Raw genomic sequence first — 144,179 nt, 5'->3', positions numbered from 1 at the left:
CGGGATGAGATTTCTTGTAGTGGAGGAGAATTGTGACGCCCGGGTAATCAAGCTACAGTAACCCTCTGGTAATGATGCCACGTCACCTCGATTATTGTTGATAATCTCATGTTAGCTCGGAACCGAACCAAATTCAAATTTGAATTAAAGTCAAAACAATTAAAGTTTTCAAAAGTCAAAACTAAATTGTTCCTAATGTGTCTAATAATCCATAATAAATGCTGGTGAAGAAATCATCTCTTAATAAAATACTTAAATGCACTAAATAAACTAAAACAATAGCAAAAACAATTATTTAAATGCTTTAAAATGATAAACAATTACAAACTAATATATTTAGGTGCCAAGTTAATTGTGACAGTGGTATAATTCCTATTACCAATTTAGGGATCATTTTTGTACTTCACAAAACTAAAATACAATGAGGAACAAAATAAAACAGAAAAGAAATAAAATACATAAAAGAAAAAAAACGGAAACAACAAAAAGAGAGGAAAGACCCTTCCTGGCCGTTCGGCCCAGCTAGGCTACCAGGCCCACCTGGCTGGCCCATCCCGCCTCCCTTATCCCCTCACACCCCAACCGAACCCTAGCCCACGTTCCCCACTCGCTCCCCCCCCCCGCTCGCTCGTTGTTCCCCCAATCTGGATCGAGATCGGGGCGAGGACCCGAAGCCGCCCGACGCCGCCCCGCGTCGTCCTCTGCTCGTTGGAGGGACGGGCCCCGACGTTGCTGGCCTGCCTCCTGCGCCTCTGCTTCCTCCCGATGCCAGCCATCGCCATGGTTGCCGCGACTCCCCGTCCTCGACCTCTTCTCCAACCACGCCACATAGCCATCGCCATCACCAGTCTTCTCCGCCACAGTCATCTTCGTCCGCCGCCGTTCATCGTCGGTTCCGACGGCTTCACTGCATCCCGCGCCTCCCCGAGCCTCTCCCCGTCAATGATGTGAGCTGGCGCGCCTTTCCCCTCTGCCTCCCCCTCGATCTGCATCCTCTAGTCGCCATGCTCGTCGGTTCCGTCCCGCGCTAGAAGTCGCCTTGGCCGGCGCTCCACTCATGCCGACACCCGCCCCAGGTCGCGCCCCGGCCTCCCGTTGCCGCACTCGGCCGTGCCCTTCACCAACACGCGTGCCTGCGGCTATAGCCGCCGCTGCCCACACTCCCTTGCATCCGTCCTCGCTCGGGCGTCTCCTCCCGCGCAGCCCGTCGCTCACCTCGCCTCGAGTCGCAGCGCCCCGCCGCCGGCCTGCTGCTGCATCCACCGCAGCTCGCCCCCGACTGGCTGCCGGCGCCCACGCCACGGGCCGCGTCCGAGGCCAGCCCCGTTCGGCCTCGGGCACGGGCACCACGCCCGCACCTAGCGCCCGACCCGCAAGGCCTCTGTGCCACAGACAACGGGGCCCACCCCCTGTGAACGAAAACAAAAAAAATAATACTAATTAAATTAATTTTTAAAAAATGAATTCATAAATAATAACTAAAATTAATTAAAATGATAATTAATTAATTGATTAAAGGCTTAATTAAATTAATTAGTCTTGATTAGATTAACCTAATTACTAGTTAACTTAATTAACCCCCTGATTAGACTAATCAATCAATGACATGAGGGTCCCACACATAGTTGACCCAGTCAACTCTGTTGACTGCTGACGTCAGCATGACATCATGCTGATGTCATAAAACCAAATTTCGAATTAAATTAAATAATTAATTAAATTCCAAAAACTAATAAAATCTTTAGAAAATCATATCTTTTAATCCGTGACTCGGATTAAATTATTTTCAACATGAAAGTTGCTCAGAACGACGAGACGAATCCGGTTACGCAGCCCGTTCGTCCGCCACACCTCCCTAGCATAGCAAACATGCAACTTTTCCCCTCCGGCTCCTCTGCCCGAAAACACGAAACACCAGGGATAATTTCCCGGATGTTTCCCCCCTTCACCGGTACCACCTCGTACCACGTTAGGGCACACCTAGCACCACGCTTTGTCATGTCATGCATCGTCTTGCATTTGTTTGCATTATATTTATTGTTTCTTCCCCCTCTTCTCTCGCTAGACACCGAGACCGACGCCGCTGCTACCCAGTACGACTACGGTGTTGACGACCCCTCTCTCTTGCCAGAGCAACCAGGCAAGCCCCCCCTTTGATCACCAGATATCGCCTATTCTTCTCTATACTGCTTGCATTAGAGTAGTGTAGCGTGTTACTGCTTTCAGTTAATCCTATACTACTGCATAGCATGTCCTTGCTACTACTGTTGTTACCTTTACCTGCTATCCTACTGCTTAGTATAGGATGCTAGTGTTCCATCAATGGCCCTACACTCTTGTCCGTCTGCCATGCTATACTACTGGACCGTGATCACTTCGGGAGGTGATCACGGGCATATACAATATACTTTACACAGTTACATTACCTGTGATACTGGTCGGAGATGGGGGCTGAAGGGGCAGGTGGCTCCATCCCGGTAGAGGTGGGCCTGGGTTCCCGACGGCCCCGACGGTTACCTTGAGGCGGAGCAACAGGGCAGGTTCAGACCACCTAGGAGAGAGGTGGGCCTGGCCCTGGTCGGCGTTCGCGGATACTTGACACGCTTAACGAGATCTGGGTATTTGATCCGAGTTTGGCCATTTGGTCTATACGCACTAACCATCTACGCGGGAGTAGTTATGGGTATCCCGGCGTCGTGGTATCAGCCGAAGCCTTCGTGACGTCAGCGACTGAGTGGCGCGCGCCGGATTGGAACGTAAGCCTGCTCTTGTATTAAGGGGGCTAGTTCTGCTTCCGGCCGCGTTCGCAACGTGCAGGTGTGCTAAGGGCGATGGGCCCAGACCCCTATGCGCTTAGGTTTAGACCGGCATGCTGACCTCTCTGTTGTGCCTAGGTGGGGCTGCGACGTGTTGATCTTCCGAGGCCGGGCATGACCCAGGAAAGTGTGTCCGGCCAAATGGGATCGAGCGTGTTGGGGTATGTGGTGCACCCCTGCAGGGAAGTTAATCTATTCTAATAGCCGTGATCTTCGGTAATAGGACGACTTGGAGTTGTACCTTGACCTTATGACAACAAGAACCAGATACTTAATAAAACACACCCTTCCAAGTGCCAGATACAACCGGTGGTCGCTCTCTCACAGGGCGACGAGGGGAGGATCATCGGTTAGGGTTATGCTATGCGATGCTACTTGGAGGTCTTCAGTCTACTCTCTTCTACATGCTGCAAGACGGAGGCTGCCAGAAGCGTAGTCTTCGAAAGGACTAGCTATCCCCCTCTTATTCCGGCATTCTGCAGTTCAGTCCACATATAATAGCCTTATTCCAGTTGATACCAATGCATACATATGTAGTATAGCTCCTTGCTTGCGAGTACTTTGGATGAGTACTCACGGTTGCTTTCTCCTTCCTTTCCCCCTATCCCTTCTACCTGGTTGTCGCAACCAGATGTTGGAGCCCAGGAGCCAGACGCCACCTTCGACGACGACTCCTACTACACTAGAGGTGCCTACTACTACGTGATGCCCGCTGACGATGACCAGGAGTAGTTAGGAGGATCCCAGGCAGGAGGCCTGCGCCTCTTTCGATCTGTACCCCAGTTAGTGCTAGCCTTCTTAAGGCAAACTTGTTTAACTTATGTCTGTACTCAGATATTGTTGCTTCCGCTGACTCGTCTATGATCGAGTTCTTGTATTCGAGCCCTCGAGGCCCCTGGCTTGTAATATGATGCTTGTATGACTTATTTTATTTGTAGAGTTGTGTTGTGATATCTTCCCGTGAGTCCTTGATCTTGATCGTACACATTTGCGTGCATGATTAGTGTACGGTCAAATCGGGGGCGTCACAGACAAGAGGTGAATGCAGTAGCCTCAGAGATGCTAGAGTTCATGCACTGGTCCGAGAAGCCTATTAGCTGGAGCAGGGGTGATCACCCAGAAGTGATGCCGAGTCCGAGCTCTTATGCCTTGGTCTTGGATGCCACCTTTGCCATGGATTGACGAGCTGCTCGTTTCTCATGAGTCCTGATAGACGGAGACAGCAGCATTCACATCCTGTACAAGGACACCATGGAGAAATTAGGAATCAAGCAAAGACAGCTTCAGAACAGCCGGACTGTGTTCCATGGCATTGCTCCTGAGCTTTCCTTCTCACCAATCGGCAAGATCCTGATGGACGTCCTCTTCAGAGACAAAGATCACTTCCGTTGAGATTCAGTTTGGTTTGAGGTGGTGGACCTTGAGAGCCCATACCATGCACTACTGGGCCGACCCGCCTTGGCCAAGTTCATGGTGGTCCCCCACTACGCCTACCTCAAAATGAAGATGCCCAGATCCAGGGGAATTCTGACTGTATCCGGCGACTACCGGAAGTCATCTGCCTGTGCATCTGAGAGTAGTCGGCTAGCCGAGTACGTGGTGATCGCAGCCGAGAAGTGGTTCCTGGAGCGGGTTGTGGCGATGGCCGGCAAGCAGCCAGAGGTGTCACCCAACCCAAAGGATTCGAAGGCTGAGGGTTCGTTCAAGCCGGCCAAGGAGACAAAGAAGATACCCTTGGATCCGGAGCACCCAGAGAGGTACGCTGTCGTAGGCGCAAACCTCGACAGCAAATAGGAAGGCGAGCTCGTTGATTTCCTCTGTGAGAATCGGGACATCTTCGCATGGTCCCCCAAAGACATGCCAGGTGTACTGACGGAATTCGCCGAGCACAAGCTACATGTCCGATCTGATGCAAAGCCGGTCGGCAGCCCCTGCACCGCCTATCAAAAGAGAAGAGAAGAGTTGTCGGAGAAGTAATAGCCCAGCTCCTAGCGGACGGCTTCATTATGGAAGTATTCTTTCCAGAGGGGCTAGCCAATCCGGTCCTGGTACTGAAGAAGAACAAGCAGTGGTGAATGTGTATTGACTACACGAGCCACAAAAAATCCTGCCCCAAGGACCCGTTTGCTCTGCCAAGAATTGATTAGGTGATAGACTCCATAGCCGGATGCAAGCTGTTGAGCTTTTTGGATGCATATTCAGGATATCACCAGATCAAGCTGAACCCGGCTGACAGACTAAAGACCGCCTTCATCACGCCGTTTGGGGCCTTCTGCTACCTCACCATGACGTTCGGATTGAGGAATGCTGGCGCCACCTTTCAGTGTTGCATGCAGAAGTGCCTCCTCAAGCAACTCGGGAGAAACGCCCACGTCTACATGGACGATGTGGTGGTGAAGACGGAAAAGCGCGAAACACTGCTGGAAGACCTCAAGGAGACCTTTGAGAACCTGTGCCGATTCCAGATCAAGCTCAACCCTGAGAAGTGCGTCTTCGGAGTACCAGCCGGCCAACTCCTTGGTTTCCTCGTCTCTGAACGCGGCATAGAGTGCAACCTTGTAAAGATCAAGGCCATTGAGAGGATGGAGGTACCCAGCCGACTGCTGGACATGCAAAAGTTCACCGGCTGCTTGGCATCCATCAGCTGATTCATCAGTCGGCTGGGCGAGAAAGCTCTCCCCTTATACCAACTCATGAAGAAGACCACTTTTTTCGAGTGGAACCACAAGGCGGACGAAGCTTTTCTCCAGTTGAAGAAGATGCTGACTACTCCACCCGTTCTGGCAGCTCCGACTCCTAAGGAACCTATGCTCCTGTACATCGCCGCCACCAGCCGGGTAGTTAGCACAGTCATTGTAGTGGAACGCAAGGAGGAGGGCAAGGCATTACCTGTCCAGAGACCGGTATATTACCTGAGCGAAGTACTGTCGGCCTCCAAGCAGAACTATCCCCACTAACAAAAGATGTGCTATGGCGTGCACTTCACCGCCAAGAAATTGAAGCCTTACTTTCAAGAGCATCCAATCACTGTGGTCTGCACGGCCCCACTTGCCGAGATCATCGGAAGCCGAGATGCTTCTGGCCTAGTGGCCAAGTGGGCCATAGAGCTGGCTCCCTACACCATCCACTACCAGCCCCGCACCGCCATCAAGTCACAAGCACTGGCCGACTTTCTCGTCGACTGGGCTGAGACCCAGTACCTACCTCCAGCGCCCGACTCCACCCATTGGCGGATGCATTTCGACGGCTCCAAGATGCGCACCGGCTTGGGAGCCGGCGTCGTCCTCACTTTCCCTAAAGGCGACAAACTCAAATACGCACTGCAAATCCATTTTTCCGCCTCCAACAACGTCGCCGAGTACGAGGTGCTCATTCACGGGCTCTGGCTCGCCAAAGAGCTTGGCATTCGCCGGATCCTGTGTTTTGGCGACTTAGACTTAGTGGTCCAACAGTCATCTGGCGACTGGGACGCCAAAGATGCAAACATGGCGAGTTACCGTTTCCTCGTGTAGCAACTTAGTGGATATTTCGAGGGGTGCGAGTTCCTCCATGTGCCAAGAAACGACAACGACCAAGCAGACGCCTTGGCGCGAATCGGCTCTACCCGCCAAGCAATACCATCCGGCGTCGCCCTTCAACGCCTCCTCAAGCCGTCTGTCAAGCCTTCGCCAGAATCAGACTCCATCTTCGTGCCGGCTCCTCCCGAAGAAGTCGGATCCAACTCCAGAGCCCCGGCAGTCGGTACCGGGATTTTGGCAGATGGCTCCAAAGCCACCACAGTCAAGGTCGGCCCGGGGACTGCGGTGGCCAGCCCGAAGACTCCATAACTCGGCCCGAGGGCTGCACCAGTCGGTTTGGGGACTTCATTAATCCAGCAAGCGGTTGTTGACACCAACCCGCCGCCTCCCAGCCCAGCCGCCCTCATCCAACTCGCAGTTCTGGCAGTCGAAGAAATAGCAACACCCTCATGGGACTAGCCCATCCTCAAATTCCTGGAGAGCAAAGAGATGCCGACTGATGAGACCTCAGCTCGGCAAGTACAACGTCGAGCGGCAGCCTACACCATAGTCAACAGAGAGCTGGTCAGGTGCAGCGTCACTGGTGTCTACCAGTGCTGCGTAGAGCCAGAGCAAGGCCAAGCAATTCTCAAATACATCCATCAAGGCGAGTGCGGCCACCATGCGGCTTCAAGAGCACTCGTCGCAAAAGCCTTTCGACACGGTTTCTTCTGGCCGACTGCCTTAGAAGAGGCCAAGGAATTGGTCCAAAAATGCAAAGGGTGCCTGAAGTTCAGCTCCAAGCCGCACCAGCCGGCTTCTTCACTCAAGACCATCCCCATTGCCTGGCCTTTCGCAGTTTGGGGCCTAGACATGGTGGGACCATTCAAGACGGCACGAGGTGGCTTAACTCACTTACTTGTCGCAGTGGACAAGTTCACCAAGTGGATAGAAGCAAAGCCAATCAAGACACTGAACGGTCCGACTGCCGTGATTTTCATCTCCGATATCACAATTCGGTACGGCATATCACACAACATCATCAGTCAAACGGCACAAATTTTGCCAAAGGCGCCTTGGCCCGTTTTTGCGCAACACAGGGCATCCGACTGGACCTAGCGTCCGTTGCCCATCCACAGTCAAACGGCCAGGTGGAGCGAGCAAACGGCCTCATCCTATCCGGCATCAAGCCCCGGCTGGTCAAGCCTCTGGAGCGCTCGGCTGGCTGCTGGCTCAATGAGTTGCCAGCCGTCCTCTGGAGTTTGCGCACGACTCCAAACAAGTCAACACGCTTCACGCCTTTCTTCCTCGTGTACGGTGCCGAAGCCGTCATCCCAACGGACATCGAGTTTGACTCCCCGTGAGTCACCGTGTACACCAAGGAGGAAGCAGAAGAAGCACGTCAAGACGGCGTCGATCTACTGGAAGAGGGCCGGCTGTTGGCACTCAGCTGGTCCAGCATCTACCAGCAGAGCCTGCGCCGATACTACAATAGGAAGGTCAAGCCAAGATCTTTCCAAGAAGGCGACCTTGTGCTCCGGCTGATCCAGGGAACAGCCGGCCAGCACAAGCTGTCGGCACCTTGGGAAGGCCCTTTCATCATCAGCAAAGTGCTAGGCAACGACTCCTACTATCTGATTGACGCTCAGAAGCCCCGAGCACGCAAGAGGGACAACTCCGGCAAAGAGACAGAGCGACCATGGAATGCAAATCTCCTCCGAAGATTTTACAGTTGATGCAGTATGTACCATGCTACCTTTTGTATTAAAGTACCAAGACTTCGAGCCCCCCGAGACGAGCTCGGGGACTGCCCTCTTTTGTCTATATGATAAAAGTTATGCCTACGAGTGTGTTACTCTTTGTTATGCCGCTTGGCACCGGGCTTGACAGGTCGGCCCGGGGACTTGCCGCCTTGCACTATGAAATGCTTCCTGCAGTCGGACAAGTAGTGTGTGACGCCTAAGCCGTCTCCTGTCAGAAGCCGCAGCTCGCAGAGCGACTGTACGGTGGGCAGGGGTAAGGTAGAATGGGCATTCGCATGAAAAATGGCTAAGGACTCAAAGCATAAGACATAGCTTAAGTCGGCTTCCAGCCTTCCTTTTACTAACCGACTGTTAAGCAGTCGGCTCACCGCCTTCTATTCAACTTGCTAAAAAAACTCTAAAACGGCTAAGTACTTGCCTTCTCAAAGTAGCCAAGCATTTGATCCAATGGCAGTCCGCAGAGCGGCTGTCCGACTGGCAAGACAGGCAACTAAGGGAAAGCGGCAAAGGAAAAAGCCAAAAGAGCAATGAGCAAGAAAAGATAGAATTCGGATAAATATTTACATAGCATAGGCCCTTGGCCGAATCTTCGAGCAGAAGTTCAAAATACACCCCGCGGGTGGAATTGTGCAAATTAACAAGTTCTTCAAAGACTACTAAAGAAGATAAATGAAGATAAGGCGGCAGCCTAAGACGCGGCAGACGGATTCGGAGGGTCGGAGGAGACGGCAGCTTCAGGTGTTGGGGCGGCCGGCTGGGCAGTCATGGCTTGATCACCTCCGGCAGCGGTCGGCTCGGTCGCACGTGGCTCGTTGCTGGAGGCACGGTCGAGTTGAGGCTGGCCGTCCGCTCCGTCTTCTGGTTCTTCTGCCTCGCCACCGTCCTCCGCCTCGCCTTCCTCCTCGGTGCTAGAACCAATCACCTCTACCGAGTCCTCGCCGTAGTCCGGGTTCATCCCGAACCACTCCGGAGGTACCTCCTCGCCGTCTTCAGACCGCTCGGGGACGGAGATTCTGGTGTCGGTGTACTCGGCAATCGCCACAGCACGCTTGACGAGGGCGTCTTCCGCAGCCGCCAGCTCCGGCTAGGCCTCTGACCGGAGTGTGGCCAGCCGGTCTAGGTCCAGCCCCGGATACCACGCCTTGACGAACTCCAAGGCCCGGCACGCTCCAGCTCGGGCCGAGGAACCTTTCAAGGCTTTAAGACGACTAGCCGGGACCTCCAGCCAGTCGGCAGTCCGACCGGGGGTGCGCGCAGCCTTCATGTCCAGCCACAGGGCAGCAATCGCCTGGGCGCTAACACGTTGATGCCGGCGCAGCATCCGGTGAGTCGGCCGAAGGCGAGCCTCGAAGCTCAGGATATGCTCATCAAGGGTTCGGGGGGCATCGGCGGCAATCTCTGCACCTTCCTCCCTCCGACCTTCATGGTCAGCCTCGATGGCTTGGATGGAGGCCTGCGAGTGCCCAGGGAAGAAGTCTGCCAAGATGGAAGAAACGAAGAAACAAGTCAAAAACCGGGAGTCGGCATGATTTATAATCGGCAGCTCGAAGAAAGAAAGTAAAGAAACTCACCATCAACGATGTGTTCAATCTCATCGAAGCCGGAGGCCAGCATTGCCTCTTTGTCAGTACAGGAGGAGCGCTCGCTCGCGAACTCGGCCAGGAGGGCGGTTTCCGCCTCTTCTGCCTCCTTGTGCGTCTTCGCAAGCAGCTCCCTCTGCTCTGCCAATTGAGTGGCCAGCAGATCGCGCTATGTGGCGAGCTTGCTGCACTCCTCTCCCTTGGCGTGCAACGCGGAGTTGGCCTTGCTCAATTGCTGTTGAAGAACAGCGTTGGCTTTTGAAGATAAGGAAGAAAGAAGGCGTTAAGTCATCAGAAAAGAAGGTCGCCGGGGAGATCCGGCCCGACTGCTCAGCAGTCGGCCTGAATCTCGGGGACTACAGCCCGCGGGTGCGCCAGCGTGCCCCCGCGAAGAAGAAAAAGACCTCACTCCGGCTCTCCGACAAGTCGGCGGTCCGCTTGCCCAGCTCTTCAACGTTGCGGTTGAAGGCAGTAACACAGAGGTTATGGTAGTCCTGCGACAAAATATTTCAGACAAATGTAAGTACCCGGAACTCACCAATAGGAGTTCCGGGCCGCCTGCTCAGCAGCCGACCCGAAACTCGGGGACTACACCCAGTGGGTGCGCTGGCGCGCCCCCACAGAGAGGTACAAAAACAAGGAAAAAAGAGGACCAAAAAGAAGCATACCCGGACGGCTGCTCGCGACGCCAGGTACGCCTTGGTGCAATTCTGGATCGCGTTGCCCTCAGCTCGCAGCTTTGTCTGGACGTCCAGAAGCGCCTGGTTCAGCGGCCCCGTGCCGCCTCCTCGCACCCACCCAATGGGCGCGGCGCTTGTCGCTTCGGCTTCTGGGATCGCCGAGCTGGCGGTGCCGGTCTCCAGGGGGCATGGTGCCGAAGTCGCCTTCTCAAGACGGCGTCGCGTTGGCGAGCCGACTTGAAGGAGTAGCCTCGCCACGGCCTCGTCTTCGGTCGGCGGCACCGGCGGGACTGCCGGCTGTTAGCCTTGCGCGCTCCCAGACGGCGGCGGCGCGCTCCCAGACGGTGGCGGAGGTGGTGGCGGAACGATCACGTCCGGCGTGGAGTAGTCGCCGCCTTCCCTCTCCAGGACGGGGTTCTCGCCGCCGGCTTCCGATTCGTGAACTCCGGAGGCGGCGGCGCAGAGTTCAGTGGGGTGACGAACACCGCCGATTGGTGGTGCGCGGCCTCCTCAGCCTGCCGCTTCGCCGCGGCGGCGGCTTCGGCCTCGGCCAGCTTCTTCTTGGCGGAGGCCTCCGCCTTATCGGCCTCCACCTTCTCCAGGCGGGCGGCCTCGTCCTTGTTGCGCTTTTCCTGCGCATTCCGCTCTGTCGCTGCCCGGAGGTCAGCAGCGGGGTCAATCCGCCGAGTGGTGGCGGACGTCTCCACTGACCCCATGACGGAGGCGGCGGCAACCCTCTCAAGAGTGAGGGGAGCCCTGAAGCAAGGGAAGCAAGTAAAAGACTCAGACAAAGCTATAGAGAAAGGATAAAGCGTCAAGACGGAATACCCACGCAGAGACCAGCGGCGGCTTCTTCACTTCCTTACGGAAGCGGATGGCCTTTGTAGCCACCTCGTCCCGCCGGGTCACCACAGCCGAACTCTTGGGCTTCTTCGGCCGACTGCCGAACAAAGTCGGCACGGCCCGACGCTTCTTCCCGCCGCCCGGAGCACCCGGCGCGGCAGAAGAGCCCGCACCAGGATGGCTGGCTCCTGGCCGGGGGCGGTGGGCAACCTCCTCATCATCGTCAGGCCAGTCCTCTAGACTGGCCCCGAGCCGCGGGCCGTCTCCTCCCTCGGCGTCGTCTTCCAAAGCCGCCGCCCCTAGATCAGGGTCGTCGACGTCGCTCTCCGCCCGGTCGGCAAAGAACTCACGGGCCGGCTCCGAGGTGCCGGCTGGTGGATGGAGGAGGGGATTCTGACCAAAGCCGACTAGTCAGGTCGCACAAAACAGACTCGGCAAGAAAGAAAGGGCAACTCACTATAGGTGGGGGGTTGGCGCGGGAGTATGGCTCCTTACCGAACCGCCAGTCCTCCAGCAGCTTGCTGTCCGAGAGGTAGTTCACCATGTAGGCCACCTCCTCGTGAGGCATGTCCTTGGTGCACATCCGACTCGGATCATGGCGCCCGCTCATTTGGCATATCATGTGGGGCGGCCTTGGAGCGGGAGAACTCGGCGCGCCACGAAGGCGGCCAGCAGGTCCAGACCAGTCAGGCCCTCCGACTGCGTCAGCACTCAGAGTCGTGTGATGGCGTTGGCTCCTGCAGGCGTCAGGGACTTGGCCCGATACGACCAGTTGGGCAGTCTCCCAGCCGGCGGGCCGGCTTCGAAAACCGGCAGGTTGACCCAATCGCCCCTCGCAAAGACACTCTTGACGTAGAAGTACGAGTGCTGCCACATCTTCACTGACTTTATCAGCTTGATGGTGGGGAAGGGGTTGTCGGCCCCCAATCTCCGCACGGCGATGAAAGCGCCGCATTGTGCCGGCACGCCTGCAGCCTGGGTGCCGAGCTTGGAGAAGAACTCCCCCCAGAGCTCGAGGGTGGGGAGGACTCCGAGGAAGCCTTCGCACAAGGCCACGAAGGCGGACAGCAGCACCACCGTGTTGGGCGTGAGGTGGTGCGGCTGGAGGCCGTAGAACTCCAGAAAAGAGCGGAAGAAGCTGCTCGCCGGCAGCCCCAATCCGCGCAGGCAGTGCGAGTGGAAGATGACCCGCTCGCCCTCCTACGGCGCAGGAGAAATCTCCACCTTCGGTGCAAGACGCACCCGCACGTGATCTTCGTCGGGGAGACGTCGAGTCTTGCGGAGGAACTCGATGTGGTCATCGTGCACTTCTGAGCCGTCCTAGGTGCCGGAATGCACCGAGGGAGGCGCGGCGGCAGAAGATGAACTCATCGCGAGCTGATCGCCGTGGCGTTCGGCAAAGCTTGGGCGCGCGGCGGAGCAAGGAAGAAGAAGAAGGAGAAGAGCAAGTAGTGGGAAGGAGGGGCGCGCGTGCTCTGCCGCGCTCCCCTCCTCCCCCTACTTATAGCCTCATGGGCTGCGAAGCCGAGGGGGCGGGCATGGGATTTACTGCGCCCACGACCCCACGACCCCCACGTTTCCATGACAAAGTTATTGTGCGTAGTAACTTCACAAGAATCCCAACCGTCCGCACGGGCCACAGCGGATCCGCTCGAGCGCCGAGGCGCGGTAGTGGCGGGCCCCTCCTACGGGCCTGTCCCGTCACGCACGTAGGCTGGCAGACTAGCCCGGTCGCGCGTTGCCACGTGACGGGCCCGGAACGGGCGGCGGCTTGGAAGCTTAGCCGGCATGATACTTGGATCTACCCAAGATGTTCGAAATATTGTGCAAGTCAGAGTTGGGGCGGGTCCGACTCCTTCTAGTCAGCCCGGCAGAAATCAAGCAAGAACCATGTGCCGAGCACCCGGAGAGAGAAACTGCTGAGGCTTCTCGGCCGACCGTCCGCGGCACCTCACCAGCTTCGGGGACTACTGTCGGAGTAATGAGCCACGGGTAGGCTAACCCGAGCCCTAGAACCTTTCAAGACATCAGGGCAGGCTGCGCTCCTCATGACCTCAGGACGAAGAGCCGCCTTCTGAGAAGTCTGCGGCAAGGCAGCCGACTGCCCACTCGCGACCGAGTCCCGTTGACGACTTCAGGATGAGCCGACTCCTGACTGGCGACTTCCAGGGAAGCCGGCTTTGGGGAGTCGGCCCGCGACTCAAACAAACCCCATGCTCTCATCAAGAGGGACGGGACGGGGAGTGGCTACAGTCAAGCCTACTCCCACCCCTTACCAGGGGCAGGCATGGCTACAGGATGCCGTACCCGGGAAGATCTCCATGCGGCGTGGCACTGTTGCCGTGCCGGCCCAGACATCAGCACCAAAGGACCGAATCCTGTGCCCACGATGGCTTGTCTGTATGACCCTGGGGCGGCGGGTCCCACCAGCCAGTGGGACCCCAGGAGACGGCAAGTGCACCCCCAGTCGGACCCATTGGGAGTCGGCCCCCAGAGTTGGCCAGATCCTCCCCCGGGGCCCACGCGCCATTAATCAGATGTGACGGAGAGTGGCAATAGTGATCGCCCACCAGGCGGCGGGGCTGTTGCCACGACTCCATGACCAAGCCCGCGTCATCAGAAGCACGGCTACAGTAATCAGCAGCCGGCAAGACCCGCCCGCGGCGGACGCGGCCTGTCGGCTCCGTACCTAGCCAGTCGGCGGGGCCCACCAGTCGGCGGGCCCCAGCAGTCGGCGGAGAAGACGGAGGCCGGAGACACTGACGCTAGGCCCGCATCCAACCAGATTACCATTGTACCCCTGGGGGGTAGGCCTATATAAACCCCCCAGGGCACCCATGCAAAGGGTTGGGATCCATTAGCCCTAGACCAGATCATATAGGGGGGAGAGAGCTAGCCTTGCCCTCTCCTACCTCCAGGAAACAACTCAAGGAGAAATCGTGTAAACATTTTGCCATAGTGATCATGCGGAGACCCCGCAGAGCAGCAGTAGAGGTATTATCTCCTCGGAGAGCCCTGAAGCTGGGTAAGATTCGTCAGCGTGCATGTCTACGCCTCATCCCATTTCCAGGCACCGGCGATGTTCTACTCGCCCCCACCATGATAAGCCATCCTTTGGCATATGTCGCACCCAACCCCCAACACCCGAAGACACTGCGGAAGCTCTCCTTATGGAGATGCTGACTCCGGCCCCTTATAAGGTGCCGGAGAAGACCAAGAAGGCCAAGGGAACCCGAAAGAGTTCCCGACGCCAGGTGTTATCGGACTCATCGTTCGATAACTCTCCGACACACTCCTCCCCCGAAGACGAGGAGGAAGAAGAAGATGCTCCCCCTTCAGTTGGGGGAGACAAGAAAAGGAAGGCCGCCCCAACCGGGGGGGCGAAGGGTCCAAGAAGGGAAGGACCCTCCTTCCGGACTATTCCACCGCCGCCGCCGAAGGCGAAGACGAGTGGCTGCTCAGGGCCAAGCCCCTGGTGAAGTCCTAAGTATTCGGATGCCGGAGTAGTTCATAGCATACCTTTGTCGCACCGCTTCTCCTAATGCCGAATCATGATTATGCAGACCGCCACGAGCTCGTATCGACGTATCGTCGGATGGCTCCCTGGGCTCGTCGGATATGGATAGCGATGCACTTCCGACCGCCACCTCCCCTTGCCCTACGGACAACGCTGAGGTATTGTCTCAAGAGGCACCAGGTCGAGGGGAGACAGTCCCGGAGGCGCCTCAAGGCGACCTTCCGGACTCCGGGAGCAGAGGGAGCAAGGTTCCCAAGGGCTCCGAGTTCGGCCCTCAGCCGAACACCGCGCCGAAACCTCCAATGGTTCCGGACTCAGGCAGGCGGCCTCCTTCCAAAAGGGGAAAGACGCCAGTGCCGGTGACCTCTGTCCATCCAGAGGCACCGAACAATCTGCTGGGAGCGCTTTGCAGTGCTTGCATCAATGAGGAGCACCGCACTATTATGAGTGCGGTGGTCCAGAAGGTTCAGTCCGCCAAGAGCGGACTGACTGAAGCCTGTGTCAGCCTTCTAACAAGCTTTGAGGTAAGTTTTTGAAATATGGGGAAAATATTACCGCATAGACAGCAGCCCCTGATGCTCTGTTCGATGTTCACAAAGAAAAGCCGAACAGAGGATCAAACAATATCGGAGGAGTCTAATATAAGTATGTCAATATGCGTATGTAGGCTTCGCTACTGGCATCTGCCGCACTGACTGCGGAGGTCGCCGCACTGAAGCAGGACCTTAAAGGGTCCAAGGATGAGCTCGGCCTTGCCAAGAGGTAGCTCGAGGAGAACAAAGGTAAGTAGTACCTAGTCTATGGATATGTATAAAAAGAATGCGATTGCAAAATGACAGGATCATCGTAAATTTTCCAGGGGCCACGACCGAGGTGGCAACCCTGAAGCAAGCGCTATCCAAGGCCGAAAACAAAGCGGCCAAGGAGCGCACCGAGTGGGAAAGGTAGGAGGCTCGGGTGGGCGAGGTGCAGCAAGAGCTCCATGCTCTCGTGACAAAGCACGAGGCGTTGGAGCTTGACTTGAAGACGCAAGAGTCCAAGCTTGCCGCGGCCCTCGAGAGCGCAAAGGATGCCAAGGCCAAAGCCCAAAAGGCCCGCCAGGAGATTGATGCGATGAAGAAGATAGCGGCGGGTAAGGCATTCTATATGCAAAGCAAGCATGTGAAAGTAAATTACTTGTTACTTACCCGAATCCGGAGCTCTCCAGGAGCATTCGCAAATTTGCCCCGTAGCGTGTCGGATGCCGCAACGTTTTACCAGGCCGAGGAGGCAAGATCAACGGAGAAGTTGTTCTGGGCCCAATATACTGGGACCGAACACCCGGTGCCTATGAGCGACCAGCTAAAGTAGCTGGTCGAGCTACACAAGGCGGCCGAACAGGCCATGAAAGGCTTTATAGTCCGGCTGTGGCCTGGCGACGCCCTTCCGAATAGCTACTTCGGCCTGGTGAGGTGGCTTGTGGATGCCTGCCCACGACTGGAACTCGTTAAGCGGTCCATCTACATCGAAGGTGCACGCCGGGATTTCGCCCGTGTGAAGGTGCAATGGGCCAAGCTAGACGCCGTGAAGCTGATCAAGGAAGGGCCGTCGGAGGGCAAGGAGCATCGCCACCCCGAGATGACTATGAGTGTACCAAAGATACAATATTTGAGTAAACCCGGTCGTGTAATCATGTGTTCATGAAAACTTGTTCATATGCGCTATGCAACGCTTGTTTGAATTTAAAATATTACCTTCTGTTCGGCTTTTTATAAAATCTGAGAGATGGCTAGTCGTCGGCTTCTGCCCCCATGCCACGAGTGCTGGGGTGTTCGGGATAAACCTGAGCACTCTTGTTCCCATTTTTGGGTCCTTCGAGGGAGGTGCTCAGCACAACGAACAAGGCAATCGGACTATAATGCGTTACCACTCTCACTTAGCCATAAAATTCTATAATTTTAAATTTCGGCGAAGCCCCTAGTGTTCGGAAGGCCGAACTCGGGGTGCGATACACGCCTTAAGCCGGACAGGGCCGACTCCTCGCTCTAAGCGGCATAAGTCTTTAAGGACTCGAAAACCTCTCGAACAATGACCAGTCTCTTGCCTTATCATGACAGTCAGTTTTAGCTTTCTCTACTGAGGTGCTTAGCCCAGCAGAACTGGGGCACAATCGCAGTAGTTCACCCAGTGCTACCTTAGCCGATATAGCGGAACATAAGGTTCCAAAACATGGGAGCCGGGCAAACCCAATTATTGACCCAAGACATGATTCGGAGCTGATGCATATAATGCTATAAGTTGGGGGTGCCGCACTGTTGAAAGTGTCCAGACTTCTCACGCCGTATTTTGGGGTATGCTTAAGCCCCTAGTATATTGGCCGTACCAGAGTGTACGGGTGCTGGATGTCATGAATGAACATATATATATATAAGAAGAATGCAAGAATAGTCTTAATGCTATGCATTTTTTATTCAAAAAGGTGTGTTAAAGCAGAATGATACAAGTGGTGCGATAAGCAAAAAGTAGGACTGTTTGACATGTCCCTTCCAAGGGCAAGCTAAGGAGTAGTATTAAAACAAATATTTCACTTGTTATCGTAATCCACCTGGGAGTTCCGTGGTGTGACGTAGCTTTCTACCTTCATGGTTGCTGCATCATATGTTCGGCAATCATGCTGCCGGACCGGGTTTCCAGAGATTAAAGTCCTGAAAAGAAAAAAATAGCAAAACGGGAAGCCCCTAGTGCGGTTTAAGTCGCGTCTTGGGGCGTGCCGTAGTCATGCCCCCCTCCCCGCCTGTGCCCATGGTATTTTTAATGCGTAATTATGTACGCGTGGCACAAATTTCGCCGTTTGGCTTGGGCCGGGGTGGGGGCCGCATTGCTATGCGAGCTCGGAACGTGCCAGGCAGTCCTGTTGCTGATTACTCCGGGCGCGCTTGAAGGTGTTTGGCTCCTTAACGCCGAACTAGTGGATTGCCTTAAGAAGCTGCTTTGCGCTTCCGCTGCGAGGGCCGCAGTGTGCTCCTCCGTTCGGAGAGAGCGCTCTGTGTTTCCGTTAACTGTAATGACCCCCTGAGGTCCTGGCATCTTGAGCTTGAGGTATGCATAATGCGGTACCGCATTGAATCTCGCAAATGCGGTTCGCCCGAGTAGTGCATGATAACCACTGCGGAACGGGACTATATCGAAGATTAACTCTTCGCTGCGGAAGTTATCCGGGGATCCGAAGACCACTTCCAGTGTGACTGAGCCTGTGCAATGGGCCTCTACACCTGGTATGACGCCTTTAAAGGTCGTTTTTGTGGGTTTGATCCTTGAGGGGTCTATACCCATTTTGCGCACTGTGTCCTGGTAAAGCAGGTTCAGGCTGCTGCCGCCATCCATAAGGACTCGAGTGAGGTGAAATCCGTCAATGATTGGGTCTAGGACCAGTGCGGCGAAGCCGCCATGACGGATACTAGTGGGGTGGTCCCTGCAATTGAACGTGATCGGACAGGAGGACCATGGGTTGAACTTTGGGGCGACTGGCTCCAACGCATATACGTCCCTGAGCACACGCTTCCGCTCCCTCTTGGGGATGTGGGTTGCATATATCATGTTCACCGTCCGCACTTGTGGGGGGAACCTCTTTTGTCCTCCGATGTTCGACTGCCGGGGCTCTTCCTCGTCATCGCTATGTGGCCACTTATCTTTGTTTTCGGCATTTAACTTGCCGGCCTGCTTGAATACCCAACAATCCCTATTGGTGTGGTTGGCTGGCTTGTCGGGGGTGCCGTGTATTTGACACGAGCGATCGAGTATGCGGTCCAAACTGGACGGGCCCGGAGTGCTTCTTTTAAATGGCTTTTTCCGCTGACCGGGTTTAGAGCCTTTGAATCTGGCATTGACTACCGTATCCTCGGTATTGTCGATGTTAATGCGGCCCTTATGTTTGTTGCGACGTGACCTGCCATTGCCGTCATTGGTGTCCGGAGTACCACGGTTCTTTGATATGTTATTACCGCGAGCCAGCCAGCTGTCTTCTCCCGCACAAAAGCAGGTCATGAGTGTCGTGAGGGCTGCCATAGATTTCGGCTTTTCCTGACCAAGGTGCCGGGCTAGCCACTCGTCGCGGATGTTGTGTTTAAAAGCTGCTAGGGCCTCTGCATCCGGACAGTCGATGATTTGATTTTTCTTTGTTAGGAACCGTGTCCAGAATTTCCTGGCCGATTCCTCTGGCTGCTGAATTATATGGCTCAGGTCATCGGCGTCTGGTGGTCGCACATAAGTTCCCTGAAAGTTGTCGAGGAATGCGGCTTCCAGATCTTCCCAACAGCCAATGGACTCTGCTGGCAAGCTGTTGAGCCAATGCCGAGCTGGTCCTTTAAGTTTGAGTGGGAGGTATTTGATTGCGTGTAGGTCATCACCGCGGGCCATGTGGGTGTGCAGGAGGAAATCCTCGATCCATACCGCAAGATCTGTCGTGTCGTCGTATGATTCTATGTTTACGGGTTTGAAACCCTGTGGGATTTGATGATCCATTACTCCATCTGTGAAGCATAAGGGGTGTGCGGCACCTCTGTACTGGGCTATATCGCGATGCAGCTTGTCGGAGTAATGGGCCACGGGTAGGCTAACCTAGGCCCAGAACCTTTCAAGACATTGAGGCAGACTGCGCCCCTCGAAACCCCAGGACGAAGAGCCACCTTCTGAGAGTCGGCAGCGAGGCAGCCGGCTGCCCACTCGCGGACGAGTCCCAGGGACGACTTCAGGATGAGCCGACTCCTGGCTGGCGACTTCCAGAGAAACCGGCCTTGGGGAGTCGGCCCGCGACGCCAACAACCCCCATGCCCTCATAAAGAGGGACAGGACGGGGAGTGGCCACAGTAAGGTCCACTCCCACCCCTTTTTCCAAGGGCAGGCGTGGCTACAGTACGCCGTACCTGCGGAGATCTCCGCGCGGCGCGACACTGTTGCCATGCCGGCCCTGACATTAGCCCCAGGGGGCGGAGCCCTGTGCCCACGACGGCCTGCTGGTACGACCCAGGGATGATGGGTCCCACCAGTCGGCGGGCGTACGAAAGACGGCGAAAGCACCACCAGTCGGCCCGGATGGGACTCGGCCACCAGAAGTCGGCCGGCCCCTCCCACGGGCCCCACGCGTCATTAATCAGACACGACAAGTAGTGGCCACAGTGATCGACCGCCAGACGGCAGGGCTATCGCCACGATCTCGTGACCGAGCCTGCGTCATTAGAGGCACGGCTACAGTAATCGGCAGCCGGCAAAGACCCAACCGTGGCGGACGCGGCCTGTCATTTCCACACCAAGCCAGTCGGCGGGCCCCAGGAGTCGGCGGATAAGACGGCGGCCAGAGAGACTGATGGCTGGGCCCGCGCCCAGCCAGATTACCATTGTACCCCTGGGGGGTAGGCCTATATATACCCCCCCAGGGCATCCATGCAAAGGGTTGGAATCCATTAGCACTAGACCAGATCATATAGGAAGGAGAGAGCTACCCTTGCCTTCTCCTACCTCCAGGAAACAGCTCAAGGAGCAACCGTGTAAACACTTTGCCATAGTGATCATGCGGAGACCCCGTAGAGTAGCAGTAGGGGTATTATCTCCTCGGAGAGCCCTGAAGCTGGGTAAGATTCGCCGGCGTGCATGTCTTCGCCTTATCCCGTTTCCAGGCACCGGCGATGTTCTACTCGCCCCCACCATGATAAGCCATCCTTTTGCATAAGTCGCACCCAACCCCCGACATTTGGCGCCCACCATGGGGCCTGGTGCACCGTCGTCCGGAGACCTGCTCTGGACGGGAACCATTTTTCTCCCTGGCGAGCGCAGCCAGCCTAGCACGCCAGACGGAGTTTGCGCTGACGCGCTGCACGGCGTTGAGATCGCCTATGCAGCCAGCTGCCTCACCGATCTTGTCGGTGAGGTTCGCCTCTCCGACGAACCTGCATCCAACACAGGCACAGGCGGCCCCGAGAGCCTCCTCGCGGGCCTCCTCGACCAACTCCACGTCGCCGGCGAGCCTGCCGTGGACTTGGAGTCTGTAGGCTCCACCGACCCGATGCTGGTCGACTCCGACACCGCGTCGCTCGATGCGTTCCCCACCAACGTGGTGGTCTACGACGAGCCTCTCCCTCGCGCGGAGAGCGACGGAAGCACCGTCACCGAGGTTCTCGTCATCGGTCATGACGAGCCTCCCGGCAGAGGAGCTCATGACCCACTTGGCGCCACACTACAAGACCTGACTGCGCCCATTCCGGAAGATGCTGACGTGGAGACGTTGGAGGCGCACCGCCTTCAGCTCGTCGAAGGTGCGAAGAAGCTGGCTAGCATGAGACTCTTGTCAGAAGCCTACTAGCGTGAGATGGATCACACTGTGGGTGGCTCGCCAGCCCCAGCTGGGCCCAGCCGCCTTGCCGCGGTCTAGCTGCGCGGCGTGGCCATCGCCAACCTGTTCGGGGCAAGTCGCCCTGTGTACGCCACGCCTGCGGAGAACATTTGAGCCACCCAGGCGGCGGCGGACGAGATGGACAACTTCGAGCGCGAAGAGCACCGCCTGATGATGGAGCGAGTACAGCGGATCCTCGACACGGCTGCCGCACGGAGGTGCCGCAGCGGCAAAATGACGAACTTCGCCCAGCTCAAGGCGAGACCTCTCGGACGCCGACTGGCGGCGCCCGAGGAAGGAAAGACAAGGATCCGGCTGTCAGCCACAGTCGGACTCACATTACCATAGAGCGCGACCAAGACGGCCGCCCGAGAGCAGTGGAACAACGGGACGACTGTCCGCCTCCTCCTCCTCGCAAGGAAAGGCGAGTCTCCCCGCCGCCTGTTGACCATCCGACTCTCGGCAACCGACTTGGCCGCCGAGAGGGAGTCGGAGAAAACGATGCTCACCACCGGATTGACCGACTTCACCGATTCCTGGCGCTGGAAGAAGAAGACGATTTGGGTCCGCCTTGTTTCGGGCCCCGCATTTGAGACGAGCCCTTTGCCAAAGGGTTCACGCTCCCAAGAGACACGCCCAAGTACACCGGCTCCATGAAGCCAGAGGACTGGCTGGTTGACTACTCCAGGGCTGTCAACATAGTGAACGGCAACAAGCGTGTCGCCGTAAAATACGTTCCGCTCATGCTCTAGGGCACGGCCCGGACATGGCTGAATAGCCTGAAGCCCCGCAGCATCAACAGCTGGGTCGACTTCACCGAAGCATTCGTCCGCAACTTCACAAGCACGTACAAGCGTCCTCCTAAGCCTCGTCAGCTTTCCTTGTGCATGCAAGGCCCCAACGAGTCAACTCGCGACTACCTCACGCCTTGGGCCGAGCTTCAGAACTCCTGCGAGGGCATGCACGAGGTGCAGGCTATCGAGTACTTCACCGCCGGGTGCAGAGAAGGCACCCACCTCAAGCACAAGCTCCTTTGCGACGAGCCAGAAACCCTCGACGAGTTGCTGATCATAGCAGACAAGTATGCCACGGCCGACTCCTCCATGAAGGCGGAGATTCAAGTTAGCGCAACTGGCAAAGTGGCCCCTCAGGCTCCAAGAACTCCGGCAGGAGACGCCAGTCGGCGGCAACAGCAGAACGACCACAAACGCAAGGCCCCGCAGCCGGCAGGTCACGACAGTTGAAGACCAGCAGCCGGATGGGCAGCCTCCACCCAAGCGACAGAAAGGTGGCAAGCCCAACTGGTTGCCGGCTTTCTCATATGAGCAGACTCTGGATGGTCCTTGCAAGTTCCATAGCGGCGCGAAGCCGTCGAATCACACCACCTGGAAGTGCCACTGGCTCACCAAGATCGCCAAAGGAGACGGCCTCCTACCTCCCCTGCCTGCTGGGCAGCAACCTCCGCCTCCACCCCAGCAGCCGGCTGTCAGGCCAGTTGGCGCAGTACAAGACGAGTACCCCGAAGAGCATGGAGCCTACGTGATATTTACCAGCGTGGCTGATGATCGACGCAGCAAGCAGCTGCAGGGACAAGAGGTGAATGCAGTAGCATCAGAGACGATAGAGTTCATGCACTGGTCCGAGAAGCCTATCAGCTGGAGCAGGGCTGATCACCCAGAGGTGATGCCGAGTCCGGGCTCTTATGCCTTGGTCTTGGATGCCACCTTTGCCAAGGATAGACAAGCTGCTCGTTTCTCGCGAGTTCTGATAGACGGAGGCAGTAGCATCAACATCCTATACAAGGACACCATAGAGAAATTAGGAATCAAGCAAAGACAGCTTCAGAACAGCCGGACTGTGTTCCACGACATTGTTCCTGGGCTTTCCTGCTCACCAATCAGCAAGATCCTGATGGACGTCCTCTTTGGAGACAAAGATCACTTCCGCCGAGAGTCAGTTTGGTTTGAGGTGGTGGACCTCGAGAGCCCATACCATACATTAGTTGGCCGACCCGCCCTGGCCAAGTTCATGGCGGTCCCCCACTACGCCTACCTCAAAATGAAGATGCCCAGTTCTAGGGGGATTCTGACTGTAGCCGGCGACTACCGGAAGTCGTCTGCCTGTGCGGCTGAGAGTAGTCGACTGGCCGAGTCCCTGGTGATCGCGGCCGAGAAGCGGCTCCTTGACCCGGTTGTGGCGATGGCCAGCAAGCAGCTAGAGGTGTCGCCTAACCCAAAGGAGTCGGAGGCTGAGGGTCCGTTCAAGCTGGCCAAGGAGACAAAGAAGATACCTTTGGATCCGGAGCACCCAGAGAGGTACGCTGTCGTAGGCGCAAACCTCGACAGCAAATAGGAAGGCGAGCTCGTCGATTTCCTCCGTGAGAATCGGGACATCTTCGCATGGTCCCCCAAAGACATGCCAGGTGTGCCAACGGAATTCGCCGAGCACAAGTTACATGTTCGATCTGATGCAAAGCCGGTTAGGCAGCCCTTGCGCCGCCTATCAGAAGAAAAGAGAAGAGTTGTCGGAGAAGAGATAGCCCGACTCCTAGCAGCCGGCTTCATTATGGAAGTATTCTTTACAGAATGGCTAGCCAACCCGGTCCTGGTACTGAAGAAGAACAAGCAGTGGCGAATGTGTATTGACTACACAAGCCTCAACAAGCCTTGCCCCAAGGACCCGTTTGCTCTACCAAGAATTGATCAGGTGATAGACTCCACAGCCGGATGCAAGCTATTGAGCTTTTTGGATGCATATTCAGGATATCACCAGATCAAGCTGAACCCGGCTGACAGACTGAAGACCGTCTTCATCACGCCGTTTGGAGCCTTCTGCTACCTCACCATGATGTTTGGCTTGAGGAATGCCGGCGCCACCTTTCAGCGTTGCATGCAGAAGTGCCTCCTCAAGCAACTCGGCAGAAACGCCCATGTCTACATGGACGATGTGGTGGTGAAGACGGAAAAGCATGGAACACTGCTCGAAGACCTCAAGGAGACCTTTGAGAACCTGCGCCAATTCCAGATCAAGCTCAACCCTGAGAAGTGCGTCTTCGGAGTACCAGCCGGCCAACTCCTTCGCTTCCTGGTCTCTGAACGCGGCATAGAGTGCAACCCTGTAAAGATGAAGGCCATTGAGAGGATGGAGGTACCCAGCCGACTGCTGGACGTGCAAAAGTTCACCGGCTACTTGGCGTCCATCAGCCGATTCATCAGTCGGCTGGGCGAGAAAGCTCTCCCCTTATACCAGCTCATGAAGAAGACCACTTTTTTTGAGTGGAACGACAAGGCGGATGAAGCTTTTCTCCAGTTGAAGAAGATGCTGACTACTCCACCCATTCTGGTGGCTCCGACTCCTAAGGAACCTATGCTCCTGTACATCGCCGCCACCAGTCGGGTAGTCAGCACAGTCATTGTAGTGGAACGCAAGGAGGAAGGCAGGGCACTACCTGTCCAGAGACCGGTATATTACCTAAGCGAAGTACTGTCGGCCTCGAAGTAGAACTACCCCCACTACCAGAAGATGTGCTATGGCGTGCACTTTGCCGCCAAGAAATTGAAGCCTTACTTTCAAGAGCATCCAATCACTGTTGTCTGCACGGCCCCACTTGCCGAGATCATCGGAAGCCGAGATGCTTCACTCCGAGTGGCCAAGTGGGCCATAGAGCTGGCTCCCTACACCATCCACTACCAGCCCCGCACCGCCATCAAGTCACAAGCACTGGCCGACTTTCTCATCGACTGGGCCGAGACCCAGTACCTACCTCCAGCGCCTGACTCCACCCATTGGCGGATGCATTTCGACGGCTCCAAGATGCGCACTGGCTTGGGAGCCGGCATTGTCCTCACTTCTCCTAAAGGCGACAAGCTCAAATACGCACTGCAAATCCATTTTGCCGCCTCCAACAACGTCGCCGAGTACGAGGCGCTAATTCACGGGCTCCGGCTTGCCAAAGAACTCGGCATTCGCTGGATCCTGTGTTGTGGCGACTCGGACTTAGTGGTCCAGCAGTCGTCTGGCGACTGGGACGCCAAAGATGCAAACATGGCGAGTTACCGTTTCCACGTGTAGCAACTCAGTGGGAATTTCGAGGGGTGCGAGTTCCTCCATGTGCCAAGAAACGACAACGACCAAGCAGACGCCTTGGCACGAATCGGCTCTACCCGCCAAGCAATACCATCCGGGGTCGCCCTTCAACGCCTCCTCAAGCCGTGTGTCAAGCCTTCACCAGAATCAAACTCCATCTCCGTGCCGGCTCCTCCCGAAGAAGTCGGATCCGACTCCAGAGCCCCGACGAATGGTACGGGGATTTTGGCAGATGGCTCCAAAACCGCCACAGTCGAGGCCGGCCCAGGGACTGCAGAACCCGGCCCGGGGACTACGGCGGCCGGCCCAAAGACTCCAGAACTCGACCCAAGAGCTGCGCCAGTTGGCCCGGGGACTTCATTAATCCAGCAAGCGGTTGTTGACTCCAGCCCACCGCTTCCCAGCCCAGCCGCCCTCGTCCAAGTCACAGTTCTGGCAGTGGAAGAAATAGCAGCACCCTCATGGGCCCAGCCCATCCTCAAATTTCTGGTGAGCAAAGAGCTGCCGACTGATGAGACCTTAGCTCGGCAAGTACAACACCGAGCGGCAGCCTACACTATAGTCAACAGAGAGCTGGTCAGGCGCAGCGTCACTGGTGTCTACCAGCGCTGCGTAAAGCCAGAGCAAGGCCAAGCAATTCTCAAAGATATCCATCAAGGCGGGTGCGGCCACCATGCGGCTTCAAGAGCACTCGTCGCTAAAGCTTTCCGACATGGTTTCTTTTGGCCAGCGGCCTTAGAAGAGGCCAAGGAATTGGTCCAAAAATGCAAAGGGTGCCAGAAGTTCTGCTCCAAGCCGCATCAGCCGGCTTCTGCACTCAAGACCATCCCCATTGCCTGGCCTTTCGCAGTTTGGGGTCTAGACATGGTGGGACCATTCAAGACGGCACGAGGTGGCTTAACTCACTTATTTGTCGAGGTGGACAAGTTCACCAAGTGGATAGAAGCGAAGCCAATCAAGAAACTGAACGGTCCGACTGCCGTGACTTTCATCTCCAACATCACAATTCGGTACGGCATACCACATAGCATCATCACCGACAACGGCACGAATTTTGCCAAAGGCGCCTTGGCTCGTTTCTGTGTGACACAGGGCATCCGACTGGACCTAGCATCCATCGCCCATCCACAGTCAAACGGCCAGGTGGAGCAAGCAAATGGCCTCATCCTGTCCGGCATCAAGCCCCGACTAATCGAGCCTCTGGAGCGCTCGGCTGGCTGCTGGCTCGACGAGTTGCCAGCCGTCCTCTAGAGTCTACGCATGACTCCAAACAAGTCAACCGGCTTCACGCCTTTCTTCCTCGTCTACGGTGCTGAAGCCGTCAGCCGGTCCAGCATCTACCAGCCGAGCCTGCGCAGATACTACAACAGGAAGGTCAGGCCGAGATCTTTCCAGGAGGGCGACCTCATGCTCCGACTAATCCAGCGAACAGCCGGCCAGCACAAGCTGTCGGCGCCTTGGGAAGGCCCCTTCATCATCAGTAAAGTACTGGGCAACGAGTCCTACTACCCGATCGACGCTCAGAAGCCCCGAGCAGGCAAGAGGATTGACTCCGGCAAAGAGACAGAGCGGCCATGGAATGCAAATCTCCTCCGAAAATTTTACAGTTAAACGCAGTATGTATCACGCTACCTTTTGTATTAAATGTACCAAGACTTCGGGGACCTCGAGAAGAGCTCGGGGACTGCCCTGTTTTATCTATATGATAAGAAATATGCCTTCGAGTATATTACTCTTTGTTATGCCGCTTGGCACCGGGTTTGACTAGTCGGCCCGGGGACTTGCTGACCTGCGCTATGAAATGCTTCCTACAGCCGGACAAGTAGTGTGTGGCGTCTAAACCGTCTCCCGCCAAAAGCCGCAGCTCGCAGAGCGGCTGTCTGGTGGGCAGGAGTAAGGAAGAATGGGCGTCCACATGAAAAATGGCTAAGGACTCAAAGCACAAACATAGCTTAAGGCCGGCTTCTAGCCTTTTTTTGCAAACCGAGTCTTGAATAGTGGGCTTGCCGCCTTCTATCCGACTTGTTAAACAACCCTAAAACGACTAAGTACTTGCCTTCCCAAAGTGACCAAGAATTTGATCCAGCAGCAGTCCGCGGAGCGGCTGTCTGACTGACAAAGACGGCAACTGAGGGAAGACGGCAAAGGAAAAAGCCAAAAGAACAATGAGCAAGAAAGATAGAAGTCGGATGAATATTTACATAACAAAGGCCCTTGGCCGAATCTTTGAGCAGAATTTCAAAATACACCCCGCGGGTGGAATTGTGCGGATTAACGAGTTCTTCAAAAACTATTAGAACAGTTAAAACAAAGACAAGGTGGCAGCCTAAGGGGCGGCAGACGGGTTTGGAGGATCAGTGGAGACGGCGGTGTTGGATGTTGGGGCGGCCGGCTGGGTGGTCTCGGCTTGATCACCTCCAGCAGCAGTCGGCTCGGGCGGGCACGGCTCGTTACTGGAGGCACGGTCGAGCTGAGGCTGGCCGTCCGCTCCGTCTTCCGGTGCCTCCGTCTCGCTTCCATCCTCCGCCTCGTCTTCCTCCTCGACGCTGGAGCCGATCACCTCTGCCGAGTCCTCGCCGTAGTCGGGGTTCAACCGAAACCACTCCGGCGGCACCTCCTCGCCGTCTTCAGCCCGCTCGGGGACAAAGATGCTGGTGTCGGTGTACTCGGCGATCGCCGCCGCACGCTTGACAAGGGCGTCTTCCGCGGCTGCCAGCTCCGGCTGGGCCTCTGACCGGAGTGTGGCCAGCCGGTCTAGGTCCAGCCCCGGATACCACGCCTTAATGAATTCCAAGGCTCGGCGCGCTCTGGCCCAGGCCGAGGAACCCTTCCAGGCCTCAAGATGGCCAACCGTGACCTCCAGCCAGTCGGCAGTCCCACTGGGGGTGCGCAGAGCCTGCACATCTGGCCATAGGGCGGCGATCGCTTGGGCGCCGACACGTTGAAGCCGGCGCAGCATCTGGTGGGCCGGCCGCAGGCGAGCCCCAATGCTCAACATATGCTCATCAAGAGTCCGAGGGGCATTAGCGGCGATCTCCACGCCACCCGCCCTCCGCTCATCGCGGTCGGCCTCGATAGGTTGAATGGCGGCCTGCGAGTGGCCGGGAAAGAAGTCTGCCAAGACGGAAAGAATGAAGAACAAGTCGAAAAAAAACCAGGAGTTGGCTCGACATATAGTCGGCGGCTCGAAGAAGGAAAGCAAAGAAGCTCACCGTCGGCGAGGTCCTCGATCTCATGGAAGCCAGAGACCAGCATTGCCTCCTTGTCGGTCCAGGAGGAGCGCTCGCTCGCGAACTCGGCCCGGAGGGCGGCTTCCGCCTCTTCCGCCTCCTTGTACGTCTTCGTAAGCAGCTCCTTCTGCTCTGCCAATTGTGCGGCCAGCAGATCGCGCTCTGCGGCGAGCTTGCTGCACTCCTCCCCCTTGGCGCACAACACGGAGTTGGCTTCACTCAGCTGCTGTTGAAGAGCGGCGTTGGCCTCTGAAGAGAAAGAACAAAGAAGGCGTTAAGTCATCAACGAAGAAGGTCGCCGGGGAGATCTGGCCCGACTGCTTAGCAGTCGGCCCGAATCTCGGGGACTACAGCCCGCGGGTGCGCCCCCGCAAAGAAGAAAAAGGACTCACTCCGGCTCTCCGATAGGTCGGCAGTCCGCTTGCCCAGCTCTTCAACGTTGCAGTTGAAGGCGGTGACACGGAGGTTGTGATAGTCCTGCAACAAGTATTTCAGAACAAAGGTTAGTACCCGGAACTTACCAATTGGAGTTCCAGGCCGCCTGCTCAGCAGCCGGCCCAGAACTCGGGGACTACACCCAGTGGGTGCGCTGGCGCGCCCCCACAGAGAGAAACAAGAAAACAGGGACAGAGGAGAAAGCATACCCGAATGGCTGCCCGCCACACCAGGTGCGCTTTGGTGCAGTTTTGGATGACGTCGCTCTCAGCTCACAGCTTCGTCTGGACATCCAGAAGCGCCTGGTTCAGCGGGCTGGTGCCGCCTCCTCGTACCCACCCAATGGGCGCGGCGCTCGTCGCTTCGGCGTCTGGAATCGTCGAGCTGGCGGTGCCGGTCTCCAAGGGGCGTGGCGCCGAAGTCGCCTTCTCAAGACGGCGGCACGTTAGCAAGCCGACTTGAAGGAGTAGCCTTGGCACGGCCTCATCTTCAGTCGGCGGCAAGGGCGGATCCGCCGGCTGTTTGCCTTGCGCGCTTCTAGATGGCGGCGGGGGCGGCTGTGGCGGCGCGACCACGTCCAGCGTGAGGGCGTCGCCGCCGCCTCTCTCCACAATCGGGAACTCGCCGCCGGCTTCCCCTGACTGCCCCGTGAACTCCGGGGGCGGCGGCGCGGAGTTCAAAGGGGTGACGAACACCGCCGACCGCCGGGGCGCAACTTCCTTAGCCGGATGCTTTGCCGCAGCGGTGGCCTCGGCCGCCTCCAGCTTCTTCAGGGCGGAGGCCTCCGCCCTCTCGGCCTCCGCTTTCTCCCGGTGGGTGGCCTCGTCCTCCTCGCGGTTCTCCCGCATGTTCTGCTCCATTGCCTCTCGAAGGTCGGTGGCAGGGTTAATCCGCCGAGTGGTGGCAGACGTCTCCACCGACCCCATGACGGAGGCGGCGACAACTCTCTCAGGAGTGAGGGGAGCCCTGAGGCGAGAAAAGCATATGAAAAACTCAGACAAGATCAACAAAGAGAAAATAAAGATAAGGGACGGAGGCGCTTACGCAGAGACCAGCGGCGGCTTCTTCACCTCCTTGCGGAAGCGGTTGGATTTCGAGGCCGCCTCTACCCGCTTGGTCGCGGCGGCTGCTCCCTTGAACTTCTTCGACCAGCCACCAAGCGTACTCGGCCCGGCCCGGCGCTTCTTCGCACCGCCTTGAGCGTCCAAGCCGGCGGAGGAACTCGCGCTTGGCTGGCCGGCTTTTGGTTGGCGACGCGGCGCGACTCCTCCCTTGGCCTCGTCGTCAGGCCAGTCGGCGAAAGTGGCTGAAGGCCTAGAGCCGCCTGCTTCTCCTCCTCCTCCCTCGGCGTCGGCTTCCATGGCTGCCGCCCCCAAGTCGGGATCGTCGACGTCGCTCTCCGCCCGATCAGGGACAAACTGACGAGCCGGCCCCGCGGTGCCGGCCGAAGGACGGACGAGAGGATTCTGATTCAAAACAAAAACGGTCAGACTTGACAAGTCGGACTCGGCAGCAAAAGAAACAGAAGAAGGAAGACGACTTACAATAGGCGGGGGGTTGGCGCGCGAATACGGCTCCTTGCCGAACCGCCAGTCCACCGAGAGACTACAGTTCGCCATGTAGTACACCGTGTTTTCCACCTCCGCGTGAGGCATGTCCTTGGAGCACATCCGACTCGGGTCCCGATGACCACTCATCTGGCAGATCAGGTGAGGTCGGCCTTGGAGTGGGAGTACTCGGCGCGCCACGAAGGCGGCCCCGGTCAGGCCCTCCGACTGCGTCAGCACTCGGAGTCGCGCGACGGCGGCGGCACCAGCGGGAGACAGCGTCCTGGCTCGGTGTGACCAGTTGGGGAGCCTTCCAGCCGGCGCGCCGGCTTCGTAAGCCGGCAGGTTGACCCAGTCGCCTTCTGGGGCGACGTTCTTCACATAAAAATAGGACCGCTGCCACATCTTCACCAACTTAATCAGTGCGATGGTGGGAAACGAATTGTCGGCCACTGATCTCCGCATCGCAATGAATGCACCGCACTAGGCCGGCACGCCGGCGACATGTGTGCTGAGCTTGGATTGGAAGAACTCACCCCAGAGCTCGATGGTGGGGAGAACGCCGAGGAAGCCTTCGCACAGGGTGGCAAAGGCAGCCAGCAGCACCACCGTGTTCGGAGTAAGGTGGTGCGGCTTGAGCCCGTGGAACTCCAAGAAGGAGCGGAATAAGCCGCTCGCCGGCAGTCCCAGGCCGTGCATGAGGTGCGAGCAGAATATGACCCGCTCGCCCTCCTCTGGCGCCGGCGATATCTCTCCCTCCAGCGCGAGGCGGGCCCGCACTAAGTCCCTGCCAGGCAGCCACCGTGTCTAGCGGAGGATCTCGATGTCGTCGTCGTCAACCTTAGAGCCATCCCACACTCCAGAGCGAACAGTAGGAGGCGCGACGGCGAAGGAGGAGCTCATCGCTGCGGGTGCGGCGTGGTTCGGAGCAGCAGCGGCAAGAAGAAGAAGAAGCAAGAAGGAGCGAAAGGAAGTGGGGAGAATTGGCGCGCGTGCTTCGCCGCCCCCCTCCCCCTGCCTACTTGTAGGCTCGTCGGCTGAGAAGTCGAGGGGGCGGATGTGGGATTAACTGCGCCCGGGACCCCACAACCCCCACGATTTACCACACGAAGTTACCACGCGCTATAACCACGCGGGAACCCCAACCGTCCGCGCGGCCGCAACGGATCCGTTCGCATGCCGAGGCGTGGTAGTGGCGGGCCCCGCCTGTAGGCCTGTCCTGTCGCGCGCGTGGGCGATGAGACTAGCTCCGCCACGTGGCGCCTCGCGATGGGTCAACCACGGGCGGCAACCCGGAAGCTTATCAGGCACGCCGCCTGAACTCCGCCGCAACGTTCAAACTTTTTTAGGGGCAAGTCGGCCTTGAGCAAGTCCGACTCCAACTAGTCGGCTTGACAGAAGACGGCTAGCGAAGCCCAGATCCGACCGCCGGAGAGAAGAAACTGTTGAGGCTCCATGACATGTCGCCCTCGGAGCCTCACCAGCTTCGAGGACTACTGTAAGAGTAATGGGCCACGGGTAGGCTAACCCAGGCCCAGAACCTTTCAAGACATTGAGGCAGACTGCGCCCCTCGAGACCCCAAGATGAAGAGCCGCCTTCTGAGTGTCGGCGGCGTGGCGGCCGGCTGCCCACTCGCGGCCGAGTCCCAGGGACGACTTCAGGATGAGCCGACTCCTGACTGGTGACTTCCAGAGAAGCCGGCCTTGGGGAGTTGGCCCGTGACGCCAACAACCCCCATGCCCTCATAAAGAGGGACGGGACAGGGAGTGGCCACAGTAAGGTCCTCTCCGACCCCTTTTTCCAAGGGCAGGCATGGCTACAGTACGCCGTACCCGCGGAGATCTCCGTGCGGTGCGACACTTTTGCCATGCCGGCCCTGACATCAGCCCCAGCGGGCGGAGCCCTGTGCCCATGATGGCGTGCTGGTATGACCCAGGGATGATGGGTCCCACCAGTCGGCGGGCGTACAAAAGACGGCGAAAGCACCACTAGTCGGCCCGGATGGGAGTCGGCCACCAGAAGTCGGCCGGCCCCTCCCACAGGCCCCACACGCCATTAATCAGGCACGACAAGTAGTGGCCATAGTGATCGCCCGCCAGACAGCGGGGCAGTCGCCACGACCTCATGACCGAGCCTACGTCATTAGAGGCACGGCTACAGTAATCTGCAGCCGGCAAAGACCCGCCCGTGGCGGACGCGGCCTGTCGGCTCCACACCAAGCCAGTCGGCGAGGCCCACCAGTCGGTGGGCCCCAGGAGTCGACGGATAAGATGGCGGCCAGAGAGACTGACGGCTGGGCCCGCGCCCAGCCGGATTACCATTGTACCCCTAGGGGGTAGGCCTATATAAACCCCCCAAGGCATCCATGCAAAGGGTTGGAATCCATTAGCACTAGACCAGATCATATAGGAAGGAGAGAGCTAGCCTTGCCTTCTCCTACCTCCAGGAAATAGCTCAAGGAGCAACCGTGTAAACACTTTGCCATAGTGATCATGCGGAGACCCCGTAGATCAGCAGTAGGGGTATTATCTCCCCGGAGAGCCCTGAAGCTTGGTAAGATTCGCCGACGTGCATGTCTTCACCTTATCCCGTTTCCAGGCACCGGCGACGTTCTACTCGCCCCCACCATGATAAGCCATCCTTTAGCATATGTCGCACCAAACCCCCGACACAGCTCCAATGAGTCTTGCCCGTTGTGTTCGGCCCGGTCGGATTTACTTTTATTGTATCCAGCGTGACGTTTATCGTCTCGCATAGTGGCGCGCCCTCGTGATCCGTAGATCGATCTTGAATGTTTTGTTTTGTCCTCCAATATGTCTCGCAGGTCTGGCGTATTTCCCCATGCCTTTTTATTTGAATGGCGTTGGGGTGCGGGTTGAGCTTTTGGCTGGAATGCATCTCTATCACGGCCACGAGGTGGCCGATCAGCCACGTCATACGCTTCTTCCTCCAGTCGGGGTAGCAACCTGCATTTTGGGTAACTCTTGGAGGGGCGTTCGAGTTTATATTCCTCGGCCGTGAGGACTTCAGTCCATCTGTCAGCTAGCAGATCTTGATCATCTTGAAGCTGTTGCTGCTTTTTCTTAAGGCTATTTGCCGTGGCTATAAGCCGGCGCTTGAAGTGCTCTTGTTCGACGGGATCCTCTGGCACGACGAATTTGTCATCGCCGAGGCTTGCCTCGTCTTCGGAGGGGGCATGTAATTATCATCCTCCGCCTCTCCATCTGCCGCTCTCTCTGGAGGGCTGGCCTCTCCATCCTCCTGTCCTAGATCGTGCTGGAGGGGATTGTTGCCATCTTCGGCACTATCCGGAGTGTTATTATCTCCTGTGTCGGTATCACCACTTTTTCTTTGGCGGGACTTAGAGCGGCGCCGCTGACGTCAGCGCTTGGGTTGCTTCTTGGAGGGGTCATCCTCCACTGTCTCGTCGCCATTGCCTTCTTTGGGTGTGTCCACCATGTATATATCATATGGTGAGGTGGCTATCCAGTGCCCTGTGGGCAGTGGTTCCTCTTCGTCTCCCGCATCGTCGTCCATACTGTCGATGTCTTCGGAGTCGAAGTCGAGCATGTCGGTTAAGTCGTCGACAGTGGCTACTAAGTGGGTGGTGGGTGGGCAGCGAATTTCTTCGTCATCCGCATCCCAATCCTGCCGGCCATAGTTCGGCCAGGATCCTCCTGACAAGGAGAGAGACCTTAATGAGTTCAGTATGTCGCCAAAGGGCGAGTGCTCAAAAATATCCGCGGAGGTAAACTCCATGATCGGCGCCCAATCGGATTCGCTAGGAACGGGCGCACGCGGTTCGGAGTCCGTGGCCGGAGAAGGATCCGGCAGTCTGACAACACGGCTCTCATGCAGGGTAAGGTCGATGTTCGGCTAGATCGCCGCTGAGGGTAAGGCCTTCATGGCGGGGTCCATCCACCCGTCCATGGACGGCGCAACTGGCTCCGAATTGAGGGTCGGAGCGGCTGCCGGTGCGATCTCCTGAACATTGTCTGATGGTAGAGCTAAATCGTACTCATCGTGACCGCGTGACGCACAAGGCAGAGGCTCGAATCCATCGAAGATCAAGTCTCCGCGGATATCGGCCGTGTAGTTTAAGCTTCCAAACCTGACATGGTGGCCAGAGGCGTAACTTTCGATCTGCTCTAGATGGCCAAGCGAGTTGGCCCGCAGTGCGAAGCTGCCGAACACAAAGATCTGCCCAGGGAGAAAAGTCTCACCCTGGACTGCATCGCTATCGATGATAGTAGGAGCCATCAAGCCTAACGGCGACGACACAGAGGAACTCTCAATGAAAGCACCAATGTCGGTGTCAAAACCGGCGGCTCTCGGGTAGGGGGTCCCAAACTGTGCGTCTAAGGCGGATGGTAACAGGAGGCAGGGAACACGATGTTTTACCCAGGTTCTGGCCTTCTTGATGGAGGTAAAACCCTACGTCCTACTTGATTTATTCTTTATGATATGAGTAGTACAAGAGTTGATCTACCACGAGATCGGAGAGGCTAAACCCTAGAAGCTAGCCTATGGTATCATTGTCTGTTGTCCTACGGACTAAAACCCTCCGGTTTATATAGACACCGGAAAGGGCTAGGGTTACACAAGGTCGGTTACAAAGGAGGAGATATACATATCCGTATTTCCTAGCTTGCCTTCCACGCCAAGTAGAGTCCCATCCGGACACGAGACGAAGTCTTCAATCTTGTATCTTCATAGTCTAACAGTCCGGCCAAAGGATATAGGCCGGCTGTTCGGAGACCCCCTAATCTAGGACTCCCTCAATCATCCTTGCTGTACACACCTTTTGAGAGAGCCATACATAATTTGGAATTTGATAGAATACTCTATGTGCTTCACTTATATCTTTTGAGCTCTATAGTTTTACTCTAGCGCTTCACTTATATCTTTTGAGTTATATAATTTTGCTCTAGTGCTTCACTTATATCTTTTAGAGCACGGTGGTGGATTTGTTTTATAGAAACTATTGATCTCTCATGCTTCACTTAGATTATTTTGAGAGTCTTAATAGCATGGTAATTTGCTTAATAACAATAATATGCTTGGTATTCAAGATTTGTAAACTTTCGTTTGAGTGCGTTGAATACTAACAAAAAATTGATGCTTGATAATTGTTTTGAGATATGAGGATGGTGATATTAGAGTCATGCTAGTTGAGTAGTTGTGAATTTGAGAAATGCTTGTGTTAAAGTTTGTGATTCCCGTAGCATGCACGTATGGTGAACCGTTATGTGATGAAGTCGGAGCATGATTTATTTATTGATTGTCTTCCTTATGAGTGGCGGTCGGGGACGAGCAATGGTCTTTTCCTACCAATCTATCCCCCTAGGAGCATGCGTATAATACTTTGCTTTGATAACTTCTAGGTTTTTGCAATAAGTATATGAGTTCTTTATGACTAATGTTGAGTCCATGGATTATACGCACTTTCCTTCCTTCCATCATTGCTAGCCTCTCTAACACCGTGCACTTTTCGCCGGTATCATACACCCACCAAATACCTTCCTCAAAACAGCCACCATAGCTACCTATTATGGCATTTCCATAGCCATTCCGAGATATATTGCAATGCAACTTTCCACTGCTCCGTTCAATATGACACGCTCCATCATTGTCATATTGCTAGCATGATCATGTAATTGACATCGTATTTGTGGCAAAGCCACCGTTCATAACTCTTTCATACATGTCACTCTTGATTCATTGCATATCCCAGTACACCGCCGGAGGCATTCATATAGAGTCATATTTTGTTCTAAGTATTGAGTTGTAATTGTTGAGTTGTAAGAAAAATAAAAAGTGTGATGATCATCATTTTTAGAGCATTGTCCCAAGTTAGGAAAGGATGATAGAGACTATGATTCCCCCACAAGTCGGGATGAGACTCCGGATGAAAAAGAAAAAAAAAGAAAAAGAGGCCATAAAAAAGAGAAGACCCAAAAAAATGAGAGAAAAAGAGAGAAGGGACAATGTTACTATCCTTTTACCACACTTGTGCTTCAAAGTAGCACCATGATCTTCATGATAGAGAGTCTCTCATTCTGTCACTTTCATATACTAGTGGGAATTTCTCATTATAGAACTTGGATTGTATATTCCAATGATGGGCTTCCTCAAAATGCCTAGGTATTCGTGAGCAAGCGAGTTGGATGCACACCCACTTAGTTTCTTTTGTTGAGCTTTCATATACTTATAGCTCTAGTGCATCTGTTGCATGGAAATCCCTACTCACTCACATTGATATCTATTGATGGGCATCTCCATAGCTCGTTGATACGCCTAGTTGATGTGAGACTATCTTCCCCTCTTTTTGTCTTCTCCACAACCACCATTCTATTCCACATATAGTGCTATATCCAGGGCTCACACTCATGTATTGCGTGAAGATCAAAAAAGTTTTGAAAATGTCAAAAGTATGAAACAATTGCTTGGCTTGTCATCGGGGTTGTGCATGATTTAAATACTTTGTGTGGTGAAGATAGAGCATAACCAGACTATATGATTTTGTAGGGATAGCTTTCTTTGGCCATGTTATTTTGAGAAGACATAATTGCTTTGTTAGTATGCTTGAAGTATTATTATTTTTATGTCAACATGAACTTTTATCTTGAATCTTTTGAATCTGAATATTCATACCACAATTAAGAAGATTTACATTGAAATTGTGCCAAGTAGCACTCCGCATAAAAAATTATGTTTTTATCATTTACCTACTCGAGGACGAGCGGGAATTAAGCTTGGGGATGCTTGACACGTCTCCAACCTATCTATAATTTTTGATTGCTCCATGCTATATTATCTACTGTTTTGGACATTATTGGGCTTTAATATCCACTTTTATATTATTTTTGGGACTAACCTACTAACCGGAGGCCCAGCCCAGAATTGTTGTTTTTTGCCTATTTTAGGGTTCCGAAGAAAAGGAATATCAAACGGAGTCCAAACGGAATGAAACCTTCGGGAACGTGATTTTCTCACCGAATACAACTCAGGAGACTTGGACCCTACGTCAAGGCACGTAATAGGAGGCCACGAGGTAGGGGGTGCGCCCTACCCTACCAGGCGCGCCCCCACCCTCGTGGGCCCCCTGTTGCTCCACTGACGTACTTCTTCCTCCTATATATACCCATGTACCCCCAAACGATCAGATACGGAGCCAAAAACCTAATTCCACCACCGCAACTTTCTGTATCCACGAGATCCCATCTTAGGGCCTGTTCCGGAGCTCCGCCGGAGGGGGCATCGATCACGGAGGGCTTCTACATCATCATACAAGCCCCTCCGATGAAGTGTGAGTAGTTTACTTCAGACCTACGGGTCCATAGTTAGTAGCTAGATGGCTACTTCTCTCGTTTTGGATCTCAATGCAATGTTCTCCCCCTCTCTCGTGGAGATCTATTCGATGTAATCTTCCATTTGTGGTGTGTTTGTTGAGACCGATGAATTGTGGGTTTATGATCCAGTCTATCTATGAATAATATTTGAATCTTCTTTGAATTCTTTTATGTGTGATTGGTTATCTTTGCAAGTCTCTTCGAATTATCAGTTTGGTTTGGCCTACTAGATTGGTTGTTCTTGCCATGGGAGAAGTGCTTAGCTTTGGGTTCGATCTTGCGGTGTCCTTTCCCAGTGACAGAAGGGGCAGCAAGGCATGTATTGTATCGTTGCCATCGAGGATAACAAGATGGGGTTTTTATCATATTGCATGAAACTATCCCTCTACATCATGTCATCTTGCTTAAGGCGTTACTCTGTTTTTAACTTAATACTCTAGATGCATGCTGGATAGCGGTCGATGAGTGGAGTAATAGTAGTAGATGCAGGCAGGAGTCGGTCTACTTGTCTCGGATGTGATGCCTATATACATGATCATACCTAGATATTCTCATAACTATGCTCAATTCTGTCAATTGCTCAATAGTAATTTGTTCACCCACCGTAGAATATGTATGCTCTTGAGAGAAGCCACTAGTGGAACCTATGGCCCCCGGGTCTCTTTCTCATCATATCAATATCCATTACTTTATTATTGCTTTGCTTTTACTTTGCTTTTACTTTTTACTTTGCATCTCTATACCAAAAGTACCAAAAATATGATTTATCATCTCTATCAGATCTCACTTTCGCAAGTGACCGTGAAGGGATTGACAACCCCTAAGCGCGTTGGTTGCGTTGAGCTATTGTTTTTATGTAGGTACGAGGGACTCGTGCGTAGCCTCCTACTGGATTGATACTTTGGTTCTCAAAAACTGAGGGAAATACTTACGCTACTTTGATGCATCATCCTCTCCTCTTCGAGGAAATCCAACGCAGTGCTCAAGAGGTAGCATCGCGCCGCCCCCGTGTGTTTGGCTGCACCCGCCACGCCCATGCCCCTGCCCGTGCGCGCCCCTCCACCCACCGCGGCACCAGTCCCTGTGTGTTTGGCTGCACCCACCGCGCCCGTGCCCGTGCGTGCACCCCCTCAGCGGCATGGGATGCTGCCGTCGACCGCTACCTCTCAGCAGTGCCAGTTCCCGTCCTCCCGCGCCCCGCCCGTCGATCGTGCGATGACATGATGTTTGATTTACAAGTGAAGAACATTTTGTGCTTCCTTGAAGACTTCAACAACGGCGTCCCGGAGGACGACAACGACAACGACGGCGCGGCACGCCGCCTCCGCCGCCACCGGAAATAGTGTTTTTGCGGTTTAATACTATATCTCGAATTCTCGATCATATGAATATAAATTCGCAGTGTGACTGAATGAAAGATATGGTTTGAACGAACTTTCTTTTTTCTCTCTTAATGTACAGAATTATCAAACGATTTTATTCAAAAAAGTCAATGGTTTTTAAATATAAAACACTCATCGCAAACGTTTTAGTTAGAACACCCGTATGCAAACCGACAGCTTCCCTGAGAAGACAAGGGAAAATGCGCGGAGCAGGATTTCTGCATCCCATCAATGCAAATGGTTGTTTTGCATGACACGTATGCAACCACGTACAAACAATTGGGTAAGATTTGCATATCTCTCATTTTAGGTATGTTGCCATTTGTCAAACTGGAAAGATTGTCATTTGTTTATCTAGTAACATTGCCATTTGTCAACCTTGTAACACTGCGATTTGTCAAAATATGCAGCTACAAATCACCAGGACTATCTAATTTTTGCAACTAAAATCACTAGTACTGTTCACATGGACACCACTAGCAGGCGCGAGTTGAAGGACGCATATGCAAATGTACCATTGATTGCATACAACAAGTCGTCAACCCACAACGACAACGAGGATACATGTTGGATTATAGATCATTTCCAACAAAACATTCTAGTAAAGTTTTTCTCACACAACAAATAACAAAGCGATAAAATGAACTTCAGCTCAACCACTCGTCGGCGTTGGAAACACTTGCTTTGAACCAGAAGTGATTCTCTGGGAAGGGCCAGCTACTGTCAATCTTGAGACCAACGCAGGACTGATCATCGAGGCTGAAGCGGCCTATGTCAGGACCCATATTGGGACGGTAGGGAGGCATAGTAATGTCCGAGGTATAGATACAGTTGCTTCTCATAAATGGTAGTAACGTTGTGTCAACAGCAGCTGGATCGCCTTCCACCATCATTGGATAGTTTTGTCCAATGAAGAGTGAGTTTCCTCCAAGACTTTCAATACTGAACCAGGGAGAAGGTGTTGGCGCTAGTACACTAGTATCCACCCCGAATACCTTGCAATGGATGTTGGAGTAGGTCCGGAGAGTGCGACCATGCAAGACAACACATGCTTCCTTAGTAACGTCAGCAGTGCCCAGTATACAGGCAAGAAGAGGTGATCCATCGGAATAAGTTGCCAAGCGCTGATACGTCTCCATCTTATCTACTTTTCCAAACACTTTTGACCTTGTTTTGGACTCTAACTTGCATGATTTGAATGGAACTAACCCAGACTGAAGCTGTTTTCAGCAGAATTGCCATGGTGTTATTTTTGTGCAGAAATAAAAGTTCTCGGAATGACCTAAAACTTCACGGGGAATATTTTTGGAATTTATAAAAAATACTAGCGAAAGAATCAACACCAGGGGGCCCACACCCTGTCCACGAGGGTGGAGGGCGCGCCCCCTACCTCGTGGCTCCCCTGAGGCTCCACCGATGTCAACTCCAATTCTATATATTCACATTCGGGGAGAAAAAAAAGAGAGAAGGATTCATCGCGTTTTATGATACGGAGCCGCCGCCAAGCCCTAATCTCTCTCGGGAGGGCTGATCTAGAGTCCGTTTGGGGCTCGGGAGAGGGTAATCCGTCGTCGTCATCATCATCAACCTTCCTCCATCACCAATTTCATGATCCTCACCCCCGTGCATGAGTAATTCCATCGTAGGCTTCCTGGATGGTGATGGATTGGATGAGATTTATCATGTAATCGAGTTATTTTTGTTAGGGTTTGATCCCTAGTATCCATTATGTTCTAAGATTGATGTTGCTATGACTTTGCTATGCTTAATGCTTGTCACTAGGGCCCGAGTGCCATGATTTCAGGTCTGAACCTATTATGTTTTCATGAATATATGTGAGTTCTTGATCTTATCTTGCAAGTCAAGAGTCACCTACTGTGTGTTATGATCCGGTAACCCCGAAGTGACAATAATCGGGACCACTCCCGGTGATAACCGTAGTTTGAGGAGTTCATGTATTCACTAAGTGTTAATGCTTTGGTCTGGTACTCTATTAAAAGGAGGCCTTAATGTCCCTTAGTTTCCAATAGGACCCCGCTGCCACGAGAGGGTAAGACAAAAGATGTCATGCAAGTTCTTTTCCATAAGCACGTATGACTATATTCGGAATACATGTCTACATTACATTGATGAACAGGAGCTAGTTCTGTGTCACCCTATGTTATAACTATTACATGAGGAATCGCATCCGACATAATTATCCATCACTAATCCATTGCCTATGAGCTTTTCACATATTGATCTTTGCTTAGTTACTTTCCGTTGCCACTGTTACAATCACTACAAAACCAATACTATCACTTTTGCCACCGTTACCGCTACTTCCATATTACTTTGCTACAGATATTAAGTCTTTCAGGTGCAGTTGAATTGACAACTCAACTGTTAATACTTGAGAATATTCTTTAGCTCTCCTTGTGTCAAATCAATAAATTTGGGTTGAATACTCTACCCTCAAAAACGGTTGTGATCCCCTATACTTGTGGGTTATCAAGACTATTTTCTGGCGCCGTTGCCGGGGAGCATAGCTCTATTCTTTGAGTCACTTTGGATTTATATCTGTTGATCACTATGAGGAACTTGAAAGACGAAAAAACCAAGATTTATCCCTCAACTATGAGGGGAGGTAAGGAAATGCCATCTAGCTCTGCACTTGATTCACCTTCTATTTTGAGTAAACTTGTGACACCTACTGCTGCTATTGATTCTGATATGTCGCATGTTATTGATGATGCCACTTTTGCTATGCATGATGCTTATGATGAAACTACTTCTATGCTTAATAATACTGTGCCACTAGGTGAATTTCTTGATGAACAACTTGCTAGGGTTAGAGAGAATGAAATTATTGAAACTGATAATATTGATGAAAGTGATGATGAAGATTCTCCCCCTAGATATGAATTGCCTGATGTGCCTGAGGGTTATGTTATGGATGAAGAAACTGCTAGAGATATTTTTGCTTGCAAAGATAGATATGATCTTAAGAAACTGTTAGCTAAGCTGAAAGAAAAATATTTGAATGCTAGAATGAAATATGACCCTGGTTTTGCTACTTCACCTATCTGTATTTCTGATAAGGATTATGATTTATCTGTCGATCCCAAGATAATTACTTTGGTTGAATCTGATCCGTTTTATGGCTATGAATATGAAACTGTTGTGGCACATCTTACTAAATTAAATGATATAGCCACCCTATTCGCTAATGAAGAAAAAATTCGTTATTACTATATCCTTAAGTTCTTTTTGTTCTCATTAAAGGGTGATGCTAAAATATGGTTTATTTCTCTTGATCCTAGTTGTGTGCGTAGTCCCCAGGATATGATTTATTATTTCTCTGCTAAATATTTCCCCGCTCATAAGAAACAAGATGCCTTAAGGGACATATATAATTTTTTGCAAATTGAAGAAGAGAGTCTCCCACAAGCTTGGGGGAGGCTTCTCCGATTACTTAATGCTTTGCCTGATCATGCTCTCAAGAAAAATGAAATACTTGATATCTTTTATAGTGGACTAACTAATGCTTCCAGAGACCACCTGGATAGTTGTGCTGGTTGTGTTTCCAGGGAAAGAACTGTTGATCAAGCTGAATTGTTATTAAATAATATGTTGAGTAATGATAATGATTGGACACTTCCTGAACCAACTCTGAAGAAAAGGGGTATTCTATTTCTCAGTCCTGAAGATATGCAAGAGGCAAAGAAATCTATGAAAGAAAAAGGTATTAAAGCTGAAGATGTTAAGAATTTACCACCCATTGAAGAAATACATGGTCTTGATAACCCAACACAAGTAGTAAAGGTAAATTCTCTCTATAGATTTGATGAAGGTGATATTCCTCGTTATAAGTCTGCCAGCCAATGGTTAGATGAGTTTGATAATTTTATTGTTAAACAAGAAAACTTCAGTGCTTATGTTGGTAGACAATTGAAACGTAATTTGAACACTTGAATGATTATATGTCTAGAGTTAAAGGTGAGGTTAAACTTATTAGTAAACATGCTTCTATGGTTACCACTCAAGTAGAACAAGTGCTTAAAGCTCAGAATGATTTGCTCAATGAATTAAATAATAAGAAAAATGATAATGTTGTTAGAGTTGTGACTAGGGGAGGTAGAATGACTCAGGAACCTTTGTATCCTGAGGGCCACCCTATAGTTGAGCAAGATTCTCAGAGAACTAATATTGATACACCTAGTCCTTCTAAAAAGAAAAGAAAAAAGAAATATGATAGGACTTTTCATGCTTTTAGTGTACCTGTTGTTGACACACCTGAGAACCCAATGATATTTCTATTTCTAATGCTGAAACACAATCTGGTAATGAACATGAACCTAGTGATAATATTAATGATGATGTTCATGTTGATGCTTAACCTAGCAATACTAATGATGTAGAGATTGAACCTGCTGTTAATCTTGATAACCCACAATCAAATAATCAACGTTATGATAAGAGAGACTTCGTTTCTAGGAAGCACGGTAAAGAAAGAGAACCATGGGTTCAGAAACCCATGCCTTTTCCTCCTAAGCCATCAAAGAAAATGGATGATGAGGATTTTGAGCGCTTTGCTGAAATGATTAGACCTATATTTTTGCGTATGCGTTTGACTGATATGCTTAAAATGACTCCTTATGCTAAGTGTATGAAAGATATAGTTACAAATAAAAGAAAGATACCGAAAGCTGAAATTTCCATCATGTTTTCTAATTATAATTTTAAGGGTGGAATACCAAAGAAACTTGGAGATCCAGGAGCACCAACTATACCATGCTCCATTAAAAGAAACTATGTTAAAACTTCTTTATGTGATCTTGGAGCCGGTGTTAGTGTTATGGCTCTCTCTTTATACCGTAGACTTGATTTGAATAAGTTGACACCTACTGAAATATCTTTTCAAAATGCCGATAAATCAAATGTTATACCTGTCGGTATTTGTGTGGATGTGCCTATTGTGGTTGCAAACATTACTATTTTAACGGACTTTGTTATTCTTGGTATCCCCGAGGATGATAGTATGTCTATTATTCTTGGTAGACCCTTTTTGAATACTGCAGGGGCTGTTATTGATTGCAACAAAGGCAATGTCACTTTTCATGTTAATGGTAATGAGCATATGGTATACTTTCCGAGGAAACAACCTCAAGTCCACAGTATTAATTCTATTGGAAAAACTTCAACGATAACTATTGGAGGTTTTGAATTCCCTCTTCCTACTGTCAAGAAGAAATATGATATTCTTATTGTGGGGACATGCATATCCCCATTGAGGTAACCTAGTGTTATTCGAAAATTCTCCGGTTCCATGTTATTCGGAAAAAGTTTGTTAACAAGATTTGATCAACCTTGTTAATGGATTCCTTTTTGATGAGCATGAGATGGATGAAGTTAGAAAGCACAACCTCTTGTATCCTCCTTTTACTTTCTGTTATTTAGATTAAATAAAGCAAATATAGTATTTTCTGTCTGTTGTCTGAATTATCCTTGCAGTAAAAAATACCTCGAAAATAAAAGTTCTCCAAATGTCCTGAAAATTATATATGACTTTTTGTAGAATATTTAAGAATTATTGGCATTGAGAACACACCAGGGGGCCACACCACCTGGCCACGAGGGTCCAGGGCGCGCCCCCTACCTCATGGACCCCACGTGGGCCCCCTCCACTTATTCCAGTACCCACACACTTCATCTTCCTCCAGAAAAAATCTTTCCACAGCTCATCCCAAGTTCTAGCTCATTTTGCTGCCATTTTCGATCTCCTTGCTCAAAGCTCCATTCACAAAATTGTTTTGGGGGATTGTTCTTCGGTATGTGACTCCTCCAATGGTCCAATTAGTTTTTATTCTCGTGCTTTATTTATTGCAATTTTTTGCTGCTTAGGTGACCCTGTTCTTGAGCTTGCATGTCAAATTTATGTGGTCAAAAGTAGTTTTAATGCATGATATGGCCTTTAGGCACTTGTAGGAGTAGTTGCTATCAATCTTGTTGAGTTTGGTTCACTTTTATTTTGAGTCACTAAAAATTTCAGAAATTTTCCAAAGAAAGAAAAATGTTCAGGAAAATATACCAAGGTGGTTCCTCAAGGAAGGAAGGACCGATGCTCGCGATACGTGAGCCGGACGATGAACCACCGAGGGAAGCACAAGTGTGGCCTTGTGAATGGACGTTAGAGGAGTTTATGGTCCAAGCAGGCATCAAGGATGAATTTGACGCGTATGTGCGTAACGCTGATCTTGAGGACTTCGTGTCAGATAAGTGTCGGCAATATCACTACCTAACTGATTCCTTTGTGAGAAGGTTCGAGCTTACATCCTCGCACAATTCTCACACTGTTTTATTTGATCTTTATGATAAATCATATACCATGGACCTAGAAGATTTTAATATTGCTTGTAAACTCCCGCGGTGGGGCAATGTTAGTGAACCTCACAAATCTGAATATGAAGACTTTCTTGCAGGTATTACTATGGGGGAATCCAGAGAAATCACACAAGATACCATAGGGAGCATTCATTTCCCTTCCATACATTAATTTGCTCTCTTCGTTGGTATATGCACTAACGGTAAAGATGAGGCTTGTCACATGTGTGTTCCAGATCTTAGTGTCCTCAAGAGTGCGGTATTAGGTGATAAACAATATAACTTGGGGGCCATTGTTGCACGAAGGTTGCATCACAACAGTATAAGTGGAGATTTGTTTGGTGGAATTTATGCAACTCGTGTAGTTAATTATCTTAATATACCCATACATGGAAATGATATGGAGTGGCATCCTACTTATCTAGATTATGAAGCTATGGTTCGCCATCAGTTTCTTGAGAGGAACGATCAGTTCCTCCAGTACCGACTAATCTTTAACAGACGGCGCACCGTCCATGTTGCCCTCCCTGCTCCTACTTTCTTTGACTTTCTGGCAAAAAGGAGATATGTTATAACCAGGGACGAAGGGAACGAATATGAGAGGAGGACGGAGGCAGCTCGCCTCCAAGCTGCAGCTCGTCAGGCAATAGCTGATGCATCTTAGTACAACCTCGGCTACAACTTTGGATATCCACCAAGCCATCATTGGCCATAGCCCAACTTAGGCCAAAAGCCTAAGCTTGGAGGAGTACGTATTTCTCACCGACATTACATTCATGTTCACACACTCATTCCAGTTGTCGGTGCTCATACTTTTTTATTGTACTATCCGTGCTAGTTTAATTTCTTTTCTAGCCTTCTTCTTGTGTGATTGAAAAACCTTAAGAAAAACCAAAAAATTAGTTGTAGCTTTTAGCTAGTTTACTTTCCATGCTTGTAGTAGTAATAATTAAAAGAAAACCCAAAAGGATTTCTCGCTCTTCTTTTGCTTGTTGGGAGCTTTCTCGTGTAAATAGTTTTGTTTCTTTTCTTTTCTTTGGGGGTCGAGAGGAGAAGACCATGATGAAAATGTTGAGTGGCTCTCATATGCATTATTGTTAATTTAACAAAGAGCCCATATTACCTTGTCTTCTCCCTTGTATTAAATGCTTGTAGATTCCAGCTTAGTCCAATGCACGTGCACTATTATTATTATCCACGTCGTTCGGTCGTGCAAGTAAAAGGAAGTAATGATGATATATGATGGACTGATTGAGATGAGAGAAGTTGGTATGAACTCGACCTCTCTTGTTTTTGTAAATATGATTAGTTCATCATTCTTGATTCAGCCTATTATGAATGAAACATGTTTGCAACGACAATTAAAAATTATAGTTGCTCATGCCATGCTTAATTAGCTAGGACTTTATAATAGTTTACCTTGCGTGCCAACATGATATTAAAATGGTTGTGATGTGGTATGATAGGGTGGTATCCTCCTCTGAACGATTCGAGTGGCTTGACTTGGCAAATGTTCACACATGTAGTTGAAGCAAAATCAACATATCCTCCATGATATTTATGTTCATGGTGAATTATATCATACTTGTAACATCCCAAATTTTCAATTTGGAATGTTATACATTAGATCAGCATTGCATGTCATATTTTATTGCATTTTGGTTGATCCTAGAAATTTCAGGCAACTCAAGGACCCTCGGAGAGAGTTGGGGGATTTCGTTATTTTCATAATTGAGTTTCTCAAATTTTGAAAATAGGATCATTTGGTTTTATTTATTTTATCTTCAATTATTTATATTATCAAAATATGAGAGAGGGAATAAAATGACTTTCCCAAAATAAAGAAATATTGAGGATTTAATAATAAAATCAAATAAAATTTTATTTTGGTTTTATTTGCTATTTTATTTGAATTTAGGAAAAAATGCGTGTTTTTAAAAATTGCATTTAGGCCCCAAATAAATGTTCATCCTCTGCGGCTCGATTTTAGAAGCCGGGGAAAATTTATTTCGAGAATTTTGGAGTCCGTTTAGTATTCCTTTTATTTTTTTCTGAGCGTAACTATTTAAAAAAATGCAACCAGCACTGCGACGCCCGCCGCCACCGCGCCACCCGCAGCCGCCGCCCGCCGGATCCGCCACCGCCGGAGGTTGACCTCGCCGCCACCGGGTTTTTTTCGAAAAACCGATCGGTTTTCCGTCGGTTTCGTTCGGTTTATTTAGTTCGTTTTTTAATAGATCGGTTTTTCTGGTTTATTTAAGTAGCGAGCGTTCACCCGTTCGTTCGTTTTAACGAACGCGTTCTTCGTTTAGATCCAGTTAACGAACGTCCGTTCGTTAATCTGTTCGTCGTTTTCTTTTTCTCGGATTAAATCCGCGATTTTTCTGATCGCGATTCCTGATCCGATTTTCGTTCTAGTATAACTTTTCGCTCGTTTATCGGAATCAGGCGATTCAAGCGCCTAGAGTTTGGTCTCGAAACCCTCTTTTCGTTTAACCAACTCAAACAAGTTTTTGACACTGTAAAAATTGCCCTAGATCCAGAATAGTAAACGAAGCTTGTTTTTTCCTGTTTGTCTTTCGTTGCTTCATTCGATTTGATTCTTTTTGCCAACCAGAGATCTTAAGTTGAACTTTCTGGTTAGATCTCTTATTTGAGTTTTACCTATGCATTAGTTGAGTACTTATTGTATGCTTGTTTGTTTGCGTTAGAGTACCAAGAGTGCGCCGCTTGCTACTTCGAATCGCTAGGTTTCGCGGATCATCAGCAAGGCAAGTAACACTTTGATCATACCTCCTACATTGCATGATTAGATCAATCCTCACACATTGCATGATTAGGATCTAATTAAATTGTGGGTTTGGGAAGTAGTTGAGGTAGTACCTATTACCTGTTATTATCAAACCTTTGGGAGTTACTCCTACCTTTGCTTATTATGCCATGCTATGCTAGTAGACGTGGATTGGGTGAGTGAAATCCATGACAGATGTGAGATTCTTAAAGTAAAGGTTTATCTAAGGTGGTAACTTAAATACACATCTGGGTGGATTGAGGCACCTGGGTATTCCAGCGATTGCCTATTTTCTTTTGGACCGCCACCCAGGCTCAAAGGGATCATGAGATTATTCATGCTAGAAATTTCCGTGTGCAGCCACAAGCTACTATGGGCTCTAGCATAGTTGATTAAGTTGTGTGAACTCTTACAGTGGTAGACTAGCAAATGTAGGGGAAAGTTGGTGTAACAGTCTACCCGATCATAAGGTGCTAGCGCTTCTGAAAGACTATGTCTCGGTCATCCATTTCTCAAACACCCTGTAGTGCGAGAATCCCAACGGAGGAGATCGAGTCTTGTGGGGAAAAGTGCGCAAACCACTACAGAGTGTATAAACTAATCATGGTTAGTCGTGTCCCCGGTTATGGACATCTTGAGTATCTAGTACCTGGATTATCATGTGAATCTCATCATGTTACTCTAAAATTAATTTTGTTGGGTTTTGTTTAATGATGATGTTTAATTGGGATTGAGAATGCTGTCAACCATTCTCAATGTTTAACAACTACCTTGATAGTTAAATAAAATTTATTCCTTTGCAGTAGAGAAAAATTGGCTTTACACAAAACTGTAACCATAGAGCTTTCCACCAGCCAAATATGCATGTAGTATAGCCTTATTCTTCCATTACTCTCTATATGTTACATTGCCAGCATATTCCATGTGCTGACTCGTTTCGGGCTGCAACATTAATGTTGCAGAGTTTTCAGACGACGATTAAGGTGCTTTTAGGTCATGGTTCTATACTCAGTGATGTCGTTGGAGTTGATGGACTCACTTATCTTCCAAGCCTTCCGCTGTTATCATTATTAGATGGCCTTAAGCCATATTTATTGTAATAAGTTCTCTTTTGAGACACTCGATGTAAGAAGTGTGTGATTGCTACTCTGTTATAAATCCTTCAAGTACTGTGTGGTGTCAGCATTACTGATCCAGGGTTGACACCTGAGCATAGAGATTGGACCATTTGAGGTCTGGTCACTACAAGATGGTATCAGAGCACACGCTGACTATAGGACACAATCACTAAGCTAAAAGACCTAGATCACTACTCACTCTCTTCTCTTTCTGGCTTCTCATCTTTTCTACTCTTTTAGGATGGTGGATGCAAGGAACAAGTTCACGCAACCGGATGAAGATACACCCTTTGGACATCACTTGAAGGAAGTCACTAGATACCTGAACATAGGAGTACCAAGCTTGACCGGGACTTACAACGCCACTTTACCGGAAGAAGAGCGCTGGATGATTCAAGTTCAAGTTCCAGGAAGGACGTTCATGCCAGTCATTGAGCCCATAGAGTTTTCTTTTGATGCACCAACCTGGAGTCTAGGAAAGAGCATGGCAGCTCACATCGCCATGGGACGCATTGGAGAGGTTTACCGCAATGATCTCAAGGATACTATCTACCAGATTTGTGGGTGCCAAGATGAGCACTGGGAGATGATCAGCACCAGGAAGGATAGATCAATTGCAGCTTTTATCCAGGAGTTAAACCAGCACATTCGACGACATGAGAATCAGATGTGCGCCGACATGATAGATCTGAAGAAGGCAAGGACAAGAATCAAGGAACTGGAGGAAGAACTCAAGGCTACGCGTGAAGATTATGAAGAGGAAATCGAAGTATTAGTGGGGAAGAATGACGATCTGATCAAGAAGATTGGAATATTTATGGGAGGCCCTACCCCAGTAGAAGAAGACGAAGAACCCAAGGAGATGATAGCGATGATGACTATGTTGATGAAGCTGGAGCAGATATAATGGAGTCTGCGACCGAAGAATATTTCTAGTAGACCACCCCATCAGTAGTAGTAGTCCACCATGTAAATATAGTAGTCCGAGCACTTTTGCGATACTTAGATCGATTGTATGCCCTTGTTTGATTGAATGAAGTGAATTGTTTGCTTTTGCCTCATGTGCATATGGGTAGTGTTTTCTCTCTAGACCCCTCTCTATTCTTAAATCTCATCTTTTCTAAACCCTCAGATTCCTCCGAGACGTGACCCCGGATTTACCTTCCCATCGGAGCTCACCTAGTTGATCCAGCAGCAGAACACATTGATGCAATTGCTAGTCCAGAATCAGAATCAGGGGAACAACAACAATAACCCACCACCACCACCACATGTTGATCACTTAGCCTGTTTTCTTAGGCTGAATCCGCCGGTGTTCTTCAGTAGCACCGAGCTGATAGTAGCAGATGATTGGCTCTGTAAGACAGCAAGGGAGTTGACCACCACAGGATGCACAGATGCGGAAAAGGTGAAGTTTGCCGCACATCAGCTTGAAGGACCCGCAGCATCATGGTGGGAGAATTTCACAGCCACTTTTCCTGTCGACACTGTCACGTGGAAGCAGTTTCAGCAAGCTTTTTGTACTGCCCATGTTTCAGCAAGAGTTATGGCCATGAAGAAGCGAGAGTTTCGCAACTTGCGCCAAGGAGGAAGGACAGTTGGTCAGTATGTGGAGGACTTTAGTAAGTTAGCACGTTATGCCCCAGATGACGTACCTACGGATGCAGCTAAACAGGAGAAGTTTCTGGAAGGACTAAATGATGAGTTGAGCATGCAGTTGATGGTAGCAACCTTCAACAACTACCAGGAGTTGGTAGACCGTGCTCTTATGATTGAAGGGATGCAGCAGCAGATTGAGACCCGCAAGAGGAAGTATGGACAAGGGAAGTACAATTCAGGAGCTCAGTAGAAGCCACGTTTTACCCCTAGATCGGGAGGACATTTTCAGCATACCCATGGAGGAGGTAGCTCTCACAATCACACTGGCACCAAGAATGGTAATGGGAATGGAGGAAGCAACGGCCAGAACCGTACCAACCCATCAACCCCAGCCAAGAGAGACCTGAGCCAAGTCACTTGTTTCAAGTGCCAGAAGACCGGACATTATGCCAATAAATGTCCTAAATCCCAGAATGGAAATGGCAATGGAAGCTCTGGGAAGAAGCCGAACCCTTTCAACAGGGGACAGGTGAACCACGTTAACATGGAGGAGGTTGAAGAGCAGCTGGATGCTGTAATCGGTAAGTTTTTGGTTAAGCCATTTACTGCGCTCGTTCTTTTCGATACTGGTGCATCGCATTCATACATATCAAGGGGATTTGTGGATAAGTATAATCTGCCTACAAAAGTTCTTAGAACACCTATGTTACTAAGCTCACCAGGAGTGGAGTATATGGCTAGCCAAGGATGTTTTCAAGTGCCATTGAGTATAGGTAGGCATGTGTTTCCCTCGGATTTAATCATTTTTGAATCACAAGGATTGGATGTAATTCTGGGTATGGATTGGCTGTCGATGTATGGAGGAAACATTGATTGCGCCAGTAAGTCGATCTTGCTTACCACCCCAGAAGGGAGAAGGATCAAGTATGTATCCCGACATGTGCTAAAAAGGACACAGGTAAATTGTTTAATAGGAGTTGTGCAGGAGGAAGTACCAGTGGTGAAGGATTTCCCTGATGTATTTCCAGAGGAGTTGCTAGGCATGCCATCGGATAGAGATATTGAGTTTTTGATTGAGCTTTTGCCAAGCACAGGGCCAATATCAAAGAGACCATATAGGATGCCCACAAAGGATTTGGTGGAGATTAAGAAGTAGATTGAGGAGTTACTGGATAAAGGATATATTCGCCCAAGTTCTTCGCCTTGGGGATCGCCAGTACTTCTAGTGGAGAAGAAGGATGGATCGTTAAGTATGGTTGTTGATTATCGTGGATTGAATGAAGTAACCATCAAGAACAAGTACCCACTACCAATGATCAATGATCTGTTTGATCGATTGCAAGGAGCTAAGGTATTTTCCAAGATCGATCTACGATCAGGATACCATCAGTTGAAGATTCGAGAACAGGATATACCTAAGACGGCTCTATACGAGTATACCGTTATGTCATTTGGTCTGACTAACGCACCTGCATATTTTATGAACATGATGAACAAGGTGTTTATGGAGTTTTTGGATAAGTTTGTCGTAGTGTTCATCGATGATATCCTGGTATACTCGAAGAATGAAGAGGAGCATAAGGAGCAGTTGTGTTTGGTACTTGGTAAGCTCAGAGAACATCAATTATATGCCAAGTTTAGCAAATGTGAGTTTTGGTTGAAGGAAGTTGGATTTCTCGGACACGTTATATCTGGAGAAGGTATAGCAGTAGATCCCACTATGGTTGATACCGTGACAAATTGGGAAGCCCCAACAATAGTTGGAGAGATCCGGAGTTTTCTTAGACTCGCAGGATACTACCGGAGGTTTATTGAGAATTTCTCAAGGATTGCGAAGCCTATGACGGAGTTGTTGAAAAACGATACCAAGTTCATATGGACTGAGGAATGTGAGGCCAGTTTCCAGGAGTTGAAGAAACGTTTGGTTACATCACCTGTGTTGATTTTGCCAGATCAGAACAAGGATTATGAGGTGTATTGCGACGCTTCACGTCGAGGACTTGGAGAAGTGCTTATGCAGGAAGAAAGAGTTGTTTCATATGCCTCACGACAGCTTAAGCCTCATGAGTTGAATTATGCTACGCATGATTTGGAGTTAGCAGCCGTAGTGCATGCATTGAAGACCTAGAGACATTTTCTCATTGGAAACCATTGTGAGGTGTACATGGATCACAAGAGTTTGAAGTATATTTTCACGCAGAAGGAGTTGAATCTCAGGCGAAGGAGATGGTTGGAGCTCATCAAGGATTATGATATGAGATTGCATTATCACCCCAGAAAGGCTAATGTAGTAGCTGACGCGTTCAGTCGTAAAAGCCATGTCAACACACTAATGATGGGAGATTTACCAAGGGAGTTAGCCGAAAACCTTCGAGAGCTATGTTTGGAAATAGTACCAAGAGGCTATGTAGCAGCATTGGAGATTCAGTCTACTTTGATGGATAAGATCAGAGACGCCCAGAAGACTGACAAGGAGATTGCCTCTATAAAGGAGAAAATGAGCAAAGGAAAATCTAAGGGATTTCGTGAAGATGAGCACGATACCTTATGGTTTGAAGACCGTGTTTATGTGCCTAATGATTCGGAGATCAGGAAGTTAATTCTGCAAGAGGCACATGATTCACCAAATTCGATTCACCCAGGAAATACCAAGATGTATTTGGATTTGAAGGGTACTTTCTGGTGGACCGGAATGAAGAAGGATATTGCGGAGTATGTAGCAGTTTGTGATGTATGCCAGAGGGTAAAAGCTGAGCATCAGAAGCCAGCAGGATTGCTACAGCCATTGCCGATACCCGAATGGAAGTGGGATAAGTTAGGCATGGATTTTATTACAAGTTTACCCAGAACTCGTTCAGGCTATGACTCAATATGGGTTGTAGTCGATCCTTTGACAAAGGTAGCTCATTTCATTCCAGTGAAGACTACCTATACCAGTGCAAAGTTGGCAAAGATATACATGACCATAATCGTATGTCCGCATGGAGTTCCAAGGAGCATTGTATCAGATAGAGGAACCCAATTGACCTCAAAGTTCTGGAATCAGTTGCATGAAACTTTGGGTACCAGGCTAGAATTCAGTACAGCTTTCCATCCACGGACAGATGGACAGACCGAGAGAGTCAATCAGATTTTGGAGGATATGCTGAGAGCTTGTGCGCTAGATTACGGATCTAGTTGGGATGAGAATTTGCCATATGCAGAGTTCTCTTACAACAATAGCTATCAATCCAGTTTGAAGATGGCCCCTTTCAAAGCCTTGTACGGAAGGAGGTGCAGGACCCCATTGTCGTCGGATGAAGTTGGAGACCGCCAGTTGTTTGGACCGGATCTGATTAAGGAGTCTGAACAGAAAGTGAAATTGATTCCCGATAGGCTCAAGGTAGCCCAATCCAGGCAGAAGAGCTATGCGGATTCTAAATGCAAGGAGACAGTTTACGAAGTCGGAGACCGAGTTTATCTTTGAGTATCTCCACTTCGAGGAGTTAAGCGCTTTGGGAGTTAAGGGAAATTTAGCGCCACGTTTTGTAGGCCCATACAAAGTTTTGGAATGTATGGGAGAAGTAGCCTATAAGTTGGAATTGCCCGAAGGATTGTCAGGAGTTCACGACGTGTTCCACGTTTCCAAGTTGAAGAAGTGCCACGCAGAGATGGCCGATATACCGCTGAGAGATACAGTGCCGCTGGAAGCGATTCAGTTGGACAGTGATTTGATCTATGAAGAGAAACCAGACAAGATTCTAGAATATGCCAGTCGAGTCACCCGCAGCAAGGTTATAAAGTTTTGCAAAGTGCAATGGAGCCCCCACACGGAGGATGAAGCCACCTGGGAGCGAGAGCAAGAATTACTAAAGGACCACCCTCACCTATTTTCTAGCCAACCCGAATCTCGAGGGCGAGATTCATCTTTAAGGGGGTAGGTTTGTAACATCCCAAATTTTCAATTTGGAATGTTATACATTAGATCAGCATTGCATATCATATTTTATTGTATTTTGGTTGATCCTAGAAATTTCACGCAACTCAAGGACCCTCGGAGAGAGTTGGGGGATTTCGTTATTTTCATAATTGAGTTTCTCAAATTTTGAAAATAGGATCATTTGGTTTTATTTATTTTATCTTCAATTATTTCTATTATCAAAATATGAGAGAGGGAATAAAATGACTTTCCCAAAATAAAGAAATATTGAGGATTTAATAATAAAATCAAATAAGATTTTATTTTGGTTTTATTTGCTATTTTATTTGAATTTAGAAAAAACGTGTGTTTTTCAAAATTGAATTTAGGCCCCAAATAAATGTTCATCCTGTGCGGCTCGATGTTATAAGCCGGGGAAAATTTATTTCGGGATTTTTGGAGTCCGTTTAGTATTCCTTTTGTTTTTTTTCTGAGCATAACTATTTAACAAAACGCAACCCGCGCCGCGCCGCCCGCCGCCCGCCGGATCCACCGACGCTGGAGGTTGACCTCGCCGCCACCGGTTTTTTTTCTTCGAAAAACCGATCGGTTTTCCGTCGGTTTCGTTCGGTTTTTTTAGTTCTTTTTTTAATAGATCGGTTTTTCCGGTTTATTTAAGTAGCAATCGTTCGCCCGTTCGTTCGTTTTAACGAATACGATCTTCGTTTAGATCCAGTTAACGAATGTCCTTTCGTTAATCTGTTCGTCATTTTCTTTTTCTCGGATTAAATCCGCGATTTTTCTGATCGCGATTCCTGATCTGTTTTTCGTTCTAGTATAACTTTTCGCTCGTTTATCAGAATTAGGCGTTTCAAGCGCCTGGAGTTTCGTCTCAAAACCCTCTTTTCCGTTTAACCAACTCACACTAGTTTTTGCCACTGTAAAAATTGCCCTAGATCCAGAATAGTAAATGAAGCTTGTTTCTTTTGCCATTTGTCTTTCGTTGCTTCGTTCGATTTGATTCTTTTTGCCAACCGGAGTTCTTAAGTTGAACTTTCTAGTTAGATCTCTTATTTGAGTTTTACATGTGCATTAGTTGAGTACTTATTGTATGCCTGTTTGTTTGCATTAGAGTACCCAGAGTGCGCCGTTTGCTACATTGAATCGCTAGGTTTCGTGGATCATCAACAAAGCAAGTAACACTTTGATCACACCTCCTACTACCCAGTTTTTATTGCATTAGATCAATCCTCACACATTGCATGATTAGGATCTAATTAAATTGTGGGTTTGGGGAGTAGTTGAGGTAGTACCTATTACATGTTATTATCAAACCTTTGGGAGTTACTTCTATGTTTGCTTATTATGCCATGCTATGCTAGTAGACGTGGATTGGGTGAGTGAAATCCATGACAGATGTGAGATTATTAAAGTAAAGGTTTATCTAAGGTGGCAACTTAAATACACATCTGGGTGGATTGAGGCACCTGGGTATTCCAGCGATTGCTTGTTTTCTTTTGGACCGCCACCCAGGCTCAAAGGGATCATGAGATTATTCATGCTAGAAACTTCCATGTGCAGCCACAAGCTACTATGGGCTCTAGCATAGTTGATTAAGTCGTGTGAACTCTTACAGTGGTAGACTAGCAGATGTAGGGGAAAGTAGGTGTAACGGTCTACCCGATCGTAAGGTGCTAGCGCTTCTGAAAGACTATGTCTCGGTCATCCGTTTCTCAAACACCCTGTAGTGCGAGAATCCCAACGGAGGAGATCGAGTCTTGTGGGGAAAAGTGCGCAAACCTCTGCAGAGTGTATAAACTAATCATGGTTAGCCGTGTCCCCGGTTATGGACATCTTGAGTATCTAGTACCTGGATTATCATGTGAATCTCATCATGTTACTCTAAAATTAATTTTGTTGGGTTTTGTTTAATGACGATGTTTAATTGGGATTGAGAATGATGTCAACCATTCTCAATGTTTAACAACTACCTTGATAGTTAAATAAAATTTATTGCTTTGCAATAGGGAAAATTGGCTTTACGCAAAACTGTAACCATAGAGCTTTCCACCAGCCAAATATGCATGTAGTATAGCCTTATTCTTCCATTACTCTCTATGTGTTACATTGCTAGCATTCCATGTGTTGACCCGTTTCGGGCTGCAACGTTAATGTTGCAGACTTTTCAGACGACCTTAAGGTGCTTTTAGGTCATGGTTCTATACTCAGTGATGCCGTTGGAGTTGATGGACTCACTTATCTTCCAAGCCTTCCGCTGTTATCGTTATTAGATGGCCTTAAGCCATATTTATTGTAATAAGTTCTCTTTTGAGACACTCGATGTGATAAGTGTGTGATTGCTACTCTGTTATAAATCCTTCAAGTATTGTGTGGTGTGAGCATTACTGATCTAGAGATGACACCTGAGCACAGAGATTGGACCGTTTGAGGTCTGGTCGCTACACTACTCATGCTTGCACTCAGTGTTGATTAATTTTAATGCTTGTTCATGACTTTTGTCGCTCTCTAGTTGGTCGCTTCCCATTCTCTTTCTAGCCTTCACTTGTACTAAGCGGGAATACTGCTTGTGCATCCACTTCCATAAACCCCAAAAGTTATTCCATATGAGTCCACCATACCTTCCTATATGCGGTATCTACCTGCCATTCCAAGTAAATTTGTATGTGCCAAACTCTAAACCTTCAAATGAAATTTTGTTTTGTATGCTTGAACAGCTCATGTATTAACTAGGGTTGTCTATATCTTCCATGCCAGGTGCATTATTCTCAAGATGAGTGGACTCCACTCATCATTCACGAGAAAATGGTTGGTAACCGGGATGCCCAGTCCCATGCTTAAATTAAAATAATTGCAAACAAAACTCCCCCAGGATTATTGTTAGTTGGAGGCACCCGTTGTTTCGGACAAGCCATGGATTGATGTTTGTTGGTGGTGGGGGAGTATAAACTTTACCATTCTATTTGGGAACTGCCTATAATGTGTGTAGCATGGAAGATATCGAGATCTCTCAGTTGTTATGTTGACAATGAAAGTATGCCACTCAAAATATTATTTTACCTCTATTTCAAAAATCGAGCTCTGGCACCTCTACAAATCCCTGCTTCCCTCTGTGAAGGTCTATATATTTACTTTTATGTTGAGTCATCATCCTCTTATTAAAAAGCACCAGTTGGAGAGCACCCCTGTCATTTGCATGCATTACTATTAATTTACATTGAGTATGACTGTGACTGGATCTCTTTTACCATGAATTAGAATGTTTAGTCAATCCTTGAGCTTCATAGGTGCTCTGCATTTATGTTTTGCGGTCTCGGAAAGGGCTAGTGAGATACCATCTTGTTATATCATATTATGATTGTTTTGAGGAAGTGTTTTCATCCGAGATTTATTATTATTGCTCGCAAGTTGATTATGCCATTGATATGAGTAAACATGAGACTTAAATGTTATTGTGAATATGGTTAGTTCATAATCTTTGCTGAAAACTCGAATGCTAGCTTTACATATTTACAACAACAAGATCAAACAGAGTTTGTCAAAGTTTTTCTTTATCACTTTCATTTTGTCAACTGAATTGCTTGAGGACAAGGAAAGGTTTAAGCTTGGTGGAGTTGGTACGTCTCCATCGTATCTACTTTTCCAAACACTTTTGACCTTGTTTTGGACTCTAACTTGCATGATTTGAATGGAACTAACCCGGACAGACGCTGTTTTCAGCAGAATTGCCATGGTGTTATTTTTGTGCAGAAATAAAAGTTCTCGGAATGACCTGAAACTTCACGGAGAATATTTTTGGAATTTATAAAAAATATCAGCGAAAGAATCAACACCAGGGGGCCCACACCCTGTCCATGAGGGTGGAGGGCGCACCCCTGCCTCGTGGGCCCCCTGAGGCTCCACCGACGTCAACCCCAACTCTATATATTCACGTTTGGGGAGAAAAAAAATAAGATAGAAGGATTCATCACAATTTACGATACGGAGCCGCCGCCAAGCCCTAATCTCTATCGGGAGGGCTGATCTGGAGTCTGTTTGGGGCTCTAGAGAGGGGAATCCGTCGCCATCGTCATCATCAACCTTCCTCCATCACCAATTTCATGATGCTCGCCGCCGTGCATGAGTAATTCCATCGTAGGCTTGCTGGACGGTGATGGGTTGGATGAGATTTATCATGTAATCGAGTTAGTTTTGTTAGGGTTTGATCCCTAATATCCACTATGTTCTAAGATTGATATTGCTATGACTTTGCTATTCTTAATGCTTGTCACTAGGGCCCGAGTGCCATGATTTCAGATCTAAACCTATTATGTTTTCATGAATATATGTGAGTTCTTGATCTTATCTTGCAAGTCAATAGTCACCTACTATTGTTATGATCCGGTAACCCCAAAGTGACAATAATCAGGACCACTCCCGGTGATGACCGTAGTTTGAGGAGTTCATGTATTCACTAAGTGTTAATGCTTTCGTCCGATACTCTATTAAAATGAGGCCATAATATCCCTTAGTTTCCAATAGGACCCCGCTGCCACGGGAGGGTAGGACAAAAGATGCCATGCAAGTTCTTTTCCATAAGCACGTATAACTATATTCGGAATACATGCCTACATTACATTGATGAACTGGAGCTAGTTGTATGTCACCCTATGTTATAACTATTGCATGAGGAATCACATCTGACAAAATTATCCATCACTAATCCATTGCCTACGAGCTTTTCACATATTGATCTTTGCTTAGTTACTTTTTCGTTGCCACTATTACAATCACTACAAAACCAATACTACTACTTTTGCCACCGTTACCGCAGCTTCCATATTACTTTGCTACTAAATATTTTGCTGCAGATATTAAGTCTTTCAGGTGCGGTTGAATTGACAACTCAACTGTTAATACTTGAGAATATTCTTTGGCTCCCCTTGTGTCGAATCAATAAATTTGGGTTGAATACTCTACCCTCGAAAACTGTTGCGATCCCCTATACTTGTGGGTTATCAGGCGCCACTGAGTATATGGGTCCTGCTCGTCCTCATGCTCGTGATCATCAGCATCGCCATATCCCCCTTGGTTAAAAAAATAAAGTATAGGTGGTGGATTGTTCACAGGACCTTGTAAACACAAGAAGGTTCATTAGTAGAGGGAAACTATCTAACTCGCATGCATGTGGATGAAACAATTATAATTACGGTGGAAGACAAACGTACTGAAAGCATCAGGATTCCATGCAAAAACAGTGCCACGAGTGGTGGCAGCAAACACAAGACCCTCGTATTGAATTGCATCACAGTACTCATCCATGTACAGAAATTGATTTTTGAGCAATATCCATCAAGGCGTGGAAGTAAGGACGGCAACAAGCTTGTCGAAGATAGCAACAACTTCATAGTTCGTGTAATCCCAAGAGCGGTTGGGAACTCGACAAATTTCTATCTTCCATAGACGACAGTCAGCATGATCATAATGTTTTAATTAGCAGGCTATGGCATTTAGCGGCGACCCTTAAAAACAACTATAGCTGGGCTATAGCGGAAAATTGTACATGAAATCATTTGGCGGCAACACCCTCAAACAGCTATAGCGGGGCTATAGCCGGCTATTTAAAACTATGATTTGAACTCACGTAGAATACTGGTGTACTCAACCTCTGGGCAGTTGTCTGAGATTTTTGGAAGTGGAACTCGGTGATGAGTGTACACATTCACAAGTTCCCACTTGCAGTTATACCCAATATAAACAACCCAATCTCCATTTGCGACTGCCCAAGCCTTGCCCTCAAGCGATGGCATCTTAACATCATATGTATCATTATCAAGCGGCATCAACTTACACAAGGCAAGGCTTCCCTCATCCCCACGCCAGTCAGCAGGATCATGGCGTAGAAGATAGGGGAGATCAAATCGCTCATGTACCCTTAGGTTCCTTGTAATGATGTTATTAGTTGAGTCGAGAATGGTCTTGAACGAACCTGCCATGCTAGCCGAGGTGATGATGTCGCACCGATCAATGAGTTCCTCCATCGTGTTGATACGTCTCCGTCGTATCTACTTTTCGAAACACTTTTGCCCTTGTTTTGGACTCTAACTTGCATGATTTGAATGGAACTAACCCGGACTGACGTTGTTTTCAGCAGAATTGCCATGGTGTTATTTACGTGCAGAAAAAAAAGTTCTCGGAATGACCTGAAACTCCACGGAGTGTCTTTTTGGAAATAATAAAAAATACTGGCAAAAGATCAAGACCAGGGAGCCCACACCCTAGCCACGAGGGTGGGGGCGCGCCCCCCTACCTCGTGGGCCCCCTGGAGCTCCTCCGACCTCAACCCCAACTCTATATATTCACTTTCGGGGAGAAAAAAATGAAGGAGAAGGATTCATCACGTTTTACGATATGGAGCCGCCGCCAAGCCCTAAAACCTCTCAGGAGGGCTGATTTGGAGTCCGTTCGGGGCTCCGGAGAGGGGAATCCGTCGCCATCGTCATCATCAATCATCCTCCATCACCAATTTCATGATGCTCACCGTCGTGCGTGAGTAATTCCATCGTAGGCTTGCTGGATGGTGATGGGTTGGATGATATTTATCATGTACTCGAGTTAGTTTTGTTAGGGTTTGATCCCTAGTATCCACTATGTTCTCAGATTGATGTTGCTATGACTTTGCTATGCTTAATGCTTGTCACTAGGGCCCGAGTGCCATGATTTTAGATCTGAACCTATTATGTTTTCATCAATATATGAGTGTTCTTGATCCTATCTTGCAAGTCTATAGTCACCTACTATGTGTTATGATCCGGCAACCACGAAGTGACAATAATCGGGACCACTCCCGGTGATGACCGTAGTTTGAGGAGTTCATGTATTCACTATGTGTTAATGCTTTGGTCCGGTACTCTACTAAAAGGAGGCCTTAATATCCCTTAGTTTCCGCTAGGACCCTGCTGCCACGGGAGGGTAGAACAAAAGATGTCATGCAAGTTCTTTTCCATAAGCACATATGACTATATTCGGAATACATGCCTACATTACATTGATGAACTGGAGCTAGTTCTATGTCACCCTAGGTTATGACTGTTACATGATGAACCGCATCCGGCATAATTCTCTATCACCGATCCATTGCCTACGAGCTTTCCATATATTGTTCTCTGCTTATTTACTTTTCCGTTGCTATTGTCACAATCACTACAAAATACCAAAAACATTACTTTTGCTATCGTTACCTTTTGCTACTATTACCACTACTATCATATTACTTTGCTACTAAATACTTTGCTACAGATATTAAGTTTCCAGGTGTGGTTGAATTGACAACTCAGCTGCTAATACTTGAGAATATTCTTTGGTTCCCCTTGTGTCGAATCAATAAATTTGGGTTGAATACTCTACCCTCGAAAACTGTTACGATCCCCTATACTTGTGGGTTATCACGCGTCATCATTCAGACCGGGGCAAGAATAACGGGGTCATTTCCGGCATGTTCCCTCCATGGAGAAGACGATCGAACAATGGCAGAAGGAAGGGTGAAGGCAAATGGAGGAGGGAGGAAGAGCGTGCGACAGCAGTTCCAAATCGAGAGGGAAAGGCGAAGAGTCGGTGGACGGTTGCCACAGTACACAAAAGGCGCCTAGGGAGCGAATGGTTGCCATAGAGGTCACACACTGACGACAAGGGCCAAGTGGACCGCATGCGTATATCGCACAAACCTTGATCTGGCTGACCGCTTCTTTTGTGTTGCCAAATCACAAATAGTTCATCCGAGTGAACCGTATGCTGTATATCACACACACCTTCATCTAGCTACCTATTTCTTTTGTGTTTCCTTATCACAAATAGTTCATCCCAGTGAACCGTATGCTGTGTATCGCACACGTCTTCATCTGGCTGGCCGTTTCTTTTGTTTCTCCTCATCGCAAATAGTTAATTGAACTGAATCGTATGCCCTTCATCGCACACGCAACTAAAATCTGAACCGTGTTTGATGCATCCGTCATCACAAACATTTTATACATTTTTGACGGTTTTCATAAACCACCATTTGCAATTATTGCATCACACACAGTTTCTCGAAGGGTCTCTGATCGTATTGTCGCGTTAGCAGCATCCTGCAGTAGTGGTATAAGAGGAGAGTCCACCAGAGATTGTTGCATGGCTTCATTCATCATAGATTGCAGTAGGTCAACTACAATAACAAATATAAAGGGGGAAAGAGGGTCTCTCTGCCTAACACATTTTTTGCAAATAAATTGCTTGCGAGGAACACCATTAAGTAGTACTGAAGAGTGGCCAGTCTCATAGATCATTTTAATCCAATTCAGCCATTTGTTTCCAAACCTTTTGCCTTCATAATATCAAATGGAGCTTCATGGATGATCATGTCAAATGCCTTCTCAAAGTCCAATTTGAGTAATATTGTTTCCTTCTGTGATTGATGGCATTGGTCCAAGCTTAACAGTCCTGGATGCATTTGTTATTAAGAAAGCCATAGTGATTTCTGTGCACTAGCTTGAGGATCAGTTTCTGCAACCTGTTTGCAAGGAGCTTTGTGATGATTTCCAGAGTGCAATTGAGGAGGGATATAGGTCTGAATTCATTGGGTGTAGAAGCACCATCAACTTTGGGTATCAATATGATGAATGGGTAATTGATACTTTGAATGTTGACATCCCCATGGTAGAAATCCTCAATAAGCTTATAAAAATCTGTTGCAATGATGTCCCAATATTTTTTTTAAATGCAGCATTGAAACCATCCGGACCAGGTGACTTATCTGCAGGCATATGATTAATCACATGATCAATTTTCTCTTTGGAGAATGGTGATTCCAGCTCTGATAGGTCTATTGGAGTGAGCAAATGTTGTAGGTGAAGATGATTGAAAGATGTTGTAAGTACCCATTCTATTTTTAAAAGCTCTGTATAGAATGGCGGATTTGGCAGAATGATCAAAGTGTTCATGCCCTTGTTCATCATGAAGCATAGCAATGCTGCTGTTTCTGAATTTGATGGTGGCTCGGGATTGGAAATATTTTGTGTTGGCCTCTCCTAACTTAATCTTTTTGACAGTAGCTCTCTACATGAAAACAACATAGTACAACATATAGCTAGTTCAAGTTCATAAGAACAATATATTCATTTCCCTAATCAAGATCATCCAGTCTCGTCTTATCCACCTCTGCTTTCAGTTCAGTAAGAACCTGTTTTGCACTGGCCAACTGGGAAAGTGCCTCCTCCTTCGTCAACACCATCTTAGCAAAGTCTGATTTAAAAAAATCTGAGCTCATTCTCCACCTTCCTCTTCTTATCCCACATCTTCAAATATTCTTCAGCATTGACAACAGTTTCTCTAAGCCTACGTCTATTCTCTTGCTCATACATGCTCCAGAGCTTCGCTAGGCACATATTCAAAGACTGTGGCCACTCTTGATCAACCCACTCTAGGTAAGAACACTTCTTTTCATCCTACAATATTTAAAATTAGATCAGTAACAATTGTAGGGGAAATGGGTTTATATCAACATAGAAAATCATCAATGCTTATTTTGAAAAAATGAAGAAACATGTTAATTATGACATATCTTCTCAAAAAGATCAATGTGCAAATGAATTAATAACTACTGAGACAACAACCAAATTATGGAACATCGGAAGCTATAATTAACTACAACAACGCTACAAGTTCTTACTCATGTACAATAAATAACAAATTGAACATTTTATGAGGAAGGTAAATATAACTACAATAGCATAGCAACAGTGTTTGGATGACAGCAAATTGATACTAACAGGTGTGTACATGCACAAATTTAGTAAGATAGAATAAATAGCACTAAGGTCATCCACTATGTATGCCAAAACTGGGGTAAAGATAACTGTTGCTACATCTCGCACCGGTGCCCTGCAGTGGCGAGTCGATGCAGCGGAAAACATCAGGGACCAGACTCTAGAGTACGTAGTTGCTCCGATGCCCAGTTCCTTTGTGCCATGAAGATTTAGTATTTTACTGCTTGGCTACTCGGATGTGTGGACCAAAGTTGGCTGCACAAACTGCTGAAGTAGTGCCAAATAATTTTATAATGGCACCGCTAATGAGATGGCAACAATTTAAGATACTAGGTACAAACTGTGACACTGTCTTAGGATGCGTTTGGTTGAAGGTGTAGTATGAATGGGTTGAGACCATGACAGTGTATGAATCACATCTAAAAATGATTTGTATAAACGAAAGAGGGTCTAACATTCTTTGCACATGCCAGAAACTTCCTCCCACTACCCACAGATTCAAACGCGACTAGCTTCATGCATGGAGATTGATGGTGACAACGAGCAGATAGATCTTCAGCCACCCCGCTCCATTCGTTGCCACTGATGGTCCTAGGGAGCTACAAGAGGAAGAAATGACTCAAATCGACCGCCGGGTAAAAATCCTTCATTCCAAGTCATGGCCCGAGAGAGAGAAGAGAGGCATACCTGGGTGGTGAAGGAGTCGTCGCTGGAGGAGGAACCGCTGGAGAGGTATTTGAAGAAGACCATGGCGACCCCGGCGGTAGGATGCGAGACGGCGAGAGCGAGGAAGCGGCTATAGGTTAGGAAGGAAGGAAGGACAGACGGAGGAAACAGGGGAAATGTGACTTGTGGTCGGGGAGAAAAGGGAGTGGGGAAGGGGGAGGGGGTAGATTTTTTGGCGGTAGGCCAAAATTTTGGAAATGTGGAGGGAAACTTTGCGCGCGGTGCCGCCCGACCATTCACTTTGAACGACTGTGTGCTTCGTTTAGACATTTTTATGCATTAATTGATTTTTCAATGCATTTATGTGCATAATTCAAATTTGAACTACATGCACATGCTCTAATGCATATAAATTGGTTGAAAATTCAAATTTGTGCCCTTGGTTGCATTCTTAGGTCCCATGCAAGAAATGGGAAATGAATGTCAAACATCTTGCGATGGTCACTCGACCACAAACATTGAGATACCTGGATTTTAAATTCAAGTAAATCCAAAGCTTGTACGAAATTCATGAAACTTGGCATGCTATCATGGAGCGACATCAACATGTCATGGTAAATTTTTTGTCCCATTTGGGGCAGGTCTGGGGATATGCTTCTCACAAACCAGAGCTTCTCACAACAAGCCTGACGGTTTCGGTAGGGAACGTCCCACCTTTGGGGACGAAACGATATCCATTGCCTCTTATTGCTTTCAAAAAATTTCTCGTGTCAACATAGAACAACAAGAGTGTTGTGTCAATTTTTGGGATTTTTCGGGGTTTGTTTGGACATTTTTATGTATTAACTGAGTTTTCAATGCATTTATGTGCATAATTCAAATTTGAACTACATGCACATGCTCTAATACATATAATTTGGTTGAAAATTCAAATATGTGTCCTTGGTTGCATTCTTAGGTCTCATGCAAGAAATGGGAATGAATGTCAAACACACCCGGCCAAGGTCACTCGGCCGCAAACATTGAGATACCTGGTTTTTAATTCTAGTAAATCCAAAGCTCGTCGGAAATTCATGAAACTTGGTATGCTATCATGGAGCGGCATCAACATGTCGTGGTAATTTTTTTGTCCCTTTTGGGGCAGGTTTGGGGATATGCTTCTCACAAACCAGAGTTTCTCACAACAAGCCTGATGGTTTCGGTAGGGAACGTCCCACCTTTAGGGACGAAACGATATCCATTGCCTCTTTCAAAAAATTGCTCGTGTCAACATAGAACAACAGGAGTGTTGTGTCAATTTTTGGGATTTTTTGGGGTTCATTTGAACATTTTTATGCATTAGCTGAGTTTTCAATGCATTTATGTGCATAATTCAAATTTGAACTACATGCACATGCTCTAATCCATATAAATTGGTTGAAAAATCAAATATGTGTCCTTGGTTGCATACTTGGGTCCCATGCAAGAAATGGGAACGAATGTCAAACACCCTGCCACGGTCACTCGGCCGCAAACATTGAGATACCTGGTTTTGAAATTCTAGTAAATCCAAAGCTCGTTTGAAATTCATGAAACTTGGCATGCTATCATGGAGCAGCATCAATATGCCGTGGTAATTTTTTTGTCCTATTTGGGGCAGGTTTGGGATATGCTTCTCACAAACTAGAGCTTCTCACAACAAGCGTGATGGTTTCGGTACGGAACGTCCCACCTTTGGGGACGAAACGATATCCTTTGCCTCTTACTGCTTTCAAAAAAATTCTTGTGTCAACATAGAATAGCAGGAGTGTTGTGTCAACTTTTGGTATTTTTTGGGGGTTCTTTGGACATTTTTATGCATTAACTGAGGTTTCAATGCATTTATGTGCATAATTCAAATTTGAACTGCATGCACATGCTCTAATGCAAATATATTGGTTGAAAAAACAAATTTGTGTCCTGGTTGCATGCTTAGGTCCCTGATGTCTACTATGCAACTTTATTCCTGTAGACACGTGTTGGGCCTCCAAGCGTAGAGTTTTGTAGGACAGTAGCAATTTTCCCTCAAGTGGATGACCTAAGTCAAGTGGATGACCTAAGGTTTATCAATTCATCAGAGGTGTAGGATGAAGATGGTCTCTCTCAAACGACCCTGCAACCAAATACAAGAAATCTCTTGTGTCCCCAACACACCCAATACAATGGCAAATTGTATAGGTGCACTAGTTCGGCGAAGAGATGGTGATAAAAGTGTAATATGGATGGTAGAAATATATTTTTATAATCTGAATAAATAAAAACAGCAATGTAGCAAATAGTAAACGGGCACAAAAATGGTATTGCAATGGTTAAAAACAAGGCCTAGGGTCCGTACTTTCGCTAGTGCAACCTCTCAACAATGCTAACATAGTTGGATCATATGATTATCCCTCGAAGTGTAACGAAGAATCACTGCCGAGTTCCTATTAGCGGAGAACAAAAGATAGAAATTGTTTGTAGGGTACTAAATCGCCTCAAAGATATTATTTCCGTTTGATCTATTCAAGAGTCTGTACTAAAATAACACAAAGCTATTTTTCCGTTTGATTTATCCTAGAGTCCGTACTAAGATAACACCAAAGCAAGTTCGTATTCATGATACTCAATCCACACAAAGAACTATAAAGATACCCCAAAGTTTAGGTTGGCGAAAAGATAATAAAAACGTGCATCAACCCCTATGCATAGATTACCCCAATATCACCACAGGAATCCACGAGTTGAATGCCATAACATATATCAAGTGAATCAATAAGATACCCCAATTGTCACCTCAAGTATTCATACCGCAAGACATATATCATGTGTTCTCATCTCTGAATATTCAATCCGACAAGACAAAACTTCAAAGGATAAAGACTCAATTCATCACAACAAGAGTGTAGAGGGGGGAAACATCATATGATCCGACTATATTAACAAAGCCCATGATATATATCATGAGAGAGTGAGATTTATCACATAGCTACTGGTACAAACCCTCAGCCCCGAGGGTGGACTACTCCCTCCTCATCGTGGTGGCCGCCGGGATGATGAAGATGGCCATCGGAGATGATTCCCCCCTCCAGCAGGGTGCCGGAACGGGTCTAGATTGGTTTTCAGTGGCTATGGAGCCCTGCGGCGGCGGAACTTCTGATCTAGGTTAACCCCGAGTGGTTTCGGAATATTTGGAAATTTATAGTGCAAAGAAGGGGTACGGGAGGATATCGAGGTGGGCACAACCCACCTGGGCACGCAAAATGAAAACAAAATGACATTCTAAGAATAGCACACATCATGTGAAGAAGCAAAAACTTAGGCTGAACCGATACTAACCGATAATTGTTGAAGAAGAAAGGTGGGATGCCTACCGGGGCATCCCCAAGCTTAGGTGCTTGAGACTTCTTGAAATATTATCTTAGGATGCCTTGGGAATTCCCAAGCTTGAGCTTTTGTGTCTCCTTAATTCATCTCATATCATGGTTTTCCTAAATCTCAAAAGCTTCATCCACACAAAACTCAACAAGAACTCATGAGATAAGTTAGTATAAACCAATGCAAAAACCTTATCATTCTCTACTGTAGAAAATCACTGAAATTATTATTCAACATTGCATACTAAATGCCTCTGCATATTTAATACTCATATCCTTAAATAGAATCATTAAGCAAGCAAACATATGCAAACAATGCAAACATAACAGTAATCTGCCAAAACAGTACAGTTTGTAAAGAATGCAAGAGTATCAATACTTCCCTAACTCCATAAATTATGAAAATTTACCACACTATATAAAAATTACCAGAGCTCATTTTTCAAAAAAAAAATCAACATTTTATCACATTCTTACTTTTCTAGGGAATTTTTGCAACAGCGGTAAACTTTCTGTTTTCAAACAGCAACATGTATACTTGCAAAATAAGCATGGCAAAGGCTATCAATGCCAATTTTATTGAAATAAAATATGAAAAACATTATTCTAAATAACATCAAGAAAATCCTAACAAAATAAATTGACGCTCCATGCAAAACACATATCATGTGATGAATGAAAACATAGCTCCAAGTGAGGTTACCGATAATGTAGGAGGCGAAAGAGGGGATGCCTTTCGGGGCATCCCCAAGCTTAGTTGCTTGGATATTCCTTGAATATTTCCTTGGGGTGTCTTGGGCATCCCCATGCTTATGTTCTTGTCACTCCTTATTCTCCTCATATCAATATCTCACCCAAAACTTGAAAACTTCAATCACACAAAACTTAACGGAACTTTGTGAGATAGGTTAGTATGATAAAGAGCAAACCATTCCACTTTTAGTACTGCCACAGACAAGATTCATAATTGTTCTCACACAATTCCTATTGTATCATATAATTTTCTACAATTTCTATTGATCAATATAAGCCATAGAAACTAGAAAACAAGCAAACTATACATTGAAAACAGAATCTGTCAAAAACATAATAGTCTATAGTAATCTATACTCAAACCATACTTATGCTACTCCAAAAATTCTGAAACATTAGTACAACCTGGGAAATTTGTATATTAATCTTCTTCGAAAAGAATCAACTCAACATCACTCTACTATTAAAAACTAGAATTATTTTCGTGAGCACAAAAGTTTATGTTTTTCAGCAAGATCAAAGCAACTATCACCCAACAAGATGCTAAAGGCTTTACTTGGCACTTTATTGAAACAAAAGCAATAAAACATGATTGCTACAGTAGCATTAGCATGTGGCCACACAAAAACAGTAGGTAAAAGTGTTGGGTTGTCTCCCAACAAGCGCTTTTCTTTTATGCCTTTTAAGCTAGGCATGATGATTTTGATGATGCTCGGATAAAAGATAAGAATTGAAACATGAAGAGAGCATCATGAAGCATAAGACTAGCACATTTTGGTCTAACCCACTTCCTATGCATAGGGTTTTTTGAGCAAACAACTTATGGGAACAAGAATCAACTAGCATAGGAAGGCAAAACAAGTGTAACTTCAAAACAATCAACACATAGAGAAGAAACTTGATATTATTGAGATATGTAAGGGCATAAGTTCCTTTCTCATAATAATTTTCAGAGGCATCATGAATGAATTCAATAATATAACCATCAGATACAACACTCCTTTCATGATGCACAATGATACATCTCCAACATATCTATAATTTTTTATTGTTCCATGCTATTGTATTATCTGTTTTGGATGTTAATGGGCTTATTTATACACTTCTATATTATTTTTGGGACTAATCTACTAACCCAAGGACCAATGCAAATTGTTGTTTTTTTGCCTATTTCAGTGTTTCGCAAAAAAGGAATACCAAACGGAATCCAAACAGAATAAAACCGAGAGTTATTTTTGGAACAAACGTGATCCAGGGGACTTGGAGTGGACGTCAAGCAACCAACGAGGAGGCCACGAGGCAGGGGGCGTGCCTACCCCCCTCGGCGTGCCCTCCATCCTCGTGGGACCCTCATGGCTCCACCGACCTACTTCTTCCTCCTATATATATATTCATATACCCCAAAAACATCCAGGAGCACCACGAAACCCTATTTCCACCGCCGCAACCTTCTGTACCCAAGAGATCCCATCTTGGGGCCTTTTCCGGAGCTCTGCTGGAGGGGGAATCGATCACGGAGGGCTTCTACATCAGCACCATAGCCTCTCCGATGATGTGTGGCTAGTTTACCTCAGACCTTCGGGTCCATAGTTATTAGCGGTGTGTTTGTCGAGATCCGATGAATTGTGGGTTTACGATCAAGTTTATCTATGAACAATATTTTATTCTGCTTTGAAATATTTTATGTATGATTGGCTATCTTTCCATGTCTCTTCGAATTATCAGTTTGGTTTGGCCTACTAGATTGATCTTTCTTGCAATGGGAGAAGTGCTTAGCTTTGGGTTCAATCTTGTGGTGTCTTTTCTCTGTGACAGCAGGGGCAGCAAGGCACGTATTGTGTTATTGCCATCGAGGATAGAAAGATGGGGTTTATATCATATTGCTTGAGTTTATCCCTCTACATCATGTCATCTTGCCTAATGTGTTACTCTGTTCTGATGAACTTAATACTCTAGATGCATGTTGGATAGCGGTCGATGTGTGGAGTAATAGTAGTAGATGCAGAATCATTTCGGTCTACTTTTTGCGGATGTGATGCCTATATACATGATCATGCCTAGATATTCTCATAATTATGCACTTTCTATCAATTGCTCGACAATAATTTGTTCACCCACCATAATACTTATGCTATCTTGAGAGAAGCCTCTAGTGAAACCTATGGCCCCCGGGTCTATCTCTTATCATATAAGTTTCCAATCTATTTTATTTTGCAATCTTTATTTTCCTATCTATATCATAAAAATACCAAAAATATTTATCTTATTATTATTATCTCAATCAGATCTCACTCTCGTAAGTGACCGTGAAGGGATTGACAACCCCTTTATCGCGTTGGTTGTGAGGTTCTTATTTGTTTGTGTAGGTACGAGGGACTTGCGTGTAATCTCCTACTGGATTGATACCTTGGTTCTCAAAAACTGAGGGAAATACTTACGCTACTTTGCTGCATCACGCTTTCCTCTTCAAGGGAAAACCAAACCAATGCTCAAGAGGTAGCACACAAGCACAGAAGATTTATCACTCTTTATGGCATAGATGTCATCATAATAATCATCATAGATAGCAACTTCATTGTCATAATCAATTGAAACCTCTTCCAAAATAGTGGATGTATCACTAAATAAAGTCATGACCTCTCCAAATCCACTTTCATCAATATTGTAATAAGATTCAACACCCTCCAAAATAGTGGGATCACTACTACCTAGAGTTGACACTCTTCAAAACCCACTTTCATCAATGTAATCATAATAAATTGGAGGCATGCTATCATCATAATAAATTTTCTTATCGAAAGTAGAAGGAATCAAAGGATCATATTCATTAAGCAAACCATCCCCAAGCTTAGGACAAGCATTATTTCCAGCAAATAAATCTTCAAACATATCATACTCATCAAACATAGCATCCCCAAGCTTGTGGTTTTGCATATCATCATCACAATCATTCTTATCAATAGCATGAATGGCACCAATAGTATAACAAACATTATTATCATATTCTTCCAAGCAAGTGCTAAAAATATTTTCAAGATCATAAGGCATATCGTTGTCTTCCCAATCATAATCATCACAACAAGCAATAGGCATAACAAAATCATCATCAAGTGCATCATCTTCCACAATTATTTTTTATTCATTTTCATGAGGCACAACATTATTTGGGCGCGATACCTTTTTACCTCTCTTCTTTCTTCATTTCTTCTTCTTCACCACATCATGTGTGGGTTTAATTAATATTTTCAAGCTTCTTATTGATGAGATTGGTTGGATAGGAAGCTCCTCCTCGTTACCCGATTCATCATAATAAACACTAGGAGAGTTTTGGGAAATATTTTCCCTTTCATTAGTACTCTCTTCATATTCTATTTGTTCTCTTGACTTTAGGTAGTTGGCAATATAAGGATTATAAATGCAATTGACGGCACAAAACATATAAATTTCTTCTAGATCAAAATCAAGAAATCTCTCGAGGTTAAATTTTGGAATACTCTTAGTTATACGTTTCATTTCTTCATACCCCAAAAGAAGACTAAGCTATTTATGATGCTCAAGGGTAATCAAGTTATCACAATTTTTACACACGATTTGATCATGAAAGAATTTGCATTGCAGATTTAAATGACCATGTTCATTGCAAAGTTCACAAGGATGGCGAAAAAAATTAAATCTTTCAGCACAATCATCTAGCCTCTCTTGCAACTTTTTCGTTTCTAAATATTTATGCTTCTTACAAAATCTATCTTCCATTTTTGGTGTGCAATTTCACTCTGCAAAAAGTGAGATGCTTATAAGAAACATTTTTGTCATGACTTGTGCAATCATCATTAGCATTTTGGATATTCAAAGAATTCACACTGACAACATTGCAATCATGCTCGTCATTCAAATATTTTGTGCCAAGCATTTTATTGACTTCTTCTTCTAACAATTGAGCACAATTTTCTGAACCATCATTTTCAAGAAAGATATTATAAAGATGATCAATAATAGGATGCAACCTAATTTCCATTTTTTTGTAGTTTTCTTTTATAAACCAATCTAGTGATAAAACAAGAAACTAAAAGATTCAATTGCAAGATCTAAAGATATACCTTCAAGCACTCACCTCCCCGGCAACGGTGCCAGAAAAGAGCTTGATGTCTACTACGCAACTTTATTCTTGTAGACACGTGTTGGGCCTCCAAGCACAGAGTTTTGTAGGACAGTAGCAATTTTCCCTCAAGTGTATGACCTAAGTCAAGTGGATGACCTAAGGTTTATCAATCTGTGAGAGGTGTAGGATGAAGATGGTCTCTCTCAAACGACCCTGCAACCAAATACAGGAAATCTCTTGTGTCCCCAACACACCCAATAAAATGGCAAATTGTATAGGTGCACTAGTTCGGCGAAGAGATGGTGATAAAAGTGTAATATGGATGGTAGAAATATATTTTTATAATCTGAATAAAAATAAATAGCAAGGTAGCAAATAGTAAACGGGCACAAAAACGGTATTGCAATGCTTAAAAACAAGGCCTAGGGTCCGTACTTTCGCTAGTGAAACCTCTCAACAATGCTAACATAGTTGGATCATATGATTATCCCTCGAAGTGTAACGAAGAATCACTGCCGAGTTCCTATTAGCGGAGAACAAAAGATAGAAATTGTTTGTAGGGTACTAAATCGCCTCAAAGATATTATTTCCGTTCGATCTATTCAAGAGTCTGTACTAAAATAACACAAAGCTATTTTTCCGTTTGATTTATCCTAGAGTCCGTACTAAGATAACACCAAAGCAAGTTCGTATTCATGATACTCAATCCACACAAAGAACTATAAAGATACCCCAAAGTTTAGGTTGGAAAAAAGATAATAAAAACGTGCATCAACCCCTATGCATAGATTACCCCAATATCACCACAGGAATCCACGAGTTGAATGCCATAACATATATCAAGTGAATCAATAAGATACCCCAATTTTCACCTCAAGTATTCATACCGCAAGACATATATCATGTGTTATCTCTGAATATTCAATCTGACAAGACAAAACTTCAAAGGGCAAAGACTCAATTCATCACAACTAGAGTATAGAGGGGAGAAACATCATATGATCCGACTATATTAACAAAGACCATGATATAGCTCACAAGAGAGAGAGAGAGAGAGAGATTTATCACATAGCTACTAGTACAAACCCTCAGCCCCGAGGGTGGACTACTCCCTCCTCATCGTGGTGGCCGCCGGGATGATGAAGATGGCCACTGGAGATGATTCCCCCCTCCGGCAGAGTGCCGGAACATGTCTAGATTGGTTTTCGGTGGCTACGGTGCCTTGCGGCGGCAGAACTTCTGATCTAGGTTGACCCCGAGGGTTTTAGAATATTTGGGAATTTATAGTGCAAAGAAGGGGTACGGGAGGCCACCGAGGTGGGAACAACCCACCTGGGCGCGCCGGGGGGGCCTGGCACACCCTGGTGGGTTGTGCCCCCCTCGGGGCACCCCCAGGTGCTGCTCTGGCCCATCGGGAGTCTTCTGACCCATAAAAAATCCACAAAAAGTTTCATGGTGTTTAGACTCCGTTTGATATTGATTTTCTGCGATGTAAAAAACAAGCAAAAACAGCAACTGGCACTAGGCACTAGGTCAATAGGTTAGTGATAACCCAAAAGTATAGGGGATCAATTGTACCTCTTTCGATAAGTAAGAGTGTCGAACCCAACGAGCAGCTAAAGGTAGAACAAATATTCCCTCAAGTTCTATCGACCACCGAAACAACTCTATGCACACTTGAAGTTCGCTTTACCGGAAAAAAGTATGAAACTAGAAGTACTTTGTAGGTGTTTTTGGATAGGTTTGCAAGAATATAAAGAGCACGTAAATAAAAGCTAGGGGCTGTTTAGATAAAGACACAACTAAATTAGTTTTAGTAGAGAGCTTGTTGTCGCGAGAAAGTTATTTGTCCCTAGGCAATCGTTAACTAGACCGGTAATCATTATTGCAATTTTATATGACGGAGAGGCATAAGCCAACATACTTTCTCTACTTGGATCATATGCACTTATGATTGGAACTCGAGCAAGCATCCGCAACTAGTAAAGATCATTAAGGTAAAACCCAACCATAGCATTAAAGTATCAAGTCCTCTTTATCCCATACGCAAACAACCTACTTACTCGGGTCTGTGCTTCTGTCACTCACGCCACCCACCATAAGTGAATCATGAACGTATTGCAACACCCTACAGCGGGGATCCCTCACGCTTGCGCGACACGGAGAGCACCATAGGACAGCACCAATAATAAAACATGCAACTCAAACCAATCACGATCATCAAATAACCCGTAGGATAAATCGGATCTACTCAAACATCACAGGATAGCCATACATCATTGGGAAATAATATATAGCGTTGAGCACCATGTTTAAGTAGAGATTAAGGTTACACCGCTGCATAGAGGGGGGGGGAAGAGTTGGTGATGATGGCAGTGAATATTGCGGTGATGATGATGGCCCCGTCGGCGTTCCGGCGCCACCGGAAGCAAGGGGGGAGAGCCCCCCTCCTTCATCTTCTTCCTTGACCTTCTCCCTAGATGGGAGAAGGGTTTCCCCTCTGGTCCTTGGCCTCCATGGCATGGGAGGGGCGAGAGCCCCTCCGAGATTGGATCTGTCTCTCTATCTCTCTCTGTTTCTGCGTTCTCAGATTCTACCCTTTCACTGTTTCTTATATTCCCGGAGATCCGTAACTCCGATTGGGCTGAAATTTTAACACGGTCTCTATACGTATATTAGCTTTCTTGCAGCGAAAGAAGGGCATCAACCGCCTTACGGGGTGGCCATGAGGGTCAGGGGGGCGCCCCCCTGCCTCCTGCCTCCCTCGGGCACCGTCTCGCATGGATTTTTCTTCCCAAAAATCATATATATTCCAAAAAAATCTCCGTTAGTTTTTATCCCGTTTGGACTCTATTTGATATGGATATTCTGCGAAACAAAAAACATGCAACAAACAGGAACTGGAACTGGGCACTGGATCAATGTGTTAGTCCCAAAAATAGTATAAAAAGCTGCCAAAAGTATATGAAAGTTGTAGAATGTTGGCATGGAACAATCAAAAATTATAGATACGACGGAGACGTATCAGCATCCCCAAGCTTAATTCCTGCTCGTCCTCGAGTAGGTAAATGATAAAAAAGATATTTTTTGATGTGGAATGCTACCTAGCATAATCTTGATCACATATCTAATGATGGCATGAATATTAAGATACGAGTGATTCAAAGCAATAGTCTATCATTTGACCTAAAAACAATAATACTTCAAGCCCACTAATAAAGTAATCATGTATTTTCAAAATAACAAGGCCAAAGAAAGTTATCCCTACAAAATCATATAGTCTGGCTATGCTTCATCTTCACCACACAAAATATTTAAATCATGCACAACCCCGATGATAAGCCAAGAAATTGTTTCATACTTTTGACATTCTCAAAACTTTTTCAATCTTCACGCGATACATGAGCGTGAGCCATGGATATAGCACTATAGGTGGAATAGATTGGTGGTTGTGGAGAATACAAAAAGGAGAAGATAGTCTCACATCAACTAGGCGTATCAGCGGGCTATGGAGATGCCCATCAATAGATACCAATGTGAGTGAGTAGGGATTGCCATGCAACGGATGCACTAAGAGCTATAAGTGTATGAAAGCTCAAACTGAAACTAAGTGGGTGTGCATCCAACTTGCTTGCTCATGAAGACCTCGGGCATTTGAGGAAGCCCATCATCATAATATACAAGCCAAGTTCTATAATGAAAATTCCCACTAGTATATGAAAGTGATAACTCAAGAGACTCTCTATATGAAGAACATGGTGCTACTCTGAAGCACAAGTGTGATAAAAGTATAGTAACACTGCCCCTTCTCTCTTTTTCTCTCTCTTTTTTGAGGCCTTCTCTTTTTTGCCTTTCTCTTTTTTTTTCGTCCGGAGTCTCATCCCGACTTGTGGGGGAATCATAGTCTCCATCATCCTTTCCTCACTGGGGCAATGTTCTAATAATGATGATCATCACACTTTTATTTACTTACAACTCGATATTACAACTCGATACTAGAACAAAGATATGACTCTATATGAATGCCTCCGGCGGTGTACCGGGATGTGCAATGATCTAGCATAGCAATGACATCAAAAAATGGACAAGCCATGAAAACATCATGCTAGCTATCTTACGATCATGCAAAGCAATATGACAATGAATGCTCAAGTCATGTATATGATGATGATGGAAGTTGCATGGCAATATATCTCGGAATGGCTATGGAAATGCCATGATAGGTAGGTATGGTGGCTGTTTTGAGGAAAGTATATGATGGGTTTATGGTACCGGCGAAAGTTGCGTGATACTAGAGAGGTTAGCAATGATGGAAGGGTGAGAGTGCGTATAATCCATGGACTCAACATTAGTCATAAAGAACTCATATACTTATTGCAAAAGTTTATTAGCCCTCGAAGCAAAGTACTACTACGCATGCCCCTAGAGGGATAGATTGGTAGGAAAAGACCATCGCTCGTCCCCGACCGCCACTCATAAGGAAGACAATCAATAAATACCTCATGCTCCGACTTCGTTACATAACAGTTCACCATACGTGCATGCTACGGGAATCACAAACCTGAAAACAAGTATTTCTACTAATCCACAACTACCCACTAGCATGACTCTAATATCAACATCTTTATATCGCAAAACTATTGCAAGGAATCAAACATATCATATTCAATGATCTACAAGTTTTATGTAGGATTTTATGACTAACCATGTGAATGACCAGTTCATGTCATCTCTCTAAATAGATATAAGTGAAGCAAGAGAGTATAATTCTTTCTAAAAAAGATATGCCCACGCTCTAACAAATATAAGTGAAGCAAAAGAGCATTCTACAAATGGCAGTTTTCTATGTAAAGAGAAACATGCAATCCAAACTTCAAATGATATAAGTGAAGCACATGAAGCATTCTATAAAGCCATTGTGGGTGTCAAAACCGATGGATCTCGGGTAGGGGGTCCCGAACTGTGCGTCCAAGGCGGATGGTAACAGGAGGCGGGGGACACGATGTTTACCCAGGTTCGGGCCCTCTTGATTGAGGTAATACCCTACGTCCTGCTTGATTGATCTTGATGATATGAGTATTACAAGAGTTGATCTACCACGAGATCGTAGAGGCTAAACCCTAGAAGCTAGCCCATGGTATGATTGTTGTCGTCCTACGGACTAAACCCTTCGATTTATATAGACACCGGAGGGGGCTAGGGTTACAAATAGTCGGTTACAAGGAAGAAGATCTACATATCTGTATTGCCAAGCTTGCCTTCCATGCCAAGGAGAGTCCCATCTGGACACGGGACGAAGTCTTCAATCTTGTATCCTCATAGTCCAACGGTCCGGCCAAAGGATATAGTTCGGCTGTCTGGAGACCCCCTAATCCAGGACTCCCTCAGTAGCCCCCGAACCAGGCTTCAATGACGATGAGCCCGTCGCGCAGATTGTCTTCGGCATTGCAAGGCGGGTTCTTCTCCAAATTCTGAATATCTGCTGAGTTAGTGTCCGGCTCCCCATAAATGTTGCACTTTTTCGCTTCCGTGCCCAATAAGGGCTATCTTCCACGTGTTGAGCGAATGCGAGGAGCCAGGGCATTTTTACATTTGCCACCCTAGCCATGTAAGTAAACTGTCTATTAAAGAGACGGGGATTCTTAGATCTAGACCGCACCATCCCCCCGTGTCGAGTATCCATCGGAGCACGCTCGGAAAAATCCATTCCAACATGGCTGGCCATCGCAGCTCCTCCTCCCGCTCCCGTAGCCCTAAGCCCGGTGATTGGGAGAAGTGTTCCGTCTCGCACAGCCAATTAGTAGAGTTACAGACCCAGGGATTTCTCCCTCCAGCGTATATGGTCCCCGTTCGAGCCGGGCTCGCCACCTATAATGGCGGGGAGCAAGTGGAGAGCTTCCCCAATCCCTCCAAGGGGGAGCGGGTATGCCTTGTCCCTTATTTACTAAGGGGACTTGGATTTCCAATCCATCCGTTCCTCCGCGGGCTCCTGGAGTTTTATGGCCTCCAGTTGCATAATTTCACCCCCGCTTCCATATTACACATCGCTGGTTATGTTGCCTTTGTGAGCTGTTTCTGGGCTGCGAAGCTCATTTCGAGCTGTGGAAGAGGCCATTCTTCCTTGTGCCCCACACATAGGAGGGGTCAATATATCAAGTGTGTGGAGCTGAAATATGGCGCATCGCCGGGACCGAATACATGTCCGGTACCCCGAAGAAGACGTCCGAAGACTGGCCTTCGGAGTGGTTTTACATGGAGGACGTCCCCCTTCCAGATCCTATTCGGATGGGTCTTCCTGAGTTCGACAATGCCCCTTTGAAGAAACGCCGAAGCTGGCGCCCACGGAGCCCTCGGAAGGAAGATAACGGAGAAGTCCTTTACCTGATGGGCTGGATAAAAGTGTTGGCTCAATCAAGACTGACAATAATCGAGATTATGTCAATATGCATAATGCGGGGGGTGCAGCCACTTCAATATCGAGGGCACCCCATGTGGCGCTTTAACGGGGAAGATGATGCCACTTGCTGCGGGCATAAGGGACTGGACTCAGTTGCTGCTCTAGCAAAAATTCTGTCTGATTTGTTCAAGGGAGAGGAAGAGGAGTTCATCTGCATTAAGCCACGGGATGGATTCTCCATGTACAACCCCCCAAGCTGGGTGAGTTGTCACTCTTTACTCCCAACCCTCCCGCATTCTTCGTCATAAGTACTCACCTTGCCGTTTCATGGCAGGAGCTATGAAAAGCCGTAAGGGAGGTCAACAGCCCACCTCCACAACCGGAGGACCCTGACCGGGCCCTCGATCCCGGACTCGAAGAGGATCCGGACATATTTGTGGAGCTGATTGACAGGACATTCTATCAATTGATCTGCGATGATGCCATGGTGGCCATCATAGCCGACTATCCTGGGCTACTCCCTGCATCGCATGTAAGAAAAACCGGAGCCCCAACTTCCAAGAAGGATCCCCTTTTATGCACTTCACCTGCCGTACACATATGGTGTTTTATAGGGAAGGCCCTCGGGACAACATGCCGAACCTGTAGTGACTCGCCAACAAGGGACACTGAAGCCGGGTAGGCCAAAAAGGAAGGTGGTCAGGACTAAGACGCCGGCGCAGAGGTATGACACAGAACCTCGCTCTGTGGTTGTCGTCTTTCTTAAAATATAATGACATCCATGTTTCCTAGTAGGAAAAACGCTCGTCGGACTATATCCGGAGAGGTTGCCGATCACGCCTCCACCTGTCGGGCTGTAGGGTCGGACATAGAGGCGGAAGCTAACACGGGGCGAACGCCGGATGCTCCTCCTACAAAGGATGCAGATAGACTATCCGCTACAAATTCCGAAGTGGAGAGCGCCATGAATCACAGGCGTCGCCGGGCCATACTCCATGACGCTTGTTTCTCCCAAGAGGCGTTCGATGCCTTCAACTCAGGAGACGCGTACATCTGTGCTGCTCAAAACAATCTTGCCAGAGCCATGGACCAGTATGTAAAGGATACACGGGTAAGAAAATCTGACGATTATATATATATCAGTAGCCCTGAGACTTGAAACAGTTGACACAACAGAGAAGAATACCCAATTGTCTCAAGAGCTGGAAGAGTGCAAAGCCCAGCTACGGGTCGCGGTTGCCGCGTTGAAGGAGTCCGAGAAGGCCCCCACTGGTAACACTTGTTTTGATTGCAAAGAATGACAGGTACCAGATAGTATGCGGCATGCATGCAAATCTAACAATAGATGTTGCAGATGACTCCTGAGTGAATCCGGAGGCCGTGCCGGAGAATGCGCAACGTGCTAATCAACAGCTAAATGCTGGCGAGCACGTGCTTATGCGGGTCAGGCGGGAGAAAAATAACTCCAAGACACCAATATCCGGCTGGGCGTGGAACTAAAAGATGTCCAAGCCCAACTTTCGGACTCCGTGAAGGAGAACAAGCGGCTTCGACGCAGCATTTTTAGTAAGTGCTTGAACGAACTTTTGAAAGAGTTCGGCAAAGAAGCCGGCTAACAGAGTTATGTCTGCAGGTATGCTGACGGGTCGTCCCGCGGAGGAGATGCCCGGGTCTGCGGGTGATCTTCTACCAGAGCTCTCACAACTGCACGAACAAGTTCGGCAGGTGATGTAGGCTAATGCCCAAGCCTTGTGGCCATCCGCCTCCCCGCCAGGAGGCATGGGGGAGCTTATAGAGAAGCTCAAGGGAGCGCGGCGGCACTTCCGATTATGGAAGATATCAGCATGCCGACAAGGTGCAAGGGAAGCCTGGGCCATGGTGAAGACGCGATATACCAAAGCTGACCCAAACCACATGGCCGAGGTCGGACCTGTGGGGCCCGATGGGAAAGAGATCCCCGTCAGTTTGGTGTATGACCAAGTAGAATTAGCCGCAAAGTATTCCCAACAGGATTGTAGGCTAGACAGCCTGTTGGATGGTATAGAAGAAGAATTTAGTCAGTCAAAGTGACTGTGTACTTTAAGTGACATATATAATGTCCCTAGCCGGATTGTAAATCATTTGTCATGGCGGACCTTTTCGCTTCGACCTCTGGACCCGATAGTCCGGAGTGTATCCGAATACCTGCTCGGTTATGTAAAAACCGGGGTATGCGTGGAAACCAGGCGTAGGGGTCATAAGTGCTTGAATAGACAAGTACCCAACTAGCTATGTTATATTACATGGATAGTAAGAAACATCTTCCAGGGATAATAGTTCCGTTAAGGGTTCCTTTCCCTGGGTACGCATGCCCTAATGTGCATGTCCGAACTGCGAAAAGGGACGTAGGCTATAACATCTGGGGGCATGTATCAAAATAAATAAAAGTCATCTTTTGTTCACCGACTGAATATTCCCTTAAGAACGCTAGCTTTCGGCTTCACCCAGTCTGAGGTACACATCCGGCTGACCCGGCAGTAACAATCGCAGAGGTGCTCCCCTTATGCCCTAGCCGAATTAACGGGAACGTAGGGCATAAATACAAGAGCCAGGCAACCCATCTTGGCCAAAATTCAAGCCATATCGATGCATATAATGGCGAAAAAAGGTACATCTGGAAGAATAACACATGTGTGGGGCATAAAGCCCAGGAAAATAGTTATATTAAGCTTCTGTATAAGAAGCCCCAGGTATAATGAGCGCGGTTAGCGCGTCAAGATTGTGTAAACAAGACACAAGTTAGCCTTTTAAGGCCTTGAGGAGAAGAAAAAAGAAGAGAGAAAGAGAGAAAAGACAGATAATTGATACGCAAAAAATTGACGGGGGTAAGGAGACGAACATAGAGTCCGGCACTAGGCGTAGAATCTTCGGAGTCTGGCTGCGTTCCATGGGTTTGGCTCGAGTCGATTGTCCGATGCATCCTGCAGACGGTACGCTCCACCGGTCAGAACCTGGTCAATAATGAAGGGATCTTCCCATTTGGGCTTGAGCTTGTTCTTTTTCTTCTCCGGCAGGCGTAGAACTAGTTCGCCAACATTATTGGTTTTGGCCCGTACTTATCTACTTTGATACCTTCGAGCATGTTGCTGATAGAATGTGGAACGGGCTTTTGCCACGTCGCGCTCCTCCTCCAGGGCGTCCAAACTGTCCTGCCGATCGAGCTCGGCCTCTTTTTCTTCGTACATGCGCACTCGAGGTGAGTCATGAATTATGTCGCAAGGCAGAACCGCCTCTGCGCCATACACCATAAAAAACGGTGTGTATCCGGAAGTGCGATTCAGCGTGGTCCGCAGCCCCATAGTATGGAGTCGAGTCCCTCTATCCAGTGCGTGTTTGATTCCTTTAAGGACCGCACTAATCTGGGTTTGATTCCCCTCATGATAAGACCATTTGCTCGCTCGACTTGACCATTAGTTTGCGGGTGATAGACATAAGCATAATCAAGCTTGATGCCCATGTTGCTGCACCAAAGTTTTACCTCGTCGATTGTAAAGTTCATGCCGTTGTCAGTGATGATGCTGTGCGGGATGCCATAATGGTGTCCAACCCAAGATATGAAGTCTGTCACCAGTCCGGATTCAGCCGTTTTAACGGGTTTGGCTTCTATCCATTTGGTGAATTTATCCACCATGAACAGTAAGTATTTTTTTTCTTATGGGTTCCCCCTTTAAGGGGTCCGACCATATCAAGCCCCCATACCACAAAGGGCCAAGTAATGGGGATTTTTTGGAGAGCGGTAGGCGGCATATGGCTTTGGTTTGCAAAAAGCTGGCAACCGACGCAATGTTGGACCAGATACTGTGCATCTGCTCGGGCCGTCGGCCAATAGAAACTTGTACGAAAGGCCTTGCTTACAAGGGCCCGGGCTGCAGCGTGGTGGCCGCCGAGTCCAGCATGGATTTCTACCAAAAGCTTCCGCCCTTCCTCTTCGGATATGCACCTTTGAAGGACTCTGGTAGTGCTTTTCTTATAAAGCTCTCCCTCGTGGACCTTGTAGGCTTTAGATCACCGCACTATGCAGCGTGCCTCATTTTGGTCCTCGGGTAGTTCTTGCGTGGTTAGGTAGCCCAGGAATGGTTCTATCCATGGGGCGATGACGGCCATTATCACATGGGCTGAAGGTGTTACTTCGATGGCAGAGCCTCCGATTGTGTCAGAGTGTTCGGTATTTGGTGTTGTGGCCGGGTCCGGAATATTGTTACCGGTGTCCCCTTCCCATACCATGGATGGCTTAAACAGCCTTTCCAAGAAGATGTTAGGTGGGATAGGATCGCGCTTAGCGCCGATACGGGCGAGGATATCCGCCGCCTGATTGTTTTCCCGAGCCACAAGGTGGAATTCAAGCCCCTCAAACCGAGCTGACATTTTGAGGACGGTGTTGCGATATGCCACCATTTTCGGATCCTTGGCATTGAAATCTCCATTTATTTGAGATATTGCAAGGTTCGAGTCCCCACGCACCTCCAGGCGTTGAATGCCCATGGTAACTGCCATCCAGAGACCGTGTAATAAGGCCTCATATTCGGCTGCGTTGTTGGAGTCTGTGTATAGTATTTGGAGTACGTATTGGACTGTATCTGCGGTGGGGGACGTCAGGACGACGCCAGCCCCCAGACCAGCCAGCATTTTAGAGCCGTCAAAGTGCATGATCCAATTGGAGTATGCGCCGTACTCTTTAGGGAGTTCGGCTTCTGTCCACTCGGCGATGAAATCGGCCAGTACTTGCGACTTAATGGCTCGTCGTGGTCTATATGTTATGTCGAACGGGACAAGCTCGATAGCCCATTTGGCAATCCGCCCCTTGGCATCGCGGTTGTTTATTATGTCGTTGAGTGGTACTTCTGAGGCCACCGTAATTGAACACTCTTGAAAGTAGTGTCGTAATTTGCGGGATGCCATGAATACCGTGTATGCTATCTTTTGATAATGTGGGTACCGTGATTTGCATGGAGTGACGACAGTGGATACATAATATACCGGCTTTTGAAGTGGGAATTTATGTCCGTCCGTCTCTCGTTCGACGACGAGCACTACGCTTACAACTTGGTGAGTTGCCGCTATATATAACAGCATTGGTTCGCCGACGTTTGGCGCGGCCGAGATTGGGTTGGTGGCCAGGATGGCTTTTATTTCTTCCAATCCGGCCGTGGCTGCGTCCGTCCACTCGAAGTGTTTGGCGCGCCGAAGAAGGCGATAAAGGGGGAGTGCCTTTTCTCCTAATCGGGAGATAAAGCGGCTTAAGGCCGCCACACATCTGATACATCTCCAACATATCTCTCATTTTTGATTGCTCCATGCTATATTATCTACTGTTTTGGACATTATTGGGCTTTATTATCCACTTTTATATTATTTTTGGGACTAACCTATAAACCGGAGGCCCAGCCCAGAATTGCTATTTTTGCCTGTTTGAGGGTTTCGAAGAAAAGGAATATCATATGGAGTTCAAACGGAATGAAACCTTCGGGAATGTGATTTTCTCAACGAATATGACCAGGGAGACTTGGACCCTACGTCAAGAAATAAAACAGGAGGCCACGAGGTAGGGGGCGCGCCTGCCTACCCTAGGCGCGCTCTCCACCCTCGTGGGCCCCCTGTTGCTCCACCGACGTACTCCTTCCTCCTATATATATCCACGTATCCCCAAACGATCAGATACGGAGCCAAAACCCTAATTCCACCGCCGTAACTTTCTGTATCCACGAGATCCCATCTTGGGGCCTATTCCGGAGTTCCGTCGGAGGGGGCATCGATCACGGAGGGCTTCTACATCAACACCATAACCTCTTCGATGAAGTGTGAGTAGTTTACCTCAGACCTACGGGTCCATAGTTAGTAGCTAGATGGCTTATTCTCTCTTTTTGGATCTCAATACAACGTTCTCCCCCTCTCTTGTGGAGAACTATTCGATGTAATCTTGTTTTTGCGGTGTGTTTGTTGAGACCGATGAATTGTGGGTTTATGATCAAGTCTATCTATGAATAATATTTGAATCTTCTCTGAATTCTTTTATGTATGATTGGTTATCTTTGCAAGTCTCTTCGAGTTATCAGATTGGTTTGGCATACTAGATTGATCTTTCTTGCAATGGGAGAAGTGCTTAGCTTTAGGTTCAATCTTGCGGTGTCCTTTGCCAGTGACAGTAGGGGCAGCAAGGCACGTATTGTATTGTTGCCATCGAGGATAACAAGATGGGGTTTTCATCCTATTGCATGACTTTATCCCTCTACATCATGTCATCATGCTTAAGGCATTACTCTGTTTTTAACTTAATACTCTAGATGCATGCTGGATAGCGGTCGATGAGTGGAGTAATAGTAGTAGATGCAGGCAGGAGTCGGCCTACTTGCACTACAAAAAAAAAGACACATCCGTAACATTTTGGGCCGAACAAAAAAAATCTGTCATACATATGACACTTCTATGACGATAATTGTGACAAAACCCGGTATGATCATAGATGTGGTGGGCTCCTACTTCTATGACAAAAAATCATGACAGAAAATGGGCTTTTCATCCTGGGCGGGCCGGAGACGCAGCTGCATGACATTCTTTGGGCCGTCCATGACGGAAAAAACCGTGGTAGAAGCGAGGGGGGGAATTTCGGGGAGTTCCCGATTACGGTGGGAGGTCGGGGGCCGAGCGATGCACGTTTCTCTCGTACATGTACGCGCGTGTGTGCGAGGCGTTGGCTCTAACTGAACCCGAGCGAGGCGTTGGGCTCTAACTGAACCCGAGCGATTGCACTGCAGGCTACGTGTTATTGAACCTGAGCGATCGATCGATGGCTGTTAACTGAACCCGATCGAGCGATTCCTTCGCTACTGCTGCTAACTGAAGCCGATCGATGCTGCCCCTAGATGAACAGTGAGCGTTGCGGGGGGGTTTGGATGAACAGTTCCCGGTGGGGGTGGATGAACAGGACCCTGTGGTGTTGCCTCTGGATGAAAAGGACCCCGATAGATCGAGCCGGTTGGGGCTGGATGAATAGGACCCCGTGGAGGGCTGGATGAACAGGACCACCCCGTGGAGGGCAGGATGAACAGTAGACGGTGGAGGGCAGGATGAACAGTAGCCCGTGGAGGGTTAGTTGAACAGGAGCCCGTGGAGAGGGCTGGTTGAACAGTAGCCGGTAGAGTAGCGCGTGGTGGAGGCTGGATGAACAGGACCCCGTGGATGAACAGTCGCAGGTGGAGGCTAGAGGAGGTCGACGGTGGATGAACAGTAGCTCGTGGAGGCTGGAGGGGGTCGACGGTGGAGATGAACAGTATCCCGTGGAGTCCCGTTTTGCGGTACGCCACACCCCTCCCGATGAACAGAACCCCCGTTTCGACCGTAGCACTCAAACACAAGTTCGTTTCGTCCGTTTTGCGGTACGCCACACCCCTCCCGATCAACAGGACCCCCGTTTCGACCATAGGAGGTCCGTTTCCTCCGTTTTGCGCTACGCCAGACCCCTCCCGATCAACAGGACCCCGTTCCGAACGTAGGAGGTCCGTTTCCTCCATTGTGCGGTACGCCAGGCCTCGTTTCCATCGCCTGTTCCGTCCAAGCCCTCCCGATGAACACGACCACGCATTCTGTTCCGACCCAGCCGGTTGGCTCCCACACGTTCCGTTGCCTCCCCATGAACATGACGCATTCCGTTGCCTCCACATGAACACGACGATGACGATGTTTCTCCGTTCCGACCCAGCAATGTACACGAGCCCTGGCCGTACGTATGCGCGAGTAGGCGTTCGAGACCCCGCCCGTATGTACACATACGTGGCCGTATTTTTTTTATTGCACCCTGGCCGCTGTACGTACATGTACATGCTATGTGCGCACCTCTACTACGACACGTGCGCGCCTCTACATCGACCAGTATGTACATACACGTTCGCGACCAGAATGACAACGCTACGTACTCTTTGACCAGGTGGGTCTCGACTGTCACGCACTTCCTTGCCTGCGAAGATGTAGCTGGTGGGTCCCAGCAGTCAAGGGGCGAATCGTTTTTTTTTGCCCGGATGCACTTCCTTGCGTGCGAAGATGTAGCTGGTGGTCCCAGCAGTCAAGGGAAATGTTTTTTCACGAAATATAGTGGCCCGTCCGGTGGGTCCTAGCTGTCAGGTGGAGGAATCATTATTTTCTGCGTAATAAGGAGGCACTTCCTTGTTGTGGCCGTGGACCCAGCTGTCAGCCTCTCCACGTACAGTCCACGTCCGATGGAAGTCGTTCCTTGACCATGTTGACCACGCCGCGCCGAGAGCACCAGGGCGGTGGACGACGACGAGGCCTAGGAAGGGGACGACACGGAGGCAAGGAAGACTCGGCAGTTGTTTCCCACGCGGAGGGGAGTACGACTGTACGAGGGTTTACGGGTTCGTCTGTCGTCGTCGGAGAATAACAGCAGGTGTGGGTGAGTAGAGGGATGGCTAGGTGTGACGCCCCCGATTTGAACGCAAACGTGTACGATCAAGATCAGGGACTCGCGGGAAGATATCACAACACAACTCTACAAATAAAAATAAGTCATACAAGCATCATATTACAAGCCAGGGGCCTTGAGGGCTCGAATACAAGAGCTCGATCATAGACGAGTCAGCAGAAGCAACAATATCTGAGTACAGACATAAGTTAAACAAGTTTGCCTTAAGAAGGCTAGCACAAACTAGGATACAGATCGAAAGAGGCGCAGGCCTCCCGCCTGGGATCCTCCTAAACTACTCCTGGTCGCCGTCCGCGGGCTGCACGTAGTAGTAGGCACCTCCCGAGTAGTAGTAGTCGTCGTCAATGATGGCGTCTGCCTCCTGGACTCCAACGTCTGGTCGCAGCAGTCGGGTATAGAAAGGGAGAAAGGAGGGAGCAAAGCAACCATGAGTACTCATCCAAAGTACTCGCAAGCAAGGAGCTACACTACATATGTATGCATTGGTATCAACTGGAATAAGGCTATCATATGTGGACTGAACTGCAGAATTCCAGAATAAGAGGGGGATAGCTAGTCCTTTCGAAGACTACGCTTCTGGTAACCTCCATCTTGCAGCAGGAGAGGAGAGTAGATGGTAAGTTCACCAAGTAACATCGCATAGCATAATCCTAACCGATGATCCTCCCCTTGTCGCCCTATGAGAGAGCGATCACCGGTTGTATCTGGCACTTGGAAGGGTGCGTTTTATTAAGTATCCGGTTCTAGTTGTCATAAGGTCAAGGTACAACTCCAGGTCGTCCTTTTACCGAGGGACACGGCTATTCGAATAGATCAACTTCCCTGCAGGGGTGCACCACATAACCCAACACGCTCGATCCCATTTGGCCGGACACACTTTCTTGGGTCATGCCCGGCCTCGGAAGATCAACACGTCGCAGCCCTACCTAGGCACAACAAAGAGGTCAGCACGCCGGTCTAAATCCTATGGCACAGGGGTCTGGGCCCATGGCCCATTGCACACCTGCACGTTGCGTACGCTGCCGGTGAGCAGACCTAGCAACCTCCATTACAAAGGAAGTTGCGTTACGCGGTCCAACCCGGCGCGCGCCGCGCAGTCGCTAACGTCACGAAGGCTTCGGCTGATACCACGATGTCGAGTGCCCATAACTGTCCTCACGTAGATGGTTAGTGTGTATAGGCCAGTAGCCAGACTCAGATCAAATACCAAGATCTCGTTAAGCGTGTTATTCTGAAATAACCACGGACGCCGACCAGGGCCAGGCCCACCTCTCTCCTAGGTGGTCTCAACCTGCCCTGTCGCTCCGCCACAAAGTATCAGTCGGGGGCCTTCGGGAACTCAGGCCCACCTCTACCGGGATGGAGCCACCTGCCCCTTCAGCCCCCAACATCGGAATCACTCGCGGGTACTCCTACGAGCCGACCCGACTTTAATCACCACAAGTATCATATATTATGTATAAGTATATACCCATGACCACCTCCCAAGTGATCACGGCCCGATAGTATAGCATGGAAGACAGAAAAGAATGTAGGGCCACTGATGGTAAACTAGCATCCTATACTAAGCATTAGGATTGCAGGTAAAGGTAACAACAGTAGTAGCAAGGACAGGCTATGCATCAGGATAGGATTAACGGAAAGCAGTAACATGCTACACTACTCTAATGCAAGCAATAAAGAGAAGAGTAGACGATATCTGGTGATCAAGGGGGGGGGGGCTTGCCTGGTTGCTCTGGCAAGAGAGAGGGGTCGTCAACACCGTAGTCATACTGGGTAGCAGCGGCGTCGGTCTCGGAGTCTAGCGAGAGAAGAGGGGGAAGAAACAATAAATATAATGCAAACAAATGCATGACGATGCATGACATGACAAAGCGTGATGCTAGGTGTGCCCTAACGCGGTACGAGGTGGTACCGGTGAAGGGGGAAACATCCCGGGAAGTATTCCCGGTGTTTCGCGTTTTCGGACAGATGAACCGGAGGGGGAAAGTTGCGTGTTTGCTATGCTAGGGATGCGTGGCGGACAAACGGGCTGCGTATGCGGATTCGTCTCGTCATTTTGAGCAACTTTCATGTTGAAAATATTTTAATCCGAGTTACGGATTAAAAGATATGATTTTCTAAAGATTTTATTAATTTCTGGAATTTAATTTTTTATTTAAATTAATTCAAAATTGGATTTATGACATCAGCATGATGTCATGCTGATGTCAGCAGTCAACAGGGTTGACTGGTCAACCTGACCAGTGGCTCCCACTGGTCAGTGACATATTTTAATTAAACAATTTAATTAACCTAATTAGTATTAATTAGGAGTGTGGGCCCCACTGTCATACTAATTAATTAGCTAATTAACTAACCAAGTTAATTAGATAACTAATGTTTAATTAGTTTAATTATTTGTTTAGATTAATTAATCAAAATTAATTAAGTTAATTATTTCTGTAATTAATTGATTATACTTACTATTATTATTTATATATATATATATTTTACTTTTTTTATAAACGTTCTGTGGGGGTTGGGGCCCCACATGTCATAGGCAAGGGGGCCATAGCGGGTGTGGGCTATGGGCACAGGGGCGCTAGCGCCCAGCCCGAATAGGTGAGGGAGATACGGGCAGCGGACGGGCGCCCGTTAACGGCGGCTGCTGCGGCCGGCGACGTCGCGCAACGCGCGAGGCGACCGCGGGCACGGGTGGCTACGGGGCGGATCAGGGCGATGGTGCGGGGAGCCGGGTCAGCGTGCGAGCGGCGGAGCAAGGCGGCGGTGGGGCGCAGCGGGCGGCGCCAGCAACGACAGGCGCGCGCGGGGAAGGCCAGAGCTGGCGTGCTCCGGCGGGGGCAGCCGAACGCGGCGCGGTGGCACGGGAAGAGCCGTGCCGGAGCTGCGACGAGCAAAGGGAACGGGTCCACAGGCGCAGGCCGGCAGCAGGGAGGCGGAAGGAGTCGGGGCGCGGAGCTATGGTGCTAGGCGACGGCGGGACTGGCAGAGGAGAGGCCGCGCCACGGGCGGGTGCGGTGCGCGAGCACGGCGCGGTGAGCGCGCACACGGGACGACGGGCATGGCGACATCCAACACAGGGAGAGGAAGAGGGGAGAGGCCGGGGCCTCACCGGCAGGGTAGGGACTGGGCAGCGGTGGTCGAGGGGGTGACGGGGACGACGGCGTAGAGGGGGCAGTCCGGCGACGGCGTGGTGGTTCCAGGGTGAGGGCAGCTCCGGGCAGCGGCGATCCGGTGACGGGGCCGCGGGTGGTGGTTCGGGCCGGGGTGGTGGAGGCCGATGCGGGGAGGTGAGGTGGCGGAGGAGGTGGCATCGGGCTCGGGCATCGTCGCCGTCCTGGCGCAGTCGTCGCGGCGAGGTGAGCGCCCTCCTCTCGATCCCGATCCAAACGGGGGAGAGGGGGGATATTTTCGGGGGAGTGGGGGGTAGCGGCCAGTTTGGGTTTGGGTAGTGGGGATATGGGGAGTGGTGGTGCCCGGTTGGACCAGTTGGGCCGGCCTGGCCCACAGATGGGCCAGCTGGGCCAGTGGGGGGTTCCTTTCTATTTTTTGTTTGTTAGTTTGTTTTCTGTTTCTGTATTTTCCTTTCTTTATTTATTTTCTTTTCTGTTTCAATTCATTTTAAGTATTTGGGTCTTTTATAAAAGCATGGGTCCCACACCATAAACTCCTAGGTATTTATTTGCACACATCGAACAATTTTGTTTTAATTTTTGAAAACTTTTCTTGTTTGCCAAATTTTGAATTTGAATTTTAATCGGTTTCGAACTAACGCGGGATTAGCGACAGTAATCGAAGTGACGTGGCATCATTAGCAGAGGTTACTGTAGCTTGATTATCCGGGCGTCACAATTCTCCTCTACTACAAGAAATCTCGTCCCGAGATTTAAGAGGGGAAGTAAGGGGGAAGAATAGGTTACGACATTCTAACGGATTTTGTCATCCTGGCTTGCTCTTCTCAAAGAGGCCGGTCCAATACATTGATGTCTTCATTTCTCTACTTCAGGTCATCATGATGAAGTCGGCGCCCTTTCTTCAGGAACTCCATCGTACTTAGGAAAGAATAAAGGGTGGGCATTCTGGGAGAACGGACGTCGGCAAGGTTGACTATCGAGTCGACAACATCGAGGAAGGTGGCGGAAAGTAACTCTCGAATCGAATCTTAAGAAATTATCGAGAGCAAAGTAAGGAGGTAACCTGGGAAGTTTCGAGCAGGCAGGCAATCATTCGATGCCTGTTATAGGGTGTGAAAGGGTCAAAACAACGGGAATAAGTATTGTGTCCGATATCAGACCTGAAGGTGGCTCGTGAATTACATATGAGGTCACGCGCGAGGAACAACCTTGGGAACAGGGGGTGTACATGGGAGTCAGGTTTCGATCCTGTGGAACTGTGGGTTATGGGCCCACCATGTGGTTGAAAGTAGGAAGGGGGGCGACATCTTGCATGGTCACGATAGTAAGGCGTGTCAGAGGTTAGCCTGTCAGTTATGTCGGCAACAACATCGATACCAAGGCGAGGGACAAAGAGAACCATTTTCCTACTCGTTGAACGAGGCGGGCCAATAGGCAAGGTCCTCGTCCATCGGTGGCTACCGAAATGTCATCAACAATAGTAACAGGGTCTTGCTAACAGAATTGTATACCGAGGTATATACATAAGCAGGAGAATATTACTGCTTAGATCATATAGATCACAAGAAAGGTTAAACCAAACAATGGAAAGGAAAATGTGTTTAAACACATATATCAGGGGTATATCCTTCCCAAGGACAAGCAGAGCATGACATCCATGACAGGATAGAAGTAGAAAACCATTTAGGTAAAGAGAGAGGAATTTCATGACATTACCCAAACAATAGTGTTTGAATATTTGATAAAGAAATTTTAGCATTATGCTTCAAATGTTCTTATTGACGATAGGAGTACCACATACATGCTTTGAGATAGCATTGACATGGTCATCAAGTAAGGGGCAGAATTTGGATGCACAAAGGATCCATCAGGCACAACTTATAGAATAATTCTTACAATTTCCTCATGGAAGAACAGATAACTTGCTAAAAAGGAAAACTATAACAATAGGTCCTCCGGCCAAGTGTGATAGGCATGACATCACCTTACCGGGTTATATAAAGACCAATGTTATAACTCTTGAAAATATATTCCAACCATCATATCTGACCGAGATTCAGATCTGATTGGTGTCAGGATACCTCAGACTCAGGATGCCTGGGAAGGAAAGGCGCAACACAATTTGACGAGATAACATTGTAAGTTTATCGGGAAATGAACTATGGAAGCGAGTTCTGAAATAAGAGTTCACCGTTTAACCAAGGGGGGGTGAGGAAGTAACTGGTGAACTCAGCGTCAATCCATCACGATTTCCAAAAGATGGATTTCCACACTTATGTGAACAAGAAGTTAACATTTGTAGGATCAAATGATGTAATGAGGTATGCCGGAGGAAAACATACACAGTTAAACATTGGTTGAAAGGTGCACCCGAAATATGGGCTTAGATAGCATGATCAATGTTAGAATGGTGATTCGATAACCAATGGTCTAGAATGAAATAGCGACCATTAACTTCAAAGCAATAGGGTTGCTAGAAGTTTTGAAGTCGCACATCATAGTTCGATTGTCGGGTTTTTTCGGTTAGAAATAACACAAGGACCAAGGAATGAACGGATATGGCAAAAGGTATCACCTGCATCAAGAATTCTTAAGAGGTGGTGAAATTCTCACGACATTCTTGACATAAAAGATGGTAATACTTCAAGGGAAAAATGCTGGATAGCAAGGCTCCCAAGGTATAACACAAAACACGAACAAGTTTGTGTTGAACGGAAGGCAATCGAGTGGTCGATGATAACACAATTCATCGAGGGCAAGGATGGTATTTCTCATCATGAATTCAATTGATATCCTTGAGGAGCTCGGAATGTTGATGATGATCATGACACATTTGTCGAGAGGTTTCATGAAGATATAATCGCTCATCGACGACATCAAGCAATAGGAAGGATGGAGCGAAAAGTTATTGAAACCACGGATACGATACAAACTCGGAATCAAGCTTGTTGTTCAAGGCGAAATGATATGACGAGGAAAGTCGACGTAAGCTTAGCTCATCGTCGAAAATTGTGCTTCGGAAAGAAGGACCAGATAGCACAGTTAAAAAGTTGCATGATAATGATATAGCCGATCAGGCTAGGAAGGGCGTGATCGGGTACAAACTCATACATAAAGAAGATTACTAAGAGTTGTTGAACCGTAGTGCGGACTCGGTTTAGTTATCGGTGTCTTTGAGTGTTTAATAACTCAGAGCCTGTGGAAATTGGAATCGGTGAGAATGTAGTACTTGACGAAGAACTCATAAAAAGTTATGCAGTCCCATGATGATCTCGAGATACCAGGGTATAATACTCGACGAAAGATCAAAGTAAAGGTTGGACAGGTGTATTGATCCACAGAAGACAAGTGCTTAAACTTGCCCGAGAAATGGGATCAAAGAAGAACATATGGTCGGAACCATGATTGTAAAGGATCAATTCACCGATACCAAGGATATTATATCAAGGAAATAGTTATTATTACTAGAAGCTTCCATGATAGGATCTACATCGTGTCCATGGGCATGAACACAAAGGTTCAAGGTCGACTCCCACTTCCTCAATGCATAACCTTCCATTCACCTCCTCGTATTTCTAAAATGACATTAGTTGTTGGAAGTTTTACCTGGTGCAATACCAGATAAGTATGACCCGTGAAATCTTTCGGGTTCACATCGATTAGGGAAGGCATTGGTTCAACCCATCGGGGGATCGTGGAAACATATACCACAAGCTTCAATAGAAAATATCACCAGCTCGAAAGCAGAGCATGGTTGGCCAAATCAAGGAATATGATTTACCAAAGGCATTATGTATCAGGGAAAGAACTTCCAAAGTGATTGAATATGAAGGACGTTGTCGGATAAAATCCAACAAGGTTCTGATGGTCCATAAAAGATCTGATGTGAGTATCGGCTCACAACCAGAGGAAGAATCAATGCAAAGACATTGGATTATAAAAACAACTAAGTAACTTAGAGCTCAATTGCAAAGGAATTATGTTTTACAAAGCGAAGGATCAGAAGCAGACGCTCTCATCAAGGATGGATAAGTTCAATATACTTAGGGGCACAATCGACGACAATTTGATTGGCGAGAACCAGCTCATGTTTGAAATGACGTATGAGCCGGAAGGATGAATTCTAGGATATGACTGAGGATTGAGAGCATTCACATCATATTGGATCAACAGACTTAAAATGATAATGACAAAGGATGCCAAGAAGATTACCTGACTTATAGGATTTAATCATGCAAGCAACCAAGAATTTCAAGAGCAATAGATTGTTGAGGATCTTAGGAAGATCGAATGGTATTTCAAAAGCTTTTGTGAAATACCAGAATCAACTGGGGATGAGCGGATACTCGATGAGTGCGAGAAATTATCCGTAGGGGTATTCAGGTGGCAAAGAACTGCAAGGCAATAGCCACAAAGTATTCTCGGAACAATAGAGAGAATTTTCAGCGTATCTTGTAATAACAATAGCAGCCGGGAATAAAGGTAAGAACGAAAAGTGTATGTATTTATCCATAGGGATATATCGATGATAGGGAATTGCAAAAGCGACGGGCAAAAGGTCTCGAGAGAACATCGGTGAGTAACTTCGAAATCTTCTGGTGCAGCAGGCGATCATCTGTAATAAGTGGCTCTCCAAGAGAAAGTATTATCGAGAACCTAGAGTCAGAGTTAGTAAAATCGTTTAACCCGAATAGAAGAGATGTCAGAGTCCCAGAGTAAGGATCGAGGAGTAAAAGATCCTAATACCACCCAGATGGCGACGTGGGCCCGTAAGGCACACAACCATGTTAGTAAAAGTTTTTGTAATGTCTAGACTCAACTTCGGCCAAGGAGTGTGGAAGGGGGATTCCTACAGGCAGTCAGCTGTGATACCAACTTGTGACGCCCTCGATTTGACCATGCACTAATCATACACGCAAACGTGTACGATCAAGATCAGGGACTCACGGGAAGATATCACAACACAACTCTACAAATAAAAATAAGTCATACAAGCATCATATTACAAGCTAGGGCCCTCGAGGGCTCGAATACAAGAGCTCGATCATAGACGAGTCAGCGGAAGCAACAATATCTGAGTACAGAGATAAGTTAAACAAGTTTGCCTTAAGAAGGCTAGCACAAACTGGGATACAGATCGAAAGAGGCGCAGGCCTCCCGCCTGGGATCCTCCTAAACTACTCCTGGTCGCCGTCAGCGGGCTGCACGTAGTAGTAGGCACCTCCCGAGTAGTAGTAGTCGTCATCAACGGTGGCGTCTGGCTCCTGGACTCCAACATCTAGTCACAGCAATCGGGTATAGAAAGGGAGAAAGGAGGGAGCAAAGCAATCGTGAGTACTCATCCAAAGTACTCGTAAGCAAGGAGCTACACTACATATGTATGCATTGGTATCAACTAGAATAAGGCTATCATATGTGGACTGAACTGCAGAATGCCGGAATAAGAGGGGGATAGCTAGTCCTTTCGAAGACTACGCTTCTGGTAACCTCCATCTTGCAGCAGGAGAAGAGAGTAGATGGTAAGTTCACCAAGTAACATCGCATAGCATAATCCTAACCGATGATCCTCCCCTCGTCGCCCTGTGAGAGAGCGATCACCGGTTGTATCTGGCACTTGGAAGGGTGTGTTTTATTAAGTATCTGGTTCTAGTTGTCATAAGGTCAAGGTACAACTCCTGGTCGTCCTTTTACCGAGGGACACGGCTATTCGAATAGATCAACTTCCCTGCAGGGGTGCACCACATAACCCAACACGCTCGATCCCATTTGGCCGGACACACTTTCCTAGGTCACGCCCGGCCTCGGAAGATCAACACGTCCCGGCCCTACCTAGGCACAAGAGAGAGGTCAGCACGCCGGTCTAAATCCTATGGTGCAGGGGTCTGGGCCCATCGCCCATTGCACACCTGCACGTTGCGTACGCGGCCGGTGAGCAGACCTAGCAACCTCCATTACAAAGGAAGTTGCGTTACGCGGTCCAACCCGGCGCGCGCCGCTCAGTCGCTGACGTCACGAAGGCTTCGGCTGATACCACGACGTCGAGTGCCCATAACTGTCCCCGCGTAGATGGTTAGTGCGTATAGGCCAGTAGCCAGACTCAGATCAAATACCAAGATCTCGTTAAGCGTGTTATTCTGAAATAACCACGCACGTCGACCAGGGCCAGGCCCACCTCTCTCCTAGTTGGTTTCAACCTGCCCTGTCGCTCTGCCATAAAGTATCAGTCGGGGCCTTCGAGAACTCAGGCCCACCTCTACTGGGATGGAGCCACCTGCCCCTTCAGCCCCCAACATCGGAATCACTCGCGGGTACTCCTACGAGCCGAGCCGACTTTAATCACCACAAGTATCATATATTATGTATAAGTATATACCCGTGACTACCTCCCAAGTGATCACGGCCCGATAGTATAGCATGGCAGACAGACAAGAATGTAGGGCCACTGATGGTAAACTAGCATCCTATACTAACCATTAGGATTGCCGGTAAAGGTAACAACAGTAGTAGCAAGGACAGGCTATGCATCAGGATAGGATTAACGGAAAGCAGTAACATGCTACACTACTCTAATGCAAGCAGTATAGAGAAGAGTAGACGATATCTGGTGATCAACGGGGGGGCTTGCCTGGTTGCTCTGGCAACAGAGAGGGGTCGTCAACACCGTAGTCGTACTGGGTAGCAGCGGCGTTGGTCTCGGTGTCTAGCGAGAGAAGAGGGGGAAGAAACAATAAATATAATGCAAACAAATGCATGACGATGCATGACATGACAAAGCGTGATGCTAGGTGTGCCCTAACGCGGTACGAGGTGGTACCGGTGAAGGGGGAAACATCCGGGAAAGTATTCCCGGTGTTTCGCGTTTTCGGACAGATGAACCGGAGGGGGAAAGTTGTGTGTTTGCTATGTTAGGGATGTGTGGCGGACAAACGGGCTGCGTATGCGGATTCGTCTCATCATTCTGAGCAACTTTCATGTTGAAAATATTTTAATCCGAGTTACGGATTAAAAGATATGATTTTCTAAAGATTTTATTAATTTCTGGAATTTAATTAATTATTTAAATTAATTCAAAATTGGATTTATGACATCAGCATGATGTCATGCTGACGTCATCAGTCAATAGGGTTGACTGGTCAACCTGACCAGTGGGTCCCACTGGTCAGTGACACATTTTAATTAAACAATTTAATTAACCTAATTAGTATTAATTAGGAGGGTGGGCCCCACTGTCATACAAATTAATTAGCTAATTAACTAACCAGGTTAATTAGATAACTAATGTTTAATTAGTTTAATTATTTGTTTAGTTTAATTAATCAAAATTAATTAAGTTAATTATTTCTGTAATTAATTAATTATACTTATTATTATTTATATTTATATATATTTTTTACTTTTTTTATAAACGTTCTGTGGGGGTTGGGGCCCCACATGTCATAGGCAAGGGGGCCATAGCGGGTGTGGGCTACGAGCACAGGGGCGCTAGCGCCCAGCCCGAACGGGCGAGGGAGATACGGGCAGCGGGCGGGCGCACGTTAACGGCGGCCGGCGACGGCGCGCAGCGCGCGAGGCGACCGCGGGCACGGGTGGCTGCGGGGCGGATCAGGGCGATGGTGCGGGGAGCCGGGTCAGCGTGCGGGCGGCGGAGCAAGGCGGTGGTGGGGCGCAGCGGGCGGCGCCAGCAACGGCAGGCGCGCGCGGGGAAGGCCAGAGCGGGCGTGCTCCGACGGGGCTAGCCGAACGCGGCGCGGTTGCGCGGGCAGAGCCGTGCCGGAGCTGCGGCGAGCAAGGGGAAGGGGTCCACGGGCGCGGGCCGGCAGCAGGGAGGCGGAAGGAGTCGGGGCGCGGAGCTATGGTGCTAGGCGACGGCGGGACTGGCAGAGGAGAAGCCGGGCCACGGGCGGGTGCGGTGCGCGGGCATGGCGCGGTGAGCGCGCACATGGGACGGCGGGCATGGCGACGTCCAACACAGGAAGAGGAAGAGGGGAGAGGCCGGGGCCTCACCGGCAGGGTAGGGACTGGGCAGCGGTGGTCGAGGAGGTGACGAGGACGACGGCGTAAAGGAAGCAGTACGGCGACGCCGTGGTGGTTCCAGGGTGAGGACAGCTCCGGGCGGCGGCGGTCCGGTGACGGGGTCGCGGGTGGTGGTTCGGGCCGGGGTGGTGGAGGCCGACGCGGGGAGGCGAGGTGGCGGAGGAGGTGGCATCGGGCTCGGGCATCGTCGCCGTCCTGGCGCAGTCGTCGCGGCGAGGTGAGTGCCCTCCTCCCGATCCCGATCCAAACGGGGGAGAGGGGGATATTTTCGGGGGAGTGGGGAGTAGCGGCCGGTTAGGGTTTGGGTAGTGGGGATATGGGGAGTGGGGGTGCCCGGTTGGGCCAGTTGGGCCGGCCTGGCCAACAGATGGGCCAGCTGGGCCAGTGGGGGTTCCTTTCTATTTTTTGTTTGTTAGTTTGTTTTCTGTTTCTGTATTTTCCTTTCTTTATTTATTTTCTTTTCTGTTTCAATTCATTTTAAGTATTTGGGTCTTTTATAAAAGCATGGGTCCCACACCATAAACTCCTAGGTATTTATTTGCACACCTCAAACAATGTTGATTTAATTTTTGAAAACTTTTGTTGTTTGCGAAATTTTGAATTTGAATTTTAATCGGTTTCGAACTAACGCGGGATTAGCGACAATAATCGAAGTGATGTGGCATCATTAGCAGAGGTTACTGTAGCTTGATTATCCGGGCGTCACACTAGGCCAGCGATGGGAGTATGGTCGGGCGGTGAGGTCTGCGCGGCAGCACAGCCGGCCGTGAGGAGGAGGGAGCAGGAAGTCCCGCCGGCGCTTGTTTGAGGGGCTAGAGCAGGAAGAGCAGAGATTGAAGAAGCACGACGGCCGTTGGATGGACATCCAACAGTCAGTGCTGGTGCGTCAACCTTTTTTTAGGAAAGCCTCAAATCTGTGGAAAATAGCATACAACCCATCTACCATTATTTCTAATAATTTACAGCCCATTTGCTAATTCTTAAGGTTTTTTTGGAGCCCATATTCTTTTTGTTAGCATTACAGCCCATATTGTGGCAACGGTTAAAAAATTATACGAAATTTGGCATATTTCGGTGCGGTCCGAACTGTTTTTAATCCCGAAATTTTGACTCACATTCAAACTGATTTTAAAAATAAATGTATATCAATATAAAATCCAACAAATTCTCCATGCATAAAAATTAATGTAATTTAAAATCTTGAAATGAAAAAAAGATATTTGAAACTAATTGTCGGTTTGATGTGTTTTAAAAATGTCCAGCCCATTTCTTATTACTGATGGGCCATTTTCTCGGCCAACCGAATGAAAGCTCTCCTTGTCTTGAAAGATTTGCAGCCCAACAGGCCTGACAAAGCGACTTACTTGGCAAATCACAAAAACACTGCGTTGAGGCCGTGGACCCAGCTGTCGGCCTCTCCATGTACAGTACTCTTCCGATGGAAGTCGTTCCTTGACCACGTTGACCACGCCGCGCGGAGAGCACCACGGCGGTGGACGACGGTGAGGCCTAGGAAGGGGACGACGCCGCAGTGGAAGCCCGCGCGGAGAGGACTACGAGGGTTTACTGGTTTGACTACGGTGTGAGGCTGCCGTCGCAGCAGGGCCTGGCCAGCGGTGGGAATAGTAGGGGGCGGTGAGGCCTCTGCGGTAGCACAGACGGCCACGGGAGGCAGGGCACGACAGGCGCTACTTTGGGCGGCTGGAGCAAGAAGACCAGAGGTTGAAGAAGCACTACGGCCGTTTGATGGACATCGTACGGTCACTGGAGCTAGAATCGTTCATATTGACTAAGTTGACAAAGCCCTTCGTCCCCGTCAACTTAGTAGGCCCACAAGTCAGCCTCCCAGCAAGGTGGGTCCCAGCTAGCGGGGGGGTATTCATTTTTTTGTGCATAATAAGGAGGCACTTCCGGTGGGTCCGAGCTGACAGCGGGGGAGGGGATGTTTTTTCGCGAAATACGGTGGCCCGTCCGGTGGGTCCCAGCAGTCAGGGGGGAACGATTTTTTCGCAAAATACTGGTGGCCCGTCCGATGGGTCCCTGCTGTCAGGTGGAGGAATCATTATTTTCCGCGTAATAAGGAGGCACTTCCTTGCTGCCGCCGTGGACCCAGCTATCAGCCTCTCCACGTACAGTCCACGTCTGATGGAAGTCGTTCCTTCCACGTTGACCATGCCACGCCGAGAGCACCAGGGCGGTGGACGACGGCGAGGCCTAGGAAGGGGACGACGCGGAGCCAGTGAAGACGCGGCAGTGGATGCCCATGCGGAGAGGAGTATGAGGGTTCACTTGTTCGGCTGCGGTGTGAGGCTGTCGTCACCGCAGGGCCTGGCCAGCGGTGGGGATAGTAGGGGGCGGTGAGGCCTCCACGGCAGCACAGCCGGCCACGGGAGGCAGGAGCACGCGGCACGACCGGCGCTGCTTTGGGCGGCTGAAGCAAGAAGACCAGAGGTTGAAGAAGCACTACGGCCGTTGGATGGACGTCGTATGGTCACTGCTGCTAGAATCGTTTATATTGCCTAAGTTGACAAAGCCCTTGGTATGTCAACTTATTAGGCCCACAGGTCAGCTTCCGAAACGGTGCGCCCCAGATTTCAGGGGGAGGAATCATTTTTTGGGCGGGTGAAGCTAGAATATCCGAGATTGAAGAAGAAGCACGGCATCCGTTGGATGGACATCCAACGGCCACTGCTGCTAGAACCGTGTGTTGACTATAAGTTGACAAAGCCTTGCATACGCATCAACTCTGTTTTTTTAGGGGACGCGTCAACTTAGTAAGGCCAGAAGTGTGTGGCAGAGAACTTATAGCCCATTTGAGATTTGTAAGAATGTGTAGCCCATTTTTGAATTCTAATGGAATTTACTACAGCCCATTTACAGTTTGTTAAAAGTACAGCCCATTTCAACCAACCGTTCAAAACAGAATTCAATAAAATTTCCCACATTTTGATGGGATCCGAAATATTTTTATCCCGAGATTTCTAGTCAGATTAAATGCAATTTCAATATAAATTTATATTATGTAAAAATCCAACGAAACATTCCGCTCGCAACAATTAATGAAATTAAAATTTTCAATATCCAAAAATAATATTTTATAAAGTAATCACGTGTTTGGTGCATTTTTTTTAGTTACTGCCCAGTTTTTATAATTACATCCCATTTATTATTTCTTAAAACCCATTTTCTTGTTAAGCCTAATGCATCCCTCCTAGGAAAGATTTGCAGCCCAGCGGGGCGGAGAATAACAACTTGACCTTGCCTGGGTATTCCTAAAAAAAGTATAGCTGGGCTAGCCATTTTCAGCTTGAAAAAATTTAATATCTGGGCTGGATATCTGGCTTGGGTTAGACGGGCCACAGCCCGCCCAGTTAATACCTGCAGCGATGTTATCGTTGTTGTTCAGAGGAGAAAAATTAATATCTGGGCTAAACATCGAAAAACTCTGTAGTGCTCACACCTCAAAAACACAAATACTGCTCGAGCTGCTGGTCCCAACTGTCGGCCGCTTCTTGTGCAATTCTCTCGTTTATTGACTAGTACTACATAGGTTGACAATGGTGTGGGACCGTGATGTCAGGAAACCAGGGGGAAGCAAAATAAATAACTCCAGCGAGCGCTTCCACCTCTGCCTCCTTGTCTCCCGTGGAAACCCCTTTCCTCCCTTTTTTGCTCGGGCAAGGACCAATGCATGCAGCACGTCCATGCGGTTATTAGGCAAGAAATAAAAGCGCTTTGCATGCTATGAATTACGATGGCCAGCATGGGTAGCTAATAAGGCATCCTCTTAACTGCTGTGATTAAATGTTGTGTTTAGAAGAGAGAAATATTCTTCTTTTCCACCAATCTGCTTGCACCTAGGTCGTGATGCACCTTCTAATAAGACTAATTCACCTAGACGGAGGGAGTATAGTTTTATACATATATATATATATATATATATATATATATATGTATATATATATGTATATATATATATGTATATATATATATAATAAGGAGGCACTTGCGTACGTGAGGCTATGGACCTTGTGGGTCCCCATTGTCATCCTCTCCAAGTAAGTTCATCTCCTCGCCCGCGCGCGCTTTCCGCCTGAAACAGTCAGCGCCGCCTGCCCCGCTTCCCGGTGCAGGTGATTGCTCCGCCTTCAAATGACACAAGTGCCATCCGTCCGTCCATCTGCCGCCCACATTAATGATATGCGGTTGCCGATGCAGCTACTCCGGCGCCACACGTCCGTCCCTCCGCCCGCCCACCATTGCTATATAGACTGCTGCGCCGGCCATAGCCGCAGTCATCCGCATCCGTTGCCTTTCTCCTGTCCACACAACTACTGCCCACCAAGGCTTCCTCGCGCTCCAGCACTCTTCGGGACGGGCGGACGACGGACCACGAGGAGATGGCAGCCATTGCTGCCGACCGGCTGGCCGGCAGGCAGCCGGAGGACGACGACGTCCCAATGGAGAACATGGTAGTCGACGATCCGGCACCAACCCCCTCCTCTGTGCCATCCTCGCCGGTGCATTGCACCATGACCATCGGCGAGGCCAGTGCCCAATATATGGACAGTGTGAGGCAGATGCGTCAGGAGCAGTTCCGGGAGGCATAGGCCGACGCCGCCTACAACCACCATCTCCTCCAGGAGCATCTACAGGCGGAGGAGCAGATCGCCGCGGAGCGGGCGGAGCAGGAGGCGCTGCTCAACTCGTACCGCTCCGCCCGCAAGGGCCGCCTCGAGCGCTGGCGGGTGGCAGAGGCTGCGGCCGCCTACAAAGAGGCTAGCAAAGAGGGCGATGAAGTAGGCGAGGCGCTGTTTGGCGAGACCGAGGACGAGGCAGAGGACAATGCCGGCTCCGACGAGTCCCCGCTCCGCTGGCGTCGACGAGGCTGAGGGAGTCCTAGATTAGGGGGTGTCTGGATGGCCGGACTATACCTTTGGCCGGACTCCTGGACTATGAAGATACAAGATACTTCGTTCCGTGTCCGGAAGGGACTTTCCATGGCGTGGAAGGCAAGCTTGGCGATACGGATATGTAGATATCCTACCATTATAACCGACTCTGTGTAACCCTAGCCCTCTCCGGTGTCTATATAAACCAGAGAGTTTTAGTCCGTAGGACGAACAACAATCATACCATAGGCTAGCTTCTAGGGTTTAGCCTCTCTGATCTCGTGGTAGATCTACTCTTGTACTACCATATCATTGATATTAATCAAGCAGGACGTAGGGTTTTACCTCCATCAAGAGGGCCCGAACCTGGGTAAAACATCGTGTCCCCTACCTCATGTTACCATCCGACCTAGACGCACAGTTCGGGACCCCCTACCGGAGATCCGCCGGTTTTGACACCGACATTGGTGCTTTCATTGAGAGTTCCTCTGTGTTGTCACTTTTAGGCCCGATGGCTTCTCCAATCATCAACAGTGATGCGATCCAGGGTCAGACTTTTCTCTCCGGACAGATCTTCGTATTCGGCGGCTTTTCACTGCGGGCCAATTCACTTGGCCATCTGGAGCAGATCGAAAGCTACGCCCCTGGCCATCAGGTCAGATTTTGAAGTTTGAACTACACGGCCGACATCCGCGGAGACTCGATCTTCGATGGATTCAAGCCACAGCCGAGCGCGCCGCACTGTCACGATGGGCATGATTTAGCTCTGCCGCCGAACAGTGCCCTGGAGGCCGCACCTGTGTCCGCTCCAACCCCTAGCTCGGAGCCGATCACACCAATCGAGGATAGGTGGTTAGACACCACCTCAGGGGCTGCAATCTCTACAGTGATCGAGCCGAACACCAGCCCTATTCTCTGTAAAGCCCGTGACTCCAAGGAGCCGGACTCCTCTCCAGACTCCGAGCCCTCCGCGCCCTGACCGATCAAACCCGATTGGGCGCCGATCATGGAGTTCACCGCCGCGGACATCTTTCAGCACTCGCCCTTCGGCGATATTCTGAATTCACTAAAGTCTCTCTCTTTATGAGGATAGCCCTGGCCGGACTATGGTCAACAAGGTTGGGATGCGGATGATGAAGAAATTTAAAGCCCACCCACTACCCACTTCATAGCCACTATCGATAATTTAAACGACGTGCTCGACTTCGACTCCGAAGACATCGACGGTATGGACGACGATGTAGGAGATGAACACGAACCAACGCCTATAAGACACTGGACAGCCACCTCATCTCATGATGTATACATGGTGGACACACCCAAAGGAAGCGACGACGAGGAACACAAGGATGCAACGAGGGATCGTTCACTCGAAAAGCAATCAAAGCGGCGACGTAAGCGCCGCTCCAAGCCCCGCCTCGACAGAGACAGCAGTCATACAGACCCAGCCATAGAGCAGGACGAGCCGGCGGACGACGAACATGCCTTCGAGCAAGTGTCCGAACAGGGAAACTTGGATAAACAAACCGAACACCCCGTCCTCGGCGAAAACAACAGTCCGGACAACCTTACGCCGGATAAACTCATGGAGCAGAAGAACCTCCACAAAAGGCTCGTCGCCACTGCGCATAGCCTGAAAAAGCAAAAGCGGAAGCTCAAAACTGCGGAAGATGCACTCAGAATCAGATGGAGCAAAGTACACAACACCGCAGACAAATATGCCGGTAGTCGCCGCACAAAAAGCTATCCAAAGCGAAAGCTACTGCATGAATTTGACGAGGAGGCCTTAGAGCCCCCGCAATCAAAAAATAGGAAAGCCATCCGATCGGATGGACGACCGCATGGCCAGCATGGAGCGGCAAGCGGCGCCGCACACAAGCCGGCACGCGATCCACCAAAGGATCCGCATCAAAAAGACGGCCCAGCCAAATCTATATACGGGCCAAGAAAGCAAGCTCTAGTAAGCAATGCAACACAACAAATATCCAAACATCACGGCACACCCAAATACAGGGGTGCCGCACACCCCCTATGTTTCACCGATGAGGTGCTGGACCATGAATTTCCAGCGGGATTCAAGCCCGTAAACATAGAGGCGTACGACAGAACAACAGACCCTGAGGTCTGGATCGAGGATTATATCCTCCACATACACATGGCCAGAGGAGATGACCTCCACGCCATAAAATACTTACCCCTCAAGCTTAAAGGGCCAGCCCGGCATTGGCTCAAAAGCCTTCCCGAAAACACCATGGAAGTTGGGAAGAGCTTGAGGATGCTTTCCGAGCAAATTTTCAAGGGACCTATGTCCGCCCTCCGGATGCAGACGATCTCAGTCACATAACTCAACAGCCCGGAGAGTCAACCCGGAAATTCTGGAACAGATTTCTTACTAAAAGAATCAGATAGTCGACTGTCCGGACGCCGAAGCCCTAGCAGCTTTTAAGCACAACGTTCGAGACGAATGGCTCGCCAGACACCTCGACCAAGAAAAGCCAAGAACAATGGCCACATTGACAAGCCTCATGACCCACTTTTGCGCAGGAGAGGACAGCTGGTTGGCAAGATGCAGCACCAGCGACCCAAGTACATCCGAAGTTAGGGATGGAAAACGGAAAACCCCGACGCAACAAGGACCAGCGCCGGAATAAGGGAAACAGCCCAAAGAGCACGACGGTCAATGCCGGATTCAAAAGATCGCGGCAGAATCAGAGAAAGCCGCCCCTCCAGGATAACAGGGACGAGCTATCCAACTTAAACAAAATCTTGGACAAGATATGTCAAATACATAGTACTCCCGGGAAGCCTGTGAACCATACCCACAGAGATTGTTGGGTTTTCAAGCAAGCCAGCAAGCTCAACGCCGAACACAAGGGGCCCGACTCACCAAGTGAGGACGACGACGAACCCCACAAGCAGAGCACCAGGAAACAAAAGGATTTCCCACAAGAAGTCAAAACAGTAAACTTACTTCACGTGACAAACAGAACGGCGCCACAAGAGATACGCGCCATACGGCCTATCCCAAAGGAGTCTCGCCAATGGTTGTTAAAACCAATCACCTTCGACCATCAGGATTACTCTAGAAGTATCCGGAACGCAGGCTGGACTACCTTGGTATTAGATCCAATAATCGGCGAACTCCATTTTACAAATGTCCTGATGGACGGCGGCAGTGGTCTAAACCTGTTATACTAGGACACAATCCGCAACATGGGGATAGACCCAACAAAAATTCGCCATAGCAAAACCTCCTTTCAAGGGGTAACGCCAGGCCCGGATGCCCGTTGCATGGGTTCTCTCCGGCTAGAAGTTATGTTCGGCTCCCCCGATAACTTCCGTTGTGAACAGCTAACTTTCCACATCGCCCCATTCTCAAGTAGCTATCAAGCACTGCTGGGACGCGAAGCTTTCGCCCGCTTTAACGCAATACCGCATTATGCATCTCTTACGCTTAAGATGCCCGGTCCACGAGGCATCATCTCATTAAAGGGAAAACATTGAGTGTTACTCTCGCGTGGAAAACAGTGTGGCTGCCTTGACAGCCCCACAATAAAGCGGCTTCACCAGCCAAAGCATCTAAACAGGTCGTCAAGACCACGGACATGGCTAGACGAGTCCGGCATAAACATACAATTGATAAAGGCTTAATAGCCGTATACCCCTGTACTAGGGGCTCCGCGCATATAAAACAAGAGACAATAAAGCTCAATTTTACCCATTTCGATTCATACTTTGTTTATTTAGTATAACTCATGTTCGGCACGATCTTTCTTTAACTAAGTTCCTCTCTTTTACAGATGAACACCGTGCTTCACCCGTCCAGGATACGGCACAACGGAGACACAGGCGCAGACGTGCAGCAGGGACCCGTTCCAAGGATTCTTTTCAGATTAAGACCCTGCATAAACCTTTTTTATTGTCTCTTGTTCATACACATCCCGTGGTTTCTTGGTATAACCAAGGAGGAGGCTGGCGTTTTGGCATGTGGCCACGTCAGAGTTTTGCGCGTACCTGGACACTAGGGGCTTATTACTAAGGGCATTATCCCGCCCGCCCTCATAAAGACCGAATACCTTAGGGAGTGTTCGGCGTCGCGAGTTTGGCCTTATATGCATCAGCTCCGAATCATGTCTTTGGTCAAATGTTGGGTTTGCCCGGCTCCTGTGTTTTGCTGCCTTACGTTCCGCTCTATCGGCTAAGGCGGCACCAGGAGAACTACTGCGATTGTGCCCCGGTTCGGCCAGGCGAGCACCTCAGTAGAGAAAGCCGAAAACTGACTGTCATGATATAGCGTGAGACTGGTCAACCACTCGATGACATACCGGAATCTTTAGGATTCCTCCGCATTAACGAAGGGCTGTTTCCTGGCCAGGCACATACGCGCCCCGAGTTCGGGCGAGCGCAGGCGCCACCAGGGGCTATATAGTAGCCTCAATGTCAAACTCCTATGGCTAAGTGAAAGTGATAAAGCATCATAGTCCGATTTCCTAGTTCGCTGCGCTATCACCTCCTTTGTAGGACCAAGACGTTGGATCAAGTGTGAAAATGCACCTTCTGCGAACACCCCCGCATTATGTGCGTGGGGGCTGAAGCCGACGACTGCCATCTTTCAGATTATATATACATATATGTTAAACGGCCGCACGGGAGGTATCATAATACTTGCAGGCACAAGTATAAAAAGCTTCTACAATTTATCAAAATAATTGTTTTACAATAATACATGCTATTCGAATATAGTATCCTTCGAGCACTACGTCTCTATTAAACGAGCGCCTTGCAGAACTTCCTGAAAATAGCGCTCGGTAGGTACTCGGCTTCCATCCGAGTCTGGGGATGCAACAGCGGTGGCTTCCATTTCCGCCCAGTATGTCTTGACACGGGCAAGAGCCATCCGCGCACCCTCTATGCACGCTGACCTCTTCATCACATTGATATGCGGTGCCGCACCAAGGAACTACTGCACCAAGTCAAAATAACTTTTTGGCTCTGGTCTCTCTGGCCACAGATGACTCACGACATACTTCATGGCGAGTCCGGACAACCTATTTAGCTCGGCCCATTCGGCCAGACGATCGGCTAATGACAGTGGACGCTCTGGATTGTGGAACTGCGACCAGAAGAGCTTTTCCACTTCGCGATCTTCTTGATCTCGGAAGTGCTCGGTCGCATCTGCGGCACTCGCTGCTAAATCCAAATAGGTGTCCGCCGTACTCCACATCTGGTCTAACGGAGCATGTCTAGGATCACAGAACTTCCTCCACAGCATAAAGGGCTTTCCAGCCGCGATTTTTCCGGCCTGACGCGGCTCCTCCTTCACAGCTCTCATCGCAGAGCGAGCATCCTTGGCATCGGCGACGGCCTTCTTCAGGTCCGTCTGTTCTGCCAGATCTTCTTTTTCAAGAAGCTTGCAACGGTCAGCAGTGTTCTTCAGCTTCACGGCCATCTCGGCCATTTCCATCTTGCTTCGGCAGTGAGCAGCCTGTTCGGCTTTCAGCTCTTCAATTGCCTTTCCGGCAGCCGCATCACTTTTCCTAGCTTGCTCCTTGGCTCGGGCAAGTTCCACACGAAGATTCCCCATGGCAGCAGCACCATCTGCATCAAGCGCACACATTGTAAGATACTGGCATAAAGCTCCTCTTACCAGGCGCCGCCGAAGGAATTACATACCTTGTGCCTTGTCAAGCCGCTTGTTGACAAGCGCGATGTCGGCATCTGCCATGTCAAGTTGCCGCTTTAGCTCGGCAAATCCATCAGTCCGGCTAGCCACCGGACACTTCACCACCTATGTATAAAGGCGGCATATTAGACCTGGGATTATGATCCTCTGTGCGTCGTCACTTTTGACAACACACAGAGTCTCAGGGGCTACTATCTACACAGGGCGCATCTTATTTATGCGAAACTGTCCAAAAAGGGTACATTATTTCGCATACCTCAAAACCTGTCAGTAAACTCTTGACGGCCTCGTGCAATCCGCTCTCTGCGGATGAAATCCTCTCAATCACCGTACCCATCAATACACGATGCTCCTCTGAGATAGATGCTCGCCCTAGCAGATCCTTCAGCTCCTCCGACCGCGCACCAGACGGCGTCGGACTCGTCCGATGGCCCTTTTTGAAGGCCAGACGCGGAGGGCTTTGGGGGGCCATATGGCTACCTTCCGGCCCCGCCGGATTTGGAGAAACCCTCCGCGACGATACCTCGGGGCTGCCCGCCTCGCAAGGCGGTACGGCAGGGGGAGGCATTCCGCTCTCCATCATCTCTGGAAGAAGATCCCCCGAAGATGAGCTCTGTTGAGAAGGGCTAAGGTCCGAGCGACAAGGTAAATTTTCGATTACTTTTCTCAGATATAAAGCAAGGATTTCTCTCGTTTCTTAAAAAGAAAACTCCTCTCTACTTACGGCTCGGTGGAGGGCTGATCCCCTTGAGGGCATAATTCGGCTGAAGTATCCCCTAGCACAGGACCCTCTGGCGAAGATTTGTTCCCCCGCTTTAAGGCCATGGTCTCCGGGTCTTCAGAGGTGGTCCTCTTCTTCCCCTGAGGAGAGGAATTTTCGATTCCTCCCTTCCGGACAACCTCCTTTGAGGAGGTTGTAGCTCCCTTGTCCCCTCCCTCGCTTCCCTTTGAAGGCACAACCTCCAACATCCTGACTAGCACGGGACCCGGCGTGGTCTCGGGGAGGGGGGCCGGACACCTGATTAGCTTTGCTTTCGCTATCCACTCCTGTTTAAAGAACAGCTCTTTTAGGGGCAATTTTATGATAAATATACGGATAGCGAGTCCGGGCACAAGGCTACTTACTTGAGTATCCGGACGATTGCAGCTCAGACCTGTGTCCTCCATAGAATCCGGACACACTACTTGTGGTCCGAAGAACAATTTGTACATCTCCACGGGCGTCATGCCAAGAAAATTTTGGAGAACTCGTGGTCCTTCCGGATTGAACTCCCACAGACGGAGGGGGCGACGTTTGCAAGGCAGAACTCGGTGAATTAATATAACCTGCGTCACCATGACCAGACTGATGTCTCTTTCTAGGAGATCTCGGATGTGGCCCTGCAACAGGGGCACGTCCTTTGCCGGCCCCCAGTCCAGCCCCATATTGACCCATGACGCCAGTCATGGCGGGGGACCCGAATGAAAGGCAGGTGGCGCCACCCACTTAGGGGCCCTGGGAACGGTAATACAAAACCACTCTTGCTGCCATAAGCTAGAGTCCTCTTGAAAAGAGCCCTCGGGCCATGGAGTACCAACATTCTTGCTTATAAAAGCACCTCCGCACTCTGCATGTCGTCCCTCGATCATCTTCGGCTCTACTTTGAAGGTCTTGAGCCATAGTCCGAAGTGAGGAGTGATACGAAGGAAGGCTTCACACATGATGATGAATGAGGAAATATGGAGGATGGACTCCGGGGCTAAGTCGTGAAATTCCAGCCCATAATAATACATGAGCCCCCTCACAAAGGGATCCGTCGGGAAGCCTAGCCCTCGAAGGAAGTGAGACATGAACACCACACTCTCACCAGGCTTGGGAGTGGGAATGACCTGCCCTTGAGCAGGCAGCCTATGTGAGATTTCGCCGGTTAAGAACCTGGCCTCTCTCAACTTCAGCACGTCCTCCTCCGTGACGGAGGAAGGCATCCATCAGCCTCGAAGGTCGGAACCGGACATTGTCGAAGGTCTGAAGCGCCTGAAATCTGGAGCCTTGGGTGTTGGAACTCGAGGTGAAGGGCGAACTCGTTTGAGATTGAAAGAAAGGAGTAAGGCCTTGGTCTCTTTATAAGAGGTTGAATACCAAGGGCCTTCCCCGTGACCGTTTGGGACTCGCCTTTGATCGAGAAAATATACCAACGGGTACGGTTGGGTTACCCATGCCCGTGTTGATGAGAATCCCGAAATAAGGGGACACGATCTCTGCTTTAACAAGACGTGCCAAGGAAACCGCCTCGCTAAACGCACTAAGGTGGGACAATAAAACGATTCGAATAAAGACTTGGCCATGGTGTGATGTCATGCTACGGAATATGTCAGCAGATTAGATTTGTGTAAATATTATTCTCTCTATGGCAATATGTGGAAACTTATTTTGCAGAGTCGAACACTATCTTTGTGTTCAAAATCTTCTATGAAGTACTTGGAGGACGAACCCGCCTTGCAATGTTGAAGACAATCTGCGCGCCAGACTTGTCGTCATTGAAGCCTGGTTCAGGGGCTACTGAGGGAGTCCTAGATTAGGGGGTGTCCGGATGGCCGGACTATACCTTCGGCCGGACTCCTCGACTATGAAGATACAAGATTGAATACTTCGTCCCGTGTCCGGAAGGGACTTTCCTTGGCGTGGAAGGCAAGCTTGGCGATACGGATATGTAGATCTCCTACCATTGTAACCGACTCTGTGTAACCCTAGCCCTCTCCGGTGTCTATATAAACCGGAGAGTTTTAGTCCGTAGGACGAACAACAATCATACCATAGGCTAGCTTCTAGGGTTTAGCCTCTCTGATCTCGTGGTAGATCTACTCTTGTACTACCCATATCATCAATATTAATCAAGCATGACGTAGGGTTTTACCTTCATCAAGAGGACCCGAACCTGGGTAAAACATCGTGTCCCCTGCCTCCTGTTACCATCTGACCTAGACGCACAGTTCGGGACCCCCTACCCGAGATCCGCCGGTTTTGACAACGACAGAGGCCCTGCTCCGCCGAGCCCCCGCGGCGCCAACAACGAGGCAGAGGACACCGCCGGCTCCGCCGAGGCCCCGCCCCGCCAACAACGAGGCAGAGGACATCGCCGGCTCAGCCGAGGCACCACCCTGCCGGCAACGCGGGGGAAGATTTCCACCGCTCCACTGAGGCGTCGCCCGCCGACAACGAGACAGAGGACATCGCCGGCTCCACCGAGGCCCCGCCCCGCTGCCAACGAGGCCGCGCCACACAGAAAACGAGGAAGAGTAGAATAAGGTAGGTCGCGACCGCTCAGGTCCAAGTAAGGCCACCGCTGCTACCCTCCTGTTGAAGACAAGCTAGGCGGGTTGACCATTGACGGCCGGTTAGCTTCTTGGCGGCGACGTGGAGTCGGGGAGTTCTGCTGGAGAATAACGCTGCTTCTACTTAACTGCTGGTGCAGTTGGTTGACTGACACGTGGGCCCAACAGGCCACATGTCAGTTACGCAACTACACCTGCAGTTAAGTCACTGAAGCTTCTGTTCGGCTCAGCGGGACACAGGTGGGTAGCTTCGGTTAATTAATTATACCTCCAGCGCACCCCTTTTTAGTTGAAGAATGTATGAAATGTAATGAAATCTGGCATGTTTACATGAAATCCGACTGTGTATGAATGAATTTATTTCGATTAGTTCGAATTCCTGTATCACTGGCATTGGATGAACATGCAAAACAATATGTACTAGCATTATTCCCAGGGTGATCACCTCGTTTGCAGCAGTTTCACATGTACTCCCTTTGGTCCTTTCTAGTCTGCATACAACTTTTGTTTGCAGTCAAAGTATCTCTACTTTGACCAATCTTATACAAAAAAGTATGCACTTTCACAATGTGCGAAGTAAAAAGGAACAGAAGGAGTACAGAGAGTTTGAGAAGGTTTTTAGCGTTTCTGTACATTGCAATCAAACACACAGGCCTGGAAATTCATAGAGAACATTCAAAACAATCGATGATTATGCATCCCAGCGACTCACATGTCAGAGGAAATATTTACTTCACAACTAAAGAATAAAGAAAAAATTGATCGACACTGCTGACAGCAAGGGTGTCCCATTCGAAAATATCAAATGCATGTCTTGCTAAAATCAATGAGCAAAATTTGACAAGGTTGTCCCATTCCAAAATATCAAATGCCTACGATTGTGGAATGGGCAGGGTTTGCAATCAGTTCGGACATTGACATGGCACGTCGTGCTAAATAAGCCAGCTGTTATTTTTGTGCAGTTCCACCAAAATCAACCAAATTCGCGGGTAGCTTGTATGATTTTGCCCTTATATGTTGCAACGCCTTGAACTTATCAGCACCTCCTTTCTTGTGGTGGAAATGAATGATTCGATGTATTCATGAACATTTTGTGCAGTTCCCATTGAAATCAAGCTGAGCACCCCTGTTTGCACAAATACAAAAAAGTGATTAGTATAGAGCAAACTGTACTATGAATTGACAGTTTCAACAGGCACATACATGGTCCATGTAGAACACACTTTTAGAAAAATGGAACTCACCAGAAAGAATCCTAGAACAACATTGTACTCACGCATCACAGCAAAAAAATGGAGATTTTGTCAGTCCTTCTGAGCTGAAGTTAGTTTGGTCTTGTGGGGAGTAATGTAACCATCCTTCAACTGCTCCTTCTGATGATAAGATAGACAGGGCTTCTTCATCCTGGCATAATCGGAACTAGTCACTTCACGTACTCCATATTCTTCTTCAGAGGAAGATGATCATGTTGTGCAAAGACAAGAGGACTACTAAATGCTAGCATCACCGTTTGCTCGAAAAAAGGAAAGGAAATATTTAAAACAGCACAGATGAAGCACTTCTCAAGGACAATACCACTTTTTCATGACAGTACCGGGAGTTGATTTTTGTTTTTCTTCCCCTTGTTCTTCCCCTTCATCACTTGGTTCAATAACAAACAAGCTTCGCCTTCAATGTAAGATTTGGCATGTCAATTAGGGAGCACAAGTATAGTACTAAACTTAATTTTCTGATGGAAGTGGCAAAATACAGGCCAGCAGTTGTGAAATATCCTTATCTTACCTCAATGGGATATTACGGTGCACATACAGATTGGAAGTCTTGTCTCCATTTGTGCAGTTCACTAAAATCAAGCAACATTATCGTACAAGTAGCACAACATATGAATGCACACTGCAGAATCATGTGAAAGAAGGCTAGTACTGACCTCTCATGATGCGGAATTCAAACAACTCACAAGAAGAAGATCTGAACCAAATTCGCCTTAACAGATAGGAAGTAAGATCTCCTCTTGTGTAGTTCCACTAAGATCAAGCAATCAAGCAACATTGTCGGTGTGACATTTTGGTTGAACTGCACAAAACACTCTTAAAACAAAAGTGTTTTGTGCAGTGCAACAAAAGGTCACAATGGCAACGAGGTGAAGTAGATAACCCTTTTTACACAGAGGTGCAAAGGAAACAATTAGTGGTCAATAACGATGGATGACACAGAAGCCAACAAAAATAAGCATCTACCGTATCTAAATGGGAAATAAAGCAAGACAGTAGCATTTCTCAAACAGTGGCATTGCATCAATTTGCTAAACATGTAATTTGCTAAATATTAACATAGATATTATATTAACATCAATTTGCTAAATATTAACATCAATTTGCTAAACATTGCATCAATTTGCTAAACATGTAATTTGCTAAATATTAACATAGATATTATATTAACAATAAAATTTGTTAAACATGTAATTTGCTTTTAACTGTGGCATTGCATCAATTTTCCAGCGGCATTATTAGAGGGTGTTTGTTTACAGGGACATTTTGGTGTAGGGACTAAAAAAACTCTGTGTCAGTCCCATCTAAACCAAAGAGGAGGGACTTCTAGGGACTAAAAGTGGGCATTTGGAACTAAAGAAAGAAGACCCTGAGGGAGTCTTTTTGGGACTTTTTCCAATAGTTGCCCCTGCCACGCATCGCACCTTGTCTCTATTAGTTCATTACTAGGGGTAACATGGTCTTTTAGCATGTCATTTAATAACCTCTAGTCCATGTTTAGTTCCTGGAACCTAGCAGGTAGGGACTAGGGAGTTTTTAACCAAACAGGGCCTTAGATTAACAACAGCTAATGAGTTGCACGGGACAGTGGACGCACCAGCACCATGTGCATCTACCAATGTACTATGGTCATGCAGAGTCTGTTGCAACAAAGACAAGCAACCAAGGAGCATATTTGTGTTGGTCCCAGTTTTGTTATCTTTAGACGCCTTTCCGTATGTGAGCATAGCAAATCTAGTCCTGCTCAAACTCTACAACCTTGTCCCTTCCTTTCCTTTTTGAACTAGTACTTTTGCCCCTTCCTTTCCTCTTTGAACCACGTCCTAGATTTATGCGATACAACTTTCCCCACTACTTTCCCCCATTCCTTTCCTCTTTGAACCACGTCCTAGATTAATGCTATACAACTTACCCCCTTCATTTCCTCTTTGAACCACGTCCTAGATTCATGCTATATACAACTTTTCCCACTACTTTCCCCCACTCCTTTCCTCTTTGAACCACGTCCAAGATTCATGGTATACATGTAGCTAGAGCAATGCATGTGGAGTAAGTAAATTATACCTTAAGGTTCTTGGGGCGTGGTTCGGTGGGCGACGGGACGGCGGCGAAGAAGAAGGGGTCGGAGGCCCTCCCGCGCCGCCGCTGGGTGGAAAGTGAACAGCTGCGTCGGTAGTCCCTCGCCGACAGCGACAGCGTTAAGCCTCCTTCCCTTCCCGGCGGACAGATCCCGCCGGCTCTTTGAGCAACAGTGACGGGAGAGAGAGGCCAATGAAATCTTGTTTAGATCTGGAGAGGGCGAGAGAGTGTGAAGAGAACAACTACAAGCGCTGAGGCTCCAGCAGGAGAGGGCAAGAGAGTGAGCGAACAGGCTAACCAGCTACACAACCCTCCCGTTATGTTCAACGAGAGGGAAATAACCTTTTATACATTCCTGCATTCATGTGACAAGCATGCTGTGTTTTTGTGTGTTTGTGGGAGTCATTGGGATTTCAATCATAATCGTGTCATGTGTCTTTGGTGGTAAGACTATCCACAGTGGTGTAGAAATAATGCAGCCTTAGTCACCTTACCTCTCTCCACGTAGTGAGTTGGGTCCCACCAGTCAGAGGGTGAAACAAACAAATTAATAAGAAAAATTAAAAGCGCCACGGTGTATCTTACCTCACACATCTCGCTACTGCTCGGGAACACTGTCCAATTGATCCCTCTGTTCACTCACGTACTATTTTAAGTGAATCCTTATTATAACATGCACACAAATTTTGGCCACTTGTATTCGACTTAAGTCAGTGTGCCACCGTATCTCGTATACTTACTACTCCCTCCGTCTAGGTGTAATAAGTCATGTTAGAAGGTGCAACGGGACCAAGGTGCATGCGTGTGCGTGTGTGTGTGTGTGTGAGTGTGTGTGTGTGTGTGTGTGTGTGTTTAACACCATGTGTGTGTTAGAGAGAGCGACAGATTGACCTACTCCTATAGAGAGATGTTGTGTAGTGTACGATTTTAGCCGCGAGAGTCGGTGCATCCTCTCGTTTCCGGGCGTGTCCGGTAGGGACATGCGGACAGCTGCCACGCCCGCTCCTGACCAGCCTAGCCCACCCAAAGCCCCTCCATCACCCCCGCGCGCTTCCTGCCCGAAACGGTCAGCGCTGCTCCAAAGAATCGGTGCCGCATTCATGCCCGGGCAGAGCGGACGCGACCTCTCACTAGCGCAAGAGTGATGGTTGCTTCGTCCGTCCAACTTACTGCTGGGTCTATGTGATTTGACGGCTCATTGGTCTTTATTACTAAGGTGGTAGGACTGCTGGATGTCCCTGTTGGGGAACGTAGTAATTTCAAAATTTTCCTACGCACACGCAAGATCATGGTGATGATATAGCAACGAGGGGAGAGTGTTGTCTACGTACCCTCGTAGACCGAAGCGGAAGCGTTGACGCAACATAGAGGAAGTAGTCGTACGTCCTCCGGTTCAACCGATCCAAGTACCGTTACTCCGGCACCTCCGAGTTCTTGACACGCGTACAGCTCGATGACGCACCCTCGATCTCCGATCCAGCAGAGGCGCCGAGGGGGAGTTCCATCAGCACGACGGCGTGGTGACGATCTTGATGTTCTCCTATTGCAGGGCTTCGCCTAAGCACCGCTACAATATGACCGAGGTGTCATATCGTGGAGGGGGGGCACCGCACACGGCTAAGGAACCATCAATGATCAACTTGTGTGTTCTAGGGTGCCCCCCTACCCCCGTATATAAAGGAGGGAGGGAGGAGGTGGCCGACCCTAGGGGGGGCACGCCATGAGGAGGGGGAAACCTACTCCAAGTAGGTTTCCCTCTCTTTTCCTTATCTTATTTGGAGGGGGAAGGAAAGAGTACTAGTATTAGGAAGTAGTACTAGTAGTAGTAATAGGAAGAGGGGGAAGGAGAAAGGAAAGGGGGGGCCGTCCCCCCTCCCCAATTCGGATTGGGCTTGGGGGGGCGCGCCCCCTTCCCTTGCTCCTTCTCTCTTCCTCCTACATGGGCCCAATAAGGCCCATATACCTCCCGGGGGGTTCCGGTAACCTCCCGGGGCTCCAAACTTCTCCGGAACCTTTCCGGTGTCCAAATATATCCGTCCAATATATCAATCTTTATGTCTCGACCATTTCGAGACTCCTCGTCATGTCCGTAATCCTATCCGGGACTCCGAACAACCTTCGGTACATCAAAATACATAAACTCATAATATAACTGTCATCGAAACCTTAAGCGTGCGGACCCTACGGTTCGAGAACGATGTAGACATGACTGAGACACATCTCTGGTCAATAACCAATAGCGGGACCTGGATGCCCATATTGGTTCCTACATATTCTACAAAGATCTTTATTGGTCAAACCGCATAACAACATACGTTGTTCCCTTTGTCATCGGTATGTTACTTGTCCGAGATTTGATCGTCGGTATCCAATACCTAGTTCAATCTCGTTATCGACAAGTCTCTTTACTCGTTCTGTAATACTTCATCTTATAACTAACTCATTAGTTACATGCTTGCAAGGCTTAGGTGATGAGCATTGCCGAGAGGGCCCAGAGATACCTCTCCGACAATCGGAGTGACAAAACCTAATCTCGAATTATGCTAACTCAACATGTACCTTTGGAGACACCTGTAGTACTCCTTTATAATCACCCAGTTATGTTGTGACGTTTGGTAGTACCCAAAGTGTTCCTCCGGTAAACGGGAGTTACACAATTCTCATAGTTACAGGAACATGTATAAGTCATGAAGGAAGCAATAGCAGAATACTAAACGATCGGGTGCTAAGCTAATGGAATGGGTCATGTCAATCAGATCATTCAACTAATGATGTGACCTCGTTAATCAAATAACAAATCATTGTTCATGGTCAGGAAACATAACCATCTTTGATTAACGAGCTAGTCAAGTAGAGGCATACTAGTGACACTTTGTTTGTCTATGTATTCACACATGTATTATGTTTCCGGTTAATACAATTCTAGCATGAATAATAAACATTTATCATGATTATAAGGAAATATATAATAACTTTATTATTGCCTCTAGGGCATATTTCCTTCAGTCTCCCACTTGCACTAGAGTCAATAATCTAGATCACCATGTGATTAACATCGATAGTTCACATCATCATGTGATTAACACCCATAGTTCACATCGCCATGTGACCAACACCCAAAGGGTTTACTAGATTCGGTAATCTAGTTCACATCGCTATGTGATTAACACCCAAAGAGTACTAAGGTGTGATCATGTTTTGCTTGTGAGAGAATCTTAGTCAACAGTCTTTCACATTCAGATCCGTTATGTATTTTGCAATTTTCTATGTCTACAATGCTCTGCACGGAGCTACTCTAGCTAATTGCTCCCACTTTCAATATGTATCTAGATCGAGACTTGGAGTCATCCAGATCAGTGTCAAAACTTGCATTGACGTAACCCTTTACGGCGAACCTTTTTTCACGTCCATAATCGGGAAACATATCCTTATTTCACTAAGGATAATTCTGACCGCTGTCCAGTGATCTACTCCTAGATCACTATTGTACTCCCTTGCCAAATCAGTGGTAGGGCATACAATAGATCTGGTATACAGCATGGCATACTTTATAGAACCTATGTTTGAGGCATAGGGAATGACTTTCATTCTCTTTCTATCTTCTGCCGTGGTCGGGCTTTGAGTCTTACTCAACTTCACACCTGTTAATACAGGCAAGAACTCTTTCTTTGACTGCTCCATTTTGAACTACTTCAAAATCTTGTCAAGGTATGTACTCATTGAAAAAACTTATCAAGCGTCTTGATCTATCTCTATAGATCTTGAAGCTCAATATGTAAGTAGCTTCACCAAAGTCTTTCTTTGAAAAACTCCTTTCAAACACTCCTTTATGCTTTGCAGAATAATTCTACATTATTTCCGATCAACAATATGTCATTCACATATACTTATCAGAAATGCTGTAGTGCTCCCACTCACTTTCTTGTAAATACAGGCTTCACCGCAAGTCTGTATAAAACTATATGCTTTGATCAACTTATCAAAGCATATATTCCAACTCTGAGATGCTTACACCAGTCCATAGATGGATCGCTGGAGTTTGCATATTTTGTTAATACCTTTAGGATTGACAAAAACTTCTGGTTGCATCATATACAACTCTTCTTTAATAAATCTATTAAGGAATGCAGTTTTGTTCATCCATTTGCCAGATTTCATAAAATGCGGCAATTGCTAACATGATTCGGACAGTCTTAAGCATAGATACGAGTGAGAAACTCTCATCGTAGTCAACACCTTGAACTTGTCGAAAACCTTTTGCGACAATTCTAGCTTTGTAGATAGTAACACTACTATCAGCGTCCGTCTTCCTCTTGAAGATCCATTTATTCTCAATTGCTTGCCGATCATTGGGCAAGTCAACCAAAGTCCATACTTTGTTCTCATACATGGATCCCATCTCAGATTTCATGGCCTCAAGCCATTTTGCGGAATCTGGGCTTACCATCGCTTCTTCATAGTTCGTAGGTTCATCATGATCTAGTAGCATGACTTCCAGGACAGGATTACCGTACCACTCTGGCGCGGATCTTACTCTGGTTGATCTACGAGGTTCAGTAGTATCTTGTTCTGAAGTTTCATGATCATCATCATTAGCTTCCTCACTAACTGGTGTAGGTGTCACAGAAACAGTTTTCTGTGATTTACTACTTTCCAATAAGGGAGCAGGTACAGTTACCTCGTCAAGTTCTACTTTCCTCCCACTCACTTCTTTCGAGAGAAACTCCTTCTCCAGAAAGTTTCCGAATTTAGCAACAAAAGTCTTGCCTTCGGATTTGTGATAGAAGGTGTATCCAATAGTTTCCTTTGGATATCCTATGAAGACGCACTTCTCCGATTTGAGTTTGAGCTTATCAGGATGAAATTTTTTCATATAAGCATCGCAACCCCAAACTTTAAGAAACGACAGTTTAGGTTTCTTGCCAAACCATAGTTCACATGGTGTCGTCTCAACGGATTTAGATGGTGCCCTATTTAACGTGAATGCAGCTGTCTCTAATGCATAACCCCAAAACGATAGTGGTAGATCGGTAAGAGACATCATAGATTGCACTATATCTAATAAAGTACGGTTATGACGTTCGGACACACCATTATGCTGTGGTGTTCCATGTGGCATGAGTTTGTGAAACTATTCCACATTGTTTTAATTGAAGACCAAACTCGTAACTCAAATATTTGTCTACGCGATCAGATCGTAGAAACTTTATTTTTCTTGTCACGATGATTTTCCACTTCACTCTGAAATTCTTTGAACTTTTCAAATGTTTCAGACTTATGTTTCATCAAGTAGATATACCCATATCTGCTCAAATCATCTGTGAAGTTCAGAAAATAACGATACTTGCCGTGAGCCTTAACACTCATCGGACCGCATACATCAGTATGTATTATTTCCAATAAGTCAGTTGCTCGCTCCGGAGAACGGAGTCTTAGTCATCTTGCCCATGAGGCATGGTTCGTAAGCATCAAGTGATTCATAATCAAGTGATTCCAAAATCCCATCAGCATGGAGTTTCTTCATGCACTTTACACCAATATGACCTAAACGGCAGTGCTACAAATAAGTTGCACTATCATTATTAACTTTCCATCTTTTTGGTTTCAATATTATGATTATGTGTATCACTACGATCGAGATCCAATGAATTATTTTCATTGGGTGTGTAACCATATAAGGTTTTATTCATGTAAACAGAACAACAATTTATTCTCTTACTTAAATGAATAACCGTATTACAATAAACATGATCAAATCATATTCATGCTTAACGCAAACACCAAATAACACTTATTCAGGTTCAACACTAATCCCGAAAGTATAGGGAGTGTGCGATGATGATCATATCAATCTTGGAACCACTTCCAACACACATCGTCACTTCACCCTTAACTAGTCTCTGTTTATTCCGCAACTCCCGTTTCAAGTTACTAATCTTAGCAACTGAACTAGTATCAAATACTGAGGGGTTGCTATAAACACTAGTAAAGTACACATCAATAACATGTATATCAAATATACTTATGTTCACTTTGCCATCCTTCTTATCTGCCAATCACTTGGGGTAGTTCCGCTTCCAGTGACCAATCCTTTTGCAGTAGAAACACTTAGTCTTAGGCTTAGGACCAGACTTGGGCTTCTTCACTTGAGCAGCAACTTGCTTGCTGTTCTTCTTGAAGTTCCCCTTCTTCCCTCTGCCCTTTTCTTGAAACTAGTGGTCTTGTCTACTATCAACACTTGATGTTTTTCTCGATTTCTACCTTCGTCAATTTCCGCATTATGAAGAGCTTGGGAATCGTTTCCGTTATCCCTTGCATATCATAGTTCATCACAAAGTTCTACTAACTTGGTGATGGTGACTAGAGAATTCTGTCAATCACTATCTTATCTGGAAGATTAACTCCCACTTGATTCAAGCGATTGTAGTACTCAGACAATCTGGGCACATGCTCACTCGTTGAGCGATTCTCCTCCATCTTTTAGCTATAGAACTTGTTGGAGACTTCATATCTCTCAACTCGGGTATTTGCTTGAAATATTAACTTCAACTCCTGGAACATCTCATATGCTCCATGACGTTCAAAACGTCTTTGAAGGCCCGATTCTAAGCCATTAAGCATGGTGCACTAAACTATCAAGTAGTCATCATATTGAGCTAGCCAAACGTTCATAACGTCTGCATCTGCTCCTGCAATAGGTCCGTCACCTAGCGGTGCATCAAGGACATAATTCTTCTGTGCAGCAATGAGGATAAACCTCAGATCACGGATCCAATCCGCATCTTTGCTACTAACATCTTTCAACACAATTTTCTCTAGGAACATATCAAAATAAGCATATGAAAGCAACAACGCGAGCTATTGATCTACAACATAGATATGCTAATACTACCAGGACTAAGTTCATGATAAATTAAAGTTCAATTAATCATATTACTTAAGAACTCCCACTTAGATAGACATCCCTCTAATTCTCTAAGTGATCACGTGATCCAAATCAACTAAACCATGTCCGATCATCACGTGAGATGGAGTAGTTTCATCGGTGAACATCATTATGTTGATCATATCTACTATATGATTCACGCTCGACCTTTCGGTCTCCGTGTTCCGAGGCCATATCTGTATATGCTTGGCTCGTCAAGTATAACCTGAGTATTCCGCGTGTGCAACTCTTTTGCACCCTTGTATTTGAACGTAGAGCCTATCACACCCGATCATCACGTGGTGTCTCAGCACGAAGAACTTTCGCAACGGTGCATACTCAGGGAGAACACTTCTTGATAATTTAGTGAGAGATCATCTTATAATGCTACCGTCAATCAAAGCAAGATAAGATGCATATAAAGATAAACATCACATGCAATCAATATAAGTGATATGATATGGCCATCATCATCTTGTGCCTGTGATCTCCATCTCCGAAGCACCGTCATGATCACCATCGTCACCGGCGCGACACCTTGATCTCCATCATAGCATCGTTGTCGTCTCACCAATCTTATGCTTCCACGACTATCGCTACCGTTTAGTGATAAAGTAAAGCATTACATCGCGATTGCATTGCATACAATAAAGCGACAACCATATGGCTCCTGCCAGTTGCCGATAACTCGGTTACAAAACATGATCATCTCATACAATAAAATTTAGCATCATGCCTTGACCATATCACATCACAACATGCCCTGCAAAAACAAGTTAGACGTCCTCTACTTTATTGTTGCAAGTTTTACGTGGCTGCTACGGGCTTTAAGCAAGAACCAATCTCACCTACGCATCAAAACCACAACGATAGTTTGTCAAATAGACTCCGTTTTAACCTTCGCAAGGACCGGGCGTAGCCACACTCGGTTCAACTAAAGTTGGAGAGACAGTCGCCCGCAAGCCATCTATGTGCAAAGCACGTCGAGGGAACCGGTCTCGCGTAAGCGTACGCGTAAGGTTGGTCCGGGTCGTCTCGTCCAACAATACCGCTGAACCAAAGTATGACATGCTGGTAGGCAGTATGACTTGTATCGTCCACAACTCACTTGTGTTCTACTCGTGCAAATAACATCAAACCATAAAACCTGGCTCTGATACCACTGTTGGGGAACGTAGTAATTTCAAAATTTTCCTACGCACACGCAAGATCATGGTGATGATATAGCAACGAGGGGAGAGTGTTGTCTACGTACCCTCGTAGACCGAAGTGGAAGCGTTGACACAACATAGAGGAAGTAGTCGTACGTCCTCCGATTCAACCGATCCAAGTACCGTTACTCCGGCACCTCCGAGTTCTTGACACGCGTACAGCTCGATGACGCACCCTCGATCTCCGATCCAGCAGAGGCGCCGAGGGGGAGTTCCGTCAGCACGACGGCGTGGTGACGATCTTGATGTTCTCCTGTTGCAGGGCTTCGCCTAAGCACCGCTACAATATGACCGAGGTGTAATATCGTGGAGGGGGGGCACCGCACACGGCTAAGGAACGATCAATGATCAACTTGTGTGTTCTAGGGTGCCCCCCTACCCCCGTATATAAAGGAGGGAGGGAGGAGGTGGCCGGCCCTAGGGGGCGCGCCATGAGGAGGGGGAAACCTACTCCAAGTAGTTTTCCCTCTCTTTTCCTTATCTTATTTGGAGGGGGAAGGAAAGAGTACTAGTATTAGGAAGTAGTACTAGTAGTAGTAATAGGAAGAGGGGGAAGGAGAAAGGAAAGGGGGGGCCGTCCCCCCTCCCCAATTCGGATTGGGCTTGGGGGGCGCCCCCTTCCCTTGCTCCTTCTCTCTTCCTCCTACATGGGCCCAATAAGGCCCATATACCTCCCGGGGGGTTCCGGTAACCTCCCGGGGCTCCAAACTTCTCCGGAACCTTTCCGGTGTCCAAATATATCCGTCCAATATATCAATCTTTATGTCTCGACCATTTCGAGACTCCTCGTCATGTCCGTAATCATATCCGGGACTCCGAACAACCTTCGGTACATCAAAATACATAAACTCATAATATAACTGTCATCGAAACCTTAAGCGTGCAGACCCTACGGTTCGAGAACGATGTAGACATGACTGAGACACATCTCTGGTCAATAACCAATAGCGGGACCTGGATGCCCATATTGGTTCCTACATATTCTACGAAGATCTTTATCGGTCAAACCGCATAACAACATACGTTGTTCCCTTTGTCATCGGTATGTTACTTGTCCGAGATTCGATCGTCGGTATCCAATACCTAGTTCAATCTCGTTATCGACAAGTCTCTTTACTCGTTCTGTAATACTTCATCTTATAACTAACTCATTAGTTACATGCTTGCAAGGCTTAGGTGATGAGCATTGCCGAGAGGGCCCAGAGATACCTCTCCGACAATCGGAGTGACAAAACCTAATCTCGAATTATGCTAACTCAACATGTACCTTCGGAGACACCTGTAGTACTCCTTTATAATCACCCAGTTACGTTGTGACGTTTGGTAGTACCCAAAGTGTTCCTCCGGTAAACGGGAGTTACACAATTCTCATAGTTACAGGAACATGTATAAGTCATGAAGGAAGCAATAGCAGAATACTAAACGATCGGGTGCTAAGCTAATGGAATGGGTCATGTCAATCAGATCATTCAACTAATGATGTGACCTCGTTAATCAAATAACAACTCATTGTTCATGGTCAGGAAACATAACCATCTTTGATTAACGAGCTAGTCAAGTAGAGGCATACTAGTGACACTTTGTTTGTCTATGTATTCACACATGTATTATGTTTCCGGTTAATACAATTCTAGCATGAATAATAAACATTTATCATGATTATAAGGAAATATATAATAACTTTATTATTGCCTCTAGGGCATATTTCCTTCAGTCCCATGCTTTCGGCGAAAGGAGGTATGCTACTACTACTAGATTACAATTTTCTCCATTCTTACAGTGGAGGCGTGCAAGAGTAGTGAAAACACGCAGGCTCAGTGATTACATGGCCCACCTCACACTACTATCACCGTGCGACACCTAACTCTTTACATAGTACTCCCTCCGTTCCTAAATATTACTAGATGAGTCCCCGCGCGTTGGCGCGGAACAGTGGTATATCTCTCTGCGCAAAATTATCGATTTCATAGAACAAAAAAACTCTATAACCGCATGACAAATGTGGTAGCCAAACTAAATAAACTCCCGTCATCATTTAGATCATCCCACGTAAGGAAAAAAGATCAGCCAACTCCTGAACTCCTATTGCATAATGGGATTATATTTTTCTTTTTGACATGTTAATGGGACTTAAAAGCTCACTTACATGCATGCTACCGGTGCATGCTTGCATGCAGACATGTTGATGTGATTTAAAACCCACTCACATGCATGTGGCACGGTATTTCTGCATGCTTGCATGTGGCTTAGTGCGGAGCCTCTTAACATCAAGATCAGATGGCTATTATGGACTGATTTACTTCATCTAACGGCTACATCAATTTTGATGACATGGCTCAAGGAGAGGATAGAGAATTCCTAGTAGTGGGGGCTAGCTATTATATTAGATATAAGTCTTTGTAGAGATTCCACTACATACGGAACAAAATGAATGAATCTACACTTAAAACACATCTATATACATCCGCATGTGGTTCATGGTGAAATCTCTACAAAGACTTATATTTAGGAACGGAGGAAGTACTAGTATAGTACATACTGTAATTTATCAGCGAGATAAATTTGTACAATGCTATGAAGCTTCCAGCTTCTGTTACATGTATCTTGCATCCAAGGTTGCCCGTTGCAACATTTCATCAAATACAAAGGAGACTAACATGCATGCTATTGCATCTCAATGATTGACAGATCATAGCAAATATGTACTCCCTCCGTTCCAAAATAAGTTTCTCAACTTTGTGCAAACTTTAGTACAAAGTTGTACTACTACTAAAGTTGACACTTCTTTTGGAACAGAGGCAGCTAAAGAAAAAATGATCCATGCAGTCCCTAGCCCTTGAACCGTGAACCCTGACCAGGCTTCAATTTGCTGGCAACATTCGAGCTTCCTAATAAATGAAGTTTGCAACCTTTTGACCATCGGATCATTTTGTGCAGTTTCACCAAAATCGAGATGAGCATCCTTGTGGCAAAGAAATTGAACAAGCATGATTAGAATAAGATTACTGGGACTAGTTGATGAGACATAAAATCATCACAAATACAGTACGTAGAAGCCAGTAGAGGTATGTGCGGGGCAAAGAAGTAGAGAAATATCCACAGGGAGTGATGTGGGCAGCTGGAGCAGTGGTGCAAGCCGGCTGTAAAGGGAGTTGTACCTGAGGGACGTAGCTCAACCTTGAGGAGGGTGGCAGGAGGCGGCAACTGCCCACGTCGCGGTAGTGAGCAAGGGACGAAGGCAACCTCACCGGCTTTGTGAGAGAGAACGGCGGGGACCCCTGATCGGGACGTGTCGACAGAGGGTTTTCGCCGTCGGCGACGGCCACCGCATCTACACTAAGCATCCACCCCTTCCCCAAGCGGACGTGATCCGCCGGGATGTTAGAGATGTGGCCCCAGTCGTTTTGTGCGAGAGAGTGTGAAGAGAGCAACCCCAGCAAGCAACCGTGTAGGCTGGCCCGTCCTGACTATGTACTCCTTTTCTCTCCACATGAACCTATCATATTGCGTACGTGCCACTGAAAAAAAACTTTATTTATAAATGACGCGGCACCTACTACTCGTTATCCTATAACCTTGCACTTGGCATCTCCAAAATATTGACCTCGCAATTGGCTCTTCACCTCTTCGGGAAGTCAAGCAATAATGGTAGTGCAGTATATATTGTTCTGGCTATATGAGACCGAATGAATTGCTGCACGTCCACCATGTGGGCGAGGGTCGAGGGGCGAGGGAGAGTGCTACATACGGAGCAAAATGAGTGAATCTACACTCTAAAATACGTCTATATACATCAGTGTTTGGAGTATGTACTAGTAGTTCATATTGAAATCTACTAAAGGACATATATATATTCCAAACAATATGATATAATCTCTATAACCAAGGTAGTAGGGACGAGGAGTAAACGGAGGGAGTAGTAAATTTTTCTCCTCGTCCTGCAAGCCACCGCGCGCATGGGCGAGGGAGCGGGCGTAAGGCGTAGTAAGCAAGCTTCACCTCATCCTGCGAGCCACCGCGCCCGTGGGCGGGGGAGACGGCGTACTAAGCAAGCTTCAACTCATTCTGCGTGTTGACGGGACACATCAAAAGTACTCCAGTGTATAGAGCCTTGCCTCTAAGGTAGGCCCCACATGGTTTGCCTCTTTTTTTAACATAACACGTCAAGTCGCAATTTGTTTGTTCACCCGTGGTAGACGATCCTCCCTCCACCAAGTGGACAACCAGTACACGTGCCAAATTACCACGTGGGCTGCCTTTTTCGTACAGAAATGAGCTCCACCGTGTACCCGCGCGGGTGTGGTTGGGAAAGAGACGGGAGTACGTGCGCCGTGCATGCACCTCTTCTCTTCGTGCAGGTTCCCCACCTACGTGGGTGTGTGTGAGAGACACAAACCGCATTCGTGAGTGTTTTTTGTTTTGGGGTGGGGGTGGGGTGGGGGTTGATTTTGTGAATTATTTGTGGGAATATGTGTCGATGACATCTCAAACAAAATTTTTCATGCAGTGTGTGTGAAATGGAGGCCTATCCATATCATACATAGAGGGTCGGGCAATCCACGAGAAGAGAGGGAGGGGTCATAGCTATCGATAGAGTCGAAGAGAGGATCAAGTGGGTGGGTGCGAGATCGATGAAGAGAGCCATTGAAATTGTGTGTGTGTACAAGTCAAAGATATAGGGCGACTGGCCTACCTGAACGTTAGAGGGCACACGTCAAGTTTGTGTGTGGCAGGGAGACATGACTAGAGCGCTCGATGTATCAGTGTGTGGGGGGGAGGGGGTGGTGGGAGGGGTAGGCAGAGGCCTAACTATAGAGGTAGAATGACTTGTATATGTGTTGAGAAGAAGAGACTCGGCTATGTCTTGAGGGAGATTGGTCGACATCCATACATAACTGAAGGACGGGAAATATGATGGGAGAGAGATAGAGGAGAGATAGAGAGGGAGGGAGAGGGGTAGAGTGCTGGATGGGTGATGGAGTTGCTTCTCGAAGATGGTGGGAGAGGCCTACTAAACAAACTGAGGGTGGAACTGCAATGTTATCAATAAGAGTGGGGATGTGTTTCTGTGTGTGCCTGTGCGTGATAGATCTGTTGGGACGCATCCATGGATGATGAAGGGGAACCATGTGTTTGGTAAGCAAACCTAACTAGATCGGTAGATCAATTGTAGTTTGTCGGAGGAAGGGAGAGACACAACTAATGAGGTAGGTCGATTGACGTGTGGGTAAAAACGAGTTATAAGGACCTGACTAGCTATATGTATAGCGAGAGATCGGTCGGTGTACGTCCATTTGTTAGAGGCTAATAAGGCCCAGCGAGACAGATAGACAGAGAGAATGGAGCTAGGAGGTGGTGCGACAGGCCCAACTACTAGCTAGATAGGGGGAGGAGTGTGCGGTTGTGAGAGAGCGATGAAAAGAGGGGCGAGAGTTTACATGTGTGTCTCACCATATGAGAGACACGAGGCAAGGACACATAAAGGAGGAGATTGAAGGTGTGTTTGTATGTTGTAGGCAGGCATCGCTGGAGTGGTTTATCGATCGGTGTGTGTCGGAAAGGAGTTGTGGAGACTCTGGGAGAACGGCCTAAAGAAAAAAATGAATGTGCCCGGTGGATAGAATGCCGAGGGAGGGGGAGGGCGAGGAGGGCGTGTGCATGCACGAGAGAAAGTTAGTGGTAGCTACAAAGGTTAGAGGATTGTGTGGGTGTAAGAGACTAACAAAGATCATAATTTGATATGAAAGCGGATTCATATATTTGAATAGGAGATCATAGTGTTTTAAACATTGCATGCATGAATATAGCGATGATACATGTGTTGTGCACATGTTATACCATAATGTGATAATGCATGGTGTTTGCAACTCACAGCTAAATGCCGAACAATCTAAACCATACTATACATCAAACAATATCACATTTTATTTGAATTTGTGATAATGTGTGGCGTTTGCAGCTTACAACTAAATATCGAACAATCTAAACAATACTATATATCGAACATTCTCACATATTATTTGAATTTGTGGTAATGTGTGGTGTTTGCAACTCACATCTAAATACTTGTAGGCGTAGGGGGCGGGGCACCATACATAATGTGATAAACACATTATACATATGAGACATGGTTTAGATTATGAAGATCTAGCTAGAGCTAGAAATGTAATGTGATTTGAAATCAAAATAAAGTGGATTCAAAAAATCTAGTTCGAGTTCATATAGTACACATAGTTCATATGTAACTCGAGACTAATCACGTGGTGTGCTGTGAAGATAATACACAAACGATGGTTTAACTTGACAATAATGATGATTGTAGATCTTATTAAAACAGAGAAACGAATTCAAATGCTTTGACTTCACAACAATCATTACTGCAGATCTTATTCAAATAGAGAAACGAATTCAAATTTATTTCATATTGAAGCGGTAGTATATACGTTTGGAATGCACTAAAATGTTCATTTGAGTAGTAGGTTGCATGCATTATACATGTAGCGAAATATTTTAATTGAACACAACATGAATTCAAAGTTTTGAATGACATTTGTAGGGCGCATTGATTTGGTACAGTACATGTTAGGCTTGTCTGGAAACTTCAACCCACGCCTTGTTAGCCCGAAATATTTAAGATATATCTTTGTCTCGTTGTGCTCCAACAACTCCCTCCATCTCAACCCGCGCCTTGCTATTCCGAAATTACAACGCGCGCGAAAACTCCCACCTCCTGTGAAATCCCGACACGCGAAATGCCCATGGTACCCCTGAACCGAAAGAACCGCCTCAAATCGGTGGGGGTACTTTCGTAACTTACCCCACATTTCGGACAAGCGCGTCTCTAAGCCATGGTTCCCCACTGCCATCCCATCCGCCCACCCATTCGTACACTGAGGCCGCGAAAACCCGCGATGAAACCCCACACCCTGCTCCGTCCGCCACCCAGCCGGAGCCTCTTCCCCGATGACGTCGTCCACAACAACACCTCGACGTCCCTCATCCACCGTACTGGATGAGGATCCGTCATCGATCTCATCGTCCCGCCGGTTCAGCCACCCCATCCTCCACCTCCAAGGAGCTGCCCTGATGTTCCCCTCGTCTTTCGCGCCACCTCCATTCCCACACCGCCGTCTTCACCTGCACCACCGGAAGAGCATCATCATCACCGTTTCCTCGGATGAAGTTGCGGCCTAATCGGCGCCACCAAAGAGGTTGTACACTAATCGCCGCATTTTCTTCTTGATTCGATCTCACGGTGCTGCCGGCGCTCGGTCCCGAGCCGACACGGCACGGCTCCATCCACGGCGGCATCGCCGGACACTTCCTCCATGGCGTCGCTCCCTCGGTGATGACGTCCACATCAGTAGGACCTGCTACTTCTTTAGCTCTTGCTCGCGCTGCTGCTCTGCTCTTGCTCTCGGTCCCCTGCCTGGTTTGCTCTTGCTATTGCTCTTGCTCGCGTTGCTGCTCTCGCTCTTGCTCTTGCTTGCGATGCTGCTCCGATTTAGCTACACTTCACTCCGATGCCGCCGGGGTGAAGGAAGAACCAACCGCAGCGGGAAGGGGGCTCGCCGGAGAGGTACCCCACTATCTATCTTAGGGTTCAGGATGGGGTGGTGGTCGCCGGCGGTGGTGGGGCGTTGGCAGGGCGGTGGCGTGGGGATCGACGGAGAAAAAGCTCGGCATGGGGGGGCCTAGCGGGATGGCCGGGGCGGCGGCGGACCGGCGATGGGGAGTGTTTTCGGGGCGGGCGGGGTGGCGCACCGCGGGCGGCGGGGGGCTGCTGTTTGGCCGGCTCAGGGGGGTGGAGGTTGAAGATGAACCGCAGGCCCTTGATTTTGTATCCAACGGCTGGAAAATCGACTGGCCAGAGATGAAAAAGTCAGTCGACCGACGTGTAGCCTCACCTTGCTAGTGCGTCCAGTTTTGACAGCAAAATTCAGTTTCGACAGCAAAATTCAGTTTCGACAGTTAAGTTTAGTTTCGACAGTTAAGTTCAGTTTCGACAGTTAAATTCAGTTTCGATAGTTAAGTTCAGAGATGAGCGGCTGGTGTATTTTACATCTAGCACTTTGTGGTTATGTATTTACGTCATGTATTGGAGATGCTATTAGAATTCCACTCAGGTTAACGTTGTTTGTTGTCTCTCTTATCCTGCTTCAGCCTTGGTGTCGTACAACTCAGCGGAGCTGCTCCAACAACGAAACCCTCCGTCACAGCGGAGCAGTACCTCGGGCTCCATCTCCAGACGCCTAAGATCTTCTTCCCCTCCTCCAACAGCCAAGTCAGCCGGAGCATCCTCACTGGCCAACCCAATCACTCTAAGATCGACATGGCTTCGCCAAAGAGGTTGTACACTTGTTGCATCTCTTTTTTACTCTACATGTTATATATATTGTCCATTGAGCACACGGATTTGTTCCTTTAGTGTCTCCTTGAAAGAAAAAACGTAGGAATTTTAATTTTCACTTGTCCTCCTTTTCAAATTCCTATTCATGAAGCACACGACTAAGAGATAGTAGCATAATAGCATTATAACCGTACATTTTCTTGTGGTTTGACTTAATCTCACCATGCTTCTTTGCATCCTGTGATCTTCCAATTGTTGTGAATCAAACACCCAGATTGGCAGAAATCCTGTGTTTTTAAATTCTCTGTTTTGCACGTGCATTCCTACCCTATTCCTGTCTATTTCCTATCCCTACATTGTTGTAATCCTCCAATTCAAACGAGCCCTTATAGAATTACTTCTCTTACAGATAGTTGTCAAAGAAAACCTTGCGTGGTTTGTCCCGCTCCTGTTGCATCGTCGTCCACCCCAGCTCAGCTGCTCCAACAACAGAAGGGTCCAGCACAGTAGGGATCCGGCCTCCAGACTGTCTTTCGCCGCCTCATATCTTCTTCCCCGCCGCTGGCAGCCATGAAAACTGCACTACCATCATCAACCGAGCAAATGACCTCGAGGACTACACGGGTCCGCAAGAGAGGTCGCACTCTTTCGTGTCTGCTTACGTTATGCATCGCTTAATATTACATGCTACTTTATCGTCCTGTTCACCGATTAGACTCTGAGTCAGCTCCAAACTAATGGTCAAACTTGAGTTTTAAATGGTTATGGGGTACATATCGGGGCCGCTATCAATAGTATCTATCTACTATCTGGTTAATCTCCGGTGTCTACTATGAGTTTCATGTTGGGTGGGAAACAAACAGTAAAGAAGCCATTATCTATATTTTTTAACTGAAGCCATTATCTGCCTGCTATTATTGGTTTAGGTCTATCCACAGGTTGCTACCATCACTCTGGATTTCTGCACGCACTCCTTACATAATCTCACTATGTTTTATTCCTATGCATGACAGTTATCGTAAACAATGGAACTGAACATGTAGAGCAAAAGAGACGAGCCTTGTGTGGCAATAAAATTTCATGCAGACATCACTCCATGGTAGGCGCAAAGGCAGCCCCCCTCCACGCATTTTGGATTGTAATCGAGAGGAAGATATCTGTTCTGAGGGGGATTCAGAAGGAGAATACAACTCCTATTTACCCCCTGAGGTCTTCGCTCTAACTTGGCATGCTGATGTTGGTTATATCATGCATATGGTGTCTTGCATTGCTTACTTTATACATAAAACATGTCATCTGCTTAGTTTAGACATCCTTTGTGTGAATGCCATCTGTTTAGTTTATTCATCATTTATGTGAATTATGCAACGCCATCTTGTTTAGCTAGGCATCATATATGTGAATTTTGCAATGCCATCCTTCTTAGCCAGTCATCTTATATGTAAATTATATCAGGCCATCCTTTTTTTCGTTACATATTAAATTTGTCAACAATGTTATTACATTCAACTGCTCTTCGTGTGCATCAGGCATTTGACACGGTGATGGAAAATTCTGGAGTGAAAACAAGGTCTTCAGAGCAGACTATGCTATCTGACAAAGCGCATATCTCGCTGGTTACGGATAGCTCCTCAGAGGAGGATTCAGAGACAGATGACCAGTCCTATCCCCCCCGAGGTGTATGCTCTAACTTGGCAGGGTTATGTTGCTCATATCATGCGTATGGTGTCTCGCATTGCTATGTCATTTGATTAGTTTAGACATGCTTTGTGTGAATGCCACCTGTTCAGTGTCTAATTACCATATATGTGAATTATGCATTGCCATCTTGTTGCAAGACATTATATATGTGAATTATACAATGCTATCTTGTTGCAAAGGCATTATATATGTGAATTATGCAATGCCATGCTGTTTAGCCAATCATCATGTATGTGAATTATATCATGCTATCATTTTTTTGTATTACGTGTTCCATTTGGCGACAACGTTTGTATATTCAACTACTCTTCTTGTGCATCAGCCATTTGAAGCGGTGATGGAAGTATCTGGAGTGAAAACAAGGTATTCAGAGCAGACAATGCTACCTGCTGAAGCAGACATCTTGCTGGTTACAGAGAGCTCCTCAGAGGAGGATTCAGAGACTGATGACCAGTCCTATTTTCCCCCTGAGGTCTATGCTCAAACTTGGCAGGGTTATATTACCCATGTCATGCATGTTGTCTTGCATTGCTTAGTTTTTACATCATATATGGATTGCCATCTGCTTACTTGCTTACTATATAAATCATATATTTGAATTATATCATGCCATCATGTTTACATAGTACATACACATCATCTATCTAAATTATGGCATGGCAACCCATTTAATAAAGACATCATATAGTTATATCATCTCATCTTGTTTAGTGTTTACAGTCATCATATTTTGAATTATGGCATTCTATCCGTGAATGTATGTGAATTATGGCATGCCAACCTATTTAATAAACACATTATATAGTTATGTCATGTCATCCTATTTACATAGTCTCATATTTTGAACTATGTCTTTCCATCTTTTTTAGTTAGCCATCATAATGTGAAATTGTGTCATGCTATCATGTTTAGTTAGCCATCATATATGTGAAATTGTGTCATGCTATCCTGTTTGGTTAGACAACATAAATATGAATTATTTCATGCCCTCTTTTATTCCCCACTATCCATTGCACCTGTCTATCATACAATGTCTATACTTTCAATTACTTTTCTTGTTTCTCAGCCATTTGAATTGGAGAGCGTGATGGCAGTATCTAAGGGAGTAACAACACGGTCTTCAGAAAAGATAGTGCTACCAGTTGATGCAGATAGAACCGCGGTTGTACTTTCCCAAGGACCAGATCCACCACACATAACCCAGACTCCCGCAGATTGTACCCCTACCTAGTTGGACACAGAACCAGCTACACCCCTTCTAACCCCAACCCCGGCAGATAGTAACCCAGTTCCATTTGACACAGGACCGTCTCCACCATAGAGCACCCAAACACGAGCAGTTAGTAAGGGAACTGCAGTGCCCAAAGCACGAGGACGACCACTCCGAATCCCAACTCAGCGCTTAAAGGAGAAGAAGATTTGTTCTCAGGTCAGGTTCTGTAGCTATGGTTCATACGCCTTTGCTCTTGCATGACTGTATTTGCTCATACCAACTATTTTCAAATTTGAAGGATGGAATTGAAACTCCAATGCCGCAACAGGTATGTTTTAAACCTGTTTCTTTAACTGGTTTGCTGTTGTAACCTGCTCTATGTTGATTTCAGTTTCAATTGAATAAACAGTTATGTTCTCATGTCATGCACATTACAAGTGTTGGTATTGCTCTATATTTACCCACACTTATATTCTGTCTATTCTGCTTTGTATTGAACAAATATTATTTGAACTGTGTCTCTATCTTGATTTGGCAACAAAAACTAGAATGGTATAGACCATAAAGTGACCATGGTACATAGACATGTTTGTTTCATGCTGTTATCCTGTCCACTTTACTACTGAACTCATTTACCAAAATGAGTTTCATATACAACATGGTAAACATGTGATGTGTCTGCTTGTTTCTTTTTAGAATGCGGACAAAATATTGGAGAACAGTACCACGTTATCCAATGGTAAAGGAAGTAATGCAGATAAGGTTCAAGATAGTGAGACATCCCTGTTGGTCTCCAAGAAAGCTGATAAAAACTATCTTGACGACAGTGAGGGAACCCAAAAGTCTTGTCTTGATGTAGTGTTTGAGTTACTGGCCACTACTGCTGGCACAAGCTCTTCGAACTTGCTGCCTGAATCAGTTTGTCTTCTTGAGTCTCAACTTCAAGTTGAAATACATCGATCAGATGTGCTGCGACAGGAAGCTGAAGGACTAAGGAAATCCTTGCAGAATTTAGATGCATATTTTCTGGTGCAACAGCAAGCGCTGGAGGATTTAAGCGCCAAACAAGAGAAAGTTAATAAGCTTGCTAAGCATCTTGTCAGCATTATGGGTACCCAGGATATTGTTTCTTGAGATCTTCTGAAGTGGTTTCAGTTCTGGATTTGTTTTGCTGCGGCGTTTATTTGCGCTGGTCGCCAACTTTGACAACTAGTGTATGTGATATGCTGCTTTGTTCCCTATATTTGCACTGGTGGCGAACTTTGATGCCCAGTGGATGTAATATGTGTAATAACCGTGATAGCCTAGCGTTAGTTGCTTGCTTATTTATTTCCTTGTTGTCTTGTTTATTTGTTTGCTTGTAGTCATTGCAGTTCTTTTTCCGCGGTTAGCTAGTGGCTGCAATAACCTATTTTTTAAAACTAGGCCACAATAACCATGGCCTAATATTTACTGTAGTGACACTGGGCCTCCTACTGGCCGTAGAAATAGTGGGCCTTCTACCGGCCATAGAAACAATGGGCCTTCTACGGGCCGTAGAAACAATGGGCCTTCTGCGGGCCGTATTATCAATGGGCCTTATACGGGCCGTATAATCGATTGGCCAAACATGGGCCAAACAGACCGCATTATGGTCGTAAACGGGCTAGAGTTGGAATCGTCCGTTCATGGGCCGACCATAACGGGCCATCGTTAATAGGCCGTATTTGATGATGCTATGAAATCGGCCCAACGTATTAACGAACCATAAACGGGCCGACTGTAACCACGGGCTGAATTTGGCCCACAAGCAGAAAATGACAATAATGGGCCGTAAGTAAACGAATGCTGGAAATGAGCCCAAGAATAAATGGGCTCTGAGAATGCCGAAAGATAACATGGGCTGGAAATGGCCCAACAGAATAACGGGCCGTTAATGGGTATAAAGTGATACACTGTTCATTACGGGCCAGTTTCACCACAGGCCGTTAATGGGTGTAAAGTGATACACTATTCATTACGGCCCAGTTTCTCCATGGTCCGTTAGTAGGCCAAGAGTTACATAGGGCCTCATATGGGCCGAAAGACGTCATGGGCCATACATGGGCCAGAAGTGAAAACAGGCTAGAATCATATTGGATGGCCCAGATGACGCTACTGGGCCTAATTCGGATAGGGTGTAACGGGCCTTGGGTTAGCAGGCTGTAAATGGGCTATATTCGAACAGGACGTTAACAGGCTTTCCATGGGCTAGCCCGCCAGCTTTTGACCAAGTCAAACGGGCCGGCCTTTTCGCAGGAATGGGCCTCTATTGGGCCGTGCCACGTGTCGACGTATCATAGGCGCCTTCCATCCAATGAGTGGTTGACATATGTCCCAACGATGAGCCGACACGTGTTTCCTCCAGCCAATGATGATTTTACACGTGGAAAATCCCCATTGGTCAGGGCTGTTAACGGGTTATCGTATCCAAAACCCGACCCGATAGCTTAACGGCGTTCCGTTATGGTGGATGCCACGTGTCGGTCACCCTTGATGAAAGCACTTCTGTGATGCGAGATTTATCATCATGGAAGTGGACACTTCCATGATGATAATTTTGGTAATGTCATGGAACACTTCTACGACAGCACAGGTATGACTATCTTGATTCTGTCATAAATTTGTCATGGATGTACATGCATGACAAAAAAAGCGACCTACTGTGACAAACACGTATCATCATGGAAGTGTATTTTTTTGTAGTGTTGTCTCGGATGTGATGCCTATATACATGATCATACCTAGATATTCTCATAACTATGCTCAATTCTGTCAATTGCTCAACAGTAATTTGTTCACCCACCATAGAATACTTATGCTCTCGAGAGAAGCCACTAGTGAAACCTATGGCCCCCGGGTCTATCTTTATCATATTGATCTCCTACTACTTAGTTATTTCCTTTGCTATTTACTTTGCCTTTACTTTACTTTGCATCTTTTATCATAAAAATACCAAAAATATTATCTTATCATATCTATCAGATCTCACTCTCGTAAGTGGCCTTATAGGGATTGACAACCCCTATTTGCGTTGGTTGCGAGGATTTATTTGTTTTGTGCAGGTACGAGGGACTCGCGCGTAGCCTCCTACTGGATTGATACCTTGGTTCTCAAAAATTGAGGGAAATACTTACGCTACTTTGCTGCATCATCCCTTCCTCTTCAGGGAAAACCAACGCAGTGCTCAAGAGGTAGCAAGAAGGATTTCTGGCGCCGTTGCCGGGGAGGTCTACGCAAAAGTCAACATACCAAGTACCCATCACATACCCTTATCTCCCACATTACATTATTTGCCATTTGCCTCTCATTTTCCTCTCCCCCACTTCACCCTTGTCGTTTTATTCGCCCTCTATCTCTCTCTATCCTCCCTCTCTTTCTCTATTTGCCTCTTTTTGCCCGCTTGCTTTCTATTTGCTTGTGTGTTAGTTTGCTTGCTTGTCACGATGGCTCAAGAAAATACTAAATTGTGTGACTTCACCAATACCAACAATAATGATTTTATTAGCACTCCGATTGCTCCTCTTACCGATGCTGAATCTTGTGAAATTAATACTGCTTTGCTGAATCTTGTCATGAAAGATCCGTTTTCCGGCCTTCCTAGTGAAGATGTCGCTACCCATATAAATAGCTTTGTTGATTTGTGTGATATGCAAAAGAAGAAAGATGTGGATAATGATATTGTTAAATTGAAGCTATTTCCTTTTTCGCTTAGAGATCATGCTAAAGCTTGGTTTTCGTCTTTGCCTAAAAATAGTATTGATTCATGGAACAAGTGCAAAGATGCTTTTATCTCGAAGTATTTTCCTCCCGCTAAGATCATCTCTCTTAGAAACGATATTATGAATTTTAAGAAACTTGATCATGAACATGTTGCACAAGCTTGGGAGAGAATGAAATTAATGATACGTAATTGCCCTACTCATGGTTTAAATTTGTGGATGATTATACAAAAAAAATTATGCCGGATTGAATTTTGCTTCTAGAAATCTTTTAGATTCGGCCACGGGAGGCACTTTTATGGAAATCACTTTAGGAGAATCTACTAAACTCCTAGATAATATTATGGTTAATTATTCTCAATGGCATACTGAAAGATCTACTAATAAAAAGGTGCATGCGATAGAAGAAATTAATGTTTTGAGTGTAAAGATGGATGAACTTATGAAATTATTTGCTAATAAGAGTGTTTCTTCTGATCCTAATGATATGCCCTTGTCTACTTTGATTGAGAATAATAATGAATCTATGGATGTGAATTTTTTTGGTAGGAACAATTTTGGTAACAACGCGTATAGAGGAAATTTGAATCCTAGGCCTTATCCTAGTAATCCCTCTAACAATTATGGTAATTCCTACAACAATTCTTATGGAAATTATAATAAGATGCCCTCTGATTTTGAATCTAATATTAAAGAATTTATTACTTCGCAAAAGAATTTTAATGCTATGATTGAAGAAAAATTGCTTAAGATTGATGATTTGGCTAGGAACGTTGATAGAATTTCTCTTGATGTTGATTCTTTGAAACTTAGATCTATTCCACCTAAGCATGATATCAATGAGTCTCTCAAAGCCATGAGAATTTCCATTGATGAGTGCAAAGAAAGAACCTCTAGGATGTGTGCTAAGAAAGATGCCTTTATAAGAGCGTGTTCTTCTAGTTCCTATGAAAATAAAGATGAAGATCTAAAAGTTATTGATGTGTCCCCTATTAAATCTTTGTTTTGAAATATGAATCCTGATAATGATGGGACTGAATATGATCCACCTTTACCTAGAAGGCGTTCCAAGAATTCGGAATTTGTTGATCTTGATGCTAAATTTGATAAAAGTGGGATTGAAGAAATTAAAACCCTAGATGTTGCTAAACCCACTATTATGAATTTCAAGGAATTTAACTATGAAAATTTCTCTTTGATTGATTGTATTTCCTTGTTGCAATTCGTGCTAAATTCTCCTCACGCTTATAGTTAAAATAAAGAGTTTACTAAACATATCGTTGATGCCTTGATGCAATCTTATGAAGAAAAACTTGAATTGGAAGTTTCTATCCCTAGAAAACTTTATGATGAGTGGGAACCAACTATTAAAATTAAAATTAAATATCATGAATGCTATGATTTATGTGATTTGGGTGCTAGTGTTTCCACGATTCCAAAGACTTTGTGTGATTTGTTAGGTTTCCGTGATTTTGATGATTGCTCTCTAAACTTGCACCATGCGGATTCCACTATTAAGAAACCTATGGGAAGAATTAATGATGTTCTTATTGTTGCAAATAGGAATTATGTGCCCGTAGATTTTATTGTTCTTGACATAGATTGCAATCCTTCATGTCCTATTATTCTTGGTAGACCTTTCCTTAGAACGATTGGTGCAACTATTGATATGAAGGAAGGAAATATTAGATTCCAATTTCCATTAAGGAAAGGCATGGAACACTTTTCTAGAAATAAAATTAAATTACCTTATGAATCTATTATGAGAGCCATTTATGGATTGCCTAGCAAAGATGGCAATACCTAGATCTATTCTTGCTTGTTATGCCTAGCTAGGGGCGTTAAATGATAGCGCTTGTTGGGAGGCAACCCAATTTTATTTTTAGTCCTTGCTTTTTGCTCCTGTTTAGTAAAAAATAATTTATCTAGCCTCTGTTTTGGTTGTGTTTTTTGTGTTTAATTAGTGTTTGTGCCAAGTAGAACCGTTGGGAAGACTTGGGGAAAGTCTTGTTAAACTTGCTGTAAAAAATAGAAACTTTAGCTCTCACGAGAACTACTGGCATTTTTATTTGCAAAGTGATATTTAGTTAATTATTTTTGCAGATGATTAATAGATAAATTCCTCACGTTTTAGAATTTGTGGGGTTCCAGATCCTGCGCTAGCTACAGATTACTACAGACTGTTCTGTTTTTGACAGATTTTGTTTTTCGTGTGTTGTTTGCTTATTTTGATGAATCTATGGCTAGTAAAATAGTTTATAAACCATAGAGAAGTTGGAATACAGTATGTATAACACCAATATAAATAAATAATGAGTTCATTACAGTACCTTGAAGTTGTCTTTTATTTTTCTTTCGCTAACGGAGCTCACGAGATTTTCAACTTTAAGTTTTGTGTTGTGAAGTTTTCAAGTTTTGGGTAAAGATTTGATGGATTATGGAAAAAGGAGTGGCAAGAGCCTAAGCTTGGGGATGCCCATGGCACCCCCAAGATAATCTAAGGACACCTAAAAGCCAAATCTTGGGGATGCCCCGGAAGGCATCCCCTCTTTCGTCTACTTCTATCGGTAACTTTACTTGGAGCTATATTTTTATTCGCCACATGATATGTGTTTTGCTTGGAGCGTATTGTATTATTTGAGTCTTTGCTTTTTAGTTTACCACAATCATCCTTGCTGTACACACCTTTTGAGAGAGCCATACATGATTTAGAATTATTTAGAATACTCTATGTGCTTCGCTTATATATTTTGAGTTATATAATTTTGCTCTAGTACTTCACTTATAACTTTTAGAGCACGGTGGTGGATTTGTTTTATAGAAACTATTGACCTCTCATGCTTCACTTAGATTATTTCGAGAGTCTTAATGTCATGGTAATTTGCTTTAAATCCTAATATGCTAGGTATTCAAGAAGAATAAAATTCTCTTATGAGTTGAATATTATGATAAGTTTCATACTTGATAATTATTTTGAGATATGAAGATGGTGATATTAAAGTCATGCTAATTGAGTAGTTGTGAATTTGAGAAATACTTGTGTTGAAGCTTGTGATTCCCATAGCATGCACGTATGGTGAACCGTTATGTGATGAAGTCAGAGCATGATTTATTTTTTGATTGCCTTCCTTATGAGTGGCGGTCGGGGACGAGTGATGGTCTTTTCCTACCAATCTATCCCCCTAGGAGCATGAACATAATACTTTGCTTTGATAACTTGTAGATTTTTGCAATAAGTATATGAGTCCTTTATGACTAATGTTGAGTCCATGGATTATACGCACTTTTCTCACCCTTCCACCTTTGCTAGCCTCTCTAATACCCCGCACCTTTCGCCCGTATCATACACCCACCATATACCTTCCTCAAAACAGCCACCATACCTACCTATTATGGCATTTCCATAGCCATTCCGAGATATATTGCCATGCAACTTTCCACCGTTCCTTTTATTATGACACACTCCATCATTGTCATATTGCTTAGCATGATCATGTAGTTGACATCATATTTGTGGCAAAGCCACCATTCATAATTCTTTCATACATGTCACTCATGAATCATTGCATATCCCGGTACACCGCCGGAGGCATTCATATAGAGTCATATTTTGTTCTAAGTATCGAGTTGTAATTGTTGAGTTGTAAGAAAAATAAAAGTGTGATGATCATCATTACTAGAGCATTGTCCTAGTGAGGAAAGGGTGATGGAGACTATGATTCCCCCACAAGTCGGGATGAGACTCCGGACGAAAAAAAAGAGGCCATAAAAAAAGAGAAAAGGCCCAAATAAAAAAGAGAGAAAAAGAGAGAAGGGACAATGTTACTATCCTTTTACCACACTTTTGCTTCAAAGTAGCACCATGATCTTCATAGTAGAGAGTCTCTCATGTTATCACTTTCATATACTAGTGGAAATCTTGCATTATAGAACTTGGATTGTATATTCCAATGATGGGCTTCCTCAAAATGCCCTAGGACTTCATGAGAAAGCAACTTGGATGCACACCCACTTAGTTTCTTTTTGAGCTTTCATATACTTATAGCTCTAGTGCATCCGTTGCATGACAATCCCTACTCACTCACATTGATATCTATTGATGGGCATCTCCATAGCCCGTTGATACGCCTAGTTGATGTGAGACTATATTCTCCCTTTTTGTCTTCTCCACAACCACCACTCTATTCCACCTATAGTGCTATATCCATGGCTC

Source organism: Triticum dicoccoides, chromosome 5A (assembly GCF_002162155.2).
Source record: "Triticum dicoccoides isolate Atlit2015 ecotype Zavitan chromosome 5A, WEW_v2.0, whole genome shotgun sequence".
In the NCBI taxonomy this organism is placed as follows: domain Eukaryota; kingdom Viridiplantae; phylum Streptophyta; class Magnoliopsida; order Poales; family Poaceae; genus Triticum; species Triticum dicoccoides.
Note: the sequence above shows the minus strand (reverse complement) of the source record.